A 133,480-nucleotide genomic window follows, 5' to 3' on the forward strand; every position below is an offset into this window, starting at 1 on the left:
GCGGCGGCGGTCCGTGCGAAGGAGAAGACGGCGGATCCAGGCGACCATGGAGCGGCGGTTGCGGGGCTTCCTCGGTGCTTGGCAAGCGCGAAGACAAGAGCGGGGAGCAGCAGGGTGCGCGGGGGAAGGCTCGGCTGCTATTTGTAGCGGACGGGGCGCGAGGGGGGGCGCTCCCACGATATCAGTCGTGGGCGGCGGTTGCGGCTAGGCCGGGCGCGGGCGGTTCCGAGCCACGCGGGGAAGAAGGATGGCACCGACAAGCGGGGCCCGGGCGTCAGCGGCAGGGCATGGGGGAGCGTGGGCAACGGTTGCCTGGCGCGGCTTGCTGGGCCGAGTGGCCGAGGCGCGCGGCTGGGCTGGCGGTTGGCGCGGTGCTGGGCCGCGTGGCGGGGAGGAGAGCTGGGCTGCGGTGCTGGGCTGCGGGGAAAAGAGAGGGGGCCAGCGGGCCAAAATTCAAGAAGGGAGAGGGAAAAAGATTCTTTCCTTTTCTATTTCTTCTACAATTTTCCAAATCCCTTTTTAAAATCAAATTTCAATTCTTTTTGAAATCTTTAACAAATTCCAAGCATTCACAAAATGATATGCAGTAGCATGTATGCATCAAAAAGTTTTCTAACCTTATTTTTAAATTTTAATTCCACAAAATTTATTATTTCCCTGTCTTTTAATGCACACACCTTTGCTTAAATAAATCACATTTACTAATTTTAAAAGAATGCAAATTTTAGGATGTTACAATTCTACCCCCCTTAAGATGAATCTCGTCCTCGAGATTCGGGTGATTGCTTACACAAACAGTTGGGGATAAGTCTTTCTCAGATCCTCTTCTCTTTCCCAAGTAGCCTCATCCTCTGTATAACGATTCCACTGCACCTTGCACATCTTTACTGTTCGGCTTCTCGTAACTCTTTCGGCAGTTTCCAAGATCTTTATCGGATATTCTTCATAAGTAAGATCTTCCTTGATAGCAAGTTCTTCCAAAGGAATTTGTTCTTCTGGTACCCTCAAACACTTTTTCAATTGGGAAACATGGAACACGTCGTGCACACCAGACAAGCTCTCAGGCAGTTCCAACTGATAAGCTACTTCTCCACGTCTCTCTAGGATCTTAAAAGGTCCTATATACCTTGGTGCTAACTTTCCCTTCATATTGAATCTTCTCACACTTCTTATTGGTGACACTTTCAAGTACACATAATCACCAATCTCGAAAGTCAGCTCTCTTCTGCGGGTATCCGCGTAACTCTTCTGTCGGGACTGAGCTACTCTCAAATTGTCTCTAATCATTCTCACTTGTTCTTCCGCGTCTCTAAGGACATCGGGACCAAACACTTGAGTTTCTCTAGTCTGATTCTAGAACAAAGGCGTTCTACACTTACGTCCATACAACCCCTCGAAAGGTGCCATCTTGAGACTCTTCTGATAACTGTTGTTGTACGAGAACTCTGCGTAAGGCAGACTCTTATCCCAACTATCACCATACTAAAGTGCACAAGCTCTCAACATATCTTCCAAAATCTGGTTGATTCTTTCAGTCTATCCATCAGTTTGCGGGTGGTAAGCAGAACTGAAATTCAACTTTGTCCCCAAAGATCTATGTACTTTATGCCAGAATTGCGATGTAAACTGGGTGCCTCTATCTGACACAATTTTCTTGGGAACACCATGTAAGCACACTATTCTTTCCATGTACAACTCTGCTAATCTTGCACCATTATAGGTAGTCTTGACTGGTAAAAAGTGAGCAACCTTGGTGAGTCGATCCACTATTACCCATATTGAATCATAACCTCTTTGAGTGCGGGGTAATCCTACAATAAAATCCATACCAACTTCTTCCCATTTCCATTCAGGAATCTTCATTGGTTGTAATAACCCTACAGGTCTTTGATGCTCAGCTTTCACTCTTTGACAAGTGTCACACAAAGCCACATATTCTGCCACATCTCTCTTCAAACCATACCACCAATACTTCTCCTTGAGATCCAAGTACATCTTGGTACTTCTGGGATGTATAGAATAAGCAGACTCATGGGCCTCTTGCAGAATTGCATCTCAGATAGCTTTCACTTCAGGTACACATATCCTTTTCCCGAACCAAAGAGTACCATTCTCATCCATTCTGAATCCGGGTGCCTTTCCAAGCACTACATTCTCTGCTATCTCTTTAAGTTTTTCATCCTCCAATTGACCTTTGCGTATCTCTTTTTCCAAAGTAGGCTCTATCACCAATTCCATTGCATTAGTGACCAGGCCCAAGTTGAGATACTCCATTTCAGCACACAACTCTGCTGACATAGATGTTATCTGAAGTCCATTGGCATAGCTCTTTCTGCTAAGTGCATCAGCTATGACGTTTGCCTTTCCCGGGTGATAATGCACTTCCAAATCATAGTCTTTGATCAATTCCAACCAACGACATTGTCTCAGATTCAGATCTGATTGGGTAAAGATATACTTCAAACTCTTATGATCAGTATAGATATCACTCTTATGTCCAATTAGATAATGTCTCCAGATCTTCAAAGCATGAACCACAGCTGCCAATTCCAAGTCATGAGTAGGATAATTCAACTCATGCTTCCTTAGTTGTCTAGATGCATATGCAACAACTCTTCCTTCTTGCATAAGCACACATCCAAGACCCAAACAGGATGCATCACAATATATAGAGAAGTTCTTGCTTAAATCGGGCAAGATTAATACTGGAGTTGTAGTCAACCTCTTCTTTAGCTCTTCAAAGTTTGTCTGGCATTTATCTGACCATACATACTTAGCATTCTTTTCCAACAGAGCTGTCATGGGCTTGGCTAGCTTGGAAAAGCCTTCAATGAACCTTCGGTAATATCCAGCTAATCCCAAAAAGCTACGAATCTCACTTATAGTAGTTGGTGGTTTCCAATTCAGTACATCTTGCACTTTGCCTGGATCTACTGCTATTCCACCATTGGAGACAACATGACCCAGAAAAGAGACTTCCTTTAACCAAAACTCACACTTGCTCCGCTTAGCGTACAACTTATGTTCTCTAAGCTTTTGCAAGACCAACCTTATGTGTTCCGCATGTTCTTCTTCAGTCTTGGAGAATATTAGTATGTCATCTATGAATACTACCACAAATTTATCCAGAAACTCCATGAACACCTTATTCATCAGATACATGAAGTATGCAGGTGCATTGGTCAATCCAAAAGACATAACGGTGTACTCATATAATCCATACCGTGTAGTGAATGCTGCCTTGGGTATGTCCGAGTTCCGAATCTTAAGCTGATGATAACCAGATTGGAGATCAATCTTGGAGAACACATGAGCTCCTCTCAATTGATCAAACAAATCATCAATCCTAGGCAAAGGGTATCTATTCTTGATGGTAACCTCATTAAGTGAGCAGTAATCCACACACATCCATTGACTACCATCCTTTTTATCCACAAAGATCACAGGGGCCCCCCATGGGGAAGAACTGGGGCGTATGAAACCTTTTTCTTGCAACTCTTTTAGTTGTTTCTTAAGCTCTTCTAATTCATTAACTCCCATTCTATATGGACGTTTAGCTATTGGTGCAGTTCTAGGTAATAATTCAATAATGAATTCAATGTCTCGGTCAGGTGGCATACCTGGCAAGTCATCGGGGAAGACATCCGGGAACTCCTCCATGACCCGATCTTGTTCATTGACTTCACCATCTAGCTGGTTCACTGTGGCTGTAGGCTGAGCTTGCACTACCACTTCTACACAGATTCTATCTCCATTGAGTGATGTCACAACCACAGATTTCTCCCGACACTGAATCACTGCCCGGTGTTGTTTCATCCAATCCATTCCCAGGATAAGATCAATTCCCGCTGTTCTCAACACAATAGGCTTCACTTTGAAGTCTACCCCCCTTAAGGAAATGCTAGTTGAGGGGCTCCAATAAGAAGCGGGCATACTACCTCCTGGGGAATTCACTAGTATGGGGTTTTTCGTGGCACACAAAGGTATGCTATGCATTCTAACAAAAGCTTGGGAGATAAAAGAATGCAAAGCACCAGAATCAAAAAGTACGGTAGCAGAGATAGAGTTGACGCTGAACGTACCCAACATGACCTCAGGCGTCTCCTGAGCTGCATCAGATGACACATAGTTCACCTTCGCTGTGTGAGGTGGTCGGGTGTTGAACTTCTAATTACTGGTCTAGTTCTGAGGTGCTTGTTGGTTCTGCTTCTTAGGACACTGATGAGCATAATGACCTACTTCTCCGCATCGGTAGCAGGCATTGGGATTGTTAGGTGCACCACTCTTCACAGAAGCATTGTTGGGCACTCCCTGGCGTGTTACAGGATTACTGATCTGTTGCGGGGTACGCTGATTTCCAAACTGTTGCTGATACTGAGGGCGTTGCTGGAACTGGTTCTGCTGAGGATACTGACCACGGTTTCCCTGGTGAGTTGGTCCTTGATTCCTCTACTGGAAACCTTGCTAGGGTAAGCACGTGGGCGAGTGTTGCTTCCAGAAGCTTGCCCTTGGAGCCTTCTCTTCTTAGCTTCCATCTCCTTGCGCTTATCATCAATCACGATTGCGTGATTCACCGAAGACTGGAAGTTAGGGTATGTATTAGACATCAACTAGAGCTGCAGTCCATCATAGAGTCCCTTGAGGAAACGACGTTGCTTATCCTTGTCATCCGCTACATCATTAGGAGCGTAGCGTGATAGTTGGGCGAACTTGTCCTGATACTCCGCCACAGTCATTGATCCTTGCTTGAGAGATCTGAATTCTTCCTGCTTCAGTTCCACTAGTCCATCAGGAATATGGTATGACCGGAAATTGTCCTTGAATTCCTGCCAAGTGATAGCAGGAGCATTGTTGGGACGTCCAAACTGGAATGATTCCCACCAATCCTGAGCAGCTCCTTGGAGTTGCCCGGAAGCGTACAACACCTTCTCAAGGTCGTTGCATTGTGCTATGTTTAGTTGTTTCTCCACAGCAAGCAACCAATCACCTACCTCCATAGGGTCTGAGGCATGGGTGAACACCGGTGGATGACCTTTCATAAACTCTCCATGCTTATCTCTAACCTGAACAGGCGGTGGCCTTCTTGCAGGTTCATTGTCCAAGCGCTGCATCATAGCTTGCATCAGCTGCGCTTGCATTCCCAATATCTGTTCCATGGTCACAGGTGGAGGTGGTGGATTTATGAGAGCATCACGCCCACGACCACGGCCTCTACCTCTTCCTCCTCTTGCGGCCATCTGTTTTCCAACAAATGTGCAAAATTTAGAGATTTTTCCAATTATAGAGAGCTTACAAAAGATAAGAAACAATGCTGAGAATTTTCTGGACAAGATTCAAATTCAGCAGTTCAGTAAAACTGTTATAACTCGAGTTTCAGAGATCCAACAGAGGTGCACCAAGATTCATTAGAAAGCTTAGGACATCAGCTACAACTTTCATTTAGACCACTTTTACAGATTTTGACACGCACATGGTCAAAAGTAGAGCTAAACCAAAACTGTTCTGAGTTCTAGACCGCGCAGGAACATCAACTTGTGTCAGCTAGATCTCCCAAACCTGAACAGCTATTGACGTGATTCCAAAGACACTCGAAAGATACAGAGGTCTAGTTATCTCCACAAAAATTTCAGAATTTTTATCATCCCAGATTTCAAGATACCAGAAAAAGAACACAGGCTGCTCCAGAAATCAGCACAGCAGAGATAAGATAAAGCACATCTGCATTAAGATTTCATTCTAACTAAAAGTTCCAATCTAAGGAAGTTGTGGACATGCCCACAAACTTCCAGCAAACAAGCAAAATACCAAATCAACCAAGTTCACAAATTAAACATCTAATCAACCAAGTTCACAAGACCAACAAGACTAAATAAGAACATGAACTAACGACGTGGTAATCTAGATCAAGGCACCTAACACCTATGGAGCGGTGTCAATCATGGTGAAGGACCGGCGCTTCTTCTTGTAGATGGAAGACTGTCCAAGTTGTGCTCGAAGTTCATCCACTTGCTTCTGAAGGCGTCTCTGCGCCCTCTGAGATGCACGCAGTTCTCCTTTGACTTCCTCATCCACTCCCTACATAGCGTGGACATGCTGCACCGTTGCCTCCAGAGTTGGGTCATTCTCTGGTGGAGCCAAAACCTGCCAAACACCCTCATGATCATTTGAGGAAGGAACCTGAAGCGATCCTCCCTCATGGCCTCAAAGCGACGACCATGGTAGTGGATGTAGGCATTCTGTGCTGCATCCTCCATGCCATCCAAAACATGGGCTCTCCTGGCAGGGGCACAGTGGACTGTCTCCACCTCATGTCCATTCTTGATATCATTCCAAGCGGTGACCACCAGCTCTACCTTCCAGAAGGTAGCCTCCAATGGATGCTGGTACTCGGCGCAGTGGTAGCTGATGGAGGCGTGCAAGTCGGGGGTAGTAGTCGTCCAGCACGTGGGTGAGGAGAGTGTGGTAGTAGGCTGTCTCTGGAGCTGGCTTGAAGTAGTACTTGCACTTCCAGCCAATCTCCTCGTCCTCCATGGGGACAGCTGGGGAGGGTGCAGGTGTAGGGGAAGTAGCCGTCGACTCCTCAGGTGTAGCTACAACAGGATAGACGGGCACGGCGATTGGTGTAGAAGCAGGTGTAGGCGTCGGTGTAGCCATCTCCTCGTCGTCGGAGATGATCACGATCTCCCTCTCCGCCTGTGGGGCACGCGGTGTGAACATGGCACGATAGCCGGCGGTGCTGAGTCGAGCAGTCTTCGGATTATGAGACATCTATAGATTTAAAGTGAGATAGAATTAGAATCAACAATTTTAAATAATAGATTAAGGTATGAAAAGCATAAATGTTTTAATAAAATAACAAGAATAAGACAGTAAGCAAGAAACTAGAGGAGCAAAGATGCTAAAACGACCATTTTCTAACTAGACTTGCGTCCTACAGTCAACATGGCTCTGATACCAATTTATCACACCCAATTTTAAGGATAAAATTGAATGCACAATACTCATGTGTGCCCAGGAAACAGTCACACACACAAATCGACAAATCATATAAAGTATCATCACGGTGTCTCTTACATCAGATCCATAATACAACTTAGTCTTACATCACACAGCGGAAATTAAAAGATAATAAACTCTCGTGGGCTTCATCACAGGGAAGGTCAACTGGTTGACCACAAGCCTAAAAATCCTCCGGGAAATCCTCATACCCGTTGTCATCTGTTACCCATCCGGGATTTTTATCCAAATCAAGAAAATAAACAAGTGTAAGTACATCCCGTACTTAACAAGCTAACATGGGGTTATGAGGCTCAAAAGGTTGACACTGGTTTACTGCAGTTAGCATTTTTAGTAAGTCAAGCTTTTATTCACAGGTATTATCAAGTTATGCTTAAGCTCCCATTTAATCCCATATGAACAGATATCAGGGTCAAGTGTATCATATATCCTCATAGAACAACTTAAATGATCATCAACAAGTAACCAGTTATTCTGTGAGTTTTCCGGGCCGCTCGTAACCGTGAGCATGGCTGTTATAACAGTTTGTTACCCTCTGTAGAGGTGGTGCACATTCACCGCGAGTCGTGATCCCCATATGCCCGGGTTAATTACTCCCATGTCACTACCAAGGTGAGCGGGCAGGGTACACTATGAAGCCATTTCATAGGTTTCCCTAACAAGTTAGGGCCGCTAGGTTTCCTTGGCAGGCAGATGTAGGAACCCCCCTTTCCTATGGCACATATCCATCGCGGCTATACTCATAGGAACAGAGGCAGCCCTATACCCAACGTGGCAAGCCCCATTTGTGCCAAAAAGATAACCTCTAACTAGCTAGAAAAGATCCTATTACTGAGCTAAAGTCAGAGCCATATGACTCTCTCGGTTGCACTGTCAGTCCCAGCTTTTGCCGACAGATAAGTCCTTATGGAGAGCTGGGAGCAACATGGACAAAAGTCATTTGCACCTTCGCCCTATGGAACCATTGTTATGAATCATGTTAAACTCTTAGTTCCATAGTATCATTCATCATCATGTATAGCAAATTCAGTTAGAGCACTAGCAATCTACCCATATGCATTTAACCCATAGGAAACAAGGAACAGGATAAACAATCACTAGGAAGTCCTTACGGGTATCAAATTAGACACATGCAAATGCGTAATTGATTAAAGTGAAATTGGACATCAAGGAAGGCCCATGCTATACTTGCCTTGGTTCACAAACTCATGCTGTTCCTGCTGGTCGTCGAAGAGTTCTTGGTCTCCAACGTTTTCCTCACCGTCTGAACGCGACCAACACAGCAACATACAACATTCCAAAAGCATTCATGCAAAGCAAACATTCCTATCATTAGAACAGTACACTAACAGTATTGAAAACAAGATAAAATGTTTGTAAACATAATCTACGTCTCGCTACGACCACGTCAACGCGAAGTTCACGAAAAACGGAGCTAAAATGCGAAAGTTATGATTTAAACGGGTTTTCCTATAGCCATATATTTAATTAAATCTAATCATGAAATTAAAAAGTTCCAAACTTGACTAACAGTAGTTCCAACATGTAGCTTATAAAATTACGAAGCTAACGCGATTTGAATGGATCAATTCGGAGCTAAAATGACAATTTTATAAGCGAAACAGTTCAAATGGCATTTCTGTAAATACTAAAAACGTATTTTTGACTTAAACCGTGAAGTTTACGCTTTCCAAACGAGATTGCGCATTTGGGGAACTACGCCTTGGACCGTGGGTTAGGACTTAGAAAAGTCCAGGGTCTCTTATGCAAATCAGCCACGCGAAGGGGTATCGGATGATCTCGGCCGTCAGATCATGGATGGAGGGCTCGGATTAGACCTGGGGGGAGAGAGAAGAATTCCGGCCGGCCACAGTGACGCCGGCGGTGAGGCGCCATTGCCGACGGCGTGGAGGTCTCGGTCGCGCGCGGTTAGGGGCTAGGGTTCACCAAACGGAAATCCGAGCACACCGGGGGATGCGGGGGAGGAAGGGGGTCTCGGCCATGCCGATACGGCGGCCGAGAATAGCGGGTAGCGCGGTGGCCGCCATGGTCGGCGATGACGGCTTGCGGAGCTCGTGGCCAGGGCTCAAGAAGCCAAGAAGAGAGAAAGTAGAGGTACCGGGAGATAGAGGGAGGCCAGGGGGTTCTCACCGCGGGGAGGAAGGAGGACGGGGAAGCTCGGCGGCGGTGGTCCGTGCGAAGGAGAAGATGGCGGATCCCGGTGACCACGGAGCGGCGGTTGTGGGGCTTCCTCGGTGCTTGGCGAGCGCGAAGACGAGAGCGGGGAGCAGCAGGGTGCGCGGGGGAAGGCTCGGCTGCTATTTGTAGCGGCCGGGGCGCGAGGGGGGGCGCTCCCACGATATCAGTCGTGGGCGGCGGTTGCGGCCAGGCCGGGCGCGGGCGGTTCCGAGCCGCGCGGGGAAGAAGGATGGCGCCGACAAGCGGGGCCCGGGCGTCAGCGGCAGGGCACGGGGGAGCGTGGGCGACGGTTGCCTGGCGCGGCTTGCTGGGCCGAGCGGCCGAGGCGCGCGGCTGGGCTGGCGGTTGGCACGGTGCTGGGCCGCGTGGCGGGGAGGAGAGCTGGGCTACGGTGCTGGGCCGCGGGGAAAAGAGAGGGGGCCAGCGGGCCGAAATTCAAGAAGGGAGAGGGAAAAAGATTCTTTCCTTTTCTATTTCTTCTACAATTTTCCAAATCCCTTTTTAAATTCAAATTTCAATTCTTTTTGAAATCTTTAACAAATTCCAAGCATTCACAAAATGATATGCAGCAGCATGTATGCATCAAAAAGTTTTCTAACCTTATTTTTAAATTTTAATTCCACAAAATTTATTATTTCCCTGTCTTTTAATGCACACACCTTTGCTTAAATAAATCATATTTACTAATTTTAAAAGAATGCAAATTTTAGGATGTTACAGAAATACACTCTGGCTCCTGTGGCAATTATGCGGCCTCTAGAAACCTGGTCGGCAAAGCTTTCCGAGCTGGTGTTTACTGGCCTAGGGCCATCTCCGATGTAGAAGACCTCGTCCAATGTTGTGAAGGATGTCAGTTTTTGGCCAAGCAAATACAAGTGCCAGCATAAGAATTGCAAACCATCCTAGCTTCTTAGCCTTCTACATGTTGGCTGCGTAGAACACGCTGATAACTAAACTACGGTACAAAAGAAACGACTACCGGAGTTCTATATTATAAAAGAAAAGCCTAAATGCTTGATTTATTTTAATTAAGAAAACCATGTGAAGGTGTTATTAATTTGGATTAGTTAAAACATAATTTAATCCAAAGCCCGAGTTGAAACTACCCATGTTTTATTCCTAAACAATATCATATAATTTAATCAAGTTAAGCTACATCTTTGCAAAATAAAGTATATGTAAAAGCAACTAAACGAGTTTATCACATTTGCAGGGTGTTTAACTCATCAAACTTTATTTATAAATATCTCGATACCATTTATGCTAATTCAATTTTAACTTGCAAATACAAGTTGACATGTGAGAGCACCTAATCGAATTGTATATGACATATTGTTAAACTAAGCAAATTATATTTTAATTTAGAAACCGAGTTAAAGTAATCATGCTTTATTCATAAATGTTGCCATGTAGATTAAGCAAGTTAAATTTTAACTTTGCAAAAATAAAATGCATGTGAAAGCATCTTAACCGACTTTATATAAACCATGTTTAAACTAAGCAAATTATAATTAATAAATACATATATAAGTTGACATTAATTAACAAGTAATTATAAAAGGTGGATACTGTCCTAGGTTGTAGTTATTTAGAAACAAGTTTACGCAATCATTAATCAATTTAATATTTAAATTATAATATTATGAACATGTGACATGATAAACGTTGCTACTAACGTGTACCTTACATTGGCACCATCTAACATGACAAGAACCAAGTTAACCCTATGTAGTTGCTTTTAATTAAAAGCTATTGAATAATCATTAATCAAATTAATATTTAACTTATAAATTTCCAAGATGTGAGACATGTTAAACATCGCTGCTAACACGTATCACACATTGCGATGAAACTCGCGCAATCGAATCAAAATCAAAAACCTAAATCGACTTTAATTAATCAACGATTAATTAATTATAGACACAATTAATATTTTAATAAAATAAATTCATAAACATGTGATATAAAAACTAATAGCACTACTGTGTAGATCTCCACGACACGAAACTAACGCAACTGGAATGAACTGAAACGGAGCTAAAATGATTAAACAGCGGGGATTAAAAGAAGCAATGGCAATTTCGTAATCAACTGCATCTTCTGCCTTGGCTTCTACCTGAACTCCCGTACGAACACAGCCATGGAAACTGCTGCTGATCGCTCCACGCAAGGAAGGGAGGGGGCTCAGCCTCAGCCTGCCGGCCAGCCGACGGCCCAGCAACGGCGCTGGGGCCCATGGCGACGGCACGCTAGGCCTGCCTGCGGGGTCATAGCGGCCAACGCAGGGCCTGCACGGCCGAGCCCGCACAGGCCAGCGGCGGCGCGCTGCTATGTAGGGCGCGGGCCGCGGGGCTGGGGACACAATGCACACGGGCCACGAGGGCCATGCGGGTTGACGGCGACAGCGGGGTCGGGCGTCGGAGGAGGCTGTGGGATGGCTGGAGACGAAGAACAGACGACCCGTTCATGGAGGAGTTCGCCGGATACTTCGCCAAAGATAGAAAAACGAACGGGAAATGGTCAAACTATGATGGATTCGATAAAAGGATACACTACGGTGTAGAGAACGACGGTATCTACCATGTGGTGGTGGTGGTTGACACCGAAACGCGACGGTTTGGCTGTAAAAGCTCGCCGAAGAGTTCGTCGGAAACCTAGCTTTTCTAAAATTCGACGTCCGATATGTGGCGATAGGAGTGGCAGCTCGCGAAATGGGCTATACTTCTGGAATCCTCGCATCAAGGGCTACGCCGGCATATATATATATATATATATATATATATATATATATATATACACACACACGCAGGGTACGGAGATTTTAGAAAGTGGAGATATTTTAGGAATTATTGATTTTTGGAATTAAAATAATTACAGAAAACCAGGAATTACTATTTAGGCTCCAAAAAATACCAGAAAAATTTCTGGGGGTAGATGGAAGGATAAGGAACATAACCAAAGTGGTTTTAGCTCCCGAAAAAGACTTTTGGATTGATCGAGGAAAAAGACAGCTCCAAGAAATAGGAATTTAATCCCGATAAAAGTCGGAAAGATTCCCGGAAAGAGAGGCATTGTTCGAACACGTCTTAAAACCTTTTCCAAGCCTTTGGATTTTAAAAACAAAGCATCTTATCTAACTTTTGTTTTGCAAGTTTTCAAATTCTTTTAGGCCACTACTTGAAAATAATATTTTGAAGATTGAGATTTGAATTTATTTTCCAAACCACTCATCACAAAAGTACCAATGCAATGGCATGTATGCGCAAACATGTTGCTACCCTTATGTTGGATTTTAATTTAAAGAAAAATTTCTTTTACCTATGTTTTTATGAGTACAAAATAATTAACAGAAATCATTTTACTCTTTTTAGAAAGTAGCTAATTTTAGGGTGTTACAATTCTACCCCCTTAAGATGAATCTGGTCCCCGAGATTCGGAGAAGAAGAGCAAAGAAGAGAGGGACACTTCAACTTGAGATCTTCTTCACTTCCTTGAGCAACACCATCTTGACACCTTGTGTTGTATGAGAATTCATCACGTGGCTACTCTTGCAGATTCTTGTTCCATCTTATTCCATGTCCGATTTTGTGGCTTCTCTTAATTCGTTCCAGTGAATCTTGTGATCCATATGTTAAGCTTCCAAAAGATCTTGCTTAGCTTGAATTAGAACTTTGAATTCTATGGTTCATTTTTTTTATATGCATTTGAAACGTTTTACTTTTCAAAAGGAAGACTTTAAATCAAAACCGAACAAAATTTCTTTTTCAACTCCTTTTGAAATAGCTTTCAAAATATGTTTTATGTTTAGAACTCAAGAAAATATTTCAACCATGTTTTGAAACTCTTTTGAATAAATGTTTTTAAGGTTTTGAAATAACCCAACCATTTTCAAATCATTGGAAACTTAGGAAAACATACTAAGCTTTGTTTTTCAAACTCTTTTGAAAACTCAACTTCATAATCAAATCTTAGATAAAGAGCAGACAAATCAACTCAGGTTCTTTTGAAATTTGTTTCAAACAAGGGATTTTCAAGATTTTAGAAAACAAAGGAAACTTTCGACTTCATTTTCAAATCATTTTGAATGAACTCTTTTGGGATTTCTGAAATCAAACCAAATCAATTTCAAAACTACTTTAGAAATGAAGAGAGTAAGTTTTCAATTCCCATTTTCTTTTGAAGTCAAACAAAAGATTTAATCCACATTTTCAAATTCTTTTTGAAATAAGCCTTTTGAGAGATCAAATCAAATCAAATAATTTTCAACCCTTTTCAACCATTTTGGAAGACTTCTTTTAGAAATCCACTTTTGAAATCAACTCAAACCTTTTCTTTTCAAATTTTGTTTTGAAATCAAACTTAATTCTAATTCAAAGCCAAAAGTGCTCTGTTTCCAAATGCAAATTGTTGCAAACTTTTGAACCAAAATTTTCAAACTTTGTAAAATATCTTGAAAGCATTTTGAACACCTTTCAAATAAAATTTGAAATAAGACAACTCAAATTGTTTTTTTTTCAATCGGTCTTTTCCAAACAACCCATTTTAAAAACACTTTAGAGCCATTTTAAAAGTGTTTTAGAATAAAACTTTGAAAAGTAAACGGATACATTTTACTCTTTTTGAAATTTAGTTCAAAGCAAAGTGGGTTTTGAAATCCAAATTTACTTCCAACTTTTTGAAGTTTTAGAAATAAGATACTTTCAAACTTTTTTATGAATATCTGTTTTTTAAACTAAAACCTTGAGTGAAGCAATTCAAATCAAATTGTTTTCTTTTGAATGAGCAAAAGAGTCTTTCAAAATTCAAATCAAAACTTTTGAAATGTCTCAAATATAGTCTTTAGCAACTCTTTTTGAATCTTTTAAACTTTAATACTCTTTTCAAATCAACTCTCATTCTTTGGTGAAATACATTTGAAATTAAGTTTCGAATACCATCTCCTGAAAATGAGAAAACAAACTTAAACCCTTTTTAAACTTAGTTCAAAACAACTTTTGAAGAAGTTTTTTTTTCAAAGTTTTTGAATCAAAAGGTTGTTAATTCATTTTCCAACATCTTTTGAAGATTTCATTTCAAGGAAAGAGCTTTAAATAGAAATCAAAACCAATCCAATTGTTTTCAAGAGTTAATCTCAGTCTTGAGCATTCTTGCAACTCTTTGGATACATCTATATCCTAGGTACATGAAGATCAAACTCCCAACCATAGCTAGCTCGAAGATCAATCTTGACGTGGATTCGAACTCCTTGTAGTTCACCAACTCGCAACACTCTTAGCTTGGCTACCCCCTTAAGAAGAGATGAGATAGGGGCACCAACATCCAATATGTAACTTTCTTAAAGGTGTATTATCATTCTCTGACATCCCAGAGAACTTGTGGACATAGATAAGAATAAGAAAAATTGATCCTTCCTGCAGATAGAAAACAGTAGCGTAGAAAAACAACCATATCTTGAGTTCCGTTTATCCAATAAAGTTGCATCTTAAACCGTAGGAAATCTTATAAAATTCCCCACAACTTTCTTTTAGACCACTCCTTCAGATTCTGCAGTTAACTAGGTTGAAATCTTTGCTAAACAGAAACTATCCTAGATTCCAGACAGTGTAGATGTATCGCCTTGTGATTTCCATATCTCCCAAACCAGAAAAGCTATTAAGGTGGCTCTTATGGGAAAAGAAAGATCTTGAAGTCTACTTTCACCTAGAATTTTTTTTCAGAATTTTTGGTTGCCCAGAGGTTGGAGATATAGGCCATAGAAGACAGACTACTCCGGAAGACCAAAAGGAGGAGACAAGAGAAAAGGAACCCAACTATTTATTTCCTTATCCCTTATACTTTAAACCTTTAATGAAATTGTGAGCATAACCCACAAATTCATTGTACTCATTACAAAGATCCAACTCAACCATGATCATTAGGACAAACCACTCAAACACGAAATACAAGATCATTGCTAATCGTTCCTTCTAGCTACTTGCTAGGCATTCTTAAGGGAAAACTTTCTTATCAGGGCTTTGGTAATTTGAATAGAGGTGAGACTAGAAAGTTTTGCAAGAGATCAAGAACAACAACTCAAGGAGATAAGAAAGTATAGCTCAAAGGGAGCTATCAAGGAGAGGAGACAATAGGACAAGGATTGGAAATATTCAATTCAATGAGTCAAGGAGGTGGAAAAATAGTTTTCTAGTAAAATAGGTTTTTAGAAATGACCAGTGCTAACTAGGCTTGCGTCCTACAGTCAACACTGCTCTGATACCATTCTGTCGCACCTGGTTTTCTGAAGAATACCAAGCACTAGATGAACATGGAATTATTACACCGGATATGGTTACTATTGCTATGCTACTAAATGTTATACCACTTGTTTGGCACAGGTTAGTTGCTAATCTAGAGATGAATAGCTATAATTAACTTGATGACCGAATTATAAAAGGTATAGTTGAATTAATGGCTTTTTATACAAAATGTTGTCGAGCTAGCTGCACTTATAAAGTATTGCATGATCCTTGGTGTCATTTTATTTCTGGTTTATGACGGGTAAGTCTAGCTGAGTACATTCGAGTACTCAGGGTTTATCCCACCATGTTGCAGGTGAAATTCTCGGTCTGAGGAAGATGGTGGCTAACCACTGGTGGGCTCAGTGACTCTATATTTGTTTCTCATCTATATGCTTTTATCAGAGGAGGTCACTTATGCTAGCAATGTATTTAGAACTTATATTAATGTAATCATTTGAAAGCTATGTTGTTTTCCTTTAACCAATTTTGAAACCCAAACTTGTACTATTACTTATGAACCCATTTGTCATATTATTTTCGCTCCAAATCTGTGTATGTGATGGGTATTTGTTTAATCACGCGATCTTGGTTGTGATGTTGATTTACCGAGGTCCTTCGTGACACTCGGCAGACTACCGAGTTTATATAAGTGAAAGTATGTGCGCGTCAATGTGCTAAACGGGGACAGCCGTACTTGATCTTGTACAAATTGGGCGGTTCTATCACAGCCGGCGATGAGGGAGGAGGTGAGGGAAGCCATGGCAGGGGTTGGATGCGGGGGAGCGGAGGAGCAGCCCTAGCCTTGGCCTTGACCCCGTCGGGGAGGCATCCACCTTCTTCAAGCTCGCACCCGTAGAAAAGGCCATGGCAGGCGTTGGAGACGGAGGAGCGGTGGGAGGTAGGGAGTAGCCACATGCCGTCGGAGAGGCTTGCAGGCGCGCACGGGAATAAGAAGCGCGGTAGTTGGGATGCAGGTGAGCTATTGGGGGGCTTGCATCTCCCCCTCTATTTAGGGGGAGTTGGGGTGATATTTGGTGATCACCGATTAATGGGATGGGATGGGGGAGCTGTTGGAGCAAGTTTTTTTTAAGCCAACTCCCCCAAATGGTGGTTGGATTGGAAATAGGAGAGCTGTTAGAGATGCTCTTGGCCTCTAGTTTATTTTAAAAAGAAGAGATAAAAAAGCTCCTTATTATATATTATATTGGACTCAGAGCTAACTCGAAACTCCACCGGACACGATCTTAAATAAAATTGCCAAAAGAAAAGGCTATGAGCATTCCTTCCCAAAAATAGCATTTTATAGCATGGCCTTCTCAATTTGGTTAGGTTTCCACTAACATCTCTGTGTTTGTTCTTTCCTCAGGTCCTGGAGCTTGTCGGGAACGCCGCCGAGGATCCACATCGTCGTACTGGAATATAGATTGTTCAGGTATACAGGGTTACTTTCTTTAATGAGCTGCTCTACTCCTATAAAAATATTAGTTCCTTCTACTGTAATTATGTCTGCACACTATACTGAACAGTTGAGCACCCCTATATGGTATAAGCTTCATTTGCCCAGGCAAAGGTGTATGAGATCAAGACCAGCAACCATTGGATTCCTGTTGCCTCCGTTGTCTTTGGTTACAATATATATGCCTAGCATAATCCAGCCAGCAAATTGAAAAAAAAAATCCACACGTCCTCTGATATACCTCTGCATATAATCTTAAACGATGTCCACATTTCAAGAAGAGAAACTTTTAAGTCGTTTCAATGTCTTACTGATACCACTATTTCTCCATCGTTACTATTGCAGATTATTGAAGCACTCCCACGTTGATCCATCCGAACACCACACCACCTAAGCTTTAGGTATCACATTGCCTTTATAATTGATTATAGTTGTGATCATCATACACAGATCTGAAACAGCATTGCATTGTGTCTTGACCTTATGCTCCGTATTTCCATCTTCAAATTTTCCCCTTTCATTTTCCCACAGATATATTAGATCTATTTAGTATCTGATATCCATTCTCATCTCCTTACCTGGCTATACAAAAATGATGCTTTGCTTACTAGATGATTCTCATCCTATTGGTTCAGATTACAGAGCCAGCTTCTAAGCTTTTTTCAATGACCATATTGATGCATTTTTTATTATTTGTCTCTCATGATGCTCTGAGCCTATGTACTTTATAGAAACATCCTATGAATAAGTTTTTACTAGCTACAGATCACGTGCATTCTCCTTCATCATCATTGTGCAGTTATATTATCAAGCTTCTTGGGTTGCACATGAGAAACAATTTCCTTAACTGAATCTGTGATTGTCAAGCATATCATATCTTAAACATAATTACTATATTACAGCTTGGATTCCTGGAAAATAACACAGTCAGTAGTTTCCGTCTATTGGGTTGCCGAGATTCTCCTTTCGCCATAGTCTTTGGGTTGCCGAGATTCTCCTTTCGCCATTGTCTTTCGCAGTATACAGGCCCAGGGTTTACGATACCGGTAAGAAAAAAATTTCGGTCCCCAGCGATAAATACGAAATTTCGGAAATTTCGGAAATATCGGTTCAAATTTAAATAAATTTAAATTGAGTTTTAAACAAATTTGACATCATTTCACTAGAAAAACTCTATAATCCATCATCCATCATAAATTTATATAACATCGACGAAATAACATAATATATCACAGAAGTAGAGCCGCGGTAATATAGTGTGTTGACGGTGGACGAGCTGCATATACTAGTGCCATCTAATGTGTGAGTGAGAAAATTAAATAAATTTGAAGAAATTTAGGGCTTTGATAAGACTAGATGATATGGAGGATCATTTTAGCGTGGTTTGGTGTAATTTTAGAGTGAAAGATGAATTTAACCGAAAATTTTTGACCGATACAAAAAAAATTCGGACCTCAGCGAAAAAGGTGATATTTCGGAAATTTCGGCGATATTTCGCCGAAATTGTAAACCCTGTACAGGCCGCAGCCACCGGCGGAGCCGTTGGTTCGCTTTCTAACTTGGTAATAATTTTTCCGTCCACGATTTCTTCATAATATTTTCCACACCGTTTATCAATAGAAGACTATTTCTTAGTACCTACAACTTTTTGTGTGTGTTTTTTCACACCTTTCGCATAATGACAGAGAACTGATTCATGAACCTTTTGATAAATAGATATGCAATATTAATTTTTCCCTCCCATTCCCTTTACTCTATGATAGCACTGTTAACATTCTTTGTTTGCGCCCTCTGCAATTCTGTTGCCCTCCATGATCAATAGCATTACACCCATATGTTATCAGCTAATAATCCGCATCCCATTCACCACAAAAAACTTTCATCAATACAACACTCTGTTTTTTAACCTCCTTTAATTTTACGATCAGGTATAGATATGTACACAGGGACCAATTACTTCAAGGGCAAACTAAAGCAGATTCACACTGTTTTTTGCTGACCACATATGCAGGATTAGTATCTTCCCATCATCACCAGTTGTCCATTGTACCACAAATACTTCTTACTTTCGTAGTCATAATATTCTGCACGTAGAAAATATGTCATTATTTGATATCTGTTTATACACGGTTACACATACCTTTACTGATGTGTACCCTTACATAACTCATATGCGTTCACTTCTTCGATACTTTTTTGGTCTTCAACAAGTATTACTTATTGTATCCCTTCCTGCAGGACAACTAAGTATGTTATGTTCCAATCATAATTGGCTGGCACATACCGCCTTTGCCACTAGATCTATTGTGTATATTGTCAGCTTGCTGCCACGCGGGGTTACCCGCTAGTTACTACAAAACTTGGTTACCACTTCAGGTCAACTCTTCCATCTGTTGTGGTCTATAGCGATGACTCTATTTTCGTGAGAACTATCGAGAATTAGAGATGACCTATATTAACCAAATGTGATCTTGGTATGTGTGTTATATGATCTCACGAGTAGCTAGCCTTGGGGTCCTTGCACACTCTTAAAACTTTTGAGCAAGCCGAGTAACAATGTATACTAATTTCTAAGGTTGGCAAGTGGAAATGTTGTTAAAGCATAGACTTATGAGTCACGAGATCTATCATTTTCCCATTAATTATGGTGTTTACAGATTGCCCAGGTGCCCAAAATAATAATCAAGTTCAATTCCTTGTTTTAATCTTTCTGGAGCTTTTTCACTGCTTTTCTCCACCAATCTGCAAAAGACAATTCATGACGACCTTAACCCAACCATGAAAGCCCAAAGATGCAAGAACCACTTTGGCCCTGTTCGCTTGTCTTTTCAGCCGTACTTTTTCAGCGAAGGAACCGTGTTTTTCTTTTACAACAAATGAACGAACAATACTTTTCAGCCGTACTTTTCAGCTTGTGTTTAAATGCCAAAATGGAAAAAAAAAAGATCCATCTATATAATGATTGAATGTAGGCGGAGACGGCGGAGTTAAACATATGCTCAGTGGATACCAGCTTTGGTTATCAAGATAGATAGGAGTATATACATAAATTATATATTATCTGAACTGAAGAATTTCATATTCCAAGGGTCGGTCAAGTCAAATGTTACGTTGTTGCGTGCCAAGTTAAACTGAATATACATACTACGAGAAGGAAATCCTTTTACATGTAATCATTTCAATAAACTTCCCGATAAATACGTTGTTGATTTGCATCTGACTACGATCATAGCATTCGTATATGCATCGATCACGAGGCAAGAACGACGTACGTCTCGGCATGGTTGGTTCAGTGCGTATCTCATCTGTTCTAATAAACCTCTAAAACTAACAGTTTAACATAAATTGGCAATTATGACGAGAAGAATGGCGCAGATTTCGGATTCGAACGCCACCTCAACACGTGTTGTGACCGTGCTTGGGGCTGCTCCACTCTAGCAAATTATGCTTCACCAACTCCACCATGGAGCAACTCCACGGAAAAACCTGTGGTTTTTAGAGTACCTCTTTAGTTGCTCCACATGATCAAGAGGAAGGACGTCTTTGGACATTCTCGTGGTTAGGGTGTGCTCTAACTTAGGCTAGGGTCCCAAGGTTGATTTGTCTGGCCTAAGGCGACATCGCAACACCTGGCAAAACATCAGCATCATGTTGTGATTTGGAGCCCTTGCTGAAGTGATATTGATATGTGACCAGATCCATTGGAAAGTTTATCGAACAAGATTTTCATCAAGCTAACTGCTCATGGATACCTCAATCATACTCTAGATGAATGAGTTATGGCCTTCCTAATAAAACATTATGCGGTTGTTGACTCGACAACCCAATGTTGGGTTTCGATAAACTTACACTTTAAGATCGGCCTTGTGCATTGTGTATCCACACCCATCTGTTGCAGAGGCCATAGAAAATTTCTTTCCTAAGTTTACATAATCATCACTGTCCCTAAACACATAGAAATAACAAAATTATGTAGTAACAAATTCTTATTTATATTGTTACGAAAATATATATAACAAGCTCACCTTGTTTCTAACATTCGTGGACGTATCCAAACGTTGTATGTCCTCATCACAAGATATGTCCAACTTACACACCTAGGATCTGGGCGTGCAAAATATCCCACTCTCGTCTCCATCGTCCTCAACTTCAACAACTATACGCATTGGCACAGCTAACTCCTCGTGCTCAGTGAGTACTCCCTCCAGACTCCAGAGCCATGTCCTCAATGATAATGCTACCCCAGACTATCCAGATTATACAAGCATGGACTATGTGGTCCTATTGTGGCTCTTTTTTTATAGACACTCAAAAGAGTGTCTCATATCTTATATATATCTCAAACCTTTTTAAAACGGATAACTCCAAAGAGATGTCCCACGGGACCACCAACACCATTAGCACTAAGTTAGCATTTTCAAAAAAAAAATCAAAGGTTTTGTCTTGCTTCCTCACTATGCCACTCGATCTAACACATATGGATTGTTAGTCCTCATTTCAATCTAATCTAATCTATATGATTATTAAGAGAGGTATCTAATTCATGCAATACCCTAGTGAGAATTTGGAAACTAATCTCCCAATGGTGGCACAAGCGGAAGGTGCAGAAGGACCAATGATCTAATGAGTTAGCCTATGGCTTTAGATATCATGTGCAAAAAGATTAGAACAGCTTAGATTGCCGCTGGGATGTTGCTATGTTCAATATGTAGAGCAAATTGATATACAGTAATGCTATGATTAGGGCGTTCGGTCGCCGGACGCGCTACGTGGCTTCACGTCGTCCACAAATTCACAAATATCTAATACTCCCACGCTGCTGTTGTCGGTCCTTACCGATCAAATCCAACCGCCAATTAAGACAAAAAAGAGGAGAAATAAGCAATCTTAAACATATATGCATTTACTACTAAACAAGTTCTACATGTATTTGGAGAACAATATTTTGCAGGTCATAGACACAAATACATAGAATAATTCACCGAAAGACGCTTTTCGACGCTGATTTGTGCAAAGGAACAAGGGAGACGCCCATCAAATCAACTCAACCAGGGCAAAACCCCATGGAGCAGCGACCTATGTCTAGCCCAAGGCCTGCCACGCGAAGGCGGTGACGAGGCGGCTCAGTCAGGGGGCAGCCGACCCCTAGGGGCGGGCAACCCCCTACCGGCGCTGCTCAGCCACCCCTCGCTCTGGCGGTGGCATGCCACCATGCTAAGGCGGTGCAGCCCAGAGTTTCATGCCAAGAATAGACGAAGCATCGCCTAGGCTCCTGTATAAATAGAGTTGTTCCCCCTCTCTCAACACACTTTACTTGAGCAATACCTTACTCTTTTAAGTTCTCTTTTACCTTTTAGTTGTTGTATTAGAGCAAGGCAAAGCTACCTTGGAGAGCTTGGCTCCTTGGAAGAAGTGACTCTTGGGTATGAATAGAAATATGAGTTCTTCCAAAGTTATGCTCTGATCTTACATTTATAGTCATACTTATGAATAGAGTATAGTTATTGTGTTATAATCTTGATATATGAACTAGTCTATAGCTTATGTGTCATGAGAATAGCACACTTAACTTTATGCTTAAACACTCATATAACTTATATAATTAGAATTAGAGCAAAGTTGATGTGGCGGTTCATCATGCCATCAAGTGTGCCCAAGTCCTTTACCTATCGATCAGTAGGTTCGGGACCCACGGGGATTTGGATAGTTTCTGTATACGCAAGCGTGGTGCTTGGGTATGGAGAGACAGGTAAATGCATTGTCCCTTTCCACGGTTGAGGGGTAGGCGGCAGGTGGTGACAGCCCTATTCGTCCTTTGTAATCCCTCACGTTCGATTGGGCTGTAGGAGTCTAAGTTATCAGTTATCACATGAGGTTGCTTGCAGACCAGTACTCGGTAGCCTCCCGACCTGCTTCACACTTAGCCCTAAGACTAATTATGTAACTTGTATGTTCATTAACTAACATTTGTATGACTATAGTAGACCAATGCATGCTCGACTTAGGATTATTCTTTTATTCTTTCTTCTCTATTTTATCCTTTGAGGAATGCCAAGTGTGTGTCCACTATCTTGAAATCACCGTTTTTACCCCTGCTGTAAACATTGGTGTACTTGCAAGCATTATTATTCAAGTTCATATCCATACTAGACTCTTAATCAAATGCCTTCCTTTGGGAAAAAAAATAAATAACGATACCCTAAATACTTCCGGGTGAAATGCTACAATGATAGCTCCGTGCGCTTGCGGATAAATATCTAAAATTGTAAAAGAACTATCAAGGCTATTACTTAGTGGTATTGCTAATCATTAGTGATGACGCTAAGAAATACCGACAAGCACTTCTGGTGCAGTTGCTGGGGATACAAACCTAGTAGCTACGCTAAGAAGTGTCAACAAGCATTTCTAACGCCGTTGTCGGGGATGGATTCTATCTAAGAAATGCCAACAAGCATTTCTGGCGCCGTTGCCGGGGAAGGCATATTAATTAAAGAATCTAGTAGGACATGTTCATGATAATGTGCATGTAAGGTAGCTATTGTTTATGCAGGCTAACTTTGCTTGTTTTCTTCTATTGTGGATGAAAACAGGATAGTGTATGTCGGTTACAAACTGCCGGAAAACTACATCGAAAATCCGGACGCACTCCTAAAAAAGAAATGGTCTCGTGTCGCTTCTTCTACTACTGTTCAGTCAAACTAGTCACCCCAGCACCATCCGCTACTCCAATCATGGCCAAGACCCTCCGTGACTACTCCACCCCCGCTGTCAATGTTGGGGATGAGAAATTTAATCTCCGCGTCGGCCTCATCACGATGGTGCAGGCAACCCAATTCCATGGTTTGCCAACCGAGGACGCTAACGCGCATCTCCAACACTTCCTCGAGTTGTGTGACATGATCGTCATCAAGGACGTCACACCTGAGAGCATATGGCTCCACTTGTTTCCCTTCTCCCTCTCAGGGAAAGCGAAGCAGTTGTTTTACAAGGAAAAGGAAGCCGTCAAGATATGGGACAAATGTTCCGTAGTGTTCCTTGCCAAATTCTTTTCCATGGGCAAAACCAATGCCCTGAGAGGATGAATTTTGAACTTCCAGCAAAGTTCCATGGAGACCATTCCCGAGGCGTGGGAGAGGCTGCAGGACTACATCCAAGCATGCCCACACCACGGGATTGAAAACTGGTTAGTGCTCCAAAAATTTTATGATGGATTAACACCCATGTCTAAGGGCCACCTCGACGCTGCTGCTGGAGGCGCCTTCCTTTCCCTCACCATTGATGGAGCCACGGCTCTCATCAATAAAATGTGTCAAATCAAAGCTGGGGGAGGAAAGGAAAACCCAAAAATGAATGCATACCGTGAAGGAGAAGGATATGCTTTCCGTAAAAATAGATCTTTTGATGAAAAGACTCGAGGAACGGGCCCAAGAGAAAGATGCCATGATGGGCATCGTCCAGGCCATGGACTCACACATAACGTGTGAGGTCTGTGGAAACATTGGCCATTCGGGGAATGATTGCCCCAAAACCCATGAAGAAGTTACCTTCATTAACAATGGGTTTCGCCAACCATCAGGTAATAACGGGTGGAATAACCAATCCCGCCAGCAAGGTAATTCGAACTACAACTCCAATTACAATTTGAATCAACCTTCGTTAAAAGACTTGGTATTTGGCCAAGCCAAAATAAATGAAAGTCCAACTAAAAAGCTTACAACCAATGATAAAATTCTTAAAAATATAAATTCTCAAATCGAAGGTTTAACTTCTACTGTTAAAAACTAATTGAGCTTTAATAAAATGATAGAAACACAACTAGCTCAAATAGCTGCCGCAATTCCTACTAATAGCAATGGAAAAATCCCTGCTCAATCTGAAAATTCTCGTGAAAATGTAAAAGCGGTGACCACGAGGGGTGGTAAGACCACTCGTGATCCACCAAACCCTAACCAGTTTGCAGGAAAGGCAAAAGAGTGTCAGGAGGCCGAACCTTCGACAAAAGATAAATAAAAAGAACAAGAAGAGGAGACGACACCAAAGGACTTCGTCGACACCAGCTACCTACCGTTTCCCACAAGGAACAACAAGTAGGCCATGGATGAGCAATTCGCTCGTTTTGTTGAGATGATCAAGAAGATACATGTAAGCGTCCCCCTAATGGACGTCTTGCATGTACCTTCCTATGCCAAGTACATCAAGGACATCATCAACAATAAGTGACCACTGCCATCCATGGAGGTCATCAAGCTGACAAAAGAGTGTAGCGCTGCTATACTCGACTTTCTTGAAAAGAAAAAGGATCCTGGGTGCCCCACAATCTCATGTTCCATCGGGATCTAGTACTTCGACCAAGCCTTGTGTGACCTTGGGGCTAGCGTAAGCGTTATGCCCAAGGCCATCTTTGATAAGTTGAATCTCATGCAATTGATGCCAACAACAATGATGCTTCAGCTGGCTGATTCAACAGTCCGCTACCCGGCAGGGATAGCCGAAGATATTCCGGTGAAAATCCAGGATTGCTACATCCATGTCGACTTTGTGGTTCTTGACACGAAGGTCACAAAAATCAATCCTCATCCTTGGGTGACCCTTCTTAAGCACTGCAGGAGCTCAAATTGATGTTGGAGCTAGAGAAATCCGCTTCAATGTCCATGGCAACAAAGAAAAATTCGCCTTCAGGCCCAGGAAGGAGCAATGCTCCATGATTTGTATCAAGTACGAGCCGAACCCACAAGGCCTAAGGGAGGCCCATATCCAACCTCAAATGGTGGATAGGCCTATGAAAAAGAACAAAGAAATCAAAAAGAAGCCAGAGCAGAAAAAAAAGTTAAACAAATGACAAAAGAGAAGATCCCAAAAGCAGTTCCCACACCACCAAAGTAGAATAAACCAGTGTGGAAACCAAAAGAAGAAGCTACAAAGTCCACCATCACACCACCTAGAACAAACAAGATGGTGTGGAGGCCAAAGAAAGAGCATCCCTCCGCATCCAATTCTCTGGGATCGGACGCTCCATCAACAAGCAAGAAATGAATGGACAAAAGTCCTACTCACTGGACCTAAAAAGGTGAGTCCTTGCCAAAGGTAAATTGGTAGCTATCTTTTACAATTATGCAAGAGACTTAGAATTCCTAGTTAATGCATTAATAATATCAAAAACTTATAAAGATTTGCCATTGAATTATTTATGTTGCCAAAGCATAATTATCTTACAATGTTTACACAAAGCATGTTTTGGTTTGAAGTATGGTTACTTTCATAGGCTTCCTAAATTAAGCGTGGAGCTTAGGTTATTTAGCCTACCTTGATTAGATATTTAATCATTGAACCAAAACTGCGGAGTGTAGACAATGGTTGAAATAAACAACATAAATTTTAGCAAACCAAAGTTTACCTTTCGTCTCCATCAAATAAAATTTAGTTATCGTCTGACGATCTACATGAAGTATGCTTTGGCACAGGGTATGGTCTCTGGTCGACCATGCTTTTGTAGACTTTTTAAATTAAGCAAGGTGCTTAGGTTAATCAGTCTATCGTGATCAAGATGTTAGCTCGATCATTGTGCCAAAACCACTAAATATAAATGTTGGTTGATATACTAAATAAAAATAAATAAATCACCTCGGAGTCATCACTAAGCATACGATCTTGGACCCTAGGTGACAAGCTAGGCTTGGGGGAGGACCCCCGCAGAGGTAAGTACTATCTTTTATTTTCTGCATTTTAATTTTCGCATTATTTATTTATTAGCATTTAAAAAATAAATATAAATATAAAATCCAAAAAATGAAATATGATAAAAATAACGAAAATATTTATTCCACTCCCATATGTGATTTAAGAATGTTTAGTTTCTCCTTTGTTGAAATAATGAATAGTTGCTTTGTCTATAATTCATCTATGCCTAGGCTATAACTTAGTATTCCCCAAGATTTAAGTTTGTTGGCCAAAATGTCTCATCCTAAAACTTGAAACTTGTGGGTTGCAAAAGCATGATCCTTTTCTAAGTTGTTGCAAGTTATGATATGGTAAATAGAATACGCTATGACTTTATTCTAAGAGAAACTTGACATCCGAAGTTTTTATTTTAAAAATGCCAAAATCAAAAGTTCCTCAATGATTATGCATTCCTACCACGGCCATATGACATGATTCAATTCTAAACCTTAGTCAGATGCTACTTATATTCACATTGAGTTTTGCCAAATTGTTGTGACCCTTGTTGAGATTTTAGTCATGCACCCATGATCAAGATTCACGTATTGATGAGGACATGACACCCATGCATATGACCATGTTTGGCACATGGTATGGAGGGGTAGGAGGCCAGCAAGGGTGTCTAAGTCAAGAAGGAGGTCCGAGGCTAATTCAGTTCGAGTCCCCGAGGTGGACGCCCAAAGCAACTCAAGTTTGAGTCTATCTCGGCCTCCAGGATCAGTCTGCCTTAAACTAGTTACCCAGGACGCATCCTAACTCCGTTTTCGATGATCCACATATGGATGGAAAGCTAATTGGATAAGTAAGCCAACCCAATTGGTTTCACATCAAAAACCCTTCAGAATCAACAGGAATCATCGAAACAAGTTAGCGTCCAGAATCTGTCAGGGTGCTGCGACACCGTCTTTGGGTCCATTGGACTGTGTATCGTGTTTGGGCCCATTAGGGGGCGCGTACAGGGGGCGTGATGCCCAAGACTCTATAAATACCAGCCGTCGCTGTCCTTAGGGTTTGGGTTTTGTTTAGTTCTTGATTTCCTCGTGAAACAGACGTCGTTTTGCTGCAACTGTCGTCGCCAAGGCCGCTTGCTGTGAACCAGGGCCCCAGTTCTTGATCTTGTTCGCCTGTGGCGATTAGTCCTTTCGAATAAAGACTTGAACTCTTTCTTGTTATCATAAGCCTCATATTTATTTGCAATTTTAGATTGCGTTCATCCCGTTCTTGCTTGTGTTCTCGATTCGCTTGCAGGAAAGCCTTTTTGGCGAGGTCAATCGCGTTCGCGTGGTTGATAACCAATGGAGCAGTGGTGTAATGGTTGCGGGGGTCCGAATCAGCCTTGGTTCGAAGCCTAGATCGTGAACGTCGAGTCTCCACCAATCGACGCTATCATACCTTTCAGAAGATCGGGCCTAGTCTACATCACGTACACCCACAAATAAAATGCTGGCTCTTACACTAAGAGTTATGCAAAAACATGGTTTTCGTCCACCTAAAATAATAACTTCATTTATTTATCATGAGTCTTTCTCTCCAAAGTTTTAATATGCCAAAAAGAAGTATGAGGCTATGCTAAAAAAAGAGAGAGACACATGAAGCTCTCAAAATAGCAAAAGAAAAGAAGAAGAAAAATGGAACACATGAAGGTTCCAAAGTTATGGAAAAAAGAGAGATAGCCCATACTTCCAAGGCAATTATCAAAAAAAGAGAAAGTCATGATCAAAAGGAGTACCAAAAAAAATATTAGGATTAGGGAAATGTTCCACACACTTGCATATCTTAATCAAAGTGTATGACTTGCATCTCCTTGGATCCGGTTTTTAACTTAGCAATATATGTGATGTAAGTATGCCTCTCATTCATACCTACCTAAAACTCCACTCAAAGCCTTTTAGATAGGATAAAGAGAAGGCAAAACAATCAAATGCCTTGGTGAGGATCATACACATTGAGCAATTGAGTGAATCATTCGAGGAACTTACATTTCATTTTTCAAAATTCATAAAACCTCCGGATAGAAGGTTGATCAAAGAATGAATGATTGGTAATTCTGTTAAAACTGTTCTATCTTGCAACCACCTAAGACTTAAAAAAGCAATAAGCCCCACATGGATTAAGTTAAAAGGGTGGATAGAATGCCAAACTTATTTAAATTGAGTAAGAATACTTTGTTATAGGCATGGCACTTGTGAACTATATCCAGCATAGTTGCAACTCCAGATCAACAACCAATAACTTACCTATTTGCTCGGGGTGAGCAAAGGTTAAGCTTGGGGGAGCTTGTTGGCGGTCCTACCGATCAAATCCGACCGCCAATTAAGACACAAAAAGAGGAGAATAAGCAATCTTAAACAAATATGCATTTACTACTAACCAAGTTCCATATGTATTTGGAGAACATTATTTTGCAGGTCACAACACACAAATACATAGAATAATTCACCGAAAGGCGCTTTCCGACGCTGATTTGTGCAAAGGAACAAGGGAGACGCCCATCAAATCAACTCAACCAGGGCAAAACCCCACGGAGCAGTGACCCATGTCTAGCCCAAGGCCTGCCATGCAAAGGCGGTGGTGAGGCGGCTCAATCAGGGGGCAGCCGACCCCTAGGGGAGGACAACTCCCTGTCGGCGCTGCTCAGCCACCCCTCGCTCTGGCGCTGGCATACCACCATGCTAAGGAGGTGCAGCCCAGAGTTTTTGTGCCAAGACTAGACGAAGCATCGCCTAGGCTCCTATATAAATAGAGTTGTACCCCCCCCCTCTCTCAACACACTTTACTTGAGCAATACCTCACTCTTTCAAGTTCTCTTTTACCTTTTAGTAGTTGTATTAAAGCAAGGCAAAGCTACCTTGGAGAGCTTGGCTCCTTGGAAGAAGTGACTCTTGTGTATGAATAGAAATATGAGTTCTTCCAAAGTTATGCTCTCATCATACATTTATAGTCATACTTATGAATAGAGTATAGTTATTGTGTTATAATCTTGATATATGAACTAGTCTATAGCTTATGTGTCATCAGAATAGCACACTTAACTTTATGCTTAAACACTTATATAACTTATATAATCGGAATTAGAGCAAAGTTGAGGTGGCGGTTCATCGTGCCATCAGGTGTGCCAAAGTCCTTTACCTATCGATCCGTAGGGTCAGGGACCCGGGGTGATTTGGATAGTTTCTGTATACGCAAGTGTGGTGCTTGGGTATGGAGAGATAGGTAAATGCATTGTCCCTTTCCATGGTTGAGGGGTAGGCAGCAGGTGGTGACAGCCCAGTCTGTCCCTTGTAATCCCTCATGTTCGACTAGGCTGTAGGAGTCTAAATTGTCACATTAGGTTGCTGGCAGACCAGTACTCGGTGACCCACCGACCTGCTTCACACTTAGCCCTAAGACTAATTATGTAACTTGTATGATCATTAACTAACATTTGTATGACTATAGTAGACCAATGCCTGCTCGACTTAGGATTATTCTTTTAATCTTTCTTTTCTATTTTATCCTTTGAGAAATGCCAAGTGTGTGTCCACTATCTTGAAATCACCATTTTTACCCCTGCTATAAACATTGGTGTACTTGCAAGCATTATTATTCAAGTTCACATCCATACTAGACTCTTAATCAAATGCCTTCCTTTGGGAAAATAGAAATAACGATACCCTAAATACTTTCGGGTGAAATGCTACAATGATAGCTCCGTACGCTTGCGGATAAATATCTAAAATTGTAGAGGAACTATCAAGGCTATTACTTAGTTGCATTGCTAATCATTAGTGATGACGCTAAGAAATACCGACAAGCGCTTCTGGTGCAGTTGCTGGGAATACAAACCTAGTAGCTACGCTAAGAAGTGTCAACAAGCATTTCTGACGCCGTTGCCCGGGTTGGATTCTATCTCCATACTTGGTGATTGCGCTAAGAAATGCCAACAAGCATTTCTGACGATGTTGCCGGGGAAGGCATATTAATTAAAGAATCTAGTAGGACATGTTCATGATAATATGCATGTAAGGTAGCCATTGTTTATGCAGGCAGGCTAACTTTGCTTGTTTTCTCCTGTTGTGGATGAAAACAGGACAGTGTATGCCGGTTACAAACTACTGGAAAACTACATTGAAAATCCAGAGGCACTCTTAAAAAAGAAATGGTCTCGTGTCGCTTCTTCTGCTACTCTTCCGATAGTCGAACCAGTCACCTCCGCACCATCCACTACTCCAATCATGGCCAAGACCCTACGTGACTACTCCACCCCCGCTGTTGCCAACGTGATCGTTGGGCCTGCTATTAACGTTGCGGATGATAACTTTAAGCTCCGCGTTGGCCTCATCACAATGGTGCAGGCAAACCAATTCCTTGGTTTGCCAAGCGAGGACGCGAACACGCATCTCCAACACTTCCTCGAGTTGTGTGACATGATCGTCATCAAGGACGTCACACCTAAGAGCATCAAGCTCCACTTGTTTCCCTTCTCCCTCTCGGGGAAGGCGAAGCAGTGGTTTTACAAGGAAAAAGAAGCTGTCAAGACGTGGGACAAATGTTCCGCAGCGTTCCTTGCCAAATTCTTTCCCATGGGCAAAACCAATGCCCTGAGAGGATGAATTTTGAACTTCTAGCAAAGTTCCATGGAGACCATTCCTAAGGCGTGGGAGAGGCTGCAGGACTACATCCAAGCATGCCTGCACCACGAGATTGAAAACTGGTTAGTGCTCCAAAATTTTTATGATGAATTAATACCCATGTCTAAGGGCCACCTCGACGCTGCTACTGGAGGCGCCTTTGTTTCCCTCACCATTGATGGAGCCACGACTCTCATCAATAACATGTGTCAAATCAAAGCTGGGGGAGGAAAGGAAAACCCAAAAAGGAATGCATACCATGAAGGAGACGGATATGCTTTCCGTAAAAATAGATCTTTTGATGAAAAGACACGAGGAACGAGCCCAAGAGAAAGATGCCATGATGGGCACCGTCCATGCCGTAGACTCACACATAACGTGTGAGGTCTGTGGAAACGTTGCCCATTCGGGGAATGATTGCCCCGAAACCCATGAAGAAGGTGCCTTCATCAACAATGGGTTTCACCAACCATTAGGTAATAACGGGTGGAATAACCAATCCCGCCGGCAAGGTAATTCGAACTACAACTCCAATTAAAATTCGAATCAACCTTCTTTATAAGACTTGGTATTTGGCCAAGCCAAAATAAATGAAAGTCTAACTAAAAAGCTTACAACCAATGATAAAATTCTTGAAAATATAAATTCTCAAATCGAAGGTTTAACTTCTACTATTAAAAACTAATTGAGCTTTAATAAAATGATAGAAACACAACTAGCTCAAATAGCTGCCGCAATTCCTATTGATAGTAATGGAAAAAACCCTGCTCAATCTGAATATTCTCGTGAAAATGTAAAAGCGGTGACCACGAGGGGTGGTAAGACCACTCGTGATCCACCAAACCCTAACCAGTTTGCAGGAAAGGCAAAAGAGTGTCAAGAGGCTGAACCTTCGACAAAAGAAAAAGAAGAGGAGACGATACCAAAGGACTTCGTCGACACCAGCTACTTGTCGTTTCCCATAAGGAACCACAAGTAGGCCATGGACGAGCAATTCGCTCGTTTTGTTGAGATGATCAAGAAGATACATGTAAGTGTCCCCCTAATGGACGTCTTGCATGTACCTTCCTACACCAAGTACATCAAGGACATCATCAACAACAAGCGACCACTACCATCCACAGTGGTCGTCAAGCTAACAAAAGAGTGTAGCGCTGCTATACTCGACTTTCCTAAAAAGAAAAAGGATCTTGGATCCCCACAATCTCATGTTCCATCGAGATCCAGTACTTCGATCAAACCTTGTGCGACCTTGGGGCTAGCATAAGCGTTATGCCCAAGTCCATCTTCGATAAGCTAAACCTCATGCAATTCATGCCAACATCAATGATGCTTTAGCTGGTTGATTCAATAGTCCGCTAAGAAATGCCAACAGTTGCCTCCAAAAAAATCCCCTACTCTGCAAGCTGCTAGCCGCAACCCACACGCACATTCCGCTCTCCTCCTCCATGGCCGCACCCCAGCCTTCAATCGAGGTTCAGACCCTGGGGACTCACCGTGGCCCACCGCCACTCTCCTCTCCTCCTCCATGGCCACACCCTAGCCTTCATTCACCTCCGCGCCTCCTACTCCTCCTCACCGCCATGACCTTCATCCTGCTCCACCCGCCCCTCACCATCGTGACCGCAGCGTCCGCTGCCACACAGCCGCCCTCCAAGCTCCCCAAGCCCATGGTGTTGCAAATATCCTCAGATGGCTTCTGCTTCGGGTACCAGTACAAGGTCCCTGTCTCGCACATCTGTCGCCTCATCGCCGGTGCCGGTGTCCTCCTCATCACCTCCTCCTGCGGCTAGAGATGGCAAGGCGTCATGGCCATGCCGTACTTCGTGGCCGCCTCGAGGCTTGCCAGACATGGTGGTCGCCGTTCACTAGTGTCGCGCCAGACATGTTGCAAGCGTATGTTTCAAGTGTTTCAGAGCTTTCATATGCATGTTGCAAGTATTTTATGTGGATGTTGCAAAAGTAGATCGGGATGTTGCAAAAGTAGATCGGGATGTTGCATATGTTGCAATGGCTATACACGTATGTTGGAAGCGTCTGTTCCAAATGTTTCATCTATTTCTTCAGACGTATGTTGCAAATGTGTTATTTGGATGTTGTATATGTTTCACACATATGTTGCAAGTGTTTTATCTGAATGTTGCACATGCTTTTGCAATGGCTTTTTAAGTGTTTTTGCAAGTGTTTCAAAAACATATTTCAAGTATTTCATTTGCCTTCAAATGTGTGTTGCAAATGTTTCATCCGCTTATTTTAAAAGTAGATCGGGCGTTGCTGTTGGGGACCCACCTGCCGCAGCAAGCGCCCGGACGGGGAAGTAGAGGGGGCGCGAGCGATCTCTGTGTGGGGTCAGGAAGCGCGGATGACGTTCGGACGAGCGCGGGCCCCCACGTGGGCATGCAAAACGGAGTGCAGGCGTGTGCGTCCAGATGTCCAGGCACTAGCACTGCCGATTGATATATGTCCTAGTAGGACTCTATAATAAGACTAGACCTGAGCATACTATATCTAACATTATATCTTTATTTCTAAACTATCTTGAACATTGATAACTGTGATAAGTACAACTACTCAAGCCCTAGTCTATCGCTTCCTCACGGTCTTTGTTCTCTCTCTATTCTCAATGGAGTTTTATGATAAGTTATCAAGACTGCCATATCAGTTTTTATGTTGGAAACTGTGACAATGAAACTCTATGAAACTGTCTCTTCATAATCAACTTGTCAACTCAGTAAATTTGCTAATGTGTCACAACATTAAATGGGAATAAAACTCCTTTGAAACTCTATTGATACTGGCCCAAAAAACTAAAGATGATAATCCAGTTCCTTTCTAAATTACAAGAGGTTTTGTCTTTTCTATATATATTGTTTTTACTATATATCTAGATATACTATTATTTAAATGCATAGCAAAAGCTACGTATCTAGAAACAAACAAAATATCTTATAATTTAAAATGGATGAATTATTTCTTAGAAGAGTTCAACTGCCACGTGGACGCTATTTGTTGACTAGTTTGCGGCTAATGCTAGATGACCGGGAAGAAAGACTTCGTGTCTAAGCTATCTAGTATATCACATTAGATATTTTTTCAACAGTGGCTAGTAATATAGAAATGTATAACGTTTATTACCATTAATTATAAGTAGAAATGTGAAATCATATGGCATGAACAATGTTGTAAACTTATAATAAGTTGAGCTGTGAAATTATGGGGATGTTTGGGACTGCTCTGTTCCACGTTTTGCAGCTCCGCTCCATATTTTTTTAGCCAAACAGTTTCAGCTCCACGCGCTCTATTCAAGAAAAAAGGGTGAAGTTGTGAGAGTAGCTAAAGAGGTGCTTCACAAACTCTATTTTTTTTATGGAGCTACTCCATGATGGAGTTTGTGGAGCAGTTCCAAACACTCCCAATATATCTAGTGGGGCAGGTGCATATTTGACTGCCACGAATTGGTGTTCCGACAAATAAATAAAATTCTAACCTCCACTAAATCAAAAGTTCAGTGCAGCTGTTGATTTTCCATTAAGCAATACAGGTTATTATGTAAATAATGTCATGCGGCAACTCAAAATTATTTTGATATAAACAGTAAAAAAAAGGTTTCTAAAGGAAAATAAGACAGGTTATTACGGTGACAATATCGATCTCCACACCCACTCAACATAGAAGCCCCTTTTTAGTTATTACAAATGGTGTATTGACTCGCAAGTATGCACGAACAAATTCTCTGTTTTATTCATGTTCATACTTCTCGTACAATTTATTTAATAAATAAAAAGTAATATAAAATTCTAATTATAGGGACACCGAGAATTTACTATCGGTTTCTGTCTATTCTAGAGAGGGGACGGGACGGGACGTCAGAGTCCCTTTCATGTAAACCTGGAAAAGTTTAAGTTACGTCAAGGAACAAGGTTCGAAATCATTAGGACAATGTAAGTTGTCAATGCCATGTGGAAATAGGGATATTCAGTCCAACCTTGTTCATTTCAATCTAAAGTCCTTGAAAAATACTCCCACCATTCTAAATTCGAAGATATTTTAATTTTTCTAGATACATTGATTTTACTATATATCTAGATTTTAAACAGATATAGTGCATATCTAAATACATAGCAAAAATTACATATATAAAAAAGACAAAAACGTCTTATAATTTAGAATGAAAAGCCAAAACATCTTATAATTGGCTACAAAACATTGAAAGTGAAGTCGCTTTGCCTACAGACACCGAAAAAAGTCGTTTTGCTGATGGACACTACCTTGAAATAATTTTGAAAACACCGAACGCATTAAAATATTAATTTCTCCCTTAGGGAGAGAAAATAGCTATGAAATGTCGTTTTTGCCCTTGGCTCTTTCTTCATCCTCCCTCCCTTTTATTCTTTCTCCATCGAAGACCTTCATGTCCTTCGTTCCGGACATCCCACCCCCTAGCTCGGCCGCCGCCTGCACCCCCATGATGTCAAAATGACCTAAGTGCAAAAACGACATTTCACAGCTATCCTCTCACCTATGGAGCAAACCCCCATGACGTCAAAATGAGCTAAGTGCAAAAACAACATTTCACAGCTATCCTCTCACCTATGGAGCAAAAAATGAATATTTTTAATACGTCTGGTGTCCGCTAGCAAAATTGTCACAAACTAGAGTGCCCACAAAGCGACTATTTTTCAGTGTCCGCTAGCAAAATGGCTTCACTTTCAGTGTCCTGTAGCCAATTTTTCCTATAATTTAGAATGGAGTACCACACCTCCTCTTCATTGCAAACCTGATGACATTTTGGGGGGGGGGGGGGGGGGGGGGGGGGCTAAGAGAATTCCAGCCACAAGTACATTTTTCCCCTACCAGCCCCTTCACAAGCATGAGTCTAAAAAGGAAAAGAAAGAAATGATTCCACTCACTGTCAGATCCCTACAAGTAAAAAAAAGAAGATAGTTTTCCATCTCAAAATAAACGGGGGGAAAGAAAATAGTCTATGAACGGCATGAATTGCAAAGGCTTTTCCTTTGTTTTGAAACAATCAAATAACGGCAGATGAGACTTACATTGTTTATACTATGATCAAAGAACATGTATGACCATTGTACAGATAGGTCCAGGTCCATCTTCCTGTTGTACAACAACTGATTCCACTCACATGGGTACAATTCGAACAGCTAGACTATGCACTATGTTTTTTTTTTCATTTGCTATATTGAATTTGAGAGTAAAGAATATGCGACTCAACAAGAAGAACAGCTAGGCTGTTACCAAAGATGGAATCTAATTTAACAGGTCATGTCGCCTCAAAACATCTCCATCGCAGGTTTTCAAGGTATTGCCATTCATTACAGATGCAAGTCATTTGGGTTAGAACTTGGAGGTGATTCGGCGACTTATTGGGTCAGCATCTCATTTCGGGCTATCCATCCTCTGGTTAGCTCCTCTATATTTCTTCAATGTACTATTATTCTTCCTCTCTTGCTGCTCCAGGCTTTTTGCCTCTAACAACCTTGCTGGCAGGAAAATGCAACCTTGCATAAAGGGGCCTTGGTGCCCTCACCATCCTATCAAAGCCCCTCACACAAACAAATCCTGAAATTTCACGACAGAAGGCAACTAGGTAGAAGCAAGTTATAGCTGATAAAACAAAGTTTGTAGTTGCTAAACATTAAGCTTGCACAATTGCTCTAGGACCTGCAAGTTTTACACAAAAGATAGAATACAGTATATGCATGAATCATGAACGCAATAGTACAAAATGTATGGTTTCTCAAACTGAGCATGGAAATCTTAACTCAGTTGAAACTGCAAGACACAGACAAAGTGTTTGCTAGAGTAACAATCATTGTTCAGGACAACCGAAGTAAAAAAAGACCCCAAAACTACCATGTTCTTTTTTTGCATATTTTTTTGTCATATATTATGATATTTTCATAGTTTTACATTGAGAAAGAGATACCAGCACTAAGAAAATGGGAAAAAAACAATAGGCATCCCAGATTTATTTGTGAGTGGACCAAAATTAATGTAAACTGACGCATTTTACGAGGGGAGAGTTCAGCTGACCAGTAGAACATTCATTGATTCAGTTATTCCCTTATAACAAAAAAAAAGTAAAGGTAGTTGCGTTTTCTGTGGGTCCCATATGGAGCCGGTTGTTTCCTATACCTTGATCTTACATTACAAATGCTCATTTTCATTAGTGGCATCCCTTCACAAAAATTTGCCCTTATCTGTCAGATCTATCCATTTGCTGTCAGTGGGTCACAATAGCGGGCAACCTATTGGCCCATATATTATGTAAATTTACCTTTCCTATGACGAGCGAGCTTGGGTCACACAACAGTCCCTTCCCCCTCCCCCGGCCCCCCACCCCCAGGAAGCAGGCACCATCCTACCACTCGAAATGATAAATTCATCTACATATTCAGAGCATCTCCAGCAGTACCCTATCCCCGTGAAACTGTCATATTGGGGATAATTATGCTTTTTTCTTGCTCCAGCAGTTCCCCAATACCTCTTCCTTTTTTTTGGTGGCCATCAATATTGAGAGTTAAGCCTAGTGCTTCTCTCTAGTTATCTTGTTATCTAGCTTATCTTTCCATTAAAGCTGTACTCAGCTCTTATCTTAGCTTTATGCCTAGCATCTACTTTATACAGTAGAATATGCTGTAGTAGTTGGAGAGCTTCTTGTGAACCAAGTTTACTTTTGCTATATAATGAAGCTAAGGCAGCCATGTTATTGCTGCCAGCTATTCCTAGATCCAGAATTCACTTGTGCTACCTGGCCAACAAATATTTCTCTCATCTCCCCTCAAATAGCGAGGGAGTTGTATCTCCCCCCAATGGCATGAGGACCACCCCAACTACCATTTTTCAACCAACTTTTCTACTACACACCTGTGAGACCCACCTTTCTTATGGGTATTGGGGGAGATACATTGGGTGCTTCTGTAGCAAGTCCCCCAATATTCACAAAAATATTATTGGGCTACCCCAATACATATATATTGGGGATAGATTATTGGGGAACTGGTGGAGATGCTCTTAGCTTCCAACCTCCACAAATGCAGGTCAGTCATTCACTCCTCTTACTTTTAAGATGCCATACAATTCGAGCTGTTGTGGCCATTAGTGTCCCCACAAACTAAGACAGCAATGGGTAGAGATCAAAGAGGTAATTACTGAATGATATTGGGTAATTATTATTACTTATTTTGACAATTTGACCATACTCTCAGTCTTTCCGAACTCATGCAACAAATCAAACAAATGAATTGAGAAAATGAATAAATAAGTTGAATATGAAAATAACTACCTTCAGTAGGTTTATACACGTCAAGAATAAAGCAATTGTTAGCTATGATTGTGCTACGAAGCAAATAGTTAACAATTGATGCTTGATGTGACTGAAGTAGAAAAGATGAATAAACAAATAAAACAACTAAACCTTCCACAGGTCCATGTTAAGACACTGAAAAAACAATGGTGATTGTTGTCCAAAGTTAGGGCCATGGGGGCGGTCAACTAGATGCAAGAGTGTGTGATCATATATGCATTAAGATCGCTACCATACTAATAGGCTTGCTGCCTAATCACAACTTGTTAAGACTAGATGTACTAGTCTACCAAGTCAAACAGTTGGGCCAGTAGTTTTCTTTTATCGAACACGCAGGAGAACTATGCATCTTTATATTTTAGTAAAATGGTGCCAGATGTTAGTGGGGACTTGACTTGATGATTTAATAACATTATTAGTGATCCTATGATGCTAGATGTTCAACATGAATACCATTCTCATAGAAAATGGTGTAGATACCAGGATTCTTGCAAGCAATAGTATATATGTGGGACTCAACTCTAGATTTGTTCATTGTAAGCATACATCATAAAAGTAAGGAGATAAAATGGGTACCTCTCCAAAAGCATTGTTGTATCTCTTCAGTCGTTAAACCTGTCGGCAAAAACATGTAATACATAGTTAGAGCTTGGTAAACACACACAAGGAAATAACAACTATAACAACAACAAAAAATGCCCAACAAAGATCACTGCATAAACCACAATGTAGTGCCATCCTGCTCTGAATATTTTAGCTTGACTAGGATATCTGACAACTTACTGCTTACTCTGTCAGAGGTTGTATTCAGATGATGGTTTAATCATGAACATGAACCTTGGTTATTGCTGTGTTCTGTCTTCCTTTTTTAAGCTATATGTTCAATGTTACAGAATCTCATAGCCAGCACTAAGGAACAAACTCCGGGAAAAAGTAAGATGTTTATGCAAAGTCCAAAGTCTTGGTTATCATCTGGAGGAGCAAAAGTTTATGCTGAGGCTTTTGGGAACTTGCTGGAGCCCGTAAGCCTCAAGAACTAGGCCTAGGTTGTAGTGGGGGGCTTGTTTAATCAGCTGTTTGGTCGGATCACTATTTTTCTATCCCAGGTGATTGTGTTTTTTTTTCCTATTCTGTACCGCAACCCCTCTGTTCTCCTAGGTGGTCAGAGTGGTTGCTTGTAAGGGACCAGTTTCTCCTCTCTTTAATACAAAGGTGCAGCCCTCGTGCGTGTTGGAGAAAAAAAAATACCTCTAAATATTGTAGGAACTGAGGTTCCAAAGTAAACAGTTCGTCTTGGGAGGTCCCATATCCAACTTCGTGGGACATCAATTGGATTTTCGCTTGAGTAATGGTCAGCAAATACCTGCATAATGACATTTGTACCACTGATAAATCTGATGGGCTAAGAGTCATTTCTGATGGATAAGTCTCATGTGTGGTTGGTCTTTGTGGGGCTGTGCTGCTCACATGGTCCTTGTGGCTGTTTTTCTGTTTTTAGGACAGCATCTTAGACTAGAGGACAGCATCTTAGAGGACAGCATCTTAGACTAGAGGACAGCATCTTAGCTAGGACAGCATATTAGCATCTTAGACTAGCATCTTGGCATATGCTTGGCTGGCTAGCAGCCTATAAATATGTAACCCCAACCCCTCAGGTTGGTATGGCATTTGTGTGAGCTTGTGTGAGAAATAGACAAGAAAATTGCCCCAACTCCTAGTGTCATCCTCTCTCGATGAGAGTAAGAATTCTCCTACTACCAAGAGTGAGAATTCAGCGACTAACAACTGGTATCAGAGCCGTATTATCCTGTAGCCTGAGCATCTCTTGCTCATCTTCTCTCCCAGCCCCACAACAGCCCCAACTGTTGGCAGCAGCAGCTCCTCCGGCCGCTCCGGTTCACTCCTCTCCCAGCTCGTCTGAAGCAGCCCTCTCCCCACGCAGCAGCCCCCCGGTAGCGCGTCATGTCCGCAGGGCAGTCTCAGCGCTCGGTCGCCTCGAGCACGCGGCGTCGGCAGGAGGCCGAACTTGCCGCGGCAGAGGAACGCGAGCGAGCGTCGGCAGAGACCGCTGCAGCGGCGGCAAGGGCGTCGAGGCTGGCAGCGGCGGAGCTGGCAGCAGCCAGAGCGGAGGCGGAAGCAGCGGCGCGTGCGGCGGCAGCGGAGGTCGAGGCTCTACGCGACAGCATCGGCAGCTCCATTTCCGCTGACGACACTGCCGACGCGGATCTCGAGCTGCTAGAGAGGGAGGCAGCGCAAGCGCGGGCGGCGCAGTGGGCAGCCGCGCACGCCCACGAGCGTGGCGGCAGCCCAGACAGGCGCGGACGTGGTGGCGGCGCTCCTGGAGGAGGCGCACACGGCGGTGGCGCTCCTGGGGCAGCCGCGCACGCCCACGAGCGCGGCGGCAGCCCAGATAGGCGCGGACGCGCTGGCGGCGCTCCTGGAGGAGGCGCGCACGGCGGCGGTGCTCCTGGAGGAGGCGCGCATGGCAACGGTGGCGGATGGGTCGATGGAGAGCGCGGCCTTCACAGGCAGCGTGGCTCTCTCTCCCCGGATCGGTACCGTGGTTACCACGGGCTCCAGGCTGTTGTCAGGGACGTCGGTCCCGGCGGTGGGTGGCCTACCCTCACCAAGACCAACTACGTCGAGTGGGCTGCGGTGATGAGGGTAAAGCTCCAGGTGCGGCACATGTGGGAGGCAGTCCGGTACGGCGACGTCGACTACGACCTAGATCGACGGGCGCTGGATGCTCTCATCGCTGCAGTCCCGCCCGAGATGCAGTTCTCGCTTACCAGCAAGCGGACTGCCAAGGAGGCTTGGGACGCCATCGCTGCGGCACGCATTGGCAGCGCCCGCGCCCGCAAGTCCACACTGCAGGCACTTCGCAAGGAGTGGGAGAACCTGGCCTTCAAGCCAGGTGAGGACGTTGATGACTTTGCTCTCCGTCTCAACACTTTGTTGCAGAAGATGGTGCAGTTCGGCGACGACACCTACGGCAAGGAGAGAGCTATCGAAAGGCTCTTCCGCTGCGTCCCCGAGAAGTACAAGCAGATGGCTCGCTCGATCGAGTCTCTGCTGGATCTCTCCACGATGTCGATCGAGGAGGCGATAGGTCGCCTCAAGGTCGTCGACAGCGATGAGCCACAGTCCCTCTCGGGGCCCATCACCACTGGCGGAAAGCTCCTTCTCACTCGGGAGCAGTGGCTTGCCAGCCAAGGTGATCGGAGGAAGGGGGAGCCTTCTTCCGCGATAGGCGGCCGCAAGCGTGGCAAGCCGCGCAAGGCGCGCAGAGACGCCCAGGCCGGGGCGCGAGGACGTGCCGAGGGTGATGCCCGCGGAGGCGCCCAGGGCGGCGCCGCCGGCAGGCACAAGCCGGCACGAGACGACACCTGCCGCAACTGCGGCCAGCTTGGCCATTGGGCCAAGGACTGTCGACAGCCACGACGTGGCCAGGCCCACGTCGCACAGGCGGAGGAGCCGGCTCTGTTCATGGCACATGCCAGCATCGAGCTACCTCCAGCGGCACCGGCCGCAGCGGCTCTCCTCCACCTTGACGAGCCAAAAGCACACGCCCTCCTCGGCGACAGCTCCGGCAACGACAAGACTGACGGGTGGTGCCTCGACACCGGCGCCACCCATCACATGACCGGTCGACGGGAGTTCTTCACCGAGCTTGATCCTAGCGTCCGAGGCTCCGTCAAGTTTGGGGATGCCTCAGGCGTAGAGATCAAGGGCGTCGGCTCCGTCATCTTCACCACCGTGTCTGGTGAGCACAGGCTGCTCACCGGAGTCTACTACATCCCCGCGTTGAAGAACTCCATCATCAGCTTGGGACAGCTGGATGAGAACGGTTCGCGCGTAGTGGTTGAGGACGAAGTCATGAGGATTTGGGATCGTCGTCGTCGCCTTCTTGCCAAGGTATCCAGAAGCGCAAATCGACTCTACGTCCTTAACGTGCAGGTGGCACAACCCCTCTGTCTCGCTGCTCGTCGGGACGACGAGGCGTGGCAGTGGCACGAGCGTTTCGGGCACCTTCACTTTGAGGCCCTGAAGCGGCTCAGTGCCACGGAGATGGTGCGAGGCCTGCCGTGCCTCGACCATGTGGAGCAGCTCTGCGACGTCTGCATGTTGACGAAGCAGAGGCGACTCCCCTTTCCACAGCGGGCTAGCTTTCGAGCCAAGGAGAGGCTCGAGCTTGTGCACGGGGACTTGTGTGGCCCGGTGACACCGGCCACACTGGGAGGACGACGCTACTTCCTGCTGCTCGTCGACGACCTCTCCCGCTACATGTGGGTGATGGTCCTCGGTAGCAAGGGAGAGGCTGCGGACACCATCAGGCGCGCGCAGGCTGCTGCGGAGGCGGAGTGCGGTCGCAAGCTACGCGTGCTGCGCACCGACAACGGCGGCGAATTCACGGCGGCTGAATTCACGTCGTACTGCGCTGACGAGGGCATTCAGCGCCACTACTCCGCGTCGTACAGCCCGCAGCAGAACGGCGTCGTCGAGCGGCGCAACCAGACGGTTGTGGGGATGGCTCGGGCCCTCCTCAAGCAAAGGGGGATGCCGGCTGTCTTCTGGGGAGAGGCGGTGGTGACGGCCGTCTACATCCTCAACCGCTCGCCTACCAAGGCGCTCGACAGCAGGACGTCCTACGAGGCTTGGCATGGGCGCAAGCCGGCGGTCTCCCACTTGCGGGTCTTCGGCTGCCTCGCGTTCGCCAAGGAGCTTGGCCACATCAGCAAGCTCGACGACAGGAGCACTCCGGGAGTGTTCATCGGCTACGCGGAGGACTCGAAGGCCTACCGCATCCTCGACCCGAAGACACAGCGTGTGCGCACGGCGCGCGACGTTGTGTTCGACGAAGGGCGAGGATGGGCGTGGGACAAGGCGGTGGACGACGGCTCGGCTCCGACGTACGATGACTTCTCTGTCGAGTACGTCCACTTCGAGGGAGCTGGGGGAGTAGGCGGCTCTTCTTCGGCGAGCGCGTCTACCCCAGTCCCCGAGCCTCCACCGACCCCGGCGCCTGCTACTCCGACAGCACCACGCTCTCCAGCCAGGACCTCGGCTGCGATGAGTTCTTCGCCGGCTCCACCACAGCCGGCAACGCCACGCACTCCAGCACCGACAGGCACCACTCCGGGCACGTCTACTCCACCACCAGCTCGTGTCGAGCACGGCCCGGTTGAGCTCGCTACTCCGCTCTCTCACGACGAGGAGCGCGTCGACGCGTACCACGACGGCGAGCCGTTGCGGTACCGTACGATGGAGAACCTTCTCGGCAACCAGCCGGTGCCGGGACCGGTGCCTCACGACCTGGAGGCGTAGTTGCACCTTGCGTGTGACGACGGCGAGCCTCGGTCGTTCGCAGAGGCCGAGAGACACGCGGCATGGCGCGCCGCGATGCAGTTGGAGATGGATGCGGTTGAGAAGAACCGCACCTGGGAGCTTGCTGACCTTCCTCGTGGTCATCGCGCGATCACCCTTAAGTGGGTGTACAAGCTGAAGAGGGATGAAGCCGGTGCCATCGTCAAGCACAAGGCTCGCTTGGTGGCACGAGGTTTCGTGCAGCAGGAGGGGGTCGACTTCGACGACGCCTTTGCTCCCGTGGCACGGATGGAGTCCGTGCGACTCCTTGCGCTAGCTGCCCAAGAGGGCTGGCGTGTTCATCACATGGACGTCAAGTCGGCGTTCCTTAACGGCGACTTGAAGGAGGAGGTCTACGTGCACCAGCCGCCGGGATTTGCGATCCCCGGCAAGGAGGGCAAGGTACTCCGCCTGCGTAAGGCCCTCTATGGCTTGCGGCAGGCACCGAGGGCGTGGAATGCCAAGTTGGATTCCACGCTAAAGGGGATGGGCTTCGAGCAAAGCCCGCACAAGGCGGCCATCTACCGACGGGGCAATGGAGGTAATGCCCTGCTGGTGGGTGTCTACGTCGACGACTTGGTGATCACCGGCACCAAGGATGCGGAGGTGGCGGCATTCAAGGAAGAGATGAAGGCCACCTTCCAGATGAGTGACCTGGGGCCTCTCTCCTTCTACCTGGGAATCGAGGTGCACCAGGATGACTCTGGGATCACGCTTCGACAGACCGCCTACGCCAAGCGCGTCGTTGAGCTAGCTGGGCTCACCGACTGCAACCCAGCTCTCACTCCGATGGAGGAGAGGCTGAAGCTGAGCCGCGACAGCACGACGGAGGAGGTGGACGCTACGCAGTACCGGCGTCTTGTGCGGAGCCTTCGCTACCTCGCCCACACACGGCCGGACTTAGCATTCTCCGTCGGCTACGTTAGTCGGTTCATGCAGCGACCGACGACGGAGCACCAGCAGGCTGTGAAGAGGATCATCCGCTACGTTGCGGGGACTCTCGACCACGGCCTCTACTACCCGAGGTGCCCTGGGGCGGCACACTTCGTCGGGTACAGCGACAGCGACCACGCCGGCGACATCGACACCAGCAAGAGCACGAGCGGGATCCTCTTCTTCCTCGGCAAGTGCCTCGTTAGCTGGCAGTCGGTCAAGCAACAGGTGGTGGCCCTGTCTAGCTGCGAGGCCGAGTACATAGCGGCCTCCACCGCTTCGACTCAGGCGCTCTGGCTCGCTCGACTGCTTGGTGATCTCCTCGGCAGAGACACTAGAGCGGTGGAGCTCATGGTGGACAGCAAGTCCGCCCTGGCCCTGGCAAAGAACCCCGTGTTCCACGAACGCAGCAAGCACATCCGGGTGAGGTACCACTTCATCTGAGGCTGTTTAGAGGAATGGAGCATCAAGGCGAGCTACATCAACACCAAGGACCAGCTTGCAGATCTGCTCACCAAGCCCTTGGGAGGATCAAGTTCCTTGAGCTCTGCTCCAGGACCGGGATGGTTCAACTCTCCCACAAGACGACGCACAAGACTTAGGGGGAGAATGATGGATAAGTCTCATGTGTGGTTGGTCTTTGTGGGGCTGTGCTGCTCACATGGTCCTTGTGGCTGTTTTTCTGTTTTTAGGACAGCATCTTAGACTAGAGGACAGCATCTTAGACTAGAGGACAGCATCTTAGCTAGGACAGCATATTAACATCTTAGACTAGCATCTTAGACTAGCATCTTGGCATATGCTTGGCTGGCTAGCAGCCTATAAATATGTAACCCCAACCCCTCAGGTTGGTATGGCATTTGTGTGAGCTTGTGTGAGAAATAGACAAGAAAATTGCCCCAACTCCTAGTGTCATCCTCTCTCGATGAGAGTAAGAATTCTCCTACTACCAAGAGTGAGAATTCAGCGACTAACAATTTCTTCTACTGTATAGCAAAAATTATTACATATGATAACTAATGTTCACCTCATTAACTTGAAAATACGTCCCATTAAGTGGGAAGCTTCCTCTCATTGCTGTTCGGCATGGTATCTGCTTAAATTTGACCAAACAATGAGCACTGTTAGTTTATAGATATATATAATACCCAACACACAAAAATTAATAAGACTCAAAGGAAACTTGCCAAAAGTGTTCCTCTGACTTTCTGAGCCTGCATTTCTCGTATGCTGTTGCAACTAAAGCATGTTGAACTTCCACATAGTCTACCAGTCTCCCCTGAATCACAGAATGTCTTGGGTGCATCGGTTGATTGTGCGGTTTCACCTGTTCAATTCTTGAACATTAGAGGAATTTAGAGGAACAAAGGGTTCAAGCAAATGATCTTGCCTGGGGTCCATATGGAAAGAAGATATTGACAGGGATCATCTGGTTCTCTCTGTTCGAACTGCGAAGATACAGACAAACCTAAATTTGGGATGAATATTCAACACAAAAGCAGTGTTTAGTTGATATCTACTGGTAACTTACTCCTTCCAGAAGAGGGTGTGAATCTGGCAGTTCATAACTGCAAGCAGATGAAAGTAAACAAGTTAAAAAGATAGGTGTGGACCTCATCAGTGATACAGATAGTACAAGAAATGAAGGAACTTAAGTTATTATCAATGACATTCAATTTTGTCAAGGCCAATGTCATACACTTGGTGTTCTGTCCTCAGACGACTGACATTCTTGAGCTTTGGAGTTGGAATGGAAGCAGCATCAGGGGTGATGGCAACCAATGCCTTTGACATGTCAGCATATTCAATCTCAACATTGTTTGCTTGCATATAGTTCTTCAAGTTTTGTGTAAACTCCTCAATATTAAGATTAATGGTAGGAATTTCATTAGGGTCTCCACAAAAGAAATCCTCTATTGCACCCTCCTTTGCCTCTACATTTTCAGGTTCAGGTTCTGGGCTCAGTGGTTCCTCAATGATTGGCTCATGGTTATCAGAAACAGCATGCTTAGGATAATTTGCACTCCACTCAAGTTGGCCAACAGTCCCTGAATTTATGTATATTTGGTGACAAAACTCTACAACATTTGGATCTTCCGATGTAGCCAAACGTTTTTCTTTGGGTGCAGGAAGAGCAAGCCTAGCACTGTATTCATAAAAGAGTGTTACCAAATGTCTCTCAATGTGCAGTATTAAATTGCAGCCCGCAAAATTTTGAAATTGACGTAAAAAAGAACAGTATTCCAGTTAGTAGAAATGGACATTTCAAAGCACAGAAAATGCAACAAGCTAACGACTTCTTTGTTTTTCACTAAATGCAACAAACCAGTAACTTTTTTAGTTTTTCACTAAAGTCAATTATAACATTAATCAAAAGTTCAAAATGGAGTGAACTAAGGCTTTGCTGGCAATGTCACAACTATGGTTCGATAGCTACAAGACATTCTGGATACGAAGTGAATTTTAGCAACTGCAAAAACAGAGCAAATGACTTTTCCCTGAAAGGAAGCTCACTCTCTTTCGTAAACTAGGAGTGAATTGAGATTTGTCTATAACAATGTAATAACTTTCTTGATAGCTAAAAGATTATCTGGAATGTCAATATCATGCCATTCACCGTGTTGATAAATACGTGAGAGAATATCCAGTCCTCCTACTTAAAGTGCTCCCATGCTCCTGCAGTAAGAATTACATCTAAAAGTGCATGGAAATATTCAACAAAAATATGGGTACATAAATCATGCAATCATCTATACTCATGCAAAATTTGAGCTTAAACAACATTTTGTGCAAGGAGAAACAAAAGACAAATCAGCACGTCAACTGAGGCAGGTTGCAGATCACACATGCACAGTTCACAGTTGCACCTCCATCAATTGACATGCTGATTTGTCTTTTCTTTTTCTCCTTTCACAAATACTATTTGTTCAAGCCAAAAATTTTGCATGAATATGGATGATTACATGATCTATACATCCTTATTATTGTCAGAAACTTTCATGCACTTTTAGATGTAATTTTTATTCAGGGGAGCACAGGAACACCTAAAGAGATGGGAGCACCAGATATTCTCTCGTAACTACACATATCAGTTGAATGCAACAACTAATGAACAGTACCCCACATGTATGTAAAGTCTAAAGAACATAATTCAGCATGTCCATTAGCTGAATAACAAGGATCTTGCATTTCCTGGAATTACCTTGCGAATGCACTAGCAAAGTGCTTACATTCAGCTCTCATTGGACATGAATTGCAATTAGGCTTACTTTTTGTGCAGAAAACCTAAAAGTGGACCATAGAGAAAAGGTAAGTCAGTTCATAGTAAATCAGTCAGTGTTGGATCAATTTTTTTTTCTTTTGTTTCATGTATCACCTTTCCAAAAGTAATCATTTGGTAGTGAAGCTCATACCTGCATATTGGAAGGCATATTGAATCTAGCCAGCTAAATATAGTATTAAAAGTATTGATTGAACTAATCTTACAATGTACGTTGATCTAGCTTGCATAGTCGAGGCCAAAGGTACTTCTGTATTTGTTCCAGCATGGGATACCTTCAGTGGTAGAATATCAGACTTATGCCACATATGCACTCTGGGTGATCATGTACATATAAAGAACTATAGAGAATAACGATACATACATTTCCAATAGGTGCAACTGAAGAGACTCTGGCAGTGGTTGAAGTGGCACCCATCCAAGCCTCACACATATCCGACCAACATTTGTGTCCACCTAGGGAATCAACATACAGAGCTTCAGAATAAGGAATATACTTGAAAAAAAAACTTTAGGAGGTTGAGCAACAAAGAACATACTGGAAAAGCCATATGATGTAGCGTCAAGAGGCGAACGCACTCAACACTTTTGAGTCCAAGCCCTCTAATGCTTAGAAGGAAGTCCCTGGAAGAATTAGAAGAAATGTGTATGGCATATTAAAAAACGGCAATGACACCTTGAATGAAATATTTAACTACTGACATGATTACAAAGGTGATGTGCATGAAGTTTTTAGTTTTCACTGTCCAATTTGTAGTTAATACTTTGACAAGACCAGCTAAAGATTGCATTGATGAAAAATTTACAGAAGCCTGAATCAATGTCCTTTTTCATGATTTTAAGCAGTATTACTTGTTGGACACTTAAACTCTTCAGGTTTGGTCGTAGTGAAACAAGCAGTAGCATCATAAATTCGTATGAGTGCTACAAAGGGTCTTATAAGATTAGGAACTCAGTAGTTCATATAATCTTCTCAGTGTATTCCACTAGACTTACTTTGCTTTGTCCGGTTGAACATCTCTTAGCCATTCAAGATCAATGCTTCCATGGTCTGTCACCAATCGGTTCAGGAATTCCTGTGCAAAGGTGGTCAAAACTTTAAAATGGTTCAAGCTAAATATTGTAGTGCAAATAAATATCAAATCAAAATATCGGTGCATGCTTGAACAACAACAACAAAGCCTTTAAGTCCCAAACAAGTTGGGGTAGGCTAGAGTTGAAACCCAGCAGAAGCAATCAAGGTTCAGGCACGTGAATAGCTGTTTTCCAAGCACTCCTATCTAAGGCTAAATCTTTGGGTATATTCCATCCTTTCAAGTCTCCTTTTATTGCCTCTACCCAAGTCAACTTCGGTCTTCCCCTGCCTCTCTTCACGTTACTATCCTGGCTTAGGATTCCACTACGCACCGGTGCCTCTGGAGGTCTCCGTTGAACATGTCCAAACCATCTCAACCGGTGTTGGACAAGCTTTTCTTCAATTGGTGCTACCCCTAATCTATCACGTATATCATCGTTACCATCTCAACCGGTGCATGCTTGAACAACTAGAACTTTTTGGAGAGCTTTCTTCTACTAGATTTACCTTTATCCGTTCTGCTAGCATGTTATTCATTCCTCTCTCTCTGATAGTTTCAGATATTTCCCGCACTTCTGCTTGCCTAACTGCCTCCCAATCAACAGTATCCCTTGCATCATGACTTCTTTGTTTATCCCCACCATTAGAAAGCACTTCTTTTCGTAAACTGTCCCAGTCATAAGTTTTCTTTTTAGGTCGGCCCCGTACCTTCTTAGCTTTTGATCCATTTTGTTGAGCTTCTGACGGCCCCTTTTGAGTATCAATGAAATTCAGTGTTGAGCCTGAAGCAACTCCTTGCAAGACCTCTGAATGAGAGTTCTGGTTTTCACACAAGGTTGAAGATTGATGTCTTTCATGTGATGCTGTCAGAATTCTGGCATCATTCTCCTGTTGGCCACATCCTGATTGAAATTGTTCAGCACCCATTTGATCTGTTGAGGTAGTGTACACCTCTTGACGATTTGAATACACAAGTGGTTCCACAAAAAGAGCTTCAGTTTTGTTCCTCGAAAAATCATTTCCACAGGAAGAGTGCTCCTTGAAAAATGGCACTTTGTCTGAACTATGTAATGGTTGGAAGTTTTGTTTAATTACTGGTGAAAAGTTGCCTTGTTGCAAAGGATCAGTGGGGTAAAGACTAGCCTCAGATTGTGTAACACTGGAAAGATTCACTCTATCAGGGCCGGTGTGGAATGATTTATCCATATGGCTGAAACATGACACACCTGTGAAACAAGACTCGCTATTCTGAACATAGGGCATAGAAGTATGCAATGGCTGATATGATCTGTTTAGATCAAGCAACACACCCTTGTTCACACCTGAAACTGGAAGAGGATTAAGTCCATAATATTCTGATAATCCGAGCATGCGTTTTGGATCTTGAATAGGCAGAAATGCTGTGTAGTCAGTTGAGCTGCCAGTCCCATTGGATATATTTCTCATGATACAGCCCTCTTCGGTGAAATTTTGCAACGAACTAGAACCTATTGGATCGATTCTACGAAAGAGGTAATCTGGGGAATTCTGGGAAGAAACAGCAGAATTTCGAGAAGAAATAACATCCTCCAATGATCCATCTTCAGTTTCTACCACACTTGACAAGCCGGTAGTTGGAAAAACATATCCTGATAGCCCATTTCCATGGGATCCAGTTTGTGACTTCCTATAAGAGACATGGCATCCTCCAGTTGCACAGTTTACTCCATACCCGGCAGAGCTTCCAATCAATTCATTACTGTTACTTTCTTCATTATCTTCTGTAGTAATTAATGATCTAACGTCACTTATCTCTTCAATGGATATCTTGCCCTGCAATTTGATAGAATCACCAAACAGTCCAGGACAACTATCTTTCAGTTCAGGAGGAGTATGAGACATCTCAGCCACAGGTTTTTCAGGGACCTCTGTCTTAGCAGGAAATTTGGCAGCAACCCCCATGAAAGCAGAGCTGAAAAAAGAAAAGGACTAAAATTGGTATATATATATATATGCTAAATTTCACAACATATTCTTACTTCAATTAGGCTACTAGAAGTGTATATTTCACCTAGAAAGATGATCTGAAACATTCTGGGTAAGAAATACACCCACGACTGAGTCCACGACTGATCCTTTCCATCGAGAGAAACGCCTGTCCCCTGTAAACAAATTAGATTATATAAAAAGTTAAGTTTTGCTGTGAAAACAAAAACACATGTCCTCCGTCATCTCACACACACTATGCATAGAAGACCCACATCTTATGAATTATTACAGTGCCCCATGTTACATTGTGAATCACTGTTTAAATGGACTCAGGTATGACCCTTTCATCACAGACTAATATGGTTTCTGTTCTTCAGAGTCTCCAAAATGCAACTGCGGCTATCAAATCTCTATAACCATACAAGCTTACTATTTGTCTATTTAGTGCAAACTTAATATGATTTTTTTCAAGTTACCAATCTGAATATTTTCGAAATATAGATCAACGATTAAAAAGGCCTGACTGATGGAAACAAGAACCTGAGATAATGAGTACAGAATATAGAAAAGGCATACTAGAAATATAAAATTGAAATGGTTTCCATACCCTGAACTAGATGCATACGAGCAATGAATGAATCAACCCGTCCTCTGAACACTCTTCTTTCTTCGTCAAGCCACTTCTCTTTATCCTTGTCCAACCCTTCAGCACCATCACCCATATCTGGCCCCATTAATAAGTTCCACATCATAGTGGTGACCGGATCTATGTTCACTTTGGCCCGAGAACGGCTTTTCTTTGTCTTCCCCTCAAATGCAACCAGTGCACCAAATTCACCTTCATAAGGAACAAGAGCATTTTTGGGTACCTCTGCCACAACCTTGTCTGGTCCGTTTATGCTTAAGAGCTTAATCTTTTGAATTATGCCATCTAAAGGATCAACTGATGCTGCTGTAGCTTGAGGAATGACACCTCCATGAATCTCCTTATCTTGGTCAGAACTTTTCGACTCCACAGTTGACATCCTAGGAGTAATCCCAGTGGAAGGTTCAGAAGCATAAGTAATACCATTGAGGTTTACTACTTTTCTTGGACGGCCCCTTTTTCTTGGCTTCGCAGTGATGTTTGCTTCTGCAGTTACTCTAGAAGAGTTAAGAGTGTAGTTCCCATTTGTGGTTGGTTGGCTTGCTCGTTGGGTAAGGGATCTAACAACTTCATCACTTGTAGTTCTGATATGCTCATCAGCAGTAGTAGCAGTGCAGTGGTTATGGCCCTCTTGACTGGAAGTATTGTGTGTTTCAGACAAGACTGGCACCTTAGCCACAAGGTTTTCTAAGCATTGATGTTGATGAATAGCATTACTCTGAATATAGTTTTCTGTGGATGGATTCACTGTGCCGCTCGATAACTGTGTGTTTCCTGTTGTTAAGTATCCAGACCATTTATTTGGTAAAGCAAAAATGTCGCTAGAGTGATGTGGCCTAGATGTAATTTCCCAAGGTTGAATTTGATGCACTCCATTCCTCAGGATATTACTCTCTCCCAATTGGTTTACAGTACTGCCAGGCAATGGTACGTTCTGTGCAGTGAAGCTTCGGAACTGTTTATTAGGTAAAGCAATAAATCCTTTGTCAGTAATATTTTGCAGAGAAAATCCAGTACGTTCATGGATCATGTTGTTCTGTGACGTAACAAAGTCAATCATTTGCTGTGAAGCTTGTGATTTCTCAAGGGCCATCAACCTTTGTATGTCAGCCAAGGTACCAATTCCAGGGTTCATAGCTGAAACTTTATTTGTGTTCGAACCATCAGAAAATGCTGATGAGGAAGAAAGCTTTCCCGTAGTTCCGTTTAGGTGATTGCTATGATCCTCTGGTCTCATCCTTTTGCATGCTTCAGGATAATAAGATGTTTGGGAGCTAGTGGAAAGGGGGTCATCACTACAGAACTTCCTTGTTCTATTTGAGTTAATAAAGTCGATGCCAAAAGAAATCTGATGACCACTGGTAGCATTGTGTTCTCTTTTTTTACCCATTGCAAGAACATCTGAATAGCCTGGAGAATCATGAAAACCAAAAGCTGCTCCAGTTTGGTAGTTACTATTGGTAGAAAACTTCAAGTAATCATTCTCCACAGAAAACTCGTTCAGATTTCCATTCATCACATCCCTTTCATTATGCTTGGGAGGTACAAATGGAATTTCTGGAAGTCTATAGCATTGAGCCATTTGTTTGATTATTGCGCCTTTGGCTATACAAGCTTCAGGATTGAAATTGCCCCCCACTGACACCCTTTCGGTATACTGAGAAGCTGCTGCCATATTTTCTGGAATTCTATAATTACTAAGCATCTGATAATGTATTGGTGATTTTTCTGTACAATCTTGAGATGTGCTTATGTATTGGTCAAAATTCACTGATGGGCGTCGCATATGATCTACCGAGCTGGTGAGATGAGAGACACATCTAACTGGCAGACTAGAATTAGAATCCAATAACTGATTTGTTTGAACTTTTTCTCTTAAACCAAACTGGAAAAATTTTACAGAGCTGTCCATTAGACTAGAATAATTGGTTGGCATCTGACTTGCTATAGAATTGTTCAGATCAAAATTGACTCTTTTAGGCACGCAATCTGTCCGTAATCCTTGTATATCAACTATTGGGTCAACTGAAATAATAGAACTTCTTGTACCACCCCACTGGCATGATACCTGGACATTACTTTTTTCAACTCCAGATATTGATGGCTGTGTGTCCCCAGGACAAGTCTGTATCTCCGTTTCCTGGGTTTGTGATACCAGATCCAAATGTCCATGCTGGTCCTTTACATCAAAGTCCAAACATCTTTGGGCTACTCCTGGTTTAGCTCTAGTGTGTGTATCAGCACCTGCTGATGGAATTTGTTCAGCTGGTGCACTTAGTCCCTTCCTCCTGACATAATTCCTCTTTCCAGTAGGCTGATTCCCATTTTCCTTGGGAGGCTTTTGAGTTTTAGGCTTCTGCAACGTTGCTGATTGTCCTTCTTTAATGACCTTTGGCCTATGTTTTTTCCTCTTAGGTTTTTGAACCAATTTTCCATTAATGTCAGTACCTTCAACTGCTCCAGCATCATTAACAGCTTGTGAGTTGGCAGATAACTTTTCAGATGTCACAGGGGGGTTCAATTCTCCGGTACCCAGCTCAATGAAAGATTCCACTTGAAAGGGCACGGAAGAAGTTGCGAAACACAGATTGATACCATGAGGTACGTGCATCCTTTGCCCTAGACCCTCCTGTATATTTCTGTAACTTATGGTGCCAGTCACATTGTTATCCAAATGAGGTGCATCATATCAGCCGACTTCACCTGTGAGAGTCATGAAGACACAATACAGTCACATAATATTCAAAATGTCACAGTTTATATTATGAAAAAACAGTACAGCGAGTCAGTGCACTCGTTACAATTTGAAACATCAATGCAAGAGACTCTAAATAATATCGATGGTTCTCGAGTTTTGTTTAGCTTGTTGACAAACTCAAACTGACTGGAGTTGGCATGATCACTTTGACAACATTTCAGTGCTCGAGGAGGTAGCAGAAGGTGCCACCACCAGTTTCTTGAGAACCTTTCTATATGTGTACAAAATAGAACTGTACATATAAATTGTGAACTATTGACAACAGAAGTTAATATCCAATTGTATCCAACTGCTGCTATGGTCTACTGTCCAGTGTCCACTTCTGTTATTGTAGGAACATCTGTTTTGTATCAACTGAGTAGGAACATCACTTGTGTATCAACTAAGGTATGTCTATAGGTCCTTCTCTCTTTTTATCTAATTTATTCAGCATTTCAGCTACTATATTTATATAATTTATTCAGCTATACACGATGAATGCAAATTTAGCAAAACGCCTAGGCTCACCTAGGCTCTAGGCAGTGGGTCACCTCCTAGCGCCTTTTTGAACATTGCATATAATTATTACTGTCCAAGCCTAAAGTTTTATGTGCTTGTGTATTTTTTATTCTACTCTTAGGATTTATCAAATTCAAGTTATTTGTGATTCTACTGTGTCTGCTTATTTATTCGTAGACTGGTTAGCTGTGCAGTAAACAAAATTTTTGTGGATTCCAATTCATTTCACTCATTGGATTGTTTTAAACTGGAACATCTGGTATTTGTTGAACTATTTAGTTATTCACAGAGCAAACATCTGCTGAAAAGAAAACATATGAAAGAAATTTGGATTTCCCTCAAAAAGTGTAGAAAGGAACTAGTCGGCTAGTGAGGAACTACTCAACCATGTGGCTCGGATTATAGAATCTTTTGAATTCATATAAAGGGAAATTTGGCTCGTGTATCAAAATGAAGGCCGCTCATTATCAAAAGTGATATATACAGTTCAATAAACGAAGTCAGTCACTGTCAACAATAATGAGAGGGTCAGACATATCCAAGTTTTGCACCGATCGAAGTGGTGGCATTGGCTAAGGACAACAAAAGCTGGGGAAAAGCAGATGCAAAACCTATTATGGCAGCTGGTATGTTTATGCTGACTCTGGTTCTCGTGTGAACCGAATGCTATGGAGGCATTTTAGTTTCTTGTAGATGTAAGCTACCATCAACAGAGTAAAAATGAAAAGAGCAACACTTGTTCTGCAAATTGCTTCTTATTGGTGGTTTAGTATATTAACTCATTTTATTTTATTTTATTTTTTCCATTTGTTAGTACTGTTTTATTCAGCTAGACTGCAAAGAGTTGAACTTCTGGCAACAAAATTAGCTTCATTTCATTGTGTTTAGGACTATATAAATCATAGTGCAGGTCCAAGAAAAAATTAGCTATTTAGGGTGTTACAGATTGAAAGCAAATCTACAACTGCGATCATAATCAAAACATTCTTCATATAAATCTCGACACGTACATTCCAACCCTAAACACCGGAACAAAAGCATTTACGTGACGAACACAGACAGGCACACCAGATCAATCAATAACAGCACGCATGCCGGACGGATCACCAGAAATGGGAAAATCGGGAACAGAGGACGGGAGAGAAGCTTGGTGGGACGCGAGACTCACCCGCCGGCACTGGAGGCGGGGAGGGGCAGGCAGAGTGGGAGGCGGCTCCGAACTTTGAGAGGCGCGTCGAGGTGAGAGAGGGCGATGCCTTGCTGGGGACGGACGGCGGCGGGGTCGCTCCGCGAGGAAGGGGCGGCGGCGGGGTCGCTCGGCGAGGGGCGGACGTCGTCGGGGTCGGTCGGCGAGAGGGCGGACGGCGGCGGGGTTGCTCGGCGAGAGGCGGACGGCGGCGGGGTCGCCCGGCGAGGGGCGGACGGCGGATGGCGTCGCTCTGCGAGGGTCCGACGGCGGCGGGGTTGCTCCTCGAGGGTCCGACGACCGACGGTGCTGCTGCCTACCACGATCCACGTGGAAGAAGTATTGCTTGGTTCGCTTGGGCCGTTGGATGGTCTTCGGAAGGCTGAAAACGTTTCAACTGCATAAGTTGCAGTAGCAATAGCAACTGCACTGGATCTCAGGGCCTGTAAGAAATACAAGAGCTGATTATATGAATGGTAATAAAGAGTCATTATTAGTGCTTAATGGTAGTTTATTAGTTGCATGTTTTGTCCCGGACTCTCTTGCACGTGGGACCATTAGTCTACGGAATAGGCCTATCCACTGACCCTATTACACGCATACATGTTTCTAGGGGTGGAGCTCTGACCAGCCTCATGTTGTGGCGGTAGAGGCCGGCGAGAGCACGCCTAGGGAGAGGAGCAGTTTTCGCGTGGTAGCGGTAACGTCCCGATGGTTTGAACTTATCAACTTGGCTTATTATTCATGTTATAGTGTTTTTTTTCATAATAAATCAGTATTAACCGATTTATCAGCCGCAGAAACTATTAGCCGAACAGTCCTGATCCGTAATTCTTTGTATAGGGTTCCGTTCGCACCGGACGCTCCAGATGGTGGGCCGCCCATGCCAGCCCAACAACCGCTCCTTTATGTGCTCATCCACTCACCCTGCATCCATTATTCTAAAAAAAACTCACCTCATCGTAGCGCCACGGCAGGTCTCCGCGATACTGCGACCGCGCTCTCCACTGTGCCTCCCTCTCCATCGCGCCTCCGCTCCGCCAGGATCCACCGCGCCGAGCGCAACAGCCCGTCTTCCTCCCTCTCCACCATTCCTCTCGCCCCCGTGGCCTTTTCTAGAGCGTGTGGACCCGCTGTGGCCTTCTCCACTGAGCCTGCCCTTTCTCCACAGGAGCGGCGAGCTCTACGCCACTAGCAAGCTGTATATCAGTGAACTCCATACGCCGACGAGCCTCCATTCCGAAACAGCAAGGAGATATTGCACTAAAAAGCGCATGTTAAAAGTGCAATCAAGCCCTAATTGTGGGTTTTGGTGATAATGACCACGCAATTAGAGAACTAATGAGATTTATCGAGATGACAAACAGGGAATTCATGTTCGAAGATGTTACACGAAACGGAGGAGCCCCCAATTATAAATGTAGATGGCTTCAAACTCAAAGGAGGTTTAAATTCTTTTATATTTTGAATTTGAGTATACTATAAAGGGGGACACAATGCTTAAGCTAATATATGCTACCAAGTTCTCAAACATACACATTCATTCTCAGATTCATAGGCAAGATAGTCTACACTTCACTCTTACCCTTGTTGTCTTGTGTGGTGCGGTATTGCCACACTTGTAGAGAGGCACTGTCGCAGTGCGGAACTGCCGCGCCTTAAGTGACCGTTGGGGCTCAGGGGGTATTTATTCCCATCCTCTTCCTCTCAATGTCTCTCTTCTTGCTCCTGCTCATTCCAGCTGGTTCAAAACAGAAAAGGAGCTCTCTCTCCCTCCATTGTTGACCTCAAGTCCCCAAGCAAATCTATTGATTTCCCCATCAATCCTTGAGGGAAAAGAGTCCAAAACTTGATTAGAGAGCAGCTCTATTGATTCCCCAACTCGAAAGAGCACTTGGTTCACGTTTTGGCCGGCGGTTGTGTTTGTTACTCTTGGAGCTTGGCTCCTAGTCGGCTAGAGCGTCGCCTATGGAGCTTGCCAACTTGTGTGGCAGCCCCGGAAGGTTTGTAGCCATCTCTTGAAGTTAGTAAACTCACCCCTCATCTCAAGAGTTAAGTCTCTTGATTTGAGAACGAGGAAGAGTTGGAAAGCCCTAAGCCTTAGTGGCTAACCTCAACAACGTGGAGGTAGGCAAGTCTTGGTGGTGAGCCGAACCATAGAATAAATTATTGTGTCATTTGTGCTTGATTTATATTACTTGCATAACATATTGTGATTGAGGTGATTTCTAGAGTTTCTATTCGATCTACTTGTGTGTGGTGTTCCTACCACTTCTAGCTCTTGATCTGTGATTGTCATACCTGTAGTAAGTTAGGAAATTTCTCCGATCTAAGTTTTCATTCATGGATTTTGAACTGTGACTCAAAGTTGTCTACAGGTGCAACAGTGCCGTTGTTCTGGCCCGACAGTGCCGTAGTCCGACGGTGCCACCCTCCAGAGTGGCAGTGCCGTAGGGTGAATTTGATAAAAGTTTGAGTGTTTGTTTTGATAGGCCTATTCACCCCCCCCCTCTAGGCCAACCAGAGATCCTACAAGTGATATCAGAGAAGGTTACCTCATATACGCTTCACCGCGTGAGGTATGGAGCTCAGAAGAGGATCTAGCAGCGAGCTGAGCGCATCAACAGCAAGCAACACCACATTACCACATCTTGAGGCTACCGATGCCGAAAGAGCTCTCGATGGTAATGAGAGAAGAAGAAGGAAGGAGGCAAGAAAGCTAAAAAGAGAAGCAAGAGAGAAGGAGGAAGAGCAGTGGTTAGAGGAGAAGAAGCAAAGGAAAGAAGAAAGAAGGCTCAAGAGAGAAGCAAGAAGAAAAAGAAGAGAAGCTAGGAAGAAGAAGAAAAAGAGAAGGCAACAAGTGCATCATCAAGCATATCAAGTAGTTCCGAAGATGGAGATGATGATGAGTCATACCAAGTGTCGAAGGGGAACAAGAAGGAGAAGAAAGAAAAGAGCAAGGCCGACAACAACAAATATGTCGCCGTATCCTTTAACTATTCTTCTATTCCTATGACTAACCATGATCGAAGGTCTTTCATCAATATGCCCATGGGCAAGTTACCTCATTTCAATGGGACTAACTTTGCCAAGTAGAAACACTTGATGAGAGCCTATCTTATAGGTCTTCACCCCAACATTTGAGAGATTATTTGCAATGGATTTGAGCCACCGGTTGATCCCAATAACCCAACACTAGAAGAGATGAGAATCATTCACCTCAATGGTCAAGCCACAAGTGTGTTGCTTAGTGCCTTGGATGGTGATGAGTACAATAGAGTGATTGGAGTTGATGTTGTCAAGCAAATATGGGACACTTTGCACCTAGCACATGAAGGGGTTGACAAAGTGAGAAATGCAAGAATTGACTTGTTGATGTCAAAGCTCAACCGGTTTTTAATCTTGGATGGAGAGGGGCCACAAGAGATGTTTGATAGGTTGATGACGATGGTAGGCAAGATTAGAGGCTATGGTTGTGATGAGCTAGATGATCACAAAGTTGTCAAGATTGTGTTGGAAGCTTATTCACCTAGAAATAAGACCGTAGTCACTTTAATTAGAGACAAGAAGAAGTTTGAGTACTTCACACCAAATGATGTACTTGGGAGGATCTTGACCTTTGACATGCAAATAGAAGAAGCAAATGAGAGGAAGAAACTTAGAGAATTGCAATCAAAGTTAGAGGGCATCAAGATCAAAGATGTAGCTCTCAAGGCCAACAAATCAAGCAAGCAAGGCTCTACAAGCAAGTCCAAGATCAACCAACAAGCTTCAACTAGCAAGCCCAAAGCAAGCAAGCAAGTTCAAGAAAGAGTAGAGACCACATCATCTTCAAGTGAAAGTGAAAATGATGATGATCAATATGAGAAACTTGATGATGTTGCTCTCTTTATGAAGAGGTATCACAAGGCACTAAAGAAGCAAGGCTACAAGGTAGTGAAGAGAAGCTTTCCAAACAAGAAAAAAATGACATGCTACAATTATGGAAGCACCGATCGCTTTATTGCCAAGTGTCCATATGAGATCAAGGACAACAAATACAAGAAGGACAAGAAAGAGGAGAAGGCCGATCGTAAAAAAAGCAAGAAGTATATGGGAGAGGCTCACATTGAGCATGAATGGGATTCAACTAAAGAGAGCACAAGTGAAGAGGATGAGAAGGTTGCAACTATTGCTATTCACAAGTCATCCCCTACACCAAGACTCTTCAACGACATGTCCGATGATGACTACTACTCCCCTCACATTTGTCTCATGGCAAAGGGTGAGAAGGTAAAATCCAAATCGAAGGCCAAATCTCCTCCACCTCCTAGTGATATCTCTAGTAGTGATATTAGTAATAGCTCTAGTGATGATGAATCTAGTGATGAAGAAATAAACATGATAACTAAAAATTTAGATGGAAAGACCAAATTATTCATCACTAAGCTAATAGAGGATTTAGAGAGTGTTCAAGCCGAGCTAGAATCTAGAGAAGAGACTCTTATCCAACAATAGGATCTCTACATTGCTAGCAAAGAAGCTCTTGCATTAGAGAGAAGTGAGGTGAAATCCTTGCGCAAGGCTTTGGCCAAAGAGCAAGAGGACCATGCTATTACAAAGAAAGCAAATAAAGCTCTCAAGAAAAAGTATTGTGACTTGGATGAAAAGCACAAAGAACTTGAGATGCAATATGGCATTCTTTGGGATAGCAACTCACATCTCCCTAAGGCAAAGGAAACCTCTACTCCCTCCACTAGTCAAGGTTGTGAAAAATGTTTTAATCTTGATTTGAATGCCTATTCCACTAACCTTGCAAACATGGAGGCTATGAGAAAGGAAATTGCTAGGCTCAATGAAGTCATTGGAAAAGGGTGGATAGGTAAGACCCAATCCAATGACAAAAAGAATGATAAATCAAAAGGGCCACAATTCAAGCAAGGAAGGCATCCCTCAATCAAGCATGGGCTTGGACACACAAAAGGAGCCAAGACAAATGGAAGAAGGATAGTGAATGGCTATGAGTGTGTGTAGTTTGAAAGGAAGGGCAAAATTGATATAGATCAGCCTACATAGACCGTGGCAGTGCAACATCCACGAGCAGCAGTGCCGCACAACGGTAGTGCCACGGTGAAGGGCGGTAGTGCCGCGCCCCGCAAAAATGGGAAGGCTACCAATTCTGCTCCTTATCAAACTAAGCCCAAGAAGGTGTACCAGGAGAAACAGGTTTTGTAGAAGCCTAAGGAATCAGTGTGGGCCACCAAGAATAAGTATGCCTATCAACCGAAGACCTATGCATCTCTACAAAGCTTGACATCATGCTTTGTTCTAAGGAACAACAGCAGTGAAAAAGTGGTTGCAAAATATGTTGGAAAGGAAACCAACATATATAGGAATACTTCTATTTGGGTTTCTAAGATTCTTGTGACTAACATGCAAGGCCCCAAGTCAAATTGGGGACCTAAATCTAGCAACTAAACTTATTTTGTAGGCATATTCCTCCGGTGGATCAAGTTGGGTGCTTGATAGTGGATGTACAAATCATATGACTGGAGAAAGGAGTATGTTCTCATCATATTCCCTGATGACGCACTCAAATGAAAATATTGTCTTTGGAGATAATTCAAAAGGGGATATGATTGGTCTCGGTAAAGTTGCTATAACCTTTGAGCATTCAATTACAAATGTATTACATGTTGATTCGTTGAGTTACAAGAAACCCAAAATCTATAAGTTTGCACCTAAAGTTGATGAAGGTTTTCTTCTTGGTTATGGATCAAATGAGCATGCCTACCATGTCTTCAACAAAACCTCTGGAAGAGTTGAGATTGCGGTAGATGTGACATTTGATGAATCTAATGGCTCTCAAGTGGAGCAAGTTGATTCAAGTGTTGTAGGAAAGGAGGATCCACCATATGAAGCAATCAAGCAATTGACTATTGGTGATATTAGACCACAAGAAGAAGAAGTCACTAAAGCGAAGGTTCCTCAAGTTGCTGCTACACCTATTTCCATTGACGTACCTGATGCTACACTACGACAAGCATCTGCTACAACTCTAGAGCATGGCAATGCCACACTTGAGGGCGGTAGTGTCGCACCTACACAGTCAGCAGTAGCTAATTTTACTCCAGCTCGAGGACAAAACCTACAACCCATATTTTGAGCAAGATGATGATGAAGATCCAGAAGATGAACAAGAGGCCATTGAGCATCTAAGGCTAAGGCAAACCATACAACAACATCATTCCGTTGACAACATCCTTGGGAGTCTTTGAAAGGGGGTAATAACTCGTTCACATTTAGCAAACTTTTGCCAATTTTACTCGTTTGTTTCCTCTTTGGAGCCTCTTAAGGTAGAACAAGCACTTGGAGACCCAGATTGGGTGATGGCCATGCAAGAAGAGCTAAACAACTTCGAAAGAAACCAAGTGTGGACTTTGGTGGAACGACCCAATACCAATGTTATTGGCACCAAGTGGGTCTTCCACAACAAGCAAGATGAGAATGGAGTTGTGATAAGAAACAAGGCAAGGTTGGTTGCTCAAGGTTTCACTCAAGTAGAGGGCTTGGACTTTGAAGAAACATATGCACCAGTGGCAAGACTTGAAGCAATTCGAATGCTTCTAGCCTATGCCGCTCATCACAACTTCAAGCTATATCAAATGGATGTGAAGAGTGTATTTCTGAATGGCCCTATTCAAGAACTTGTCTATGTTGAGCAACCACTGGGCTTTAAAGATCACAAGTTTCCCAACCATGTCTACAAACTCCAAAAGGCACTCTATGGGCTTAAGCAAGCACCAAGAGCATGGTATGAATGCCCTAAGTAATTCTCGCTTAAACAAGGCTTTGAAATAGGCAAAGCCGATCCTACCATTTTCACTCATAAAGTTGGCAAAGATATATTTGTGTGCTAAATATATGTCGATGACATAATATTTGCTAGTACTAATCATTCTTTTTGTGAGGAATTTAGTAGGATCATGACCAAGAGATTTGAGATGTCCATGATGGGTGAATTGAAATTCTTCCTTGGATTTCAAATCAAGCAAGTGAAAGATGGAACTTTTATTAGCCAAACGAAGTACACCCATGATATGCTCAAGAAGTTTGACATGGTGAATGCCAAGCCTATCAAAACTCCCATCTAGATCTCAATGATGAAGGGAAAGCCATGGATACTAAGGTATATCGCTCCATGATCGGCTCTCTACTTTATTTATGCATATCTAGGCCGATATTATGCTTAATGTGTGCATGTGTGCAAGATTTCAAGCTAACCCGAAAGAGTGTCACTTAGTGCCCGTTAAGAGAATCTTGAGATATTTAGTACACACTCCTAACCTTAGCTTATGGTATCCTAAGGGCTCTAGGTTTGATCTACTTGGGTATTCCGATTCTGATTATGCTAGTTGCAAAGTAGATCGAAAAAGCACTTTAGGGACATGTCAATTCCTTGGACGGTCCCTAGTGTCTTGGAGTTCTAAAAAGCGAAATTGTGTAGCCCTTTCCACCGCCAAGGCTGAGTATGTTGCAGCGGGTGCATGTTGTGCTCAACTACTTTGGATGAGGCAAACCCGTCAAGATTTCGGATGTCACTTCACTAAAATCCCATTCTTGTGAGACAATGAAAGTGCCATAAAGTTAGCCAACAATCCCGTATGCCACTCAAGAACTAAGTAAATAGACATTCAACATAATTTCTTGAGAGACCACGAAGCCAAAGGAGATATCAAAATTCGCCATGTGAGCACCGAAAAGCAACTAGCCGATATCTTCACTAAGCCTCTTGATGAGTCAAGGTTTTGTGCTTTGTGAAGTTGAAAGGTCCTTGTTTGGTTTTGGTAATTGAGTGACAACCCTAGTAAAGGGACCATGATGCCTAAGAGGGGGGGGGGGTGAATTAGGCAACTTAAAACTCTAACTCTAAACTATGGCCTCTTTTTCTAACCCTAGCAAAACCTATGCAAAAAAATAAACTATCTAAATGTGCAACTACGGTTTTGCTAATGTGTTGCTATCTCTACCGCAAAAGGAGTAATATAATCAATGTAAATGCGGAAGCTAAAGAGCAAGGTAGAGATATGCAAACTCATGTTGACGACTCTGGTATTTTACCGAGGTATCGAGAAGCGCGCAAGCTTTCCCCTAGTCCTCGTTGGAGCCCCTCACAAGGAATCCCTCGCAAGGGCCAAGCTCCAGGTCAGGTAACTCCGTGGATAGCCTCGGGCCTTCCCCACATGCAAGTGGGTCTCCGACGTGCCTTCCGGCAAGCCTCTCCTGGATGCTCCCCGCCGTCTTCACTATCAAGCTTCCGGCCGAAACACCGCGGGCCTTGTTCCCTCTGGTACACGGTGGCAGCCACACCACAAACACGGTTGGTGTGATATCGCAAGACTACAAGCCCCTCCGATGTACAACAATGGTGTGTGCAAGCACCAAGTGGTAAGAGGTATGCAAACCTCACTAAACACTAGGCCTAAACCTAGAGCAAGCGCATAAGCGGTGGTCTAATCAACCTAAGCACTTCACAAAGCACCTACGCTAATCACCTAATGAATCACTAGCACTATGCAAGTGGAGATCACTAAAATGGTGTATCAACACCCTTGATATGTTTCCACAACTCCACTCCTCTCATTTGGCCGGTTGGGGGTTGTATTTATAAGCCCCATTGAGAAAGTAGCCGTTGGGGATGAAATCCCGCTTTTCTGCTACTGACCGGACGTGTCCGGTCGTCCTGACCGTTGGAGCCGTGATCCACTGATCGGACGCTACCAGCGTCCGGTCACCTGCCACCGAACGTGTCCAGTCATAGTTTTGCCACTTTGGAACCTCTCTGTACTCGACCGAACTCTGATGTCTTGCGTCCGGTCGATCTGCCGCTAGCGTCCGATCCAGTGTTTGGTCACGCCTATTGTCGAGCCTCTTGATCAGAGCATCCGGTCACTTTCCTACAGTGTCCGGTCCAGCGTCCGGTCACCTCTATGAGCTCGTTTCTTCGCGATCTTGCGTATGGCTTGGTTCCTATCTTTATGCTTGGACTTTGCTTGATATCTTGGGTGTTCTCTTGTGCTCCTGGGGTCTTGCTTATGGTGTTGATCATCGGATCATCACGTCGCCTTCGTCCAAGTCACGTCATGCACCCTATTGAACAACAAAACAATCACTTACAAATTCATTAGTCCAATTTGGTTGTGTTGGTCATTGAACACCAAAATCCAAAGTAAATGGGCCTAGGGTCCATTTTCCTTACACCTAGGTGGACTAATTGTGTTTATGTGAGATACATAGGTGATTAGTCCATAGGTACATGTGTGTGAGCAACATATGCCATGGAGGTGGAAATGGCTCGGAGATGTTGCAAAGCACACATGTGATGATGAAGGAGCTCATTACACATGAGACATGACATTGAGTCATGTGACCAAGGTGGAGAAGATCAAGACATGACTTGGCTCGATGGACCGGTTGCAAGTGTGAAGGGCAAGTTGAGTGATGACTTGGCGCCGATGGACCGAGGCAACGGTGAAGAGCAAGAGAAGTCAAGATCGATGAACCAATATGATCTTGTGATGATATGAAGTGGATCATATCATTGTTGATCGTGTTGGTGCATGTGTTGCATCGACATTGGAGGAGATGGAATGGAATGCGCAAGGCAAAGGTATAACCTAGGGTATTTCATTTCACCGGTGATAGGTGTGTAGAGAAGTTGATAACTAGGTTTAGGATAGATGGCCGTACTATCAAGAGGGGCAAACTTATTTGCATAACGGTCATCTAGTGCCACTCGAGTGATCTGACTTTGCATCATTGCTAGGATCGAGTGGCGCGGCAAGTTGAGTGGTTAACTCCTTGAAAAATGTTTGTGAAAAGCTAACACATGTGCACAAAGTGTTGTACACTTGGTGGTGTTGGCACATTTGCAAAGGAGAAGAAGTTGGTGAAGAAAAGGAGTTGAATGCGTTGGTCATAGGGTGACCAGACACATCCAACATGAGGACCGGAGGCGTTCGATATCTGTCTCAGGCGGTAGTGTTCCTGACGTGACCGGATGCGTCCGATATCGATACCAGACACGTTCAGTATTCTGGCTAGGCGTGGGTAGAGTTGCCAAGGTGACCAGACTCTGGCTCGTAGCAGTGATCGGACGCTGAGCAATCACTGTTTAGCGTCAGGTCATGGTGACGTGGGGTGCGGGTGTTGGTCCATAGAGGACCAGATGCAGGGGCGCGTCCTATCGACCACACTGGACATGTCCAGTTGCAGTTGAGTGGCTTTGGGAGCTCTCTGGACTCAACCAGACGCTACCCCTCTTGTGTCTGGTTGGCCACACTAGACGTGTCTGGTCATAGTTGAGTGGCTCTAGGAGCACTCTGGACTCGATAGGATGCTACCCCTCCTGTGTCTAATCACTTCGCTGCAGTGCATCTAATGCGTCGCGTCAGAGCGTGTCAGAGAGGGCCGTTGGGCGGCAACGGCTACTTCATTTGAATGGGACACGTGGTGATCAAGCAGTGACCAGACACAGCGACCGGACGCATCCGGTGCACATGACTTGTGCGTCTGGTCGTCCCAAAATCTACCTAGTGAAGGGGTAACGGCTATTTTAGCCCGTGGGGCTATAAATAGAAGTGTTGGATAGCCTTTGGCAGAGGGGGGAGCACACTAGAGCCTTGGTGGCTTATGTGGTGGTGCTTGGGAGCCCTCTAACTCACTCTAGCTTGATAGTGTTCATCCGATCGAGTGAGTGAGCGATTCTAGTGCGATTGCATCGTGAGGTTGCATCGAGTGGCACTAGGTGATCGAGTTGCAAGCCGGTGGTGCTTGTTACTCTTGGAGGTTGCCACCTCCTAGATGGCTTGGTGCTTGTCTTCATCGAAGCCCGCAAGAAGCTTGTGCGGTGCTCTAGAGAAGAGCTTTGTGAGGGGCATTGTGCTCGCCCCATGGGAGCCACGAAGAGCAACTCTAGTAGAGCGAGACGCGAAGGATGACAAGTGGTCCGGCCGGGTTAAGTGCTAGAACTTGTGGTAAGCACTCCACGTGGGAGAGTGTGACTTGCGGGTCACCACTAGCAAGAGGATCAGCGGCAACCTTGGATCTTGTCTCAACGGGGATGTAGCGTGTTGGCAAGCATATGAACCTTGGGAGAAAAATCACCGTGTCAACATTGTTCTCCCCGTTGGTTTGCAATCCCCTTACATAATCTTGTAATTACTTTCATATACTTTGTGCTTGTGTAGTTGCTCTTGTAATTAGTTAGCTTGTGTAGCTCACTAGTTACCTTCTTGCTTGTGTAACATTGAAGTAGCTCCCTTGCGTGGCTAAGTTGGTTTGTGTAACCTTGTTAGTCACATTGCTTAGTTTGTGTAGCTAAGTATTTGCGTTCTCTAATTTAGCATTGGTTGCCTTGTTATTGAGCATTGTTAGTGAGCTTAGGTGGCTTTGTGCTTTTGTTTACTAGCATATGTAGGAGCTACCTCGTTGCTTGAAGTACTAGTGGCTTAGGTTTATGTGACCTTGCTCCTAGAATTGGATAGGTGAGCTCTAGCTAGCTTGGTACCTTAGTTGCTTAATTAAGATCTTTGCAAGGTGCTAGAGAACATAGATAGAGGGGTGTAGTCTTGGCTAGACCGATTGTTTTAATTCCGCTTTTGATTCGGTTAGCCAACGCAATTAAATTTAGAAAGGACTATTCACCCCCCCTCTAGTCTACCATCTCGACCTTTCAATTAGTATTAGAGCTAGGTCTCTCATTTGTGGTCTTCACCGACCCAAGAGGATGGCATCTGTTGGGCTAGATGTTGAGTGTGACTCACACATTTTTGATGGCATAAACTTTGCATATTGGAAAAATCACATGCTTGATCATTTTTGTGCAAAAGGATCTAAGTTTTGGTGGATTGTCACTAGTGGTCTCACTCATGTCTTGGACCATAGAAATCTCACCAAAGCTCAAAGAGTTCTCTATGAACTTGATGCACATGCTTGTTGTTTTCTAATGGATGCATTGAGTTTTGATTTGATGAAACAAGTAAACTACACGGGAACCACTCGTGAGATATGGGAGTCCATCAAGCGCACCTTTGATGATTCCTCCACATGGGATGATGGCAAGTTCAAGGAGGATGAGCCCAAGAAAGTGGCGCATGAGGATGTTGAGCATGACCACAACTTGGTGATTGTGGAAGATTGCTCCACCTCACGGTCAAGTGATGATGATGATCGATCCACTACAAGTTCACTTGACAATATTGATGATGCCACAAGTGTTGCAAATGATGATGCTACCCCATGCACACTTGATGGTTATGATGATGGATCATGCCCGGATGACATTGCTACTACAAGCTCTCCTACATCACCACATTGCTTCATCTCACAAGGTGACACCAATGTATCAAATACTAATGTGGTTGATCATGTTGATTCATATGATAAGCTTGTTAGTAGACTTGCTAGCATGACCATGTCTTTAGAAAATAAGAAAGCTAAAACATTGAAATTGGAAAATGAAAACTCATTTCTAAAGAACTCATGTGAAGAACATAAGAAATTACTTGATGTTCTTAAATCTTCACATGGTGAGCTAAAATTAACTCATGAGGCACTACTTGCATCTCATGAAGAATTATTAGAACAACATGCTTCTCTCATTAAAGTGTTTTCAAAGAAAAGAATAATGAGAGCTCATCACATGAGTCAAGTGCTCAATTGCAAAATGTGACTAACTCTTGTGATGTAGGGAAAAAGCATGTATCCACCTCTTGTGATGATTTATTAGATATGCCATGCTCTTTAAATATAGATGCTTGTTCTACTTCTATGTCTTGTGAGACTAACATTTTAAAGGAGAACATTGAGCTCAAAAGTGAAGTGAAGAATTTGAGCAATAAGTTAGAGAGGTGCTACAACTCTCAAGTCACCTTTGAGCATATGTTGAACAACAAAAGAAGCTATGGTGACAAGAGTGGCATTGGCTTCAAAAAGAGCAAGGGTAAGAACATGAAGATGCAAGAAGAAAAGATATCTCATTTCATGTGCAACCGGTGCCATGATATAAGACATCTTGCCAAGTATTGCCCAACCAAGAAGCCTCAAGTTGAGCCAAAAGCAAAACCCCAAGTTCAAGTCAAGATCAACCATCAAGATGGTGATTTGGGGATGAAGAAGAAGACAAGAAGAGGTGGTAAAGCAAGAGCAAGGCATCAAACTCCTAATCAAGATGCCAAGGTGATGAGCAAGAATCAAGATGAAAAGAAAGATTATGCTCACATCAAGTGCTTCAAGTGCAAAGATATAGGACACTTTGCCTTGAAGTATTCTACCAAGCTTGAGAACAAGATTCAAGCAAAAGAGAAGAGGCAAGGCAATGAAAAGCAACACATGAGTAAGGAAGAGAAGGCTCAATCAAAGAGAGTTTGCTACTCATGCTGGGAAAGGGGACACATGGCACATTCATATCCCCTAGGTAATAATTCTAAGCCTATTTCAATTGTTGATAATAATGTGCTTAGAAAGGATGGTAATGGTACCTCTATAGTTGCTATTACAAAACATCCTGCTACTCATACTAAGGCTATGCCAAGTATGTTGTTCCTAACTTGAGAGGACCCAAACTTGTTTGGGTACCATCAAAAAGTGGATGATTGTTTGTAGGTACTATCGGCATTGGAGGCTTGATTCAATTGATTTCACATTGATCATTATATGTTGAGCCAAGTATTGAAGCTTAATGCAATCCTATCCCAATGCCAAGCCAAGAATTAGTGAAGTCCAAAAGTGCTACAACATACAAGTGTCATGTTTAAGTTGTGGATGATTTATTGGATAAATATATTTGATGGCTTGTAATATTTTGAGTTGAATCTTGCAAATTGATTGATCGTGAGCCAACTAAGGTATATCTCTTGTTGATCATTTCATTTGGGTGCATATGAGTTGATTGAATTGAATAAATATGCAATGTTGCTTGCTATGAGATGTTTGAATGGATAAATAGCTTAGTAATCAAGTTTGGATTGATTTATGTTGGATAAGTTCATAAGCTGACATTTAGTAAGTGGATTGAATGGATTTATATGTTGTGAAAGTATTCAAACAAGTTGATTTTAAGTTTGATTCACATTTGATGAAGTATAGCTCAAGTGATTCAAATCTGTGCTATATTGAAAATCTGAGTGAGATGTGATCTTAGCCATGTTTGAGTGATCAAAACCTATTGTATTGGCATAAAAAATGGTGTACATGCTCTGGACTTATGGTATAAGATGCTGTATAAATTTCATGAGAATTGTATAAGCGATGCTTGTAACACCCAAAATTCTACTACAAATTAGCAATTAAATTCTTGCCCTTTTAATACATTTTCTAGGTATTTCTAACTTAGGCCAAATAATAATTATTGTATAAATAAAATAAACTATAAGATTAGAAACTTATTTGTTGCATTCATGCCGGAGCATATTGTTTTTGGTTGAGTGTAGGGCTAGTTGATTTGAAGTTGAATTCAAATTCTATTTGAATTTGGCTTAGAGTTGAAAAATATATTTGGAAAAGAATTTGGTTTTGAAAATTTACTTTCTTCCTTATTCAGCCCAGCACAGGCCCAGCTTTTCTTTCTTTCTTCCCTTCCCACGTGGCCCACTGGCGGCTCAGCCGCGCCCATCCTCCCTCCTTCCTATTTCCTTCCGCGTCGGCCTGTTGCTCCAGCCCACTCGGCGGCCTACCCCGCACCAGCGCGCTGGCCCGCACCCCGCGCGGCCCAGCCTGTTGCCCGCCCGCGCGCGCATCAGCTCGGTGGCCCAGCCAGGTGCACTAGCCCGCCCGGCCTTCATCGCCGAGGCACCCGTCAGCTCTCTCTCTCACTGCGCCCTGTCCCCACCCGTCAGCGTCTTCTTCCTTCTTTCCTTTCTTCTTCCCCGAGCTTCCTTTCTCTTCCCCGGCTCTTTCCTTTCTTCGGCCGTCGATGGCGCGGCCATGCGTGGAAAGCCACCACCGACGCTCATTTTCGGCAGGCAATCAACCCGCCTGTTCCCCCTTCCCTATTTCCCCCACCAGCTGGCCTATATAACCCCAAGTAGAGCCCTACCTCGATCTCCATCCCCTGCTCGTAGCCGTGAGCCACCGCCGCCGTGGTACCCCTCGCCCGCACCTCAATCGCTGACGTCGACGCGACCTAGAGCTCCACCGTGACCACCCGCGTCCAAAGGTACCCATGTTGCATCTTTTTGGTCACAAAAGCCTCGGATTGAACCTCACCCGTGTGTATTTCTCTCTCCAGAGCCACGCTGCCGTCGACCTCACCTCTGGAACCTGCCCCGAACGTCGAGATCATCTTCATCGGACTCCCGGTGAGCTCCTGACCGTGCCTGTGCCCTCTGTTCATGATTTGGCGCCCTAGAAAGCCATACCGGTGACTCCAGTTCACGCCGGCCATGGCGCCGCCAGCACACCCTTCTTCCCCGGTGACCCGCTACCTTGCTCTCTCCCTGCGCCGTTGGATTCGCGTGGACAGTCCAGATTAGCTGGTACCGGTTCGGTCCACAGCGAACCGTGGACTCAGTCCACCGTGGCTACGTCAGCACCCATGTCAGCGCGCCCACGCCTGCGTGGTGCACTGCGCCTATCGGCAGCCGCCACATGGCCACCCAGTCAACAACCACAGTCAAAGCCGAGCACTTTTGCGTTTTAGCCCCTCTGTTTTCTCATATTCAACCCGCGGTACTCATCAGTTCAAATTAGTTTCTATTCAGTCCTATTTTTATTCAATTTAGACCCTGTATTTTCCAGATTTAATGCCCGCAGTCCTATAACCGTGATAATTTACATTTTTAATTGTTTTAATTCAAAAATAGGTTTAGTTTATTTACAGAATTGCCATTACATCTTATTTCATGCATAACTTTCACGTTTTAAGTCCGATTTGAGTGATTCTTTCGCTCACGTGTTCGTAGCAATGCATAGAATAGTTTTGTAAGCTTTTCAACTTATGTTTTCACTATTTAGTGTACTGTTCTAATGGAAGTCTATCTTGTATGCATGTAATGATTGGAATGATGCTTGATTGATGATTGGATCACGATTAGAGGGTGAGCCATTTGAGGTGACTGAGGACCCCCAGCAGGATCAGCAGTACTCTCAAGACAACTTTGAGGAAGGCAAGTGTACCAAAGGCCCCTTGTTACCTATGAACTACTACCACTTATATTCATGCATGTGTTTAATTTGAAATGCCTTTAAGGACTTTACCTAGATGATTCCTTGTACCACATATCCTTGATACCTGGGTTTATTGGGTAGGCATTTTGGATAGATGCTGTAGCGCTTAACATGAAGTAATCGTTAAACATGATTAAAGACTATATGCAATGTGATAAAGTGAAGCTTTTTAGCAACAGATAGGGGGCTGGAGTACGGGGTTGAGTACTCTAGTGCCTCTCCATAAGGACTTAATCCTGAAGCGGCAACCCAGGAGGGACTGTACAACCCTGAGTGTCACATGGCTCTGACTTTAACCTATTAACTAGATTGTACTAGCTCGTCTATAGCTCCAGTAAGGGGTAAGAGGGTATCTTTCCTTTTTCTGTTAGGGTGTGCACCGTGCTGCGATGCCCACGCGTGCCATTCCTTTGTAGCTACGATCTGTTAGTGCAACTAGCTAAGGGTTTCATAGTGAAACTCTGCCACACTTCCTGGGAAGAGGTGTAGTGGGTCTCGCGAACCCCGGCATTGGGAATCACGGCTCGGTGGGTAAAGATGTACAATTTCTGCAGAAATAATTAACCTGTTATAACAGCCGTGCTCACGGATACGAGCGGTCTGGATCCTTCGAGATTAGTGGTTACTGTGGATGATGGATGGTTGGGAATTGAGATAAAACTTGATGATACTTTAATACCACTTGGGATTTGGGACTGTTCATTAAAGTAGTAATTTAGGATGCTAAAATTTGATCAACTAAAATTGCGAACCGCAGTCAAATAGTGTCAAGCCTTTTTGAGCCTCATAGATCCCTTTGATATACTTGCTAAGCATGGTGAGCTTACACTTGCTTTACATCCAATGAAAATCCTGGATGGGTAACAGATAATGGATATGAAGAGTTTCCGGAGGATGTCCAGGACTACTAGGGAGACGTTCACCAGTTGGAGTCCCTGTGGCAGTTGGGCTAATTATTCCACTGTGATTGTAATAATATTGCCTTTGAGCCAACTTTATGTTTACTTTATGATGAGATATGCGATGTAATAAGTACTTTACTTTGATACTATTGCAATTTGTGATATATGTGTGTGTTTGGACATCCTAGGCGCACATATATGAGTACTTGGTTTTGCTATGCAAAATTGGGTGCGACAAATTGGTATCAGAGCTATAACTGACTGTAGGACGAACAACCTAGTTAGAAATGGACGTTTCTAGGATTTCATTACCTTTATTTTACTACTTTTACTTTGCTATAAATTTTTTGCTTATATTCTATTCTTTATCTGTTGCCAAAAATTATTTTGTTCTAATACTCAACATTTTCATTCTTATAGATGGCCCATACCAAGCAGACCCCGCGCAAGAGGACCATCCTGATGCCCACTAGGAGGACCAGGTTCACTTTGGGCAAGCGTGTCCCGGCACATCTGGTGGAGGCTATGAGGAACCACGAGGAGGAACCACCTGTGGAGGTGCCCATGGGGGAACCTCTAGAGGACTTGCTGGAGGATCCAATGGATGATGAAACAGAAGAGGGACCCATGTTCGAGGAACCCATTGAGATAGAGGAATCTAAGGAGGATCCCAAGGAGGAGCAGGAACAAGGTGGCTAGGAGGGAGCTGGTGACCCCGACGATGGAGATGGTTCTGATGATTCTGATGCTGATGGAGGTGACGATGGTGGAGATGGTGGAGACGGTGGAGATGGTGGAGACGGTGGAAATGGGGGTGAAGACAGTGATGATGATCACAATGCGCTATTGGCTTAGGGATGGACTATGGAGATCCACTACGACTTAGAGGGTGATGGCTACTACCACCCTAGGCTTCTCGCACTTGTGCAACGCTACCACCCCGGAGGCACTGTTCAGTACAGGATGGAGCATTGGACCCACCCCGACTACATCGGCTTCTGGGAGACAGAAGTGTACATCCAAGAGGGGACTTGGGTGCGCTACATCCACTGTGCCACTACTGCATGGCTCACACGTGCGGCCGTCATCAGGGATGCAGCCCGACAGGCGTTGATGGTCAACCGCGACCGTCACTTCGACGACATCGCCTGGGTGGACGACCGCTATCTTCCCCGCCGTCGGAGCGGACAGTCTACGTGCAACATCGCTGCACCACTTGGAGAGGCGAACCTGAGGCTGAGGCCTACCCTGTTGTGCTTGGCTGAGACCCACACTGACTTGGATCAGGCCCTAGACGAGCTCGATGTCATGGGGAGGGCCTACATGCAGCTGGCCCGTGAGAACGCTACACTGAAGCAGCAGCTAGGAGGTCCAGATGTGGAAGATTCAGGAGTACCCGCTTAGTCGCCCCTGAGGACTAGAGGAGAGTTTGGAGACCCCAACACCAGCACCAACATCGACCCGTACCCATAGGAGAGTCTTAAAAATATGTAATAAGCACGCGTAGTTACGCGAGGGAGTATCTAGTTTCTTTCTTTTAAGGGTTGGACAAGTGTTAGTTGCATGGTTGGATGTTTATCATTATGAATAATGTTTGATTTGGATCTTTGATATGATTGTGATGACTTGTGGGCATGTCCACGGTCATTTAGTTAAGGTTAAGGTTTAAGGATATTATGAATAAATAGTTGGGTTTCGTTTTATCATGCTATCTATTCTGTATCGTTCGGAGCAGTCTGTCTTTATTAGTTCATATCTCATAATCTAGATGTCCAATTATCATAAAATTTTTATGGAGATAAGTAGACTTCAACATCTTTCTTTTGGCTCTAGAATCACCTCAATACCTATTATAAATTGTGAGATACAGCTGTTGTAAGTTGAAGTTTCTGTGCTGTCAGAGTTCTGGAACAGTACTGCTTATCATCTGTATTTGACTAAGTAAACGTCAGAATCTGATAAAGTGTTCTAAACAAAAGTTGTAGAGAATTTCATAAGCTTTCCAGAAAGGTAAATATACAATCATATGATAAATAGAGAGTGAGATATGCTTGTTTTACAGCACAGCTGTTGTCCAACTCGCTGGAAAAGTTCAGATCAAATATCTTCTTGCATACCCTACATAGATCTCTTGTCTACACCTACCCTTGTTACACCAGTATCTTTTAAGAGTTATATGCTTGGACATGTGAGACTTATATGATGTATCTACAGATGGTGAACACCAGGAGGAACAACTAGGGAGGCGAGGAACTACCACCACCACCCCCAGTCACCATGGAGCAGCTGATGATGATGCAGACCCAGTTGCTTCAGCAGATGGCCTAGAATATGCAAAACATGGGGCAAGGGAATGGGAATGTGCCCCCTCATGTCAGAGATAAGAGGGGAGAGTTCCTGAAAGGACACCTATCGGTATTCAAGCACTCTGTCGACCCACTCCAAGCTGATGACTGGCTATGTGCCATTGAGAGGCAATTGGAGATTGCCCAGTGTGAAGATAAGGAGAAGGTTTTATATGCTTCTGGATAGTTGCAAGGAGCTGCACTGGATTGGTGGGACTCATTCCGCTTCGGCCGTATCGAAGCTAATCCCATCACTTGGGCTGAGTTTCGCAGTGCCTTTCGCACTCACCACGTGCCTGCAGGACTGATGAAGCTGAAGAAGGAGTTCTTGGCTCTCAAGCATGGGAGCATGATTGTTGCTGAATATCGTGACAAGTTTATACAGTTGTCACGGTATGCACCGACTGAGGTAGATGAGGATGGAAAGAGGCACGAGCTGTTTATGGAGGGCTTGAATGATGGTCTCCAGTACTAGTTGTTGTCTCATACCTTTGCTAACTACCAGCAGCTGGTGGACAAAGCTTTAGTGATTGAGAACAAGCGCCACCAGATGGAGGACAAAAAGAGGAAATTTCAAGGACAACAATCCGGGAGCAACTCTCGCTTCCGTAGCAACCCTCAACAAGCTCAACCTCAGCAGTGCTATCAAGGTCAGATAGGTCCCAACCGCAACCAGCAGCAGCAGCGTGCACAGCAGCAGCAGTATAAGGCACTAGCTCAGCGCCAGCAGCAGCCCAACAATGTACCGGTGAGGAATAATGCCCCCAATGCTCTGCAGAGGAATGGCGCACCAAAAGCACCAAATGCAGTTAATGACAACAAATGCTTCAATTGTGGAGAGCCGGGACATTACTCCAATAGATGCCCCAAGAAGACGGCTAACTCACAGAAGAACTATGTTTGGGGAAAGGTGAACCATGTTACTGCTGAAACAGCTTAGGAGGCACCAGATGTGGTGATCGGTACGTTTCTGGTCAACTCAAACTCAGCTACAGTACTTTTTGATTCTGGTGCTTCGCATTCCTTTATAACACATACATTCATAAAGAAGCATGGTATTCCAGTAAGTGTTATGAAGAAACACATGTTAGTAAGCTCACCTGGTGGGGTAATGAAAGCAGAGTGGATATGCTTAGCTGCTAGTCTCAGCATAAGGGGGGTAGAATTTCAAGCAAATCTTGTAGTCATAAATTCCACCGGTATCGATGTCATCTTGGGTATGGATTGGCTAAGGTTGCAGAAAGCAGTTATTAATTGTGGTAATAGTTCTGTGAATCTTATCACTTCATCTAGAGAAGAAGTGGTGTATGTGGCAACTCAGTCAGCTGCAGAAATCTACCGGGTTAATCAGTTGGAGGGCACAACCTTAGAAGATATAAGGATAGTAAATGAGTACCCAGATGTCTTCCCTAAGGAATTGCCAGGTATGCCACCTGACCGAGACATCGAGTTTATAATTGAACTTTTACCTGGAACTGCACCCATAGCTAAGAGACCCTATAGAATGGGAGTGAATGAATTAGCAGAACTTAAGAAACAATTAAGGGAATTATTAGATAAGGGTTACATTCAACCTAGTTCATCACCTTAGGGTGCACCAGTACTATTTGTAGAAAAGAAGGATGGTACACAAAGGATGTGCATAGACTATAGGTCACTTAATGAGGTCACAATTAAGAACAAGTACCCACTACCTAGAATTGATGACCTATTCGACCAGTTGAAAGGGGCTTGTGTGTTTTCCAAGATCGACCTTCGATCTGAATACCATCAGTTGAGGATAAGGTGTACTGACATCCCCAAGACCACTTTTGTGACCCGTTATGGACTATATGAGTTCACAGTCATGTCTTTTGGTCTGACAAATGCACCTGCTTACTTCATGTATCTGATGAACAAAGTGTTCATGGAGTACCTTGACAAGTTTGTCGTCATGTTCATTGATGACATACTAGTGTACTCTAAGAATGAAGAAGAACATGAAGGACATTTGAGGTTGGTGTTGCAGAAGCTTAGAGAACATCAGCTTTATACCAAGTTCAGCAAATGTGAGTTCTGGCTAAAAGAAGTATCTTTCCTTGGTCACATAATCTCTAATGGAGGAGTAGCAGTAGATCCCAAGAAGGTTAGAGATGTGTTGAGTTGGAAGCCACCTAAGGATGTTAGTGAGATTTAGAGTTTTCTAGGTATGGCTAGGTATTATAGGAGATTCATCGAGGGATTCTCTAAGTTAGCCAAGCCCATGACTGCTTTGTTAGAGAAGAATGCCAAATTTGTATGGACTAAGCAATGTCAGGATAGTTTTGAGGAGTTGAAGAAGAGATTGACTTCTGCCCTAGTGCTTATCTTACCTGATCTCACCAAAAGCTTCTCTATCTACTGTGATGCCTCATGGCAAGGTCTAGGTGGTGTTCTTATGTAAGAAGGCAGAGTTGTTGCCTACGCATCCAGACAGCTGAGAAAACATGAGTTAAATTATCCGACTCATGATCTGGAATTGGCAGCTGTGGTGCATGCTCTTAAGATTTGGAGGCACTACTTGATTGGTCATAAGTGTGAGATTTATACGGACCACAAGAGTTTGAAGTACATATTCACACAGTCAGATCTGAATCTGAGGCAGCGTAGATGGCTAGAGTTAATCAAGGATTATGATTTGGATATCCACTATCACTCGGGAAAGGCTAATGTTGTAGCAGATGCCTTGAGTAGAAGGAGTTATGTGAACATGGCCTATACAACTCAACTACCTGAAGAGTTGTGTGAGGAGTTCAAATACTTGAATTTGGGTATTGTGGCCAACACCATGGAGTTAGAGGTAGAATCCACTCTGGAACAAGAAATTTGTAAGGGACAGTTGAATGACGAAAGGATCAAGGATATTGCAGAGCATATAGTGATTGGTAAAGCCCCAGGATTCCATATGGATGATCAAGGGATGGTATGGTTTGGTAAAAGGATTTGTGTGCCAGAAGTAAAATCTATTAGGGAGTCTATCTTGAGGGAAGCTCATGACTTAGCCCATTCCATACACCCAGGAAGTACTAAAATGTATCTTGATCTTAAAGAGAGATACTGGTGGTATGGACTAAAGAGAGATGTAGCTGAACATGTGGCTATATGTGATACATGCCAAAGAGTGAAAGCAAAACATCAGAGGCCAGCAGGTTTGCTATAGCCTATGAAGATACCCGAGTGGAAATGGGAAGAAGTTGGAATGGACTTTATAGTTGGATTACCCCGTACACAGAGAGGATTTGACTCTATCTGGGTGATTGTTGACCGTCTAACAAAAGTGGCACATTTCATTCCGGTCAAGGTAACCTATTCAAGTGCAAAGTTAGCAGAGTTATATATGGAAATGATTGTATGTTTACATGGAGTACCAAAGAAGATTATTTCGGATAGGGGTACACAGTTCACATCACATTTTTGGCAGAAATTGCATGAGTCAATGGATACGAAGTTGAACTTTAGCTCAGCTTACCATCCTCAAACAGATGGATAGACTGAGAAAACAAATCAGATCTTAGAGGATATGCTAAGAGCTTGTGCTCTGTAGTATGGGACAAGTTGGGATAAGAGTTTACCATATGCCAAATTCTCCTATAATAATAGCTACGAAAAGAGTCTCAAGATGGCACCGTTTGAGGCATTGTATGGCAGGAAGTGCAGAACCCCATTGTTTTGGAATCAAACAGGGGAAAGTCAAGTCTTTGGACCAGATGTTCTGCAACTAGTAGAAAAACAAGTACAAACAATAAGGCAAAACCTAAAGGTTGCACAGTCCCGACAGAAAAGCTATGCGGACACGAGAAGAAGAGATTTGGCATTTGAAATCGGTGACTTTGTCTATCTCAAAGTTTCACCTATGAAAGGAGTAAAGAGATTTCATACCAAGGGAAAGTTGTCACCCAGGTATGTGGGACCATTCAAGATCATCAACAGGAGAGGAGAAGTTGCTTACCAGCTAGAGTTACCAGAGCAACTCTCAGGTGTTCATGATGTTTTCCATGTGTCACAACTTAAGAAATGTTTGAGAGTACCTGAGGAACAACTACCTTTGGAAGAACTAGATATCCGAGGGGATCTATCATACAAAGAATATCCAGTAAGAATCCTGGAAACAGCGGAGAGAATCACAAGGAGCAAAATAATAAGAATGTGCAAGGTTCAGTGGAACAGACACTCAGTGGATGAGGCAACTTGGGAGAGAGAGAAAGATCTGAGAACTGACTATCCCCATCTCTTTGAACCATCCGAATCTCGAGGACAAGATTCATCTTAAGGGGGGTAGGTTTGTAACACCCAAAATTCTACTACAAATTAGCAATTAAATTCTTGCCCTTTTAATACATTTCTAGGTATTTCTAACTTAGGCCAAATAATAATTATTGTATAAATAAAATAAACTATAAGATTAGAAACTTGTTTGTTGCATTCATGCCGGAGCATATTGTTTTTGGTTGAGTGTAGGGCTAGTTGATTTGAAGTTGAATTCAAATTCCATTTGAATTTGGCTTAGAGTTGAAAAATATATTTGGAAAAGAATTTGGTTTTGAAAATTTACTTTCTTCCTTATTGAGCCCAGCACAGGCCCAGCTTTTCTTTCTTTCTTCCCTTCCCGCGCGGCCCACTAGCGGCCCAGCCGCGCCCATCCTCCCTCCTTCCTATTTCCTTCCACGTCGGCCTGTTGCTCCAGCCCACTCGGTGGCCTGCCCCACACCAGCGCGCTGGCCCGCACCCCGTGCGGCCCACCCCGCTGCCTGCCCGCACGCGCATCAGCCCGGCGGCCCAGCCAGGTGCACTGGCCCGCCCGGCCTTCATCGCCGAGGCACCCATCAGCTCTCTCTCTCACTGCACCCTATCCCCACCCATCAGCGTCTTCTTCCTTCTTTCCTTTCTTCTTCCCCGAGCTTCCTTTCTCTTCCCTGGCTCTTTCCTTTCTTCGGCCGTCGATGGCGCGGCCATGCGTGGAAAGCCACCACCGACGCTCGTTTTCGGCAGGCAATCAACCCGCCTGTTCCCCCTTCCCTATTTCCCCCACCGGCTGGCCTATATAACCCCAAGCAGAGCCCCACCTCAATCTCCATCCCCTACTCATAGCCGTGAGCCACCGCCGCCGTGGTACCCCTCGCCCGCACCTCAATCGCTGATGCCAACGCGACCTAGAGCTCCACCATGACCACCCACGTCCAAAGGTACCCGTGTTGTGTCTTTTTGGTCACGAAAGCCCCGGATTGAACCTCACCCGCGTGTATTTCTCTCTCTAGAGCCACGCCGCCATCGACCTCACCTCTGGAACCCGCCCCGAACGCTGAGATCATCTTCATCGGACTCCCGGTGAGCTCCTGACCGTGCCCGTGCCCTCCGTTCATGATTTGGTGCCCTAGAAAGCCATACCGGCGACTCCAGTTCACGCCGGCCATGGCGCCGCTGGCACACCCTTCTTCCTCGGCGACCCGCTGCCTTGCTCTCTCCCTGCACCGTTGGATTCGCGTGGACGGTCCAGATTAGCTGGTACCGGTTCGGTCCACAGCGAGCCGTGGACTCAGTCCACCGTGGCTGCGTCAGCGCCCACATCAGCACGCCCACTCCTATGTGGTGCACCACGCCTATCGGTAGCCGCCATGTGGCCGCCCAGTCAACAGCCGCAGTCAACGCCGAGCACTTTTGCGTTTTAGCCCCTCTGTTTTCTCAGATTCAACCCGCGGTACTCATCAGTTCAAATTAGTTTCTATTCAGTCCTGTTTTTATTCAATTTAGACCCTGTATTTTCCAGATTTAATGCCTGCTGTCCTGTAACCGTGATAATTTACATTTTTAATTGTTTTAATTCAAAAATAGTTTTAGTTTATTTACAGAATTGCCATTACATCTTATTTCATGCATAACTTTCACGTTTTAAGTCTGATTTGAGTGATTCTTTCGCTCACGTGTTCATAGCAATGCGTAGAATAGTTTTGTAAGCTTTTCAACTTATGTTTTCACTATTTAGTGTACTGTTCTAATGGAAGTCTATCTTGTATGCATGTAATGATTGGAATGATGCTTGATTGATGATTGGATCACGATTAGAGGGTGAGCCATTTGAGGTGACTGAGGACCCCCAGCAGGATCAGTAGTACTCTCAGGACGACTTTGAGGAAGGCAAGTGTACCAAAGGCCCCTTGTTACCTATGAACTACTACCACTTACATTCATGCATGTGTTTAATTTGAAATGCCTTTAAGGACTTTACCTAGATGATTCCTTGTACCACATATCCTTGATACCTGGGTTTATTGGGTAGGCATTTTGGATAGATGCTGTAGCGCTTAACATGAAGTAATCATTAAACATGATTAAAGACTATATGCAATGTGATAAAGTGAAGCTTTTTAGCAACAGATAGGGGGCTGGAGTACGGGGTTGAGTACTCTAGTGCCTCTCCATAAGGACTTAATCCTGAAGCGGCAACCTAGGAGGGACCGTACAACCCCGAGTGTCACATGGCTCTGACTTTAACCTATTAACTAGATTGTACTAGCTCGTCTGTAGCTCCAGTAAGGGGTAAGAGGGTATCTTTCCTTTTTCTGTTAGGGTGTGCATCGTGTTGCGATGCCCACGCGTGCCATTCCTTTGTAGCTATGATCTGTTAGTGCAACTAGCTAAGGGTTTCATAGTGAAACTCTGCCACACTTCCTGGGAAGAGGTGTAGTGGGTCTCGCGAACCCCGGCATTGGGAATCATGGCTCGGTGGGTAAAGATGTACAATTTCTGTAGAAATAATTAACCTGTTATAACAGCCATGCTCACGGATACGAGCGGTCTGGATCCTTCGAGATTAGTGGTTACTGTGGATGATGGGTGGTTGGGAATTGAGATAAAACTTGATGATACTTTAATACCACTTGGGAATTGGGACTGTTCATTAAAGTAGTAATTCAGGATGCTAAAATTTGATCAACTAAAATTGCGAACCGTAGTCAAACAGTGTCAAGCCTTTTTGAGCCTCATAGATCCCTTTGATATACTTGCTAAGCATGGTGAGCTTACACTTGCTTTACATCCAATGAAAATCCCGGATGGGTAACAGATAATGGATATGAAGAGTTTCCTGAGGATGTCCAGGACTACTAGGGAGACGTTCACCAGTTGGAGTCCCTATGGCAGTTGGGCTAGTTATTCCGCTGTGATTGTAATAATATTGCCTTTGAGCAAACTTTGTGTTTACTTTATGATGAGATATGCGATGTAATAAGTACTTTACTTTGATACTATTGCAATTTGTGATATTGTGTGTGTTTGGACATCCCGGGCGCACATATATGAGTACTTGGTTTTGCTATGCAAAATTGGGTGCGACAATGCTTTGGTTTTAGAGTAGATCATGTCAGCTATAGTGCAGCAGTTTTCAGCATGTAACAGTGTGGAAGAATTGAAATCTGGTAGCAATACAAAAGTTAAATGAAGCTCAAAATTTTACAGATGCTAGATAACTTAGTGAAGCACATCTCCACCAAATTTCGTAGTATTTGGATTTGTACTTTGGGAGATATGCATTTTTCTTTGAAGGGTACAGAATCTGCCAGAAAAGTGACAATTATTGGATTTATTTGGAGTCACTTTGATTGAAAGGTCCTCAAATTGGAAACATGTTTATAAGTGATTGAGGCACCTAAGTTTGGTTTTGAGATGATCTAGAAGCATAACAAGCAAAGAGTATAAGGCCATTTGATTGGGGAGTGTACTTTGCACATATTTGGTACTCAAATTGAAGATCAAGACCAAGCTCAAGATGAAGATGAAGTTTAAGTTCTAAGTGATGATTGGAGATCATTTGGTAGAAAGAAAAGGACTTAAACAAGTAGAAAGAAAAGGACCTAAAGAAAGGAATCAACATTACTCATCAAGTTCAGTCCATCACTTGGATCAATCAATCAAGTTATTTCAAGTGAGTATCAAGGATGGCTCTTTGGAGAGAGGTCACTTCTCCCTAGTGTAGGGGCTTGCCGCCTATGTGTAGGTAAACCCAGTGTGGTACTTGGAAGGTGAACATGGAAGTAGTGATCCGAGGAACATTTAAGATGCTTAGTTAAAGCAATCAAAAGGGTTAATCAAGAAAAGCAAGCAACACCCAAAAGAGAGCTAGTCATGGCAATTCAAGTGGTATTCCAAATAGTTCTCTCATACAAGCATTGATCAAAAGATGAAGCAAGCTAACCACAACAAGATAGTGCACTTAATCATTAGTGGTTCTCATTTCATATGGGTGAAGAATGGACTCTATCTATGATGATTGGTCTTCACCAAGTTATTAATTGCACTTCACATTGCTATTGGAGTAATGAAAATGAATCTATGTGACTATCCTCTACTCCAACGTAGCAAAGGTATCATTGTAATGTGCATGATCATTTCATCCCTTACTAGTATGCGATTAGTGCATATAGTACATGCTTCATAGGATCATGCATAACAAATGAAATGTTTAAATTCAGAGCCTACCACTATTGCTTGAAATGATTAGTTGATCTAGTGGTTACTATATGAATTTGTTCATGAGCTAGTGAACCCAAGTACTTGATTTAATTTGGATTGCTAACAAGTGACAAGTACAACATTGACAAGATAACCCTTGTAAGAGGTGTGATGAAGCTTGTCATTGGTTCAAACTGGACTTGGAAGCTTAGGCAAATCAATTTAGTTCAAGTCAACTTAGAAGCTCATGATAAATAACAAGAGTATAAGCACAAGACAACAATGCAAATGGATATCTAGTTTGTTTCAAGTGATATCTAGACTCAAGTATTTCATCAAGAATTCACAAGTGATGTCTAGATCAACTCACAAGTGATATCCTATAAGTGGTACTTATGAAGATAGCAAATGTTCAAGAAATGGTTTTTATTGATAAATCCAACAAGTGGTTCCATACTAGAAAATTCTTTCAAGTGGTATCACATCTACACATGGTATCAATCATGCAAGATGATGGTTCCACAAGTGATCCTCAACTTTAAGTGATCAAATAAAGAATGTATCCCTCACCTACAAGCGCTCAAGTTTATCAAATGGATGACCCATGCTATGACATAGGGGGAGGTGTCCCACAAATTGGTATCAAGGTCGAAGATCCTATGTGTGGTATCTCAAGGGCTACAAGTGGTGTCATTCTAACAATCAAGTGATGTCCATAAAAAATACAATATTCAAGCTTCATCCATCTACCCCAAATGCAAACCTTTGCATCAATGAGAAGCACACCTTTTATGGAAATTGATGATAAAGGGGGAGAGATTGTACAAAGATATGAAAGCTTTGGGAAAGATAGAGACAAAGAAGTAGAGGTTGGACATGGACATGGATAAAGAGGGAGTAGCATTGAGGAATTAAGAAGGATCAAAATTCTTGGACACGAGAAGCACACAAGTGGGGGGAGCAAGCTCATGAACTTTGATTGGTTGCATTTGATATGTGCATATTCATGTGCTTGCTAGTTGTAGAATTTGATTGATGAAATGAAAACTAGCATGCATAGGATCATAGCTAGATACTTGGTATGCTTTTCAAGTAATGCTAGTACCTTGCTTTTAATGTTGTTCTCATGAGGTATCTAGTGCTTTGATTTCCAAGTGATATCTAGTTAACCATGGTGCTAAGGATGAACTTAAAGGTGCAACTCTGATTGGTATCACACTTCAAAGGTTTACTCTATACACCATAGCATCATTTGGTAGTAATTACTCTCCCACAAGTCCAATCTATGCATATGTGCGAGCTTCAAACCAAACACTCTAGCACATATGTAGGGGGAGCTAATACTACCATTTTGGGTTTGTGGTACTTGTCCAAAATCATTTACACATGGTAAAATGGCTTGGGCAAGCAACATGAATCCAAAAGAGCTTAATTTTCAAATCTTTGTAGAGGTGTCATCAATTACCAAAAAGAGGGAGATTGAAAGGTCCTTGTTTGGTTTTGGTAATTGAGTGACAACCCTAGGTGGACTAATTGTGTTTATGTGAGATACACAGGTGATTAGTCCACAGGTACATGTGTGTGAGCAACATATGCCATGAAGGTGGAAATGGCTCAGAGATGTTGCAAAGCCCACACATGTGATGATAAAGGAGCTTATTACACATGAGACATGACATTGAGTCATGTGATCAAGGTGGAGAAGATCAAGACATGTCTTGGCTCGACGGACCGGTTGCAAGTGTGATGGGCAAATTGAGCCGATGGACCGAGGCAACAGTGAAGAGCAAGTGAAGTCAAGATCGATGAACCAATATGATCACATGATGATATGAAGTGGATCGTATCATTGTTGATCGTGTTGGTGCATGCGTTGCATCGACATTGGAGGAGATGGAATGGAATGCACAAGGCAAAGGTATAACCTAGGGTATTTCATTCCACCAGTCATAGGTATATAGAGAAGTTGATGACCGAGTTTAGGATAGATGGATGTACTATCAAGAGGGACAAACTTGTTTGCATATCAGTCATCTAGTGCCACTCGAGTGATCTGACTTTGCATCGTTGCTAGGATCGAGTGGCGTGGCAAGTTGAGTGGTTAACTCCTTGAAAAATGTTTGTGAAAAGCTAACACACGTGCACAAGGTGTTGTACACTTGGTGGTATTGGCACATTTGCAAAGGAGAAGAAGTTGGTAAAGAAAAGGAGTTGAATGCGCTGGTCACGGGGTGACCGGACGCATCGGACATAAGGACCGAACACGTCCGATATCTGTCTCAGGTGGCAGTGTTCCTAACGTGACCAAACATGTCCGATATCGATACTAGACGCATTCGATATTCTGGCCTGGCACTGGTAGAGTTGCCGAGGTGATCGGACTCTGGCTCATAGCAGTGATCGGACGCTGAGCAATCACTGTTTAGCGTCAGGTCATGGTGACGTGGGGCGCGGGTGTTGGTCCAGAGAGGACCAGACGTACGGGTGTGTCTGGTCGGCCACACCGGACGTGTCCAGTCATAGTTGAGCGGCTCTGGGAGCTCTCTAGACTCAACCGGATGCTGCATCTCCTGCATCTGGTCGGCCACACCGGACACGTCCGGTCATAGTTGAGTGGCTCTAGGAGCAATCTAGACTCGATCGGACGCTGCCCCTCCTACGTCCGATCACTTCGCTGTAGTGCATTTGATGCGTCGCGTTAGAGCGTGTCAGAGAGGGCCATTGGGCGACAATGGCTACTTCATTTGAATGGGACACATGGCAGTCAAGCAGTGACCGGACGCGTCCGGTGCACATGACCTGCACGTTAGGTCATCCCAAAATTTACCCAGTGAAGGGGTAACGGCTATTTTGGCCCGTGGGGCTATAATAGAAGTGTTGGACGACCTTTGGCAAAGGGTGGAGCACACTAGAGCCTTAGTGGCTTATGTTGTGGTGCTTGGGAGCCCTCTAACTCACTCTAGCTTAATAGTGTTTATCTGATCGAGTGAGTGAGCGATTCTAGTGTGATTGCATCGCGAGGTTGCATCGAGTGGCACTAGGTGATTGTGTTGCAACCCGGTGGTGCTTGTTACTCTTGGAGGTTGCCATCTCCTAGACAGCTTGGTGGTGGTCTTCGTCGAAGCCCGCAAGAAGCTTGTGCGGTGCTCCGGAGAAGAGCTTTGTGAGGGGCATTGTGCTCACCTTGCGGGAGCCATGAAGAGCAACTCTATTAGAGCGAGACACGAAGGGCGACAAGTGGTCTAGCTGGGTCAAGTGCTAGAGCTTGTGGTAAGCACTCCACGTGGGAGAGTGTGACTTGCGGGTCACCACTAGCAAGAGGATCGGCGGCAACCTTGGAGCTTGTCTCAACGAGGATGTAGCATGTTGGCAAGCACATGAACCTCAGGAGAAAAATCACCGTGTCAACATTGTTCTTCCTGTTGGTTGCAATCCCCTTACACAAGCTTGTAATTACTTTCATATGCATTGTGCTTGTGTAATTGCTCTTGTAATTAGTTAGCTTGTGTAGCTCACTAGTTACCTTCTTGCTTGTGTAGCACAGAAGTAGCTCCCTTGCATGGCTAATTTGGTTTGTGTAACCTTGTTAGTCACATTGCTTAGTTTGTGTAGCTAAGTATTTGCGCTCTCTAATTTGGCATTGGTTGCCTTGTTATTGAGCTTAGGTGGCTTTATGCTTTTGCTTACTAGCATGTGTAGGAGCTACCTCGTTGCTTGAAGTAGTAGTGGCATAGGTTTATGTGACCTTGCTCCTAGAATTAGATAGGTGAGCTCTAGCTAGCTTGGCACCTTAGTTGCTTAATTAGGATCTTTGCAAGGTACTAGAGAACATAGATAGAGGGGTATAGTCTTGCCTAGACCGATTGTTTTCATTCCGCTTTTGATTCGGTTAGCTGGTGCAATTAAATTTAGAAAGGACTATTCACCCCCCTCTAGTCCGCCATCTCAACCTTTCAGTAGTGAGCTAAATATAGTTTATTCTTGTAATATGGTTTGAACCATAGCACACCTTGATTGATGAACTAGCATGGATAGGAGAAATGATTTGCAAAAGTATAAATATTATGCTTAAAATGTTTTATCATAAGAAACAAGTGCATTATGATAACTGTTTGTATTGATTATTTATTACTGATCATAGTGTGCTTGAGATATGTGTCCATATCCTATATATAGAGGTATTTAGTTAGTAGCTAAATTTGCTGTACTGGGAAGTGCGGCTATGCCGCACCTACCCTGCGGTTGTGCCACGTGTGTCGAGCGGCAGTGCCATAATTTGAATTTCAACTAGAAATTTGGCCCATATCAGCTATTACCGTCGAGGCCCATCTTATCTCTTATTTCTACTAGCCCCTAGGGTAACTCTCCCTCATTCACCACAGCTAGCCGCTGCCATCTCCTTGCTGCCGTGCCACTGCTCTGGCTGTGCCACGGCCTGCTGCTACTCTTCCTCGCTGACAGCAGCAATATCTCTAGCTCGTGGATGGTGATATTCTTTTCTTTTCCTCTTCAATCCACATGAATCAAGGTGAAACTCTAACCTAATCCTGATCTATGCCATGGAGTTCTATATTTGTTGGAAGATGGTTTCTAGTGACTGCATGCTTAGGGTAGAAACTAGTTTGATGGATGAATTGAATCAAAACAACTATTCGTTGGTTGAGCCTCATCTATACCCATGGTAGTGCCGCATGTTGGGTGCGGCAGTGCCGCACTCAACAGATTGAACTTGTAAATGCAGATATTGTTCCATCGATGACTCTCTGTTTTGGTTGGATTTGTGCACCAGATTTGTTTCTATCTTAAACACATAGCCATTTTACCTACATTGTAGACAACTACATGTATTTGTTTAGGTCTACTCATTCTGAGATTGTCTAGTGGTTTAGGAGAATGTTTGAGAAATAGTCTAAATAGTTGAGAAGAATTGAATCGTGGGAGAGGTGAAGCACTAGGTGTGGTAGTGTCGCTCCTAGGGTGCGGCAGTGCTGCACTACCGCACCCTCTGACCTGATTAGTTTAGAGTGCTTTCCTAACTTGAGATTTGAATCATCTCATCTATACAGAGTGTTTTACAAGTGTTCTTCTATACCTCTTATGTATAGTTTCTTATTTGAACCTATATTTGTTTGTATAGATGTCCTCTAGAGGTGATGATGACCGAAGGGGGAAGAGAAAGATGATAGAGCCTCAAGATAAGCAGATGCCTTGTCGTTGTCATGGAAGGACCATAGGGGGCAGCAGCAGTGTAGCAGGCAGAGATATTGCCAGAGACAGGGAGAGGAGAGATCAGATGATCCAGGAGGAGGAGAACCTGGAGAGGGCTGGCCACACCATTCCTCTAGGCGCTTGCCTAGATACTCCACCTCATCTTGAGGAGTTTGATAGGAGCTACATCAAAGAGTATTCTGAGGATGTAGTCATGAGGCGTCCTATAGACACACATGCTCATCTTGTGCTCAACTATGCAGGAAAGCTAAAGATGGTGGAGTAAGCATGTGAGAATAATCCCTATGAGCTGCCAAAGGATTTAGAGATTGACTATAGGTTTTGGAATGAGTTTCATTCCAACTTCTATGCATCTGTGAACTTCAACTCCAAGAAATCCAAGGTTGTGAAGATGCAGTATGTTGATTGGGAGGAGATGAAGACAAAGAATGAGCCAGAATTCAATAAGGTGATCAAGGCTTGTGAGTTGTTTGGCCTCACTGATATTATGAGCTTTAGATATAATTGGAATGAGGAAGTGCTAGCCTAGTTCCATGCTACTTTCTTCTATAGTATCTACACTGATGAGATTCACTAGATGACTGAGGGACGACATTATAGAGTTGATTTTATGACTTTCAGCCGGATCCTAGGTTTTAGAGAGGAGGAGCAGGGCTTCACTTACATTCATGATGAGGCTAGAGCTGAGATCCATGACATTGCATATATGTGGATTGATAGGAGAAGTGCAGATGGGAAGGTCAGTGGCCTGAAGAACTATTATTATATTCTGAACAATTTGATCAGGCACACTATGAATCCCAAGGATGGAGTAGCTTCTGATCCTAGAGGTGACAGGTTTAATGTCCCTCGCTTCATGTGGCCTAAGCTAAGGAACACCATGGAGGATGGGAGAAAGGGGATACCTTATGCCCCCTATCTCATGTTTATGATTAAGAGAGTCACTAGCTATAGATTTGAGAAAGATGGTCTTCATACCGTCTACAAAATTGAGAAGACCCAAGGAGCAGGTTCTAGCAGGGTAGTGAGACGCTCTCCATCAGTTGAAGATGTGCCTGAGTCATCCCGATCTAGGCCTCATAGGGAAAAGAAGATGGAGAAGTTTGGGAGATGGACTAAGGCCATTTTAACCACTTGCACTTATCCAGCGAGGACCACATATCAGGACCGGTTGGAGAACCGTGAAGCCAACCGAGAGGCTAGAGAGCTTGTAGGGCTATCACCTCTTTCTCTACTTTAGTCACTGCCGAGGTTTGATGACCTCCCTAGTCTTTCTGAAATAGATTCAGAGGATGAGGAGGAGGAGGAGCAGGAGCAGCCAGAGCTTGATCCTCACATGAGTTTGAGGTCCACCTTGCATTCCATGAGGAGAAGCATTAGGCGTGAGCGCCACACTTCGATCACTCATCACCAAGGGAGGGCGACGGTGTCTTCTTCTTCCTCCTCCTCCTCCTCCGATGATGATGATGGTGGAGAGGAGGATGTTGCAGGTGCTAGTGGAGCTGCTGGTGGGGATGGTGTCGATTGGGACACCATCCAAGAGGATGAGGAGTGAGTGTTGGTTTTTCTTCTTTTCTTTTCTTTTTGGTGCTTTATGCCAAAGGGGGAGAAAATTAGAGGGGTCAACAACTTTTTCGACGCCATGGAGGTTGCTGCAGCTAGAAGTCATGTTCGTATCCGTTTAGAGTAGTCTTCATTAGGTGAGAGTTTGAGAGTCCATTAGAAACTCTTTTTATGTAATAATGCTACTTAAGTACTTTTTATATGTGTGGGATATGGACATATATTAATCTATGCTGTCGCTTGTGATACAATTGTGCTAGAATGTATATCTTTATATGTATCACATGTTGTGTGGTGTCTGTTATGATGTATGCTGTTACAGCAAGTGCGACAGTGCCGCACTCTGGTGAGACAGTGCCGCACCCAGCTACAACAGCAAACTATGTTGTGCATAAAGTATCATTTGCATCATGTTTTACATACCAAACACAGTATGCAGCACCCCACAGGAGCATGGATGTAGGGGGAGTCCCATCACTTTCACTAAAATATGAATCTTGGCTTCTTGTGCTAATTTGAGAATTCAATTCTCCATTCACATACTTAGGGGAGGCTCTACACCCATGGCTCGAAAATCTCAGTATTTATTTCATATATTTTGTAAGCTCTAATTGGGTTGTCATGAATCACCAAAAAGGGGGAGATTGAAAGTGCAATCAAGCCCTAATTGTGGGTTTTGGTGATAATAACCACGCAATTAGAGAACTCATGAGATTTATCGAGATGACAAGCAGGGAATTCATGTTCGAGGATGCTACACAAAATGGAGGAGCCCCCAATTACAAATGTAGATGGCTTCAAACTCAAAGAAGATTTAAATTCTTTTATATTTTGAATTTGAGTATAGGAAAAGCCGTACTATAAAGGGGGACACAATGCTTAAGCTAATATGTGCTACCAAGAGCTCAAACATACACATGCATCCTTAGATTCATAGCCAAGATAGTCTACACTTCATTCTTACCCTTGTTGTCTTGCGTGGTGCAGCACTACCGCACTTGTAGAGAGGCACTGCCGCAGTGCGGCATTACCGCACTTAAGTGACCGTTGGGGCGGAGAGGGTATTTATACCCATCCTCTTCCACCCCAATGTCTCTCTTCTTGCTCCTGCTCATTCCAGCTAGTTCAAAATAGAAAAGGAGCTCTCTCTCTCTCCCTCCATTGTTGACCTCAAACCCCAAGCAAATCCACTGATTTCCCCATCAATCCTTAAGGGAAAAGGGTCGAAAACTTGATTAGAGAGCAACTCCATTGATCCCCCAACTCGAAAGAGCACTTTGCTCATATTTTGGCCTATGGTTGTGTTTGTTACTCTTGGAGCTTGGCTCCTAACTGGCTAGAGCATCGCTCGTGGAGCTTGCCAACTTGTGTGGCAGCCCTAGGAGGTTTGTAACCATCTCTTGAAGCTAGTAAAGTCACCCCTTATCTCAAGAGTTAAGTCTCTTGATTTGAGAACGAGTAAGGGTTGGAAAGCCCTAAGCCTTAGTGGCTAACCTCAACAACATGGAGGTAGGCAAACCTTGGTGGCGAGCCAAACCATAGGATAAATCATGGTGTCATTTGTGCTTGATTTACATTACTTGCATAACATATTGTGATTGAGGTGATTTCTAGGGTTTCTAGTCGATCTACTTGTGTGTGGTGTTCCTACGACTTTTAGCTCTTGATCTATGATTGTCATACCTGCAGTAAGCTAGGAAATTTCTCCGATCTAAGTTTTCGTTCACGGATTTTGAACTATGACTTGAAGTTGTCTGTAGGTGCGATAGTGTCACTGTTCTGGCCCGGTAGTGCTGTAGTTCGGCAGTGCCGCCCTCCAGAGCGGCAGTGTCGTAGGGTGAATTTGATAAAAATTTGAGTGTTTGTTTTGACAGGCCTATTCACCCCCCTCTAGGCCAACTAGAGATCCTACACATATTTCAAGTGTTTCAGATATTTCAGAGGTATATTGCAAGTGTTTTATATGGATGTTTTAAAAGTAGATTAGGATGTTGCATATGTTGCAAGTGTTTCGGAGTCGTGTTGCAAGTGTTTCAAAGAAATGTTGCAAGCGTTTGTTCAAAATGTTTCATATGTTTTAGATGTATGTTGCTAGCGTTTTCGATCTGGATGTTGCATATGTTTCACACACATATCTCATAAGAGTATGTTCAAAATGTTTCTGCCATTTTTAGTCTTATGTTGTAATAAGTGTTTTTATGTTTGCAAGTTGCATGTGTTTTGTCGCATGTTGCATATGTTTCACACACATGTTCCAAGTGTATGTTTCAAATGTTTCATTTGCTTCAGATGTATGTTGCATCAAAGTGTTTCATATTTTAGATGTAGAAACTCATGGGGCACGGCCCGGGTGCTGGGGGATGGGGTGTGGTGAGCTGAGGCTAGCGGATGGGGCATGTTGGGGCCAGTGGTCAAGGTGTGCGGTGCACTTGGGGTCATGCGCACGGGGCGTGCTCATCCAGTCATCCTCATCCCTACTCCTAGGTCGTGCCCGTGTGTGGAGAGGATAGGGTTCAGGGGGAAGGAGTGCGCGGGGGCAGCTGCAGGCACGGGGAGGAGGCGCGGTGTCCGGACTCATGGAGAGAGAGGAGGGGGTAAGTAGGAAGGAGCGGCCGGTGCATCGTGTTTCTACGGACGTGCATGACGGAGGAGGCATGGGCGTCCGGACGCACGCTTCTGTCTAGACGTCCAGACGCTAGTATCTCCATCTTAATATACAGTACCATCTTCACTCTCCCATGTTGTAACCCATAGTTTTGCGTGAGTTAGTTAGCTAGTCACCATGGCGCACCCACGATGTCACCCATGACCATGAGTCCACGCCCCTTGTGCGTCATGTTGTAACACATATATTTCATAGATGATGCAATGGAATCCCTGTTAGAATGCATCAGAGCAGGCAGGACAGCCAGAACAGGCTGTTTTAGCATGTTCTATGCTAGTAGCCTACTAGTTTTGCCGACCCTGCTCATCTAGACGTCGTCTCCTAGATAAGTCTCTTTATGGACTAGTCAAGCTCCCCGAGCTTGTTTGATCGTTTCACCAAGTTCGTGGTCACCATTGGCTTCACCCTCACTCGTTCTGACTCATCGTTGTCTGTCTTTCACCATGGCAATGACATTGCCTACCTCCTCTTGTATGTGGATGATATGGTGCTCACCGGCTCCATCATGGCTCTCCTTCAGCACATTGTCCAGCGGCTGCGCGCCGAGTTTGGCGTCAAAGACCACGATGAGCTGTGCTTCTTCCTTAGCATCACCATCAAGCAAGATGCTCACGGCTTCTACTTATCCCAGCAATGGTATGCTAAGGACATCCTCGAGAGTGCTAGTATGAGCAGCTACAAGTCGGCCATGACTCCAATCGATGCTAAGGGGAAGCTGTCCACCGACGGTGAAAAAATTGATGATGCTACAACCTACCAGAGCTTACCAGATGCATTGTAGTACCTGACCATCACAAGACCAGATCTTGCATTCATTGTTCAACAACTATCTTGTGTATGCATGATCTAAGAGTGCCACATCTCGCTCTACTCAAGCACCTTCTCTGGTATTTGCATGGCACGACAAGCCTGGGCATCTATCTCTACACCTTACCGTGTCTCGACATCACAGCATACTCCGACGCAGACTGGGCTGGTTGCTCGAACACTCAGCGATCTACATCGGGCTTCTGCGTCTTCCTAGGAGATGCACTGGTATCTTCGTCATCCAAGCAACAACCAACCGTCTCTCATTCCAGCGCGGAGGCCAAGTACCATGCTATCCCCAACACTGCTGCTGAATCTATATGGCTGTGTCAACTCCTTGGTGAGCTCCACTATGACATCACCAAGGCTACCGTTGCCTACTATGACAACATCTCCGTAGTGTACATGTCGGCCAACCCAATGCACCACAAGCGGCCCAAGCATATAGAGCTGGCATTCATTTTGTCCATGAACATGTTCAGCTAGGCGATCTACGCGGTCTACACGTGCCCATTGGCAAGCAGTATGCCGACATCATGACGAAAGGCTTGCCTACCTCGACATTTGAAGCATTTTGTAATGGTCTATGCATCGTGCCTACATCATCGTGACGACCGTCAGACTACAAGGTGGGTGTTCTTGTAACATCCTCGGTGTTACACCGTAAATCATTACTAAAACATGTCACGAGCATCATGTTTACGTGGTAATGCATGTAATAAAGTATGTAGATCAATTTCTATAACTCGAAATGATCAACTAGAATGCAAAATGAAAGTTGGTTCGATAGTCATGTTATATTACTTAGGGTTTAAAACCATTTTTATTAAGCAAAAATGCTATAGAACATATATGGGTCACCTTAATAAAGTTGGAAGTACAAACTTTGTAGATGATAGTGAAATACTTGTGGACGAAAAATAATGTTACTAGCTGGTATTTCTAATAGTCTAGAAACGGAACTTGAAATCAAATTCAGCACAAAAATATAGAAATTTTCAAGTCTACCAACAGTTAGACATAGCTATGTTTAGCAATTTATTGTGAGAGATTCGGTTAAGGAGCGGTGTAGTGTGATAGCTCGATTTGGTAGTCTCATGTGCCATCTTGAGCATGGTGAAGACGATTTAGGTTTAGGAGCAACCGTTTGGTCGTGTTGAGCACTTTAAAATTCATGTGTATCACGGTTACGGGCTGGTTGGCTGCATGGCCGTGATCACCGTGTTCGGGCGCTCGGCATCGCCGCATTGGTCGCGAGTGTGCATACGTGTGCTGCCACGCGCGGCCAGCTATGGCAGCCTCTGGCCTGGCTAGGTCTTGGCTGCCACTGGTCCTACCGCGCGGAGCCACTGCTGCTGCTGCCGATTGCCCCGCACGTGCCGTCGCGTCCGCACTGTCGACCCACCTTGCATCGTGATGATGCCGCTACCAATGCCACTACGATGTTGTGCTGTTGCTGCTTGCCTTGTCCTAGTTCACATGTGGGCCGCCCTGCATCCTCATCCAGCCGTAATGGCGCACCCCCACGTGGTCTGTCATGCCGCCACCTGCCTCTGCATGCACGCACATGGTTTGGTCAGAGTGTCATGTAGCGGGTGCGCAGATGCTGCCTTAAGTCCTATCGGTAGCGTCCCGCCAAAGCGTGGATGAGCTAAACCCACTGTCGCACCCCGTCTCTCTCTCCCTCTGTTTGTCGCCACCGTCGGGTCACGTCACGGTGAGCCAGAGAGCGAGCACCTCTCATCAATTTCTCATGCTCGCGTCTCTATCCTCACATCTCCTCTCCAGTCAACCCCACCCCACCTTGACTTGTGTGACACCGAGCTCCAATTTTGGAGCTTTACCACCACCGTGCCGTTGAGTCCCATCATCGCCCGCATCGTGGCCAGTCTCCACCACTTCACCCCATGCCAATTCCTCTGCACCACTAGCTCACCTTGGCTCCCTCTTCATCGTGCGCATGCTAGTCATAGCTCTAGTGCCGTCTCCTCACCGCAGACGTGGCCGTGCCTTTGTGGTCCGCCGTTCACGTCGCTGCGCGCACGTGGCCAGCCTCGCTCGGGTTGTCTCCGGCTGAGCCGGCTTCTCGGTAGGGTCGCTGGTGAGTTGTCGTTGCTCACCCATTACACCTACCTCCTTGTTGTTGGTGTGGCTCACCTAAACGTCGTTGCCATTGTCGCAGGGTGCCCACCATCATGGAGAGGTCCTTCTACAGCATCCTGGCTCATGCAACCGCTGCCCATTGTCTCGCGCCAAACCCTAGGTGAGCGTCAGCCTCGTAGATAGGTCAGCATCGGTCCCATGTGGCCGGCATAAGCACCAGCGCCACCGCTTGCCATGCCAGCACACAGGGATGGTCGAGGGCCTTGCCGTTGTAAAGAGGAGAAAGATCCGAGGATTTCGTTGCAAAGTCGCTGTCTATAGAAATAGTAACATGGACTGCGGGTTGTTTTGCTCATAGTCCAGGGGTGTTTTTGCAAGAGTGCCAGCGTGCGTGGGCTTCCTCACCGCAGGCTGCCTTCACGCGTGGGCCACGCCATGCGCGTCGTGTCGCGTGGGCCGAAATCAGTTTAGCTTTTTCGAGGAGAATAGAAATAGCTTTTCATTTGTATTTTTGAGATGAACTTTCATAACTAATATAAAATCATGCAGGTATCCAAAAATTGTGAAACCAATTTTGTTAAGTTCCTAAAATTGTTCTCTATCTATTAGTTTATTTAGTTCATATATATACTTGTTGATACCAGGATCTATTAAATCATTTGAGAGTGTTTAATATTATTAGGTTAAAAATTGTAGGAATTTTTGTGGCAAAATGGTGATAGCTTTAGCTTTGAAAATTTTACAGTAGCTTCATGGTATTATTATTATGTGCTCACTATAATTTTTGTAGCTTTAGAATAGACTTAACATAAGGGTAGTTAAATGCTCTTTGTTTCAAATATACATTAAATCATTAGTAGAAATAGAGATATATCCTTCATTTGTAATGCTAGGTGTTTGTTAGTTGAACCCAACACTTTATTTGATGAAAATGATAAGTAGTTAGTATCTTGACCATTAGAGCTAGCTTAGTGGCTTAGTAGATGTATTCTTATTTTAAGAATTGCTGTTGCCGAAATGCTAAGTGTTGCATCATCATCGCATGCATGTAAAGAACGAGTTGGCGGAGATAATGACCATCGGAGATCATGAGTTCATGGAGGTGATCGAGGAGTACATGGAGGAGATCCTCATGTAGGAGGAGGTCTCAGATGCACCACTGACTGAGTGAGCTGACACCACACCTGCCCAAGGCAAGCCCCAGTGAATAACCCTTATTTTGAATGATCACTGGATATATATATATATATATATATATATATATATATATATATATATATATATATATATATATATATGTGTGTGTGTGTGTGTGTGTGTGTGTGTGTGTGTGTGTGTGTGTGTGTGTGTGATGTGCATTTAAGTTATAGGATTTATATTGAAACTACATGCATAGATATAACCTACCTATGAGTCCTATTAGCATAGGTCAAGTAGCTGCTATACTTAGGCTATCGGTAGTGTGAGTAACCTGCTGTTACTCGCAATAGGTGATTATTATTACCACTCTCAAGATAAAATGGTGAAAGGAAATGGAGACCAGGCAGGGATATGGTACGGGTATTGGTGGGTGTAGGAGGTTGTGTCCCGTGACCAATGGGGCATAGTTGGTTACACTGTTTTCCCTATCCATTTTGGTTAACGATCGGCCATTGCATTGGATTCTACTCAGGTCACAGACTTATTATTCTGAGCACATACTTGTTTATGGGAGCAGGGAAGGCTTGCTGCTCTCTTGTCATGGGTTCTGGCTCTTTCTGGACCGACTGATTGAAGGCGGGGATGGTGGAGGTCTAAGCACCACACCGAGTCTAGGACTCAGCTGTGGGGGCTTAGAGTCCAAGTTTGGATGGGGACCTAAACCCCTTGATAGGAGAGTGGTGGGTTGGTCCTGCTTGTGCTTGGGATACAAGCGGGGCATGTGTTTCGGGGTACCTAATTGGGCTACATTGATTCACGAATCGTCATGTAATACGGTAGGACTTGTCTATGATCTAGCACCATAGTAAGAACTAGAAGATGAAAGGTGGTGAAATGGATCTGATTGCTCAACTCTTGCTTGAAAGTAGAACAGGTGCTTACATATAATGGTTAGCTAATGAACTAATCATGACTGCTAATAAAACACATACATAAGGATTCACTCCTAGTGTTGCTTTTTGCAAAAAGGAAACCCAACAAACCATAAAGCCTATCATATCCTTTGGAGTCAGGAATGTATTCCAACTAGTCGGGTAAGTCTTGCGAGTACATTGTGTACTCAGGGTTTATTTACCCCTATTGTAGGTGCAACTTGTGGAATGGCTGTTGTGTGGAGGATTCTTCTGGTGGGCACAGACAGATCCTTGTATCTTATTGTTAGATGTTTAATTTAATTCTGCTGTTAAATTCAGCACTCTGAACTTGGTATTGTAATAATGTATTTCTAAGAACTCTTGTTGTATGAAATAGACTAAGTATTGTAAACTCATTCTCATTATTGGATCCTAGAGGAAAAACATGGATTATTCGAGTTCTCCCTTGGGGTGTGCTCGATGGAACCGTTTGATGTAGCTAGCTTTCATGGTGCTTAGTGTCTGGTGGAAGACGAGCGCCTCTGGAAGCATGCTATTTTGGGCGGTTCTACCATAGGTGGTACTAGAGCTAGTTTTGAGTTACGAGTTTCATAACCCTCTTCAAAACCTAAAATTTGAACAACAAAAGTTTTGTGAAAAGTAGGATATGATAAAATTATATAAATATGTATAAGCCCTAGCAGTATGGTCTATCTAGGATAGCGATACTGGTTTTATCTAATCAATTTTCTATAGGTACACTAACTTACACTACGTAAAATTTTTTACGAATGCCACTATATTTCGGCTTGAGTGAACGGGTAGGCCGATGCATGCATCATGAAAAGAAAATCTTGCTTAAACTAAACTCCCCCACACGTATGATTTGGATTAGTGAATTGATAGGATAACCTAAAAAGAATGCTTCGTTTAAAAGCCTTATCATTTCTCTAATCTCTTATTCTTGATCTGGAGGGTTGTCCCTAATGGTTGGTTCCTATCTGTTTACAGATGAACCTAAGGTCTGGTCAGTGGGAGTACCAGCGCTGGGGCAGACCAAGGTGATAACAGTCGCAATGAGGGCATTGGCAACACCAATGGGGATAGCCATGAGGACCCCACTTCTAGCTCCTCCTCCTTCGCCACCACCACCTCCGATGACCCATGCGTAGATGATGGTAGGAAATGCTAGCTGCTCGGCGTGAGTCAGCCCGTGCCTTGGAGATGTTTGCCTAGGCCATTGGTGGCTTAGCCCATGGGGGCCACGGAGGCAATGGCGGGAACGGGGGTGGTGCCCACGGTCTCGAGGGGCCCTGTTCTTACTAGGATTTCTTGAAGACGCACCCACCCACATTCACACCGACTGGTGAGCCTCTAGATGCGGAGCAATGGCTTTGTATTCTAGAGCAGAAGTTTCAGCTGCTCACCATGACAGAAGAACAGAAGGTGCGCTTTACAGCACAGCAGCTGTTGGGTTCTACTACTGCATGGTGGGACACGTTCAATGCCATGTAGCCTATGGACCACCGTGTGACTTGGTAGGAGTATACCGCTGCTTTCAGAGAGTACTACATTCCTGCTGGTGTGCTGAATAGGAAGTTAACTGAGTTCCTGGATCTAAAGCAAGGGAGTATGACTGTGATGGATTATATGAACAAGTTCAACCATCTTGTACAGTATGATGGGACCCATATAGACACTGATGAGAAGAAGAGGGACCGTTTCTATTGCGGCCTCTCTTGCCGTCTGCAGAAGGAGCTATGCACCGGGAACTACCAAACTTTTGGTGCTATGATGAATGTTGTTATTGCCATGGAAGGACTTCAGCGTGACTCTCAGGCTGAGTGGAAGCGCAAGTGGGTGATCACTGGATCTTCTAGTCACCCCTAGGTTCAGAAGGTGCAAGTTGTCAAGAGGATGTCCTATCACCCTTTGGGTGGACAGTCGTCCTGTCCACCTCAGTAGACTTACTAGGTGCCTCCCACCTAGTATCATGCACCTACTCAGTAGGTGCAATAGTAGCCTCAGGGACATTAACTTCTACCTCATCAGGGACAGGGGAACAAGCCGGGTGCTTGTTTCAAGTGTGGCAAGGAGGGCCACTATGCTCAGGAATGTCCATAGAACTAGCCCGCGTAGTCTTCCCAGCGTTCAGCCAACTCCCGTCTGGTCAAGAGGACGATTATCCAAAAGAAGGTGCCCGTAAGCTGCTCTGGACAAGTCAACTTCACTAAGGCTGAGGAGATTTTGTAGAATGAACCTATGATGGCTGGTATGTTTACCATTGATTCCCACCCATCATATATGTTGTTTGATTCTGGTGCATTACATTCATTCATGAGCATAGGGTTTGCATAGAGGCACAATATATCTCTTATGGCTATACCTATTGCCTATAGAATCAGTACCCTGGGTGTGCAGTAGTGCGTTAATACTCTGATGGACACAGTCAGGTTAGTGCTAGCCACTCACACTTACCGCCTCCAGTTCATGGTGCTGCCGGGGCAAGGCATTGATGCAATTCTGGGCTTGAACTGATTGCGAGTTTATGGGGTAGTCTTGGACCTTAAGTAGAGAGTTGCTAAGTTACGGCTTCCTTCTTTTGAGGATAGGATGTCTCTTCTTATGCCCTCAGATCTAGACTTACCAGTTGTTACTCATGTGGAAGCTTCTCCTGATCTTGCCTCTATTCCTGTGGTCTATGAGTTTCCAGATGTCTTCCCTCAAGATCTACCTGGGTTGCCACCGGATAGAGATGTGGAGTTTTCCATTGAGTTAGAACCTAGCACTGCTCATATTTCATGGTGTCCCTACCGCATGGCTCCTAAAGAACTAGCAGAAATAAAGAAGCAGTTAGAGGAATTATTGGAGAATGGCTTTATCCATCCTAGTTCTTCACCATGGGGTTGTCCAGCTATTTTTGTGAAGAAGAAGGACTGGTACTCTACAGATGTGTGTGGATTACTGCCCTCTCAATGCGATAACCATTAAGAACAAGTATCCTTTACCTCGTACTGATACTTTGTTCGATCAGTTGGCTGGTGCCAAGGTGTTTTCAAAGATTGATCTTCATTCTGGGTATCATCAAATTATGATCAGACCACAAGATATACCAAAGACAACTTTCTCTACTAGGTATGGGATGTATGAATACCTAGTCATGTCCTTTGGTCTCACCAATGCTCCTGCATTCTTCATGTATCTCATGAATTCAGTCTTCATGTCGGAGCTGGATAAGTTTGTAGTGGTGTTCATTGATGATATTTTGATATATTCCAAGAACAATGAAGAGCATGCACATCATCTTCGGATAGTACTGACTCGATTAAGGTAACACAAGCTGTATGTCAAATTCAGCAAGTGTGAGTTTTGGTTAGATCGAGTGTAGTTTTTGGGACATGTTCTGACACCTGAAGGTATCTCTGTAGACCCAAATAAGGTGCAAAATGTGTTAAATTGGAAGTCTTCAAAGTCAGAGCATCAGATCCATCAGTTCCTTGGTCTTGCTGGTTATTATCAGCGCTTCATTCCTGACTTCTCCAAAATAGCCCAACCAATGACCAAGTTGTTCCAGAAAAAATGTCAAGTTTGTATGGAGTCTGGCTTGTGAAGAAGCTTTCCAAGCTCTAAAGAAATTTCTTACCTCTGCTCTTGTTCTTGCCCAACTAGATATTGACAGGCCATTTGATGTGTATTGTGATGCCTCAAGGACAGGATTGGGATGTGTGCTTATGTAGGATGGATGTGTGATAGCTTATGCTTCACGCTAGCTGAAAAAGAAGGAGGTGAATTATCCCACCCATGATTTAGAGTTGGCTGCTGTGGTGCACGCTCTAAAATTTGGAGGCATTATTTGTTGGGGAAAAAGTGCATATTTATACAGATCATAAGAACCTCAAATATATTTTCACTCAGTCTGAGCTGAACATGAGGCAACGGAGATGGTTGGAGCTAATCAAGGATTATAATTTGGAGGTTCATTACCATCCTGGAGAAGCTAATGTGGTAGCTGATGCTTTGAGCCAGAAGTCATATCAAGTTGAAGAAGCACCTTTGTCTCTCAACCATGCTGAGGTGCTAGCCCATATCGCTCTAGTCTCGGATTTACTTGAGCAAATTGTTATAGAGCAAAGGCAAGATGTTTCAGAAATCCCGCATATCAAGGAGTTAATTGCCAAAGGGCGTGGTCCTCATTTCAGTGTTGATGATCAAGGTGTAGTGAGGTTCAAGAATAGATTGGTGGTTTCAGTCAAGTGAGGAGCTTAGAAGAAAAATTTTGGATGAAGCTCACAACTCTAGGTTGTCCATCCATCCAGGAAGTAACAAGATGTACCATGATTTGTGCCACTTGTATTGGTGGTCAAATATGAAGCAGGATATCACCAAGTATGTCGTGGAATGCGACACTTGTGGAAGAGTTAAGGCAGACCATATGCGTACATCAGGATTTTTGTACAGCCCTTGCCTATCCCTATTTGGAAATGGGAGGATATCTCCATGGACTTTGTTGTGGGTTTGCCCTGCACAGGCAAGGGGTATGACTCTATTTGGGTCATTGTGGATTGCCTTACCAAGTCCGCTCATTTCCTCTCGGATGGATACAAGGTATTCAGCCAAGAAGTATGCCAAGTTGTATTTTGATCAGATTGTGACCCTACATGGAGTTCCTCTTACTATCATCTCTGATAGAGGGCCAGTCTTTGTCTCTCGTTTCTAGGGAGCAACTTCATGAATGTCTTGGTACTAGTCTCCTCAGAAGTTAGCTTATCATCCGCAAACTAACGGCCAAACAGAAAGGGTAAATCAGGTACTTGAGGATATGTTGAGAGCTTGTGCCATTTCTTTTCCTGAAAAGTAGGGACGAATGCTTGACTCCAGCAGAGTTTTCTTATAACAATAGTTATCAAGAAAGCATTCGTATGGCACCTTTTGAGGCCCTATATGGCAAGACATGTAGAACACCTCTTAACTGGATTGAGGTGGGAGACCGTGGTTATTTCAGACCTAATTTTATCAAAGAGGCTCGAGTGCAAGTTAGCATTATTCAGAGCCATTTGAAGGCAGCTCAAAGTCATCAGAAAACTTATGCGGACAAGCGAAGAAGACCCTTGCAATTTGAAGTTGGTGACTATGCGTATTTGAAGGTATCTCCCATGCGAGGTGTGCATCGATTTGGTGTCCGTGGGAAGCTAGCCCCTTGCTATGTTGGACCTTACAAGATTTTGGCCCGGTGTGGTTCTGCTGCCTACCATATCTAGCTCCCAGATATTTTGTCAGCAATGCATAATATCTTCCATGTTTCCTAGTTTAAGAAATGTTTGCGGGTCCCCGATGAAGCTATGGAAATTGAAGGACTTCCCCTCTAGCCAACTTGTCATATATTGAGCACCCTATCAAGATCTTGGACGAAAAAGAAAGAGTGACTAGAAATAGTGTGGTAAAGTTTTATAAAGTTCAGTGGCAAAATCACTCGGAGGACGAAGCAACAGTGGGAGCAAGAAAGTTATATCTTGAAGCATTACCCCCACCTTCTTTCTAGTTCACTGCAGGTAATTGTTCAGATCGAAATTTATTTCTTATCTCTTTTCCCACACTAGGCACATGAAATCTCGGGAGGAGATTTTGTTGTAAGGGGGGTAGATTTGTAACACCCTCGGTGTTACACCATAAATCGTTACTAAAACATGTCATGAGCATCATGTTTACGTGCTAATGCATGTAATAAAGTGTGTAGATCAATTTTTGTAACTCGAAACGATCAACTAGAATGCTGAAACGAAAGTTGATTCGATAGTCATATTATATTACTTAGGGTTTAAAACCATTTTTTATTAAGAAAAAATGCTATAGAACATATATGGGTCATCTTAATAAAGTTGGAAGTACAAACTTTGTAGATGACTGTGAAATACTTGCGGTCAAAAAATAATGTTACTAGCTGGTATTTCTAATAGTCTAGAAACGAAACATGAAATCAAATTCAGCTCAAAAACTTAGAAATTTTTAAGTCTACCAACAGTTAGAAACTGCTATGTTTAGCAATTTATTGTGAGAGATTGGGTTAAGGAGTGGTGTAGTGTTATAGATCGATTTGGTAGTCTCATGTGCCATCTTGAGCTTGTGAAGACGGTTTAGGTTTAGAAGCAACCGTTTGGTCATGTTGAGCGCTTTAAAATTCGTGCGTATCACGATTTCGGGCTGGTTGGCCGCATGGCTGTGATCACCACGCTCGGGCGCTCGACGTCGCCGCGTTGGTCGTGCGTGTGCGTGCGCGTGCTGCCATGCGCGGTTGACCATGGCTGACTCTGGCCTGGCTAGGTCTCGGCTGCCGCTAGTCTCGCCGTGCGGAGCCGCTGCTACGGCTGCTGACTGCCCCACAGGCGCCGTGATGGAGCCGCTGCCGGCGCCATCCTCTTGCTGTTGCATCCACACTGCCGACCCACCTCACGTCACGACGCTGCAACTACCGACGCCACTATGACACTGTGTTGCTGCCGCTTGCCTTGTCCTAGTTCGCATGTGGGCTACCCCTCGTCGTCGTCCGGCCTTAATAGCGCTACGGTCGCGCCCCCACCTGCCTCCGTGCATGCGCACGTGGTTTGGTCACAGTGTCATGTAGCGGGTGTGCAGACACCGCCTTAAGTTCGATCGGCCATGTCCCGCCAAGGTGTGGACGAGCCAAACCAACTGTCGTGCCCTGTCTCTCTCGCCCTCTTTTTTCACCGCCATCGGGTCACATCACGGTGAGCCAGAGAGCGAGCACCTCTCATCAATTTCTCGTGCTCATGTCTCCGTCCTATGGTAGAACCGCCTAATCTAATGCCTCCCAGGAGTGCTCGTCTTCCATTAGACACTAAGCACTCAAGGGAGAACACTAAATTACCCGGTTCCGTTAGGCACACCCCAGGGGAGAACCCGAAAATCCACATTTTTCCATCAGGATCACAAATGAGAGAATAAAGCTTACATCATTCTTAACCATTTCTTACATCACTTTTAATACAACATCAGAGTATAATATTTGTTATTATACAACGAAAAGTAATCATATTATCAGAGTTATGAACAATTTAATTTAACAGTGGAATATAACATGTGATCAGAATTATAGTGGAAATAAATATTTATTCATGTCAGGATGAATCATTGATATAGAAACTAGGACAATAGATTATAGAACTTCCATTTATAAAAACATTTTGTGAGAGTTATAACTAAAACTATGATCGCAGCATAAAGGAAATCCTTTCTGAGCCCACCAGGAGGAATCCACACACAAAGGTTAGCTCTAGCCTCCACATGTTACCTGCAACAAGGGGAAATAAAACCCTGAGTACTCAATTATACTCAGCAAGACTTACCCGACAGAAGGAAAGAAAAGACTCCAAGGATATGCAAGGCTATCTGGCTTGTGGGTTTATTGCATCTACAGGAGCATTACTATAAGTGCATCCTTATATTCGATTTTTATTAATAGCTACATTAGTTCATTAACCAACCATTCTGTGTAAGCACATGTGCTATTTTCAAGCAGATGGTAAGCAATCAGATTTCCTTTTTCCATCTATCATCTTTTAGTTCTTACTACGGTGCTAGACCATCAACAAGCCTTACCAGATCGCCTGACGATTCACGGATCAATGCCCCTAGCTAGGTACCCCTAAAACACACACCCCGCTTGTACCCTAGGCATAAGCAGGACCAACCCACTACCCTCCTATCATGGGGTCTAGGTCCCCATCCAAACAGGGACTCCAAGCCCCTGACCCCTGAGTCCTGGACTCAGTGCGGTGCAAGGACCTCCTAACCCAAAAACCACCATGATAGTCGGTCCGAAAAGAGCTAGAACCCATGACAAGAGAGTAACAAGTCTTCCAAGTGCCCATACCCAAGTATGTGCTCGGATAATAAGTCTGTGACTTGCCTAGAGTCCTATGCAACGGTCGGTCCTTAACCGACATAGATAGGGAAAGTAGTATAACAAAGCTATGCCCCAGTGGCCACAGGACACAACTTCTTACACCCACCAATACCCAAACCATTTCCCTGCCTGGTCACCATTTTCCTTTCACCATTTATATATTCCAAGTGATAATAATACAGTAATATATTTCCTATATCTCGCGAGCGACAGGTAATCACTCGACTTCTATCGGAGTCCTAAAGCATAGCAATCTACACGATCCTATCATACTAGTAAGACTCATAGGATAAAGATATTTATATGCAAGTGGGTTTCAATCAACTCCTTAAAACTTAATGCACAAATATAATTTAAACTGCAAAAAAAGTAGGGGTTATGCACCAGGGGCTTGCCTGGGTAAGATATAACCAAAAGTTAGTATTTGCATCTTCAGATCATCCACCATCAATTGAATAGAAAGTCCATTGCATCATCTCCTAGATAGAATACCATTACACCATCTTCGGATCCCCAATCATCCTTCAATTGATCCGTTGATCCATCATCGTACCTATATGCTATGCATTGATGCAAATGCATAGATGTAAATAACCAACTGCAACCGTGACTCATAAAATATGATTTATGCCTTTCAAGTTAACAAGCTAGTTCTAACAACTAACGTACTAAGCTACGTATCTATGCTTGTCGAACAAGGCGTTATTTCCCAACAATTGTTTTAGTTATACAAACCCAACTTGTTTCTTTATTCCATTCTATCGATTTAATCATTATTCGACATAGGGCCATTATCTATCTAGTAAACTAATTATTCTAGGTGCTATAGATATTACCTTGAGTAGCTAATAATATTAGTAATTTACTGTAAAGTTTTTAGAGTCAACACTATCACCGATTTATCACTGAAATTCCTACAAGTTTACATTTTAACGATATTAAGCAATGTTAAAATAATTAGAGCAACCTTAGAAACATTTTAAAACTAGATGAACCAATTACTCTACTAGATAGATCATGATTTTAGGAACTCAACAAAACTAGTTTGGCATTTTTATGATTTTCTATGATTTACTACAAATTTTACAAGTTTGTTTCTAAAACTAATTAACACTTGCTTTATAAAACTAAATGGGCCAACGGCCACCTATTCGGCCCAGCGGATGCGCGGCCCAGGCGCTCAGCATGCACATGCGGCCCAGGCGCGGGTGGCACCAGGCCAGCCTAGGCGAGCACGGGTGTGAGTGGCCCAGGCACACGCAGCAGGCCAGACCAACGAGCGGCCCAGGCAGGCGGGGCGCACGGCCCAGGCTGGGCGCTGAGCAGGTCGGCCTAGCGTGCGGCGCGGGCGGCCCAGGCACGGCAGCCATAGGTCGGCCCAGCGCGCGGGCGCAAGCGGCCCAACAAGACGGCCCACGTGTGGCCTGCCCAACCGGCCTGGCGATTTCGCAAAAGTGACCCTGTGTTTCTATCTATTTAGGATTCTACTATTCATGTGAGTCACGTACTTTGCGCTAAGGACCCTAGGACATTCTCTATTTCTCTTCTCACCTTCCCTCACCTACGGTGGAGCAAAGTAGCAGATCATGGTAGAGGACGGCAGCTTCGACCGACCAAAGCCCAGCCACCCATCACACCCGCCGGTGGTGGAGAGATGGCATGGGGCAGCGGTGGCTGGTGAGACTGGCTCCCTACCACCAGACGGACATGGCACGAAGGCAAGGTGGCTTTGGTGTGGATGGCGATGGGATGGGCAGCATGACCAGCAGCGGCCGTGGAGGAGAGCAGCTATGGCTAGCCGGTAGACCGGTGAGGAAACAGCAGCCAACAGCACAAGGGCGCGCGACACGGAGAGGGCGCTGTAGTGCACGGCGACGGAGGTGAAGCGGCATGGGACTCGGGCGCTCTTGGTGGTAGGCGATGGGGGCAGTTCATGGAGGCGGAGGAGGCGCTAGAAAGGGATGGCACCGTGGGTCTCACACGCACGGTGGTGGGAAAAACCAGCAACAGTGGGGGGTGACGCGGCAGGGTGACATCGACATGGCTTGATGCGGTCCCCGGTGTGATCTCCCGTAGGAGGGCGCGACGAGGTCCGCAACGGAGGTGGAGCGGCACAGGAAGGCAGCGCGGGGGCGAGGTGGAGATGTGCATAGGCATCGTGGAGCTATGGCGTGCGGAGGAGGCCAAGAGCAGGCACTGAAATGGGCGACGAGCGGCGCAGGATGTTGTGATGGCAGGGCAGCGTAGCGGGGGAGGCCAGCATCGACGGACGCAGCCATGGCAGGGGCGCTGTGGCTTAGGCACGCTGAGGAGCCACAGGTCCAGCCCAGGGAGGGAGAAGGAGGACGAGCAGAGCTAGGGCTCATCCACCCTTGCAGCAGAAAAGATAGAGGGAGGGGAAGCAGAGTGATGGTTTGGCTTGAGTCTCGGCACGGCCAGCAGAGAAAGAAAAAAAAAATAGGAAACCGCAGAAAGCTCGACCAAGTCCAATAGAAACAACAAAGCAGGCAAAAACAAGAAATGGAGACAAGAAAGGTAGGCAACAGAGGTGAAAGCATCTAGGCTCCTAGTTGGGTTTCGGTGATTAATGACAATACATGATTACTGTGACTAACGTGTGTTTTGCAGAGGCAATTAAGTTAGGTCACGGTAATGGAGATCAATTGGGCTACCATGATGGTCATGCCCCTATGATGGAAATCATTTCAATTTTCAAAGGATGGATGACAAGGTTAAGGATGGACTAGTTCTAAGTGTCGATTGGAGTTGGAGTGACACTTAGAGTAGTTTAGGACTTTGTTTTTCCTTTGGCCATACTATTAAGGGGGGTACGGATGGGTAGCTTGACCTAGGTGAGTCTAGTGGGTTAGGTGTGGTGCACACTTGCTAAAACTAGCGCTAGGTAGCTCCAAAATAGTCCTTAGATCCAATGGAGCAAACTTCATTCACATATGATTGAGAGTTAGAAGTGAATGGAGGGTCAAATACTGACCAGACGTTGGCTTCAGTGTGACCGGACGCTGGCTCAAAGTCTGGTCAATTCATTTGATCAAGGTGAAGTCGTCTGGAAGTGACCGGACGCTGAGGGTAAATGTCTGGTCGACATCAGTAAGGTTTCAGTGAGGGTAAATTGCGTCCGAACGCGTCCGGTCAGTGCTGATCGGACACTGGCCAGCGTCTGATCACACTATAAACACTGGAGTTCGGGGTGAACTGACCGGTGCGTCTGGTCAACATGACCGGAGCGTCCGGTCACCCCACAGAGGCACATAACGGTTCATTTTTTAGCCCATGTTATAAATACCACCTCCATTTGTGTGTGGGGGTACTTTTGCTCATTCCAACAGCTAAGAAACACGTTTGAGAGTGCTAAGAAGAGCAAGGTCCTAGTGAGGTGATTGAGATTTGAGAATCCCAAAGAGAGCCCTCATTAGTGAGATCAAGAGTAGCAAAGTGTGCATCCACCTTTCTCATTAGGCTTGTCGTGGTCAAGTGAGAGTTCGTGCTTGTTACTCTTGGTGATCGCCATCACCTAGATGACTTGGTGGTATGGGAGTTTGGTGATCATCCGACGGAGCTTGTGGGTGACCCAACTCAACTTGTGAGCGGTTGTGGGTGATTCACCGTGATGGAGTGTCAAAGAATCAACCCATAGAGAGCACTTGATCTTTGCATGGATCAAGGGGGAGCTACACCCTTGCGCGGGTGCTCCAACGAGGACTAGTGGGGAGTGGCAACTCTCTGATACCTCGGCAAAACATCGCCGCATTCCTTCTCTCTTTACTTTAAGCATTTACTTTGAGCAATTCATTACTTATCTTTTACATTCCTAGAATTACATGCTAGAGTAAGATTGGAACTTAGGGTGCTAAACTTTTGTGTGTTAGATCAATAGAATCACTTTCTAGGCACAAGGGGTTAATTGGGCTAACCATAGGATTTGATTATTGCAAAGAAATTTGTAATTAGCCCAATTCACCCCCCTCTTGGGCATCTTGATCCTTTCAATTGGTATCGGAGCCTCGTGCTCATGTATTTAGGCTTAACCGCCTAGAGCAAGATGTCTCACGGGGATGGACCTCCTCCTATCTTTGAGGGAGATGATTTTCCTTATTGGAAAATTCGCATGGAGGCGTATCTAGAAGCTCTAGATGTTGGTATTCTTAGAGCCACCTCACATGGCTTCCCAAAACCTCGGGATGCTACTCACCTACAAGGCGATGAGGTGAACTACGAGAAGTGGAATGCAAAGGCTCGAAACATCATCTTTAGAGGCCTTTGCAAAGATGTGTTCAATTGGGTGAGGAACCACAAAGACGCCCATGCACTATGGTCGGACGTTTGTGCGCTCCATGAGGGAACTAAGAGTGAGCATGAGGAACGCTATCATCTTGTCATGAAAAAGCTCAACTCTTTTGAAATGCTTCCTAAAGAATGTGCTAATGAGATGTATTCACGTTTGAATGTTCTTGTAGAGGAAGTCAATGGGCTTGGACTCACTCAAATGCAACCATCCGATGTTGTAAGAAAGACTTTGAGTGTCCTCCCCATTGATAAATATGGGCATATTGTGACCGTGCTTCATCAAGGTGATCTTTCCACCGCTACACCGACACAAATCTTGGGAAAGATCAATGCTCATGAGATGTACATGCACATCACACCACAAGATGGCTCATCCTCTATCAAGAAGAAAGATAAGGACTTAGCATTCAAAGCTAGCCAAGAGAAGGGTAAAGCAAGATTTGAGTATGAGAGCTCAAGTGATGATGAAGTTGATGATGAAAGTCTTGCTCTCATGGTGAAAAAGACCACCAAGATGCTAAAGAAGCTCAACAAGAGTGGCTCAAGTTTGATGGCAAGAAGAAGAAGTTCTTCACTAGCTCTAGAAGGAAGCCAATCTCCGAGATGGATTGCTTCAATTGTGGAGAACTTGGTCATCTAGCACACCAATGAACTAAGCCCAAGAAAGACAAGTTCAAGAACAAATACAAGGGCAAGAAAGATGACTCAAGCAATGAAGAAGAAGAAGAAAAGAAGAAGAACAAGCCATACAAGAAGAGAGATGGCAAGAAGAAGGACTTCCATAAGAAGAAGAAGAGTGGAAAGGCATACATTGTCGGTGATTGGCTCACGGACATTGATTCATCTAGTGCCTCATCCGATGATGATAGTGACAACGAGAAGGTGGCCACAATTGTTATCAACTCTTCATCATCTTCATCGTCACCACCGCCATCATCCTCTACACACATATGCCTTATGGCCAAGGGTGACCGCAAGGTATCTAACAATGATGATAGTAGTGATGATGAGCATGCTAGTGATGATGATAGCGATAGTGATGATGATGAATATGAATCACCTTCTTATGATGATCTTGCTAGATTGCTAAAACAATACACTAAGATCATTATAAAAACTTGTAACACCCGGTTTTAAAGACAAAACCAGATACACACTATATGTAAGCCCAGGAAGTCAAATCTCACATATAGCCACAAATATGGGTAATATCAAGAGACAATACTTATTACATAACGTATTAGTAAAAGAAAATAACCTCAGAGTATAGACAGCGGAAAGTTGACTTCGATCTTCTGGTGAAGACTCCAAATCCACAGGGACGACTGACTGGTTGACCACAAGCCTAACTCCTCCAAACCAGTAATCTGGTACCCATCCAGGATTTTTATCTAATGTATAGAAAAGTAAAACAAGTGTAAGTACATGTCGTACTTAACAATTATATCATGGGGTTCATGAGGCTCAAAAGGGCTGACACTGGTTTAATTGCGATTAGCTTTAATAGATCATCTTTTTAAGCAGTTGGGTGGTAAAGAATTTATCCTTCCCATAAACACATGATCAGGTAAGCATGAATAATGTATAGCATAAACAATTGATCATTAGTATAATTATCCATTAGTGATCATCTCTATTCCATAAGGGTCCAAGGCCGCCCGTGTCCATGAGCACGGCTATTATAACAGTTTTACACTCTGCAGAGGTTGTACACGTTCACTGTGAGTTGTGATTTACCCTTTCGCCCGAGGTAGCTATTCTCTTGACCCACTTCCAAGGGAGGTCGGTAGGGTTCACTATGAAGCCTTTCAAAAGATTCGTCTAACAAGTTAGGGCCGCTAGGCGTATGTGGCCCATCTCTAGGAGTGGCACACGTGGGCATCGCAGCACGGTACACACTTCCCAGCAGCAAAGGAAACATACCCTGCGTCTCAAAGGTAACCACTAACAAGCTAGAAAAGATCCTCATACTGAGCTAAAGCCAGAGCCATATGGCCCTCATAGCTGTACTGTAAGTCCCGGATGATCGCTTATAGATAAGTCCATAGGGAGAGGAATCTGAAGCATATAAACACTCTAGCCCCCTGATTCCATGTTACTAAAAAGTCATGTTTTAATGTTTATTGCATATACCATTAGTCAAGTTACAAGATCATGGTTTTGATTAAGCACTAGCAAAAACTATCCCATGCAATATCCCAAAGGTATCAAGGTGCAAGATATCAAATATCTAGGATATCCTTAATGGTAACAAGGGAGACACATGCAATATGAATTTAGTGATTAAATGTGAATAGGTAACAAGGATAATCCCATGCTATACTTGCCTTACACATCGATCCTTTGGTAAGCTTTATTCTTCGATGTCCTTCTTCTTCTTCTGGATCACATCGTGTATCTCACCGACTGGACAATCGTAGAACACCACACAAACATCCATACACATACATGCATAGCATACAGTTGCATCTATATCAGAACAGTACACCAATCATAGAAAAATAAGTAAAAGAGATTGAAATACGATTCTACGTATCGCTACGAACACACAGTCGCGAGGGGCACGCTAATCGAAGCTACGATGAAAAAGATACATCTACCGAAAGATTTGCTTAACACGTGGAAAAGAAACTATAGGCTTCATTTATGTTAACCATATGAATTCATATACAAAAGATATTTTATAAACAATATGGATTGATTTAAGTCAATTTTAGATTTAAATTATAAAACAAAAGTAAAACAAATCATATTTTATGTATAAAACTCAGTTGCATAATTATTAATCAAGATATGATTTAAACTATGATTTTTATGAAATAGTAATGTAGTAAACATCATTGCTAAAGCGTAGATCTCATCGTTATGAAACAAACGCAACTTGAACGGACTATTTCGGAGTTGAAATGAATAAGTTATGATTTAAACAAGTTTTACTTTAATTAAATAATAAATTAAATCTACCCATGAATTCCAAGTGTTGAAAACATGCCTAATAGTTGTACAAACATGTAGAAAACATAAATACGATCCTAACGCAATTCGAACGGGTCAAATCGGACTTCAAACGCAAAAGTTACGCATGAAATAAGGTTCAGTGGCATTTCTATAAATATTTGAACTCAAATTTGAATTAAAACAATTAAAAATCTGAATTTAAATGTATTTTGGACTGGGCATACTATTTCTAGAAAACACAGGGTCTAAAGTGAATAAAAACAGGGCTGATTTGTATTTATTTTGAACTAAATCGGACTGCGGGTTGATTACATGGAAAACCAGGGGCTAAACTATAAAACGGCGCGGCTTTGACTGGATGTTGACCCAGCTGCTGACCAGGCAGCCACGTGGCAGCATGCTGTTGGCGCGGTGTGCCACGCGTGTGGTGGACGCGGTGCGCTGGCGCTGTGGACCACGTCCACGAGTCCGTGGTGGACCGAACCGTTATATTCTAATCGTGGCTGTCCATCCAAGATCCTATGGCGCAGGTGAGTGCGAGCGAGCCATGGCAGCTGCACAGTGACACCGGCGAGCCTCCATTGCCGGCAGCGAGGAAGACACGTCGGCGGTCGTCGGGAGGGCGTTTCCGGACCTCCCCGGAGCAAACTGAAGGCATCCACGTGGAGCGCGGAACCTCGCGAACTCTATGGTGTACCTAACGGGGACAGGGATCTCGTCGGGGCTACAATCCGTGGCGGCGCCATGGCCGGTGGTTCGGAGCTCGCGGATACGGCGTTCTAGGGCGCTGCTTGATGAACAGAGGGCATTGGGAGGATGAGTAGCTCACCGAGATTCGTACGGAGGTGGTTTCAGCATTTGGGACGGGCTCTGGAAGCGAGGTCAACGGCGGCGGTGCTCTGGAGAGAGAGAGAGCGCACGGGTGAGGGAGAATCCGAGAAAGCTGCGATCAAAACCCTAATTTGACTGTACCTACGGCTGCGAGAGGTCACCGCGGATCTCGGGGGGTCATCGGCGTCGAGTACCGAGGCACGGGTGAGGGAGATTGGTGGCGGCGGCTGCTAGAAAATGAGAACAGAGGATGGGAGAGGGAGAAGGGATGGCATGGTGCTTTATAGGCCAGGGATGCTGCGGCGTAGAAGGAAAGGGAGCGGGGCACTCGGGCGAGATCTTGGCGCTTTCCAAGTAGGCACGGGAGCAGCGGCTTGCAGAACTTGGCAGCGCCATTGGTGGGCGTCAGAAGGAAAGAGGCGTGGGGAAGAAGGAAAGGGAAGGGGACGGTAGCGTTGATGAGTGGAGCCCTCATTAGTGAGATCAAGAGTAGCAAAGTGTGCATCCACCTTTCTCATTAGGCTTGTCGTGGTCAAGTGAGAGTTCGTGCTTGTTACTCTTGGTGATCGCCATCACCTAGATGACTTGGTGGTATGGGAGTTTGGTGATCATCCGACGGAGCTTGTGGGTGACCCAACTCAACTTGTGAGCGGTTGTGGGTGATTCACCGTGATGGAGTGTCAAAGAATCAACCCATAGAGAGCACTTGATCTTTGCATGGATCAAGGGGGAGCTACACCCTTGCGCGGGTGCTCCAACGAGGACTAGTGGGGAGTGGCAACTCTCTGATACCTCGGCAAAACATCGCCGCATTCCTTCTCTCTTTACTTTAAGCATTTACTTTGAGCAATTCATTACTTATCTTTTACATTCCTAGAATTACATGCTAGAGTAAGATTGGAACTTAGGGTGCTAAACTTTTGTGTGTTAGATCAATAGAATCACTTTCTAGGCACAAGGGGTTAATTGGGCTAACCATAGGATTTGATTATTGCAAAGAAATTTGTAATTAGCCCAATTCACCCCCCTCTTGGGCATCTTGATCCTTTCAATTGGTATCGGAGCCTCGTGCTCATGTATTTAGGCTTAACCGCCTAGAGCAAGATGTCTCACGGGGATGGACCTCCTCCTATCTTTGAGGGAGATGATTTTCCTTATTGGAAAATTCGCATGGAGGCGTATCTAGAAGCTCTAGATGTTGGTATTCTTAGAGCCACCTCACATGGCTTCCCAAAACCTCGGGATGCTACTCACCTACAAGGCGATGAGGTGAACTACGAGAAGTGGAATGCAAAGGCTCGAAACATCATCTTTAGAGGCCTTTGCAAAGATGTGTTCAATTGGGTGAGGAACCACAAAGACGCCCATGCACTATGGTCGGACGTTTGTGCGCTCCATGAGGGAACTAAGAGTGAGCATGAGGAACGCTATCATCTTGTCATGAAAAAGCTCAACTCTTTTGAAATGCTTCCTAAAGAATGTGCTAATGAGATGTATTCACGTTTGAATGTTCTTGTAGAGGAAGTCAATGGGCTTGGACTCACTCAAATGCAACCATCCGATGTTGTAAGAAAGACTTTGAGTGTCCTCCCCATTGATAAATATGGGCATATTGTGACCGTGCTTCATCAAGGTGATCTTTCCACCGCTACACCGACACAAATCTTGGGAAAGATCAATGCTCATGAGATGTACATGCACATCACACCACAAGATGGCTCATCCTCTATCAAGAAGAAAGATAAGGACTTAGCATTCAAAGCTAGCCAAGAGAAGGGTAAAGCAAGATTTGAGTATGAGAGCTCAAGTGATGATGAAGTTGATGATGAAAGTCTTGCTCTCATGGTGAAAAAGACCACCAAGATGCTAAAGAAGCTCAACAAGAGTGGCTCAAGTTTGATGGCAAGAAGAAGAAGTTCTTCACTAGCTCTAGAAGGAAGCCAATCTCCGAGATGGATTGCTTCAATTGTGGAGAACTTGGTCATCTAGCACACCAATGAACTAAGCCCAAGAAAGACAAGTTCAAGAACAAATACAAGGGCAAGAAAGATGACTCAAGCAATGAAGAAGAAGAAGAAAAGAAGAAGAACAAGCCATACAAGAAGAGAGATGGCAAGAAGAAGGACTTCCATAAGAAGAAGAAGAGTGGAAAGGCATACATTGTCGGTGATTGGCTCACGGACATTGATTCATCTAGTGCCTCATCCGATGATGATAGTGACAACGAGAAGGTGGCCACAATTGTTATCAACTCTTCATCATCTTCATCGTCACCACCGCCATCATCCTCTACACACATATGCCTTATGGCCAAGGGTGACCGCAAGGTATCTAACAATGATGATAGTAGTGATGATGAGCATGCTAGTGATGATGATAGCGATAGTGATGATGATGAATATGAATCACCTTCTTATGATGATCTTGCTAGATTGCTAAAACAATACACTAAGATCATTATAAAAACTTGTAACACCCGGTTTTAAAGACAAAACCAGATACACACTATATGTAAGCCCAGGAAGTCAAATCTCACATATAGCCACAAATATGGGTAATATCAAGAGACAATACTTATTACATAACGTATTAGTAAAAGAAAATAACCTCAGAGTATAGACAGCGGAAAGTTGACTTCGATCTTCTGGTGAAGACTCCAAATCCACAGGGACGACTGACTGGTTGACCACAAGCCTAACTCCTCCAAACCAGTAATCTGGTACCCATCCAGGATTTTTATCTAATGTATAGAAAAGTAAAACAAGTGTAAGTACATGTCGTACTTAACAATTATATCATGGGGTTCATGAGGCTCAAAAGGGCTGACACTGGTTTAATTGCGATTAGCTTTAATAGATCATCTTTTTAAGCAGTTGGGTGGTAAAGAATTTATCCTTCCCATAAACACATGATCAGGTAAGCATGAATAATGTATAGCATAAACAATTGATCATTAGTATAATTATCCATTAGTGATCATCTCTATTCCATAAGGGTCCAAGGCCGCCCGTGTCCATGAGCACGGCTATTATAACAGTTTTACACTCTGCAGAGGTTGTACACGTTCACTGTGAGTTGTGATTTACCCTTTCGCCCGAGGTAGCTATTCTCTTGACCCACTTCCAAGGGAGGTCGGTAGGGTTCACTATGAAGCCTTTCAAAAGATTCGTCTAACAAGTTAGGGCCGCTAGGCGTATGTGGCCCATCTCTAGGAGTGGCACACGTGGGCATCGCAGCACGGTACACACTTCCCAGCAGCAAAGGAAACATACCCTGCGTCTCAAAGGTAACCACTAACAAGCTAGAAAAGATCCTCATACTGAGCTAAAGCCAGAGCCATATGGCCCTCATAGCTGTACTGTAAGTCCCGGATGATCGCTTATAGATAAGTCCATAGGGAGAGGAATCTGAAGCATATAAACACTCTAGCCCCCTGATTCCATGTTACTAAAAAGTCATGTTTTAATGTTTATTGCATATACCATTAGTCAAGTTACAAGATCATGGTTTTGATTAAGCACTAGCAAAAACTATCCCATGCAATATCCCAAAGGTATCAAGGTGCAAGATATCAAATATCTAGGATATCCTTAATGGTAACAAGGGAGACACATGCAATATGAATTTAGTGATTAAATGTGAATAGGTAACAAGGATAATCCCATGCTATACTTGCCTTACACATCGATCCTTTGGTAAGCTTTATTCTTCGATGTCCTTCTTCTTCTTCTGGATCACATCGTGTATCTCACCGACTGGACAATCGTAGAACACCACACAAACATCCATACACATACATGCATAGCATACAGTTGCATCTATATCAGAACAGTACACCAATCATAGAAAAATAAGTAAAAGAGATTGAAATACGATTCTACGTATCGCTACGAACACACAGTCGCGAGGGGCACGCTAATCGAAGCTACGATGAAAAAGATACATCTACCGAAAGATTTGCTTAACACGTGGAAAAGAAACTATAGGCTTCATTTATGTTAACCATATGAATTCATATACAAAAGATATTTTATAAACAATATGGATTGATTTAAGTCAATTTTAGATTTAAATTATAAAACAAAAGTAAAACAAATCATATTTTATGTATAAAACTCAGTTGCATAATTATTAATCAAGATATGATTTAAACTATGATTTTTATGAAATAGTAATGTAGTAAACATCATTGCTAAAGCGTAGATCTCATCGTTATGAAACAAACGCAACTTGAACGGACTATTTCGGAGTTGAAATGAATAAGTTATGATTTAAACAAGTTTTACTTTAATTAAATAATAAATTAAATCTACCCATGAATTCCAAGTGTTGAAAACATGCCTAATAGTTGTACAAACATGTAGAAAACATAAATACGATCCTAACGCAATTCGAACGGGTCAAATCGGACTTCAAACGCAAAAGTTACGCATGAAATAAGGTTCAGTGGCATTTCTATAAATATTTGAACTCAAATTTGAATTAAAACAATTAAAAATCTGAATTTAAATGTATTTTGGACTGGGCATACTATTTCTAGAAAACACAGGGTCTAAAGTGAATAAAAACAGGGCTGATTTGTATTTATTTTGAACTAAATCGGACTGCGGGTTGATTACATGGAAAACCAGGGGCTAAACTATAAAACGGCGCGGCTTTGACTGGATGTTGACCCAGCTGCTGACCAGGCAGCCACGTGGCAGCATGCTGTTGGCGCGGTGTGCCACGCGTGTGGTGGACGCGGTGCGCTGGCGCTGTGGACCACGTCCACGAGTCCGTGGTGGACCGAACCGTTATATTCTAATCGTGGCTGTCCATCCAAGATCCTATGGCGCAGGTGAGTGCGAGCGAGCCATGGCAGCTGCACAGTGACACCGGCGAGCCTCCATTGCCGGCAGCGAGGAAGACACGTCGGCGGTCGTCGGGAGGGCGTTCCGGACCTCCCCGGAGCAAACTGAAGGCATCCACGTGGAGCGCGGAACCTCGCGAACTCTATGGTGTACCTAACGGGGACAGGGATCTCGTCGGGGCTACAATCCGTGGCGGCGCCATGGCCGGTGGTTCGGAGCTCGCGGATACGGCGTTCTAGGGCGCTGCTTGATGAACAGAGGGCATTGGGAGGATGAGTAGCTCACCGAGATTCGTACGGAGGTGGTTTCAGCATTTGGGACGGGCTCTGGAAGCGAGGTCAACGGCGGCGGTGCTCTGGAGAGAGAGAGAGCGCACGGGTGAGGGAGAATCCGAGAAAGCTGCGATCAAAACCCTAATTTGACTGTACCTACGGCTGCGAGAGGTCACCGCGGATCTCGGGGGGGTCATCGGCGTCGAGTACCGAGGCACGGGTGAGGGAGATTGGTGGCGGCGGCTGCTAGAAAATGAGAACAGAGGATGGGAGAGGGAGAAGGGATGGCATGGTGCTTTATAGGCCAGGGATGCTGCGGCGTAGAAGGAAAGGGAGCGGGGCACTCGGGCGAGATCTTGGCGCTTTCCAAGTAGGCACGGGAGCAGCGGCTTGCAGAACTTGGCAGCGCCATTGGTGGGCGTCAGAAGGAAAGAGGCGTGGGGAAGAAGGAAAGGGAAGGGGACGGTAGCGTTGATGAGTGGGACCCGGGTCGCAGCGAGAGGGGAAAGGAGCAGCGCGTGCGGGCGTCTAATGACGTGGGCCAGCGACGCAGTGCAAGGGAGGAGCGGACGACGCGTGTGCGATGCGGGTGTAGGCCGAGCGGGCGATGCGGCGAAAGCCGAGGAAGGCCGGCGCTGAGCTGGGCCGCACAGTGAGCAGGCGTGGCTGCGGGCCGCCGATGCGAGCTGGGCCGGTGTAAGTGAAAGCGGGAAGGAGGAAGGGAAAGCGCGGCTGAGCCGCTGGGCAGCGGGCCGAAGCCGGGAAAACGGGAAGGAGGGGAAGGGAGGGAATGTTTGGTCGGCAAGCAGGCCAAGGCCGGGAAAAAAAAGAAAGTAGGGGAGAAAAGGGAGAGGGAGCTGCTGGGCCGGTTCTGAAGCTGGGCCAAAAGAAGATGAAGTTTTCCAAAATTAAAATCTTTTCTATTTCTAGTTTCCAAGTCCAAATTCAAATGTAAACCAAATGCAAATTCAAATAGAGTTTTGAATATACTTTTCAATTCCAATAAAAGTGAGCAAATTTTAGTAAGTTTTCAAAAATAATTTATACAACTTTTTTAATTCTTTTATTTCCTAAATTTTCTTTTCTTTTTTTTCTTTTATTTTAAAGTCATTTTTAATTTCATTTCAAGAGCATTTTAACCATTTTGACTTTTCAACTAAAACCACTCAACCAATAAAATCAAATGCAATGGCATGTATGCTCAAACATGTTGCTACCTTATGCTGTATTTTAAATTAATGAAAAATTTTATTTTCCTATATTTCATGTGCACAAAATTCATAAATAAATCATTTTAACTCTATCTCAAAAGAGGCAATTTTTAGGGTGTTACAATTCTACCCCCTTAAGATGAATCTCGTCCTCGAGATTTGGAAGACGTCGACTAAGAGATGGGATTACTCCGTCCTTGGATTCTTCTTTACTTCTTCGTGCAGTACCATCGTCTTGCATTGATAAAGATCTGCATTACTTTGCACACATGTTGCTCTTACTTCCAAATAACTTGCCTAACTAATTCCAAAACTTTGATAGGTGCCTTGAACAACTCTTAGGTAACCCTGATCACTAGGCCATAATTCTCTTTTCTCATATGTTTACCATCCAACAGAGCTTCCTTATGTTCTTGGTCCAAAAGAGAATCTACCACCAATCTTCAAAACATTAATGATCCTGGTTAAGTTGCTTGAACTGGGAATATAACTCTTAATCCTTAGTGTCACTCGAACCTTCTTAGCACAATTCACCGTTGCTAAGGGCATCGGCCATGACTTCACTTCTCGAAGTGATAGCACTTTTCCAAGTCACAATTAATCTCATTCCAATGAGGTTATCACAAGCTCAATACCAACTTGGTGAAGATGTCCTATATACTCTTGTGATCCTCCTAGATATTACTTTTTCCTTCAAGGAGAGGGTACTTCCATGCATCGCAATGGATAACTCCATATAATAGGTTAGTTCAACTCACGCTTATAAGGACACATCCTACACCTTCACAAGATGTATTATTGTAGATACAAAGCTCTCATCCTGATCTAACAAAGCTAATACCTAGATTTTACGTTAAGCTCTTCTTGGATTTCTTCAAATACTTGACTGAGGTTTCTCGATCCAAACTAACTTAAAAGCTTCTTCGGTAACTTTATCAACATCTTGCTGGTCTTGGATAGAACTTTCTTGGACTTCTAACCAAGCCTCATTGACACTCTGAGTTCCTCTTGCATCTTTGGGTACCACCACGCTTCCGCTGCGCAAACTCGAACGTGTGATACTTCATCTTACAAATTCCTCAACTTGGCTACCCCCCTTAAGAAAAGATAAAGTAGGGGATACCAAAGTATAGCTTGCATCCTCTTGTGATTGAAGTCTACTGTTGTTCAGGATTTCCTTAGGGTTTTTGATCATCCAAAATTAGAGATATGAACCGATAAAGACAGGCTGCTTTGAAGACAAGATAGGGAAAATAGAAGAAAACCATAACCCAACTATTTATTTCATTAATCCTTATACCTTAAACCTATAGACTAAATGAAATTGTGGGAACACCCAACAAAATCATTGCAATCATTACAAAGATGCAAAACAAGTGTAACATAATGACAAATCAACAAAGCACTTAAAGATGCACAACTCAATTATTGACTCACTTGCGATACTATCGTTTTTGTTACATAAGGGGCACAACTCATATTTCTTAAAAATGGCATGATTACAGGGACATCTCTCGCATGGGAGTGACACGTCATCCACTACATCAATTTCATCATGGGCTTCCTTTGTATTTTGTGTCACCATCACTTGCTGGTGGTAGTCCTGTATTGACACTCTGGCTACCTCCATGGCATAATTGGTGATTCTTCTATGGGCAAGATTTAACATAATGTCCTTCCTGCTGGCAATGATAACACTTTCTCTTAGTTGGATCTTTAGTGATATCATACTCCATAGAATTGTTGCTTAGAGTATTGTTAGCTTGCTGATTCTGTAAGTTCATCTTTGTTCGATTGGACCGCTTTTTAGCTCGCTTGATCTTTTGGGGTTGAAACTCCATGTAGGTGATTGTCCACCCATCTATGCATACCTCATGTGGAAAGAGTGGAGTAACCTTAGCTTGAGAAACTTCCAATTCTTTAGAGTCTGAGTTTAAATGACTAGGGATTGGAGTTGGATGTGACAATGTAATAGAACCCAAATGTTGGTTGCTTTCAAGTTCTGACTCTGGTGAGACCTCCTTTCTCTTCCTATCCACATTATCCTCAGGTACAGGCTGAATACCTTCGTACTCAATTCTTTCTCCTAACGGTGTGGTTAGAAGCACTGAACGCTGGGCATACTTGATCACTCCTTTACAAGCAGATAGCCATCCTATTCCAAGAATGACATCAATGTCCACTAACTCTAATACAATAAGGTTTGCTTCAAATTTTACTCCTTTGATGTTAAGACTAACTCTTGGGCATATGTGGTTTGCCTTCATTTCTCCTCTTAGGGACTTCACTATCACTGGTCTCCTCATTGGAAGCATAGTTATCTTATGTTCCTTTACGTATGCACTAGAGATAAATGAATGTGAAGCTCTGGGGTCAAATAGCACTGTGGCAAAAGCTGAGTTTACTGGAATGAAACCGTACACAACCTCCTTAGCTCCATGAATGGTAGTCATATCCATATTATTCAATCTTCCTAGGATGTAGTTTCTCTTTATTTTACTTCCTTGCTCATGTTTCTTCTGGACCTTCTGTTCTTGCTTCGGCTGTGGTTGATCCTGGCATTCATGTGCCATCCTTCCAACATCTTCGTTGGACTTCATATTCTTCCAAGCTTTTGCTACTTGTCTCTTCACTGGTCCCTTTGGTATGTTGGTTTGACCTTGTGGCAAGCACTGTTGAAAACTCCTAGGTTGAGTCATTCCTTCTGGTGCTTGTTGTTGCATAGCTACAAGCTTCTCCTTGTCAAATGCAGTCAAGGACAACATAGCTTGGTCCTTCTGATCTCTGATGTTGGCAGTTATCTCGTTACGTTCCATCTATATAGACAAAGATAGAGGATTGAGAATAGAGACAAAGTTTTCATAACAGATAGAGGCTGAAGTGAGCATAAATTTTAGCAAATAACAAGGTTGGAGAGAAAACAAGAACTAAGCAAGATAAAAGCATGCTAAAACGTCCAGTTCTATCTAGGCTTGCGTCCTACAGTCAGCATTGCTCTGATACCACTTTGTAACACCCAGTTTTAAAGACAAAACCAGATACACACTATATGTGAGCCCAGGAAGTCAAATCTCACATATAGCCATGAATATGGGTAATATCAAGAGACAATACTTATTACATAACGTATTAGTAAAAGAAAATAACCTCAGAGTATAGACAGCGGAAAGTTGACTCCGATCTTCTGGTGAAGACTCCAAATCCACAGGGACGACTGACTGGTTGACCACAAGCCTAACTCCTCCAAACCAGCAATCTGGTACCCATCCGGGATTTTTATCCAATGTATAGAAAAGTAAAACAAGTGTAAGTACATGTCGTACTTAACAATTATATCATGGGGTTCATGAGGCTCAAAAGGGTCGACACTGGTTTAACTGCGAGTAGCTTTAATAGATCATCTTTTTAAGCAGTTGGGTGGCAAAGAATTTATCATTCCCATAAACACATGATCTGGTAAGCTTGAATAATGTATAGCATAAACAATTGATCATTAGTATAATTATCCATTAGTGATCATCTCTATTCCATAAGGGTCCAAGGCCGCTCGTGTCCGTGAGCACGGCTGTTATAACAGTTTTACACTCTGCAGAGGTTGTACACGTTCACTGTGAGTTCTGATTTACCCTTTCACCCAAGGTAGCTATTCTCTTGACCCACTTCCAAGGGAGGTCGGCAGGGTTCACTATGAAGCCTTTCAAAAGATTCGTCTAACAAGTTAGGGCTGCTAGGCGTATGTGGCCCATCTCTAGGAGTGGCACACGTGGGCAACGCAGCACGGTACACACTTCCCAGCAGCAAAGGAAACATACCCTGCGCCTCAAAGGTAACTACTAACAAGCTAGAAAAGATCCTCATACTGAGCTAAAGCCAGAGCCATATGGCCCTCACAGCTGTACTATAAGTCCTGGATGATCGCTTACAGATAAGTCCATAGGGAGAGGAATCTGAAGCATATAAACACTCCAGCCCCCTGATTCCATGTTACTAAAAAGTCATGTTTTAATGTTTATTGCATATACCATTAGTCAAGTTACAGGATCATGGTTTTGATTAAGCACTAGCAAAAACTATCCCATGCAATATCCCAAAGGTATCAAGGTGCAAGATATCAAATATCTAGGATATCCTTAATGGTAACAAGGGAGACACATGCAATATGAATTTAGTGATTAAATGTGAATAGGTAACAAGGATAATCCCATGCTATACTTGCCTTACACACCGATCCTTCGGTGAGCTTTATTCTTCGATGTCCTTCTTCTTCTTCTGGATTACCACGTGTATCTCACCGACTGGACAATCGTAGAACACCACACAAACATCCATACACATACATGCATAGCATACAGTTGCATCTATATCAGAACAGTACACCAATCATAGAAAAATAAGTAAAAAAGATTGAAATACGATTCTACGTATCGCTACGAACACACAGTCGCGAGAGGCACGCTAATCGAAGCTACGATGAAAAAGATACATCTACCGAAAAATTTGCTTAACACGTGGAAAAGAAACTATAGGCTTCATTTATGTTAACCATATGCATTCATATACAAAAGATATTTTATAAACAATATGGATTGATTTAAGTCAATTTTAGATTTAAATTATAAAACAAAAGTAAAACAAATCATATTTTATGTATAAAACTTAGTTGCATAATTATTAATCAAGATATGATTTAGACTATGATTTTTATGAAATAGTAATGTAGTAAACATCATTGCTAAAGCGTAGATCTTGTCATTATGAAACGAACGCAACTTGAACGGACTATTTCGGAGTTGAAATGAATAAGTTATGATTTAAACAAGTTTTACTTTAATTAAATAATAAATTAAATCTACCCATGAATTCCAAGTGTTGAAAACATGCCTAACAGTTGTACAAACATGTAGAAAATGGAAATACGATCCTAACGCAATTCGAACGAGTCAAATCGGACTTCAAACGCAAAAGTTACGCATGAAATAAGGTTCATTGGCATTTCTATAAATATTTGAACTCAAATTTGAATTAAAACAATTAAAAATCTGAATTTAAATGTATTTTGGACTGGGCATACTATTTCTAGAAAACACAGGGTCTAAAGTGAATAAAAATAGGGCTGATTTGTATTTATTTTGAACTAAATCGGACTGCGGGTTGATTACTTGGAAAACCGGGGGCTAAACTGTAAAATGGCATGGCTTTGACTGGATGTTGACCCGGCTGCTGACCAGGCAGCCACGTGGCAGCATGCTATTGGCGCGGTGTGCCACGTGTGTGGTGGACGCGGTGCGCTGGCGCTGTGGACCACGTCCACGAGTCCGTGGTGGACCGAACCGTTATATTCTAATCGTGGCCGTCCATCCAAGATCCTATGGCGCAGGTGAGTGCGGGCGAGCCATGGCGGCTGCACAGTGACACCGGCGAGCCTCCATTGCCGGCGGCGAGGAAGACACGTCGGCGGTCATCGGGAGGGCGTTCCGGACCTCCCCGGAGCAAACTGAAGGCATCCACGTGGAGCGCGGAACCTCGCGAACTCTATGGCGTACCTAACAGGGACAGGGATCTCGTTGGGGCTACAATCCGCGGTGGCGCCATGGCCGATGGTTCGGAGCTCGCGGATACGACGTTCTAGGGCGCTGCTTGATGAACGGAGGGCATTGGGAGGATGAGTAGCTCACCGAGATTCGTATGGAGGAGGTTTCGGCATTCGGGATGGGCTCCAGAAGCGAGGTCGACGGCGGCGGTGCTCTAGAGAGAGAGAGTGCACGGGTGAGGGAGAATCCGAGAAAGTTGCGATCAAAACCCCCAATTTGACTGTACCTATGGCTGCAAGAGGTCACCGTGGATCTCGGGGGGTTGTTGGCGTACCGAGGCATGAGTGAGGGAGATTGGTGGCAGCGGCTGCTGGAAAATGAGAACAGAGGATGGGAGAGGGAGAAGGGATAGCGTGGTGCTTTATAGGCCAAGGGTGCTACGGCGTAGAAGGAAAGGGAGGGGGGCACTCGGGCGAGATCTTGGCACTTTCCAAGTAGGCATGGGAGCGGCGGCTTGCTGAACTTGGCAGCGCCATTGGCGGGCGTCGGCAGGAAAGAGGCGCGAGGAAGAAGGAAAGGGAAGGGGACGGCAACGCTGATGAGTGGGACCCGGGTCGCAGCGAGAGGGAGAAGGAGCAGCGCGTGCGGGCGTCTGACGACGTGGGCCAGCGATGCAGTGCAAGGGAGGAGCGGACGGCACGTGTGTGATGTGGGCGTAGGCCGAGCAGGCGACGCAGCGAAAGCTGAGGAAGGCCGGCGCTAAGCTGGGCCACGCAGTGAGCAGGCGTGGCTGCGGGCCACCGATGCGAGCTGGGCCGATGCAAGAGAAAGCAGTAAGGAGGAAGGGAAAGCGCGGCTGAGCCGCCGGGCAGCGGGCCGAAGCCAGGAAAACGGGAAGGAGGGGAAGGGAGGGAATGCTTGGCCGGCAAGCAGGCCAAGGCCGGGAAAAAAAGAAAGTAGGGGAGAAAAGGGAGAGGGAGCTGCTGGGCCAATTCTGAGGCTGGGCCAAAAGAAGATGAAGTTTTCCAAAATTAAAATCTTTTCTATTTCTAGTTTCCAAGTCCAAATTCAAATGTAAACCAAATGCAAATTCAAATAGAGTTTTGACTATACTTTTCAATTCCAATAAAAGTGAGCAAATTTTAGTAAGTTTTCAAAAATAATTTATACAACTTTTTAAATTCTTTTATTTCCTAAATTTTCTTTTCTTTATTTTATTTTATTTTAAAGTCATTTTTAATTTCATTTCAAGAGCATTTTAACCATTTTGACTTTTCAACTAAAACCACTCAACCAATAAAATCAAATGCAATGGCATGTGTGCTCAAACATGTTGCTACCTTATGCTGTATTTTGAATTAATGAAAAATTTTATTTTCCTATATTTCATGTGCACAAAATTCATAAATAAATCATTTTAACTCTATCTCAAAAGAGGCAATTTTTAGGGTGTTACAAAACTAGAGCTAAAAATGAAAAGCTAGAAGCTAAAAATGATTCTCTTTTAGCCAAATGTGATATAGCAGAAAAGGCTAGTGTTGAGCTTAAAGAAACAAATGATGCTATATCATCCAAACTCAAGGAGCTCAAATCTTCTAAGAAAGAGCTTAAGGAAAAACATGATAAACTTGAGAGGACACATAATGAGCTCATCACTAGCCACAACAAGCTAAGAGAAGAATACACCACTCTTAAGATTAATCATGATAATCTTATCATTGCTCAAGAATTTTTATCCGATGAGCCACATGATGCTACTAACAATGTTGTCAAGATTGATATAGCTACATCATGTGATGATTTGATCATTGAGAGCATTGAGCAAAGTTGTAGTAGCAAGGGCAAGCAAGTGGTTGAAGCCGATGATTATGATGAGTTTGTCAAGCTCAAGAATGACAATGAAAAGCTCAAGAAAGATCTTGAAGAACTCAAAACCACCAAGTCTATTGTGCTAGAAACTATTATTCATGATGATGGTTTGATCCTTGAGAATGAGAAGCTCAAAGATGAGAACAAGAAGCTCAAGGAAGAGAAAAACAATGATGCCCTCAAGGAAGAAAACAAGAAGCTCAAGTTGGAGAAAGAGCATCTTAAGATTGGATTGAGCAAGTTCACTAGAGGCAAGCATTTTCAAAGTGAGCTACAAATAAACACCGTCATGAAGATGGATAGAAGTGGCATTTGGTACTTGGCAAACCAAGAAAAGAAGGCTCAAGCTCAACAACAACATAAGTCCAAGCCAAAGCCAAAGAGATGTTTTGAGTGTGGACAAGAAGGCCACTTTGCTCATGAGTGCCAAACTCCACCACCACAACCCTTGCTCAAGCATGCTAGACCTTTTGCCTTCAATGCTCACTACATGCTTAGAAAGGATTCTAGTGGAAAGATGAAAGTCATGTTCTTAGGTCCTCCCAACAAGAATAGGCCTAAGAAAATTTGGGTTGCAAAGTCACTTGTTGAGAAGGTGAAGGGCCCTCAACAAGTTTGGGTTCCTAAAGCTTGATATCTTGTGTGTAGGTGAACTACAAGACTAGTGGAAGTCATTGGGTTATTGATAGTGGTTGCACACAACATATGACCAGTGATCCTCGTATGTTCACCTCACTAGATGAAGAAGTAGATGGACAAGAAAGAATCACATTTGGAGATAACTCAAAGGGCAAGGTCAAAGGATTGGGCAAAGTGGCTATATCAAATGATCATTCCATTGCCAATGTGCTATATGTTGCTTCATTGAGTTTCAACTTGCTATCCGTTGGACAATTGTGTGATCTTGGCTTACAATGCTTGTTTACCGAGAAGGAGGTTGTTGTATCCAAGAAGGATGATGATCATGTGATATTCAAAGGATTTAGATACAACAACCTATATCTAGTAGACTTCACCTCTGAAGATGCAAACTTGAAGACATGCCTATTCACCAAAACAACACTTGGGTGGCTATGGCATAGAAGACTTGCTCATGTTGGGATGAGCTCACTCAAGAAGCTAATGAAGAATGATTTGGTGAGAGGGTTGAAGGATGTGAAGTTTGAGAAGGACAAGCTTTGTAGTGCATGTCAAGCCGGCAAGCAAGTTGCAAATACCCATCCAACAAAAGCTTTCATGTCAACCGCAAGAGTGCTAGAACTCCTTCATATGGATTTATTTGGACCAATAACATACAAGAGTTTGGGAGGAAATCTTTATTGTCTTGTGATTGTTGATGACTATTCAAGGTATACATGGGTATTCTTCCTTCATGACAAATTCGAAGTTGCATCTTGTTTCAAGAAGTTTGCCAAGAGAGCACAAAATGAATTTGAAGTGAAGCTTAAGAAGATAAGAAGTGACAATGGGAAGAAATTTGACAACACAAACATAGAAGCCTATTGTGATGAAGTTGGGATCAAGCATGAGGTCTCCGCAACATATACTCCTCAACAAAATGGTGTAGTTGAGAGGAAGAACCGTACATTGATCACTCTTGCAAGAACAATGCTTGATGAGTACAACACCCCCGAAGCTCTATGGGCGGAAGCTATCAACACCACATGCTATGCATCAAACCGCCTATTCCTTCAAAAGTTCCTTGGCAAGACACCTTATGAGTTGCTCAATGGGAAGAAGCCGGACGTCTCCTTCTTTAGGGTGTTTGGTTGCAAGTGCTACATCTACAAGAAGCGCCAACACCTAGGGAAGTTTCAAAGACATTGTGATATTGGTTTTCTTGTTGGTTACTCATCAAAGTCCAAAGCATATAGAGTATTTAATCATGCCACCAGCTTGGTTGAAGAAACATATGATGTGAAATTTGATGAATCTAATGGCTCCCAAGGAGCACATGAGAATCTTGATGATGTAGGTGATGAACCATTGAGGGAGGCTATGAAGAACATTTTGGTTGGAGACATCAAGCCTAAAGATGATGAAGATGATGTACAAGTGATTGAACCATCTTCTTCATCAAGTGTGCCACAAGATGGTGATAAAGATGGGAGAGTGGAAAATGAAGACACTCATGTCTCCCATGATCAAATGGTGGTACAAGCACAAGATGTTGATGCTCCACAACCTCCTCCTCAAGTGGTCAATAGAAGAAATACACCTCTACTACAAGATCATCCACAAGATCTCATCATAGGGAGTCCTTCAAAGGGTGTAATGACTCGCTCACAAAAACTTGCTTCATTTATTGCTCATCACCCTTTTGTCTCTTGCTTTGAGCCTACTAAGGTAGAAGAAGCTCTTCAAAATCCGGATTGGATAAATGCAATGCATGAAGAGTTGAACAACTTCACCCGCAATGAAGTTTGGACTCTTGAAGAGCGGCCCAAAGGAGCAAGAGTCATTGGAACAAAGTGGGTGTTCCGAAACAAGCAAGATGATCAAGGTGTTGTTGTGAGGAACAAGGCAAGACTAGTGGCAAAGGGGTTCTCTCAAGTTGAAGGTTTGGATTTTGGAGAGACCTTTGCACCGGTTGCAAGATTAGAAGCCATCAGTATCCTCCTTGCATATGCATCACATCATAAAATGAAACTTTATCAAATGGATGTGAAAAGTGCATTTTTAAATGGCTTTATCAATGAACTAGTCTATGTTGATCAACCTCCCGGGTTTGAAGACCCTAGATATCCTAATCATGTTTATAGGTTGTCTAAGGCATTATATGGGCTTAAGCAAGCCCCAAGAGCTTGGTATGAGCACCTTCGGGACTTCCTCATTGAGAAGGGCTTCACCATTAGGAAGGTCGACACCATACTATTCACCAAGAAGCTTGATGGGCATATCTTCATTTGTCAAGTGTATGTTGATGATATCATCTTTGGATCATCAAATGAAGATTCTTGCAAAGAGTTTGGTGAATTGATGTCGAAGGAGTTTGAGATGTCAATGATTGGAGAGCTTACATTCTTTCTTAGTTTTCAAGTCAAGCAAATGAGAGAAGGGATTTTCATCTCTCAAGAGAAATATACAAATGATCTTCTCAAGAGATTCAAGATGGATGAATGTAAGCCAATCAAGACACCAATGCCAACTAATGGACATCTTGACCTAGATGAGGGAGGTAACCCGGTTGATCAAACTCTCTACCGCTCTATGATTGATAGCTTGTTATATTTGACCGCATCTAGGCCCGACATCATGTTTAGTGTGTGTATGTGTGCTAGATTTCAAGCTAATCCTAAGAAAACTCATTTGATTGCCGTTAAAAGAATCCTTAGGTATCTTAAGCACACACCAAGCATTGGTCTTTGGTATCCCAAAGGAGCTATATTTGAGTTAGTTGGCTATTTCGATTCGGATTATGCCGGTTGCAAAGTTGATAGAAAAAGCACATTCGGAGGGTGCCATTTGCTTGGTAGATCACTTGTGTCTTGGTCCTCCAAGAAGCAAAATAGTGTGGCTTTGTCCACCGCCGAAGTGGAATACATTGCCGTGGGTGCTTGTTGTGCATAAATACTTTACATGAAACAAACTTTGCTAGACTATGGTGTAGTTCTAGATAAAGTACATCTTTTGTGCGATAATGAAAGTGCGGTAAAACTTGCAAATAATACGGTTCAACACTCTCGCACCAAGCACATAGATATCCGCCACCACTTTCTTAGAGATCATGTTGCTAAAAATGATATATCACTAGAAGGTGTAAGGACCGAGGATCAATTGGCGGATATCTTCACTAAACCGCTAGATGAGACAACATTTTGTAGATTGCGGAATGAGCTCAATGTGCTTGATTTTAGTAACTTGACTAAAAAATGAGCTTGTGTTGTCCCTTGCATTGCATTGTAATATACAACATGTTTAATGTTTTGTAATGCATATAGGGCTTGTCTAACATGGTTAAGATAATCGCTGAAAAGCGTGTGAAGAAACTTAACCTTGGATCAAACTTGACAAGCAACTAGATTTATTTTCAAGTATTGCATTGCATATGCATGATTGTTGTTTGTCGTTCGTCTTAAAATTGCCCACTTATTGCCTATTTTCTTAAAAAGAATTATAGCCTAAGGCAAAATATTTTTGAAAAACATGAGGGTTTGAGAGAGGTCACTCACATCAGTCCCAATTGGTGTTTATTTGGATCTTATTTGAATTGGGACTTGATTGGGAACAGGCAGCATGAAGGACTTCGAAGATTCGCTAGAAAAGGAGTGATCGGACGCTGCACCGGACTCTGGAGTCTAGCATCCGGTCAGTTCATAGGAGGTGAACTCACTGCGAAGGAGTGACCGGACTCTACGTTTCAGCGTCCGGTCAGTTGGGGGTTCAGCGTCCGGTCGAGCAAGAAGGTGTCAAGGCTAGGTAACCGGACTCTGGCTGCATCCGGTCAGTGTCCACCGGACGCATCCGGTCACGATTCCAAGAGATTTGGACCTCTCTGGAATCGACCGGACGCTGGGTGGCAGCGTCCGGTCGCTGCCACTGGAGCGTCCGGTCAATAGGATTCATGCAGCATACGAACTCTTTTCCTCTTTCCTTATCCAACTCCATCGGGGGACCCATTTAACCGCAAGCCGCCACGCTTTGTGAGCTAATCCACCACGCATCCATGATAGGACAGCCCACCTTGCTGTACCGCCGTGTACCCAAACTCTAGACGCCGCAAGCTCCAGCGCCCAAGTCGTCATTCCTGTGCACCACCGCAGCGCCACCCTACAGCGCCGCCGCACAGCCCCACCATGAGCCCATGGCTTTTCTGTGCCACCGCACCTCCATGCATCCCGTGCCCACGCTCACACAGCTCTCGTGCCTCCATGCACCGCGCTATGCCCTAGCCGCCATGTCCCGTGCCGCTCCAGCACAACCACGCTAAGCACCACCGAACAGCACCGCCGGCAGCAATCCCACGCCGTCGTGCTTGGTTCTAGCGCTGCCGCAGAGCCAGGCACTGAGTGCCATAACCCTAGCTCGCGCTAGTGCCTCCCCTGCCACTTTTCTCCACGCGATCGTGCCCTCATTGCAT

The 133,480-nt window shown here is 43.9% G+C and overlaps 4 protein-coding genes across 5 annotated transcripts; 2 read left to right on the forward strand and 2 right to left on the reverse strand.

Moving 5' to 3' along the window:
• Positions 1 to 23,681: 23,681 nt before the first annotated feature.
• LOC136503386 (uncharacterized) lies at positions 23,682 to 24,032 on the forward strand. The gene has a single exon (XM_066498479.1). It carries the CDS (start codon positions 23,682 to 23,684, stop codon positions 24,030 to 24,032), a length of 351 nt encoding a protein of 116 aa, XP_066354576.1.
• A 6,849-nt stretch (positions 24,033 to 30,881) lies between these two features.
• On the forward strand, positions 30,882 to 31,259 carry LOC136503388 (uncharacterized). The gene has a single exon (XM_066498480.1). The coding sequence runs from the start codon at positions 30,882 to 30,884 to the stop codon at positions 31,257 to 31,259; it is 378 nt and encodes a 125-aa protein (XP_066354577.1).
• Positions 31,260 to 36,275: 5,016 nt separating this feature from the next.
• Positions 36,276 to 56,677, reverse strand: LOC136502760 (protein ROS1A-like). Of its 2 annotated transcripts, XM_066498014.1 has the most exons (18): positions 56,298 to 56,676; positions 51,835 to 54,576; positions 51,310 to 51,400; positions 49,767 to 51,210; positions 49,181 to 49,260; positions 48,724 to 48,808; positions 48,549 to 48,640; positions 48,391 to 48,459; positions 48,281 to 48,317; positions 48,107 to 48,189; positions 46,604 to 47,050; positions 46,436 to 46,472; positions 46,295 to 46,352; positions 46,092 to 46,231; positions 45,932 to 45,997; positions 39,856 to 39,970; positions 39,184 to 39,222; positions 36,276 to 36,860 (listed from the first exon to the last, which is right to left on the reverse strand). In XM_066498014.1, exons 2-18 carry the CDS (start codon positions 54,482 to 54,484, stop codon positions 36,733 to 36,735), a joined length of 5,661 nt encoding a protein of 1,886 aa, XP_066354111.1. In that variant the 5' UTR covers positions 54,485 to 54,576; positions 56,298 to 56,676; the 3' UTR covers positions 36,276 to 36,732. The 2 variants fall into 2 exon arrangements, with proteins under 2 accessions (XP_066354111.1, XP_066354112.1); XM_066498015.1 differs by lacking the exon at positions 39,856 to 39,970 and having other exon boundaries at positions 36,763 to 36,860; positions 56,298 to 56,677.
• Positions 56,294 to 57,340, reverse strand: LOC136503389 (uncharacterized). The gene is made up of 2 exons (XM_066498481.1): positions 57,272 to 57,340; positions 56,294 to 56,758 (listed from the first exon to the last, which is right to left on the reverse strand). Exons 1-2 carry the CDS (start codon positions 57,338 to 57,340, stop codon positions 56,294 to 56,296), a joined length of 534 nt encoding a protein of 177 aa, XP_066354578.1.
• Positions 57,341 to 133,480: the final 76,140 nt, after the last annotated feature.

Source organism: Miscanthus floridulus, chromosome 14 (assembly GCF_019320115.1).
Source record: "Miscanthus floridulus cultivar M001 chromosome 14, ASM1932011v1, whole genome shotgun sequence".
In the NCBI taxonomy this organism is placed as follows: domain Eukaryota; kingdom Viridiplantae; phylum Streptophyta; class Magnoliopsida; order Poales; family Poaceae; genus Miscanthus; species Miscanthus floridulus.

Excerpts from the sequence above, each read along its gene's own strand:
- LOC136503389 (XM_066498481.1), bottom strand. The coding sequence starts at position 57,340 with ATGGAGAGGGAGGCACAGTGGAGAGCGCGGTCGCAGTATCGCGGAGAC. Across the intron at positions 56,759-57,271 it reads TGCCGTGGCGCTACGATGAG|GCCCTGAGATCCAGTGCAGT; the intron begins GTGAGTTTTTTT and ends TATTTCTTACAG.
- LOC136503386 (XM_066498479.1), top strand. The coding sequence starts at position 23,682 with ATGGCCAAGACCCTCCGTGACTACTCCACCCCCGCTGTCAATGTTGGG.
- LOC136502760 (XM_066498014.1), bottom strand. The coding sequence starts at position 54,484 with ATGCACGTACCTCATGGTATCAATCTGTGTTTCGCAACTTCTTCCGTG. Across the intron at positions 48,641-48,723 it reads TACATCATATGGCTTTTCCA|GTGGACACAAATGTTGGTCG; the intron begins GTATGTTCTTTG and ends TTGATTCCCTAG. Across the intron at positions 36,861-39,183 it reads ACAACAATGCTTTTGGAGAG|GATTTGTTTGTGTGAGGGGC; the intron begins GTACCCATTTTA and ends GTGAAATTTCAG.
- LOC136503388 (XM_066498480.1), top strand. The coding sequence starts at position 30,882 with ATGGCCAAGACCCTACGTGACTACTCCACCCCCGCTGTTGCCAACGTG.